The 144179-nt window shown below is 43.9% G+C and overlaps 1 protein-coding gene across 1 annotated transcript; it reads left to right on the plus strand.

Annotated features, from left to right (window-relative positions):
* The first annotated feature begins 11469 nt into the window (after window positions 1-11469).
* On the plus strand, window positions 11470-89413 carry CAVIN2 (caveolae associated protein 2). Its single transcript, XM_069225870.1, has 2 exons — window positions 11470-12684; window positions 84871-89413. The coding sequence occupies exons 1-2, from the start codon at window positions 12196-12198 to the stop codon at window positions 85645-85647; spliced, it is 1266 nt and encodes a 421-aa protein (XP_069081971.1). The 5' UTR covers window positions 11470-12195; the 3' UTR covers window positions 85648-89413.
* Window positions 89414-144179: the final 54766 nt, after the last annotated feature.

The raw sequence follows: 144179 nt of genomic DNA on the forward strand, positions 1-144179 counted from the left end.
TATAGAAGAATGAAAGGATGGCTAAATAATTCCTTGGATGAATAAACAATGGATTTCTTCAGGAGAGGGGCATGCTGCTTACTTACTTCGCTTACTGTGTTCTATGGTTATAAAAGCTAAGGTTCAAAGTGGGGGGAATTTTTATTTTTGTTCTGATGCCTTGACTCAGTGTATTTGTTAAGCGAGGCAGATATGTATCTTACCCATCATCATTCAACACCCTATTCCTTCCCATGGCATTTCACCATCCATGACTGAAGTACAGCATGATTCAATTCTTGACTGCAGTGTTGGCTGTGCAATGCCAATGTGTCAATGCAGCATTTACAAAGTTTTCAATGCGTTGCAAGTTGTTTCCCTTCACCCACTCAGTCACCTCTTAGTACTTCACTCCTTTATTCTTTCCTAAGTTCTTCCATCCCAGCCTACCAAAAAACTGAAAATCCATTCTTGTCATGTGCCGCATTTTTATGGCCATGTGAAGTGATTCCAAAATATATTAAATGGTTTTCCATAACAGATTTATTTAATGCCTGTTCGGATTTTTCCTCTTCAACTTTTCATCAATTACAGTGACTGAATAAGCCCAAAGCTTAGGAACGTGACAAATCGATGATCAGTGACACCCCTTTATTCTATAGCAAAAGCTATACCTACCCACCTAATCCCTCTACCTTAGCCTGCAGTAGAGTAAGTCAGGTTTCCTTTCTTTACTCCCCAGTGAATTAATTTGTTGGAAATAATTTGTGGTGGTGGGTGAGGCCAGTGAGTAAAGTGGGACTAAGTGCCTGATTTGATTTTGAGTTTGGCGTAAGGGATACTCTGTGACACACATGCCATATACAATCTATATTTCCCGTTCCTTTCCCTGTAGTGCAGTGCATTGTTTTCCCTACCATCTACTCATTGCAGAGAGGATAATATTATCCTCATTTTATACATGAAGTGGGTGACATAGGGCCATATTTATACTTTTTGACGCAAAACTGCGCTAACGCAGTTTTGCGTCAAAAAAATTAGCGCCGGCTAACGCCATTCTGAAGCGCCATGCGGGCGCCGTATTTAATCAATGACGTTAGCCGGCGTTAGCCGCCGGCGCTGCCTGGTGTGCGTGGAAAAAAACGACATACACCAGGGAGCGCCAGCGTAGGAGGATATGGGGCTTGGGCGTCAAGAAATGGGGCAGGTCAGGTTGAGGCAATTTTTTCGCCTCAACCCGATTTGCGCCATTTCTTTTTCACTCCCAACCCCCATAGAAATGACTCCTGTCTTAGCAAAGACAGGAGTCATGCCCCCTTGCCCAATGGCCATGCCCAGGGGACTTATGTCCCCTGGGCATGGTCATTGGGCATAGTGGCATGTAGGGGGGCACAAATCAGTCCCCCCTATGCCACAAAAAAAAAAAAAAAAACACTTACCTGAACTTACCTTAATGTCCCTGGGATGGGTCCCTCCAGCCTGGGGTGTCCTCCTGGGGTGGGCAAGGGTGACAGGGGGGGTCCCTGGGGGCATGGGAGGGCACCTCTGGGCTCCTTCAGAGCCCACAGGTCCCTTAACGCCTGCCTTTTGCAGGCGCTAAAAAACGGCGCAAAAGCGGCCGTACGTCATTTTTTTGACCCGCCCACTCCCGGGCGTGAATTTTGCCCGGGAGTATAAATCCGACGCACATGCCTCGGAGTCGATTTTTTAGACGTGAACGCCTACCTTGCATCTCATTAACGCAAAGTAGGTGTCCACGCTAAAAAATGACGCAAACTCCATGGACTTTGGCGCTAGACGCGTCTAACGCCAAAGTATAAATATGGAGTTAGTTTTGCGTCGAAATTGCGTCAAAAAAAACGACGCAATTCCGGCGCAAACGGAGTATAAATATGCCCCATAGTATCTTATTTATTATTCATCTGCCTCTTTGGAGTCAGGGTAGAAAGTAAAAGGCATTTGGAGAAAGGCAGGGCTGTTGGAATTAAAGATAGATAATTGTCAACTACAGCTGTCCCAGCTGCAGACAATAGCAAAGTACCCAACATCCTGGCTAGCATGCTTCCATTAATTTAGCACAACAACTTGTACTCCATAGAGCATAATGCTTTACTCATTAATGAAAGGTCATTTATTTTTATTTTTCCTCTCAAAGTGTCTGTTTTGTTAGTAGAACAGCCTTTAAAAGACAAAAATCAAATCACTGTTTGTTTTTAATCTGGTGTTATTCTGTCTTTTCCGCAAGACAGTCAGTGCTTTTTATGTGAGGCATGTGTGAGTAAAAAAATGTAATTGGCCCTGTGACATTCCTAATCATAATCAGATCAAATTACACTAGCTGTAGGGGAGCAGCAATGTACTGCTACTGTGCTACCCACTCCTTAATTTTAAACAAGTATTTGCACAGAACATTGTTTACAATTTGTCTTTTTTTCTTTTTGTTTTTCTCAACATAGCTGCTTCTGCTGGTCCACCAGTATCACCCACCAGGCAGGAGATAGTGGCCCAGCTGCAGAGGCTGGAGACCATCCAGTCTGAGAACCAGTGACTGGTGGTGCTGGGAACTGAAGAAGCAGAAGTAGCTGTCTCTGGCCCAGGCCCCAGTTCAGTAAGCCAGTCCCACCCTTCCAGCCATTATATCACTGACGCCATCTGTCAGGAGACCTGACTGCCACTGCAGCTACCCTCTCCCACTCGGACAGGCAATTTCAGGTTTGCATCCTGCATTGGCTCGGTCTCATTGAAAGACGGTTAGAGAGCTTAGAGCAGAACCTGGACCAGCTCCAGACCTGTATGGACAATGTCCTCTTCTGAGGCCTTTTTTAGTTTTTTTTTGGGGTGGGAGGGACTTGTTGTGGGAAGTGAGGGTGGGAAGGGAGTTGGAACTAGGTGTTTTTTTTCTTTGACTTTTGCTTTGACATTGAGTGGGGATAGGTCAATTTGTTTGGAGATGGGGGTGGGCCTGTTGTGGGTAGAGATAATTTTTTTTTGTAAAATATTAAAGGGTAAACTTATTTTATCACACTTTATGCCTGAAGTAGTTTATTTGTGGTTTACTATTCCTTTGCACTGCTGCCTTTTTGGGCAGCTTTTTTTTATCTGTTTATAAAAGTTTATCCTGGTTAGTTATAGTTAGTAATATACCCTTGTCTTATTACCCTCTGTAACTATCTTGCCCATAAGGGGGATGCTGCCATGACCTACATTGCTTACAATCTAGATAAATAATTACTTATCTAAAGTAGCTGTTAGTTGTTTACTTTTGAACTTAACCAGTTCACTTCACTCCATACTTCTCTTACCTGAATATAGATCAAGCAATAACAGGAAGGCATTACAACTCCATAAGCGAGGTCCCACTCTCGCCCAGGTGAGCTGCAACTGTAGGATTAATCAGAAGGATTATACATGACAAGCAACTAAGTGGAAATAAAAACACTGAGTTGGCGGATTATACATTATATCATAGCTTTACAAAGAACTGAGATCACACTACTACATGACACAACAATGAATACCTGTTAGTGAAAAAATAACGAATAATAGCAATAGTAACTTCTTCTGAGCAATGGCGAGTCAAGTCATGAAAAGTGGACTCAAAGTCTGGAGTGGACAAGGTTACATTTTTAAGCAACACAAGGCCTGAATGATGATGCTGATGACTGATGTTCTTCTATATATATCACTTTTATGCTTGGGTGGGTAAATGGGGCCAATATGGGCTATTGTTTAGGCAATAGAGGATTCTGCAGTGAGGTGTGGTCACTTTCAGCACATCCGCACTACCAAGTGTTTGATCCATTTATGGTGTAAATTAAGTCACACCTCAATAAATCACACAGCCCGAGGGGAGATGGTTTGAGGTTTGATGAATTGATGAGACAGGAGATTTAGGGAAAGGTCTAACAAAGACAAACACTGCACAAGGACAATATTCATCTGGGCAATGAGCAGCACATCATCATCATCTATCTGTTATGGAAGGAAAGAAATGAAGGAATGAGTATGGCACAGTACAGTTAAATGCATTGCAAACTGTCCTTCTGCTTCAGAGACCCGAGTTATCAGATATCTAAATGTTCTGTCTCCTTGGTTTGAAAAAATTTAATTATCGGGGGAGAACCTACCCAGTTCTAAAAATGATTGTTAAAATAAAAATGATACTTTATTGCACAATTGGGTAGTGCAGCTGCATTCTCCTCAGGAATGTCCATCACTATTGGGTGCCTATCTGGACAAGTCCAGTAGGTAAGCAGGAGTGTTGAGCTCAGCTTTTGCCTTTTGTTCATGCAGGAGATGAGAAAGCCTGTGGGTTGTAAAACAGAAATTGCATTGTAGAGTCAAGGAGAAGGGCAGGAGGAACGTAATCTTCATGAGGAGTGTACTAAGAAGACTCAGAGGCAGATGAAAATACAAGAGGATGCAGAGTTTCACTTTTGCCACCAGTGCAACACACACACTCAGCACCACTTCCCAAATAAACGCACCTCACTCCATTCTACATACCTGAATATTAGGCCTCGGAGTCATGGTTACCCTTTGAATACTATAGCTTCTTTCTTGTAGCTGCTGATGAGGTAGTGCCACCCTAAGTATTTTCATCCTCCTCCTGACTCCAAGTAACTCAGTTTCAGTCCAAACCCAAGCAAGATAGACATGTAGTACACTGCTGTTGAAGAACAAGTAGAGAAACAGAATTGCATTATTTAGTATAGGTTTTTGTTTGTAAACTAAAGTGACTGATCTGGTCTCTGAAGAACCAGATAAAAAGAGTGGACCCTGCAAGTAAATCTCACTAAGTGTGAAAGGGCCAATCACCTTCATAAAAAATGAACACCTATCAATCAGGCCCCAAACATTGCAAATCATCGAAATCAAGTTTACAAATTACAGTTTAACACCCTCCTTCAAAATCTGACACCACATGAATTAACAATCACCACTCACAGCCATTCAATAGAATATCACTCATTGGTGCAATAGTTACCTGTTCCAATCCAAGCACGGTGGTAGTTACACAATTGCATCTCTTCTTTGATGCAAGCAATCGATTGGAATTTGGCAGTATTGCAAATCAAGTGATCTTCTGGGGCATCCCTTCTAGGTGATGAAAAAAGAAGGATCATAGGAGTGGACCGTACAGGTTAATTTTCGCTAATTAAGTTCCTAAAGGCCAATCACCTCCCAGAAAAATGACCATCCATCATTCATGCCCCTAACATTGCAAATCATGCTAATCAAGTTTACAAATTACAGTTGAACACTCTACCTCACTGTCCGCCACCACAGGAATCATGTTCAATCATCACCATGATTCTAAAGTTTTGTGGTACTTTTCTTTTCCCTTGCTTCCCCTGGCATGTCCAGGGCTCTGCCAGGGTCCACTCCATCATCATCAAAAGAGGTGCTTGGAGAAGATGGTGGAGTAATACCCTTCTTTTTTCTTGCTGGAGATCTTGGAGCCATTGATTCTGAAGGAGGAGGTTCTTGCTTGGCAGGAGGCTCGACCTCCTGTTCTGCTCCAACTTCAGGAAGATCTACTATTGCTGGCTGTGGCTGCTGTCCACTTTGCTCTGTTTTCTGAAATGTTTTGGTACTACTTTGCCAAAGGGACAAATCCAATACAAAGTCACTGCTCATCGGTGTCACCATGATTGCAGTGGCTGCCTCACTGACAGACATGGCCTTGGGCTTAGGTTGGGGTGGTGATGTTGATGTGGGGGTGGGGGTGCTGCTCCCAGGATCCTACCCGGAGGCTGGTATGCCAGGCACACCTTTCCCAAAAAAGGTTGCAGTTGCATACCACTGGTGGAAAGCTGCTTTTTCTCACTGACCACTTTCTTGAGAGTAACTTTCTTTGAGGCCATCTGAAAGCTCTCTGATAGCAGTGGCACTAAGCTGCAGGAGCGGAAGGGATTGGAGGACTGAAATAACTTTACAGGCCTTCCCTTTGGCAGTACTGTATTTGATGTGACATCTCTTCTCTTGTGCACCTAAAAGTAACCAAGCAAGAAAAACATTTATTTAGCGAAACGTGGCATTGTTGCAGGTTCGAATAGAACAGACAATGCAATATTAGTTCTGTTGGTTATGTAATGAATATCAATTTCATCAAACATTGTAAAGTCAAACCATACCACCACAACATAAAATTACATTTCAAATCAGGCAACTCAACATGCAGATATAGCTTTTTTGCCTTATCTCCATCTGTCTCAAAGGAGACACGTGTGGTAGTCAGAGAGAGGTGCATGGTAAATTGATTAATCCTTAAAAAACCCAAGGCGGCAAGGTGGTCCAGGGGAAATGAAATAATCATTTAAAAAAAGAATTATACAGTTGATGTGTCTGCAGTGGAACGCAGCCAGGGTGTCCAGGAGGAACTGGAATTATGGATGGATCAAGGCAGGATGCAGAATTAAATCAACTGAAAGAATAGAACATGTAAAAAAAATACAAAATTGAAAACAAAAATGTTAATTTTTTTCAAAATTGAATAAAATAATAAAATAAACAAATTACAAAAAAAACAAATATATAAATTTAAATTAAACGAATGATCAATAACTGCTGATAATTGTATGGGAGGACAAGGAGAAAATAAAACTATTGTGAGGAAAGGACAAAGGCGAAAAAATTTAAAAAATGCCAAAAGGAAATAATACAAGCATTGTTCATCAGAATCATATTCTTCTAGGATACATATACTACAATGATCCCCCAACATATCAATATTAAACTAGTATCACATCAATCCATGCAAGCCCATGGCAAAGGCACACAGGCTGGATGCACAAAATGGCCTCTAGCCACATGGTCAAACAATAACAACAAGGATCAAGGAGGCATGGGGAACAAAGAACACATGCAAGCCTATGGCAAAGGCACACTGACTGGATGCACAAAATGGCTGCCAGCCACATTGTCAAACAACAAGGCGCTAGCAGGTATGAGGAGCAAAGAACACATGCAAGTCTATTGTAAAGACACACTGGCTGCAAGCACAAAATGGCTGCCAGACACATGGTCAAAGAACAACAACAAGGTGCAAGGAGAACAAAGAACACATGCAAGCTATAGCAAATACACACTGGCTGAATGCACAAAATGGCCACCAGCCATGTGGTAAAAAAACAACAGCAAGGAGGCATGGCAAACAAGCACACTGGCCGGATGCACAAAATTACCATCAGCCACATGGTCAAACAACAACAATAAGGGTCAAGGAGGCATGGAGAACAAAGAGCATATGCAAGCCTATGGCAAAAAGACACTGACTGGATGCACAAAATGGCCGCAAGCCACATGGTCAAACAACAAGGAACAAGGAGGCACAGGGAATAAAGAACACATGCAAGCCTATGGCAAAGGCATACGGGCTGCATGCACAAAATGGCAGCCAGCCACATGGTCAAACAACAACAAGGAGCAAGGAAAACAAAAGAACACATGCATGGCTACGGCAAAGACTCACTGGCTGGATGCACGAAATGGCTGCCAGCCACATTGTCAAACAGCAAGGCGCTAGCAGGTATGAGGAGGAAAGAACACATGCAAGTCTATCGTAAAGACACACTGGCTGCAAGCACAAAATTGCTGCCAGCCACATGGTCAAAGAACAACAACAAGGAGCAAAAACACACTGGCTGGATGCACAAAATGGCTGCCAGATACATGGTCAAAGAACAACAACAAGGTGCAAGGAGAACAAAGAACACATGCAAGCTATAGCAAAGACACACTGACTGAATGCACAAAGTGGCCACCAGCCATGTGGTCAAAAAACAACAGAAAGGAGGCATGTCAAATAAACACATGCAAGCCCGTGGTAAAGGCACACATGCTGGAAGCACAAAATGGCTGTCAGTCGTGTGGTCAAACAGCAGCAAGGAGGCATGCAAACAAAAAACACTTGCAAGCTTATGGCAAAGGCACACTGGACGGATGCACAAAATTGCCATCAGCCACATGGTCAAACAACAACAATAAGGCTCAAGGAGGCATGGAGAACAAAGAGCATATGCAACCTTATGGCAAAAAGACACTGAATGGATGCACAAAATGGCCGCAAGCCACATGGTCAAACAACAACAACAAGGAACAAGGAGGCACAGGAAATAAAGAACAGATGCAATCCTATGGCAAAGGCATACTGGCTGCATGCACAAAATGGCAGCCAGCCACATGGTCAAACAGTAGCAACAAGGAGCAAGGGAAACAAAAGAACACATGCAAGCCTATTGCAAAGATACACTGGCTGGATGTACAAAATGGACGCTATCCACATGGTCAAACAACAACTGCAAACAAGGAGACATAAAGAACAAAGAACACATGCAAGCCTATGGACATAGACTACACAAAATGCCCCCTGGCCCACAGCATGGAGAGCAAAGACAAATGGTGAATGATGACAAACACACACACAAACACACACATTGGCCATAAGGCGGCATGGTTTTAACACTGAAGCAAACATTAACATTAATTCAGTAATGTAAAACACAAAAATTAACCGAGCTATACGAATTTCTCAACAACACATATCATCCTATGCCATCAAATATTACCCCACAACATTTACATTTTTTGCAACAACAAAAATGAAATGCAAACAATAGCCAACATTTTTTATTTAATCCAATGTGATCCCTGCCCCAAATGAAGTTTTAAAAACATATACCACTGAAAAATGTATTTCATACACTAATGACTACTAGTACTGGGCCTATTAGCTAGATGGACCTTTGGAAATCTAGGCCACATAGTAAAATAATATTTCAAATGTTACAAACATGTAGAAAAGGTACTTAGCGGAGCAACAATTTTACTTTACAAAAGATAAAAAAATCAATGGAATGTAAAATAAATAATAACTGGGGACATACTTAAACTCAAGGCCACCCACCACTATAAAATGTAAATCAATGGAATGTAAAATAAATAATAACTGGGGACATACTTAAACTCAAGGCCACCCACCACTATAAAATGTAAAACTCAAATTAAAATATAAAGAAATACTGGTGCATGTCAAAGCAAGCGAACAACATCCTTTTACAATAGTTGTTGACCTTACTTGTGTGATTTCACAAAAACAAAGTCATTACATCCAAAGGTATATCCAGGAGAAAAAGAAAGTGATCCTTCCACCCTGAAATCCAAGTGAAAAGTGAGCTGGAGATGGACAAGGCACAGGAAGGAGCCTGCTGGACAGGAACAGAAAGTCGGAGTCTCTGGGCCACATCCTTACGGTTTGAAAAAAAAAAGGGGCTACTCACACTAAAGAACATCTTGAAGGGTCAATTGGAGAAGAAAATCCACTTAAAACCTCTTTTTGATGAGATTTAGATGCATCTTGTGTAGAAAATCTACTCCAGGTGCATTTGCAGTCACTCACGGCATTGTTTTGGCTGCTATCATGGCTAAAAACAGCACGAAGTCTTATGCGCATGGCCAAAAGCACCACAAGTGAACGGAAAGTCTTGCGTACGTGGCCAGAAGCAGTGAGATCAAACGTGAAGTCTCACGAGTGGTTGCTAGCGGCCCAGGAGTATTGTGGTGCTTGCAAGCGAGCTCCAAAAACAAATCTTACATGCATGAATGGACTCACCCCAACACCGGCTGGCAGAATTCTGGAACTCTGTGCTACTCTGTTTAGCACAAAATGACTGTAATCGGACAACTCTGCCAGCCGAGCAGTTTTGCACCCGGGCCTACTCCCAGACCCCTTACCTGTTGTGCTCGCCCATGTTCTTCTCCCTATTGCATCCACTGCGCACCCTCCACTATGTTCTTTCCATATAGCCCTGTTGTCCTCTCTGTTGCTTCACCATCTACTGCCATCGCTGTGTTGCCTGCTTGACCTCCTCCATCCCCATGTTGCCTCTATGTTACCCCGAACTCCTCTATGTTCCTTCCGACTCCCCCGTCACTTCACCCCATTGTTTACTTCTGGCCCCATTGGTTCTGCTCCCCCCAGCCTGCTTTAGAAATTATTTACAAAAACTCGCACTTCTGCATTTTACGTGACCAATTCAATTCAGATTGGTAACTACATACAACAAAAAAGTGACTCTGTTTTCTTTGTGGTGCGCATATGTGGTCGACTATGTAAAGTTGTTTTGTTTTACTTTTGCCATGTTGCACGGTGTAAAGGATGCTGTGCAATGTGGCTAAAAAACATTTGCAGAACCAATATTTCACAAAACTAAGTGCTATTGGCTTTGCAATGGCTGTTTCCCCAGGCTAAGACTGATTTGTAAGACCCATGCTCGTGCTTCCACATTTATATATTTCACGATTTATTGATGACGAGACAGGTAACTTGGACAATCCCCTACTAAAGAGAACCAGATTTAAGATGTTCTGTCGGCTTTCTTTCCCTGCAGGCAGGGCCACTGGAATGATGTGAAGTGAATTTGCAGCTGCTGTGTTTTCAGGATATCTATAGATTTGCTGCAATTTCTACGTAATTCAGTTGCGTATTACGTACTGTATTTGAGTGTTAATATGAGATGAAGCCTTTGCCCGGACAGTGTTAACATGTGGATAAATGACAAAATTATAAAATAACAGTACCACAGAAATATGCCACATTAGGTCACATAATTTGCATTTGTTGCTGCAAAATTTGGTCCTCCCCTGTCGCATAATTTTAGTAGCCCGGTCTATGGGACATTTTTATTAAACTCTGAAATATGTCCTCGTCCAATGAAAGTCTGCTTCATAAGGTTGACCGGGATCCCACAACAACTTCTGAAATGCCTGTGTATTCCTTTTAAGAGAAACTACTGCATAATTTAATCTCAAGATAATGTAAAATGTTTTTACAAAATCAGTGATGTCCTTGATGTTGTACTTTGCAAGTGCACTGCAGAACAAGGCTAAATACAACGCAAAATAACATTCATATCTGGGCGGATGTTGCTTGGTCTCTCTTTACGCTTCACATAACATCACGCACGAGGACACAAAGCTTGCTGACTGCACGATGGATAATTGTATTCGTGGTTTAAACATGATATTATTGAGCTGACGCTTTACATAAAGCATCCCCGGATTTATGCGCCAACCACTGTGTTTCTTTAATAGCTCGTGATTTCCATAACACATGCTGGTATTACTGATTGCTGTGAAATTGGAAACCATTGTTCTCCTGAACATCTGCGACGGAGTGAAGCCGAAACACATCAAGCATCCGCAGAGAAGTCAAAGGACTACAACGCTTTATTCTGGAATGAAACATTCACCAGGGAAAAGCGTGCGTGTGTTACCATTGTAGGTTTGCAGCAGGGGGAAAGGTTTACTTTACGCGGCCAAAAGTCAACCTGGCACCTGCCCAAGTTAGGGGTGTTTTGTTTCTTCCAGGCCTGGCTGAAGTCATGATGGAAACACGGCATGCCAAAAAAGACATAACCTCTGCAGGACCTTTTCGGGGAGGATGAAGGTGTGGTCGCGCTGCACTTTCCTCGGGTGAGTGAGGTTTGTGATCTGGGACTGCCCTCCGCCCTACTCCTCCCGATGGGAGGCGCGTGAGCACAAGGCTGCGTGCAGGGAGACCTATGCAGCTTCCCTCCGCCCGCCCCTTTCAAAGTGGGCGGCTGCTCGCAGTCAAAGGCTGGGCGTGTTTTTCTCTCCGGTGCAAAGCAAAGTTTGAGAGTCCCTTCAGATGAGCTGGAACCACTGACAGCAGCAAAAGGAGGTTCGTTTTCCTCGAAAAAGGAATGCGTTGGACCTGCACGAGTTAGAAACTACTGGGGGAAGAAAGCGGGACAGGCGCTGGGGGAGTTTATTTCTATGTGGCTTGGATTAGTCTAACAAACGTTTAGAGAGGAATTGTATTCATTTTGCAAAGCAACTTTATTGAGAAGTCCATGAGTTAAGGCACTTATGCATGGAAGCGGGGCAATATTAATGAGAAAGGCTGAAGTTTGAGATATACCAGAAAATCGCCAGAGTACCTATTAGTGGAAAGCATCAGAAATGTTTCATCAGAAAAAGTGCAACTAGACATATCAGAAGGTGCAGAAACAGAGAGGCTTCAGAGGGTGCAGTGAAAGGCTTCAGAGGGTGCAGTGAAAGGCTTTCGAGGATTTAGTGAGAGACACCAGGAGTTGTAAGAGCCAGCAGAGAAGGTACAGTGAGAGGTATTAGAAAGTCTTCAGTGACAGCCTTCAGCAGGTGGCATAAGAAAAGATACTTGCAAAGGTAATAATGGGGGAAGGGGCCATGCAGGCAGAGAAGATGAGTAGTGGAAATCTACAACCCCACAGCACACAGCCTGAGAGTCAGGAACTGCAGGTACCCAGCCCGGCTGAGTCCCCCCGGTCCAGCCCCAGCCCAGGGGCAACAGATACCATCCAGGATGGAACACATGTGAACGCTATCACTGTGCTCACCCTGCTTGATAAGCTCCTGGTCATGCTGGACTCAGTGCAGGAGAACCAGCTCAAGATGGAGAAGCGCCAGATAGAGTTTGAAGGCTCTGTTAAGGTAATTCAGGGCGATCTGACCAAACTGGCCAAGAGCCACACCTCAACCAGCAACGCAGTCAGCAAGCTGCTTGACAAGTCACGCAAAGTGAGTGCCAACATGCGAGATGTGCGTGAGCGCATGGATCGACAATACAGCCAGGTGAAGAGGCTGGAAAGCAACCACAGTATGCTGCTGAGGAGGAACAACTTCAAGGTGCTCATCTTCCAGGTCAGTGCTAAGCTCATGGTCCCTAATACATTCACCCATTCTGTGCAGAAGGAACAAGTTCAGGGTTTTATCTTTTTAGCTAGAGCTAAACTTCTGGGGCTGATTTAGCAATCTTTCACACAACACAGCAAGTCAACATGCAGCTCTGCATGAAGGGGAGAGTGCAGGAATGCATCATATTTACCAATATATAGTGCATTCCGTCTCTCTGCGTGCACTGACGCACAATCTGCTCTCCAGTATCAACACAGGCACTGTTGTGCCATGGTGAAAGGGTGCCTGCATTGCAGGCAGGATTGTTTTTGTGTAGGAAGGGACATCTTTCTGCGCAAAAACAATCCTCCAAGGCATTTTCCTCTTTCTACACATTGTGTTCTGCAGCACGCTTAGAAAGAGGAAACAATGAGAATAAATAAATATATTTCTCCTTATTAAGCCTCCCCTGGGAAGGTGTAGCATTTTGACACATTTCCAGGTCCACCACTAGTGATAAATCTAGGGATGCACCAAAATCCATTAGTGGATGCATGGAAACACCCACACTCCACCCATGGAATGTCTTGCTAGGGCAGAGTAATGCAAGGCAGTGACTTGTGATGCCTTACGTTACTCCAAATTTACCAAGCAATGCAGGGCCACGCAAGGAGGCCTTGCATTGCTTGGTTAATCTGACTTTAGAATTGCGTTGCGCTACTAGGTCAGTTGTTAACCTCTGATTTTCCATTACTTACAGCTCTATTTTCTTCATCTTTTAGATGTGTAATGACCCCTTGAATCCAAGCATTTATTTTAATCCTCAGGGGTGCAATGCTGAATGTTCAGCCCTTCCTTTTAACAATGGAACGCCCCTTGTCCCGGTGTAACAAAGCTAGTCCTGAACCCCTAAGGGATGGATTCCTTATTGTATGTACTGCAATTAGGTTAATCATGAGTGAGTTTTGTCTTACCAGTGCCGAACACTGTTTCAGCACTAAATGCATAGCCTCCATGTTGTTCTCCCACAAGCCTGAAGTGCTCGTCTGTCACGTCAGTTGTGGTCTCTCCCTGGTGCTCACCTAGAGTAAAACTCTTCCACATCTAAAGAGAGAAATCTTAGAGAATCAAATCCCAGTTTAAAAAAATATATATTATTTTCACGTAACCTCATGCTACTGTGATACCATGCGCCATGAGCTAAATTTCTTTAATGCAAATTAGATTTCGTTTTTGCATTACCTCTCTCATTTCTGTCCGTTTATTTATTCGTTTGTGTGTTTTAATGGACTCAGGCATAACGCATCGTTGCCACTTCAGAGAATGTGTGACAGTGTGTAAAACATATTTACACATCTTCCACCTCAGTTTGATTGACATGCCCACCTACCCTGATGTACAAAGACATCACCATCGAGGGAGCAGCTGTGCCCTTCCCATTAAATTCACGTCATGGTTTTATTCGACAAACTGCATGCTAAAATATTTCCTGAACTGGGCATGCTCTGCCGGCCACACAGTTAGTCTAAAAGCCTGCCAGTTCCACGAGGCAGCACCAGGGGCGCCATGGATCCAAAAAAAGGTGTGTGATCTGGCTAGGAATGGGAAGCCAAGACACCAAAACAATGAGAAGTGTAAATAAATCTCCTCAAATAAGAATTGTCCCCCTGAAAAAAAACTAACACCTAATCTCCCTCACATTGCTTTAATCTCCCGCAATTAGGAGCCATCTCCTTTCCCCCCAGCTAACTCCACAGGGCCTCATAGCCCGTCTCTTTTTCTTGTTCCTTCTACCTCAGGTATACAGGACAAACCAATCATCCTGGCATCCTTCTCAGCTTTAGAACTTCTTAGTAATTGTTTCTCACGTGCACAGGATAAACTAAGCATTACAACACTTTTATCAGGTTTAAAAAATAGTTAACTATACATATGATGCAAATTCTAATTCTAACAAGATAACCCAGGGCCCATTATACAGCATACAGCAGCCAATCAGTAAACAATAGAAAGACAACATCCACTGCTGTACACCTCTCTAATTGCATCCTTAATTTTTTGCCCGAAACTGTTTTTGGCCAGTCCACAATAGTGAGGTTGGCCAAAGCCCTAAAATTGATATTTGTCACCATTGTATTTAATTTGTTCTTGGCAGAGGTTCACTTAGGATATGAATTTCCACAGTCTACCACCTCACAGAGACACCCCGTGTGTATGTTATTAGGACACAGGTTTGGTTGGAAGATCACCTTACTTCATAAAGCATCATGGTGGGAGCAACCTTCACCCTCCGAACCACTTCAGCGACTTCCACCTTTGCCAAACGATAATTGTATGACCTTCCACCCACTGACACTCCGTGTTGTAAAAAAAACACAACTACAGACGTAATGCTAACTTTCTAAAGTGCTAAGAGACAAGTAATATGCAAACACTGAACGATACAAAAACATGCCATATCAATAGAAAATGGCCAGCTTAAATTTCATGCCTGCAGTACGACAACTTGAGAGCTGTTTGCAGGCTGGAGCTGCATCTGTACGGGTTTATTCCTTGTACATGTTTTACAAGTGCGGCCTAATGTAAGACAAAAGGCCAGCATAATGTTCTACTTCTGTGATGACAGACTTTTTTGTTGGAGAAAGTAAAAGAAAAGTAACTGAAACATTTGAACTAAAACAGCACATCTCTCTCTTGGAAACACACATATTCTGTATGTATGTATGCAGCTAATTTTAAATACGCAAAGTAAGACAGTAGTCTGTGTTGGTAGTTTATGGGCTCTAACGTCACGCACGCTAGATTATTTTATCCTCTGAGGCAGGGCAATACAAAGATCACTTGGGCTCATTTAGCTGTGTTATTAGCCCCAACAATGCACTATTGTTTAATCTAAGACTGTCTCAAGCGCTGCCAATGTTTGCCCCGGGCCCACTCAGGGGCCATGGAGCCGTTTGCCATAGACCTGTTGGTGATGCCTCACGTTTAACAGGTAGGTGGTAACAGAATCCGGGATTTTTTAATCTATTTATACTTTTGTCTTTAATAAAAAAAATAAAAACTGGCACGTTCATTTCGATAGATAATTGACTTATTGTCATCTTTCTAAATCCAAAACATCATCAGTTTTCGAATAAAGGTAAGCATGTAAATTTCATCGCAGCACGTCCTTATCAAAGTTGTCATTAAAACAAGCACAGCTACCTTTTCTTTTTCACCTCTCAAAAAACAAAATGGGGGCTGATTATGAAATGCCCAGAGTTTGAAGAGGGAAATAACGGGCCAATTCCTGTCACTATTTCCTCCACCAAACTCCAAGTGTCACGGTTTATAGTCCCTAAAAAGTGGGGATGTTCCACAGCTCTGCAGTTCGCTAAAAGCAAAGATCCTTTTGAAATTCTTTTCTGTCAGGGCATAGGCAGTCTGTGGAAACTCAGAGAACAAGCCTCATAAACCAGACCATTAACTCTTAAATGGAAGGTAGCTCGTGAAATGTTCCCATGACAGGATTTAGCTGGTACGCTTATCAAAGCTTATTGATCAGCATAGAGTAGACATGGAACACTGCCTTAAGAACAAAAGGGAAAATAAAAATATTTATATACCTAAATAATCAACTTGCCAAGATGTTTAGTTGTGTATTCTCAGTAAATTGTGGGTTCAAATTTAAATGATTAAAATACTTTACTTCAAACAGATGTTTTTACTTGCCATAGTTTGTTTTTAGGTATGGAGGCATTGTCTGTTTCTCACATCTTAAAGAACTAAATGAAAAGTATAATAGGGTAAAGTAATTTATTAATTTATAAGGTGTTTTACTAAAATATGAATACATTATGAGAGCTGTGGGAGATTCCTGTTTCTGTTCAGAACTGAACTCTGTTGGAGTACTTGCTAAAGTTGCCTTCCCAAACGTATGACTGTCTTAGGATGCACTTTTGAGCACACAGGTTTTTACTTAAAAGGACATGACTGTTATCAAAGCCATAATGTGCATACTTAACATACTATTGGATTTGGCCCTTTTTGCAGGGTCATCCTCAAACTTTTTTGCCTTCCTCCTCCTATTTTTCTGACCTCTTTTTGTTGGCTCTAGGACTCTGGGTACTTCATCACTGCCGATCAGTGCTAAAGTGCAGGTGCTCTCCCCTCTAAACTTGGTATGATTGGTTTACACCTGTTTGGCTTATTTAATTTACCTGTAAGTCCCTTTTAAAGTAGTATACCATATACCCTGGGCATGTAAATTAAATTCTACTTACCCAGGCCTAAAACTCCCTCTTAATTATACTTAAGTCACCCGTAAGGTAGGCCCTAGATAGCCCTGTGGGCAGGGTGCTGTGTATGTAAAAGGTAGGACATATGTCTCTTGGTACTACATTTACTAGTAGTGACAAACAGCCTATTTAGTTTCTCACTACTGTGAGCGCTGCTCTCTCATAGGAGTGCATTGGAAAGGCCATGGCATATATCTATGTGGTATCTTCTGACCTAGGAGGAATAACGTTTAGTATGTTTGGAATGGTAGTGAGAAATGCTGCTTACTGGTGTAGCTGAATTTTTTATTACCATTATAGAAATGCCACTTTTAGAAAGTGAACATTTCTCTGTGCTCATGACTGGTATTTTGCAGCTTGACTTCAATCCACGTCTGGGGTAGAGTGCATACTTCTCAGACAGCCAGTACACAGGGAGGTTGGATGTGTAACAGGATTGCATCTGCATACTGAATTGTCTTCCTGCGCTGGGAGATTGAGAGGTGCGGCACACTTACATTTGTATGGCTGTGTCCTGCCCTCACACAAAGGGCTTGTTTACCCCATACTGTTGTCTGGAGCCAGTGCTGGAGGAGAAGGGGGCATTACTGGAACCGGTTAGTGCTGTTTAGAACCTCTCCCTTTCCATCCTTTGTGGAAACTGAGCAGAATGAGTATGAGTACAGGGGTTTGTCTACCACATTTTTTTAGACAAGGAGAGACACTGAGAGAGCACTTTTGAACAGGGACTGAATGTCTTCCAGAGGGACTGCTGGATTACAGAAAGGATTCACCTGAACTGCTCTTCCGTTTGTTGCCCTGCTGCCTGGTGTCTGCTGGGTGGCAAAAAGAACTCATAAGGATTGCTTTTCTGCTTGTTACCCTGCTGCCAGCTTGTTCTCTGACTTTGGGGTTCCCGCCACACTGTGGGTTGCCAGGAGGTATCGCCATTTCTTCCTGCCTGGATGAGCTCGCCTGCTGCTGTTCAATACATGTGCCCCCTCTGAGTGCCCCATTGCTGTCTCCAGGGGCTGGGAGTGTGCCCCTCTTCCCTCCCCGTTTCATAATTACGCACGTCGGGTGAAGCGCTTTGTGAGGGCTGAGAGCGTGCCTCTGTTTTGTCCTTGAGAACTCCCTGCGCATGGGGACCGCTGTCCTCTTTGTCCTAAGAAGAGCGTGTGGAGAGCACTCTGGTCTCAACAGCCCAGGAATCGGGCAGCAACGGGTCCCACCCATCATTCTGTCCTCAGGACACAAGCAGGCTCTCACTCCAGCTGCTGTATTTCTTGAGCGAGGCTGCGCTTGCTCTGTAGTGTTGGGCTGGTTCACTGCCACAGACCCAGGGAGTGTGATCACGCCTAGAGAGGCCAGCTTTGCCCCCGATGGGCAGAGAGGAATTGTGGCCCTCCAGTTATGCCCAGAAGACTACCTCCGGAGACCTGTGGCTCGGAGGCGGCCGAGTTTTACCCTGGATGCAGCTGCACCACAGGTTTGTGGGCAGCTGCACAAAACCTACTTTCTACGCAGGGAGACTGTGAAAGGTCTCCCCACCAATGAGGGAGATGTGGGGCCCTTTTCCCTTTGTTTCTAGCGCACAGAAGGTGCATGGATCTCCAGTAGCTGCACCACATGCTTGCATGCTGCCAACCTGCCTTCACCTGCACGCCGGGAGATCAGGTGAGGTCTCCTCGCTAATGTAATAGGTGCGTGGGCACCCCCTCTTTCCTTTTTTTTCACCAAACCATTCACCAGGGGCTTGCAGAATAAGGAGGAAATCTCAAGGAAGGTCCAGTGTCTGCTAAGCCCTCCAGCCCAGTCTGCAAACATTGTTGGAACTGGACAGAAGACCCAATACCACACCCCTGCTGAGCATCTGCCACATGAGGTGTAAAATAAGCGCAGGTGTGCAGGATTGGTGTGGTGATGCCCGGTGTGCATGGCGTAGGGTGATTCCCCAGCCACTCTTTTATGACATGCTGCATGTCTATGTCCCAATGCTGATATAGGTCTTGCTTTCTGCAGAAAAAGACACAAAACACTGCTTCAGGGGACACTGTGATATGAGCAAGAATGTCTCATTCATGATGTTTTTGGGCCAAATATAGATGTTTCTTTGTATGGGGATTCATGAGGATGTTTGTGTATGACACATGCCCTATGGAAATGTTTTTCATGTTATGTTCATTTATTGGGGTGATGATGATGACCTGACTTCTGCTTGTGTTGTAGATTACCAGTAACCTATGTGTTTACCTGACAACTGCTTGCTTTTGCAGAGTACTAGTAATCTGTGTGATGTTTTGACAACTGCTTTTGTGGCAGGGTATTAGTGATACATGTTGTTTTTGGTCTAATGATGTTTTGTGCAATACAGTTTATTTTTATATAACTTGTAGTGTCTCCTTTGTGTGTATTTATTGGGTCACGTGTGTTGTGTGTGTTGTGCAAACGCTTTGCACATTGCTTCTGAGATAAGCCTGACTGCTCGTGCCAAACTCCCAAGGGGATGAGCAGGGGTTATCTTGGGTGCGTAACTCTCTCGCCCTGACTAGAGTGGGGTGTTCTGCCTGGCTGAGGTGCATACCATAGCCAACCAGAAACTCCATTTCTATCACGTACTGTGTTTGTTGATCCTGACGGACTCTGATCCTGATACCGGGAATCTTTCCCTTATCAAGGTTTTCTTTTGTACTTTCTTCTTTTACATTGATGTTTCTCTTCATGTGCACCATGAATGATTGATCCACAGTAATCATTCCTCAAGGCATTGCATCAACACATATAATGATAAGGACTTAAAAATAAAACCTTTACTATATATTAGAGTGCTACTTTCTGTGATTGCATTTTCCCCATATATCAATAGTCCTGAGTAAGTCTTGGATGAAGACAAAACACGTGTTGGGTGTGTTTGGATCTAATCATACATTGTGCAAGCTATATTTGGACTGTACTATGTTCACCTACTGTATGGAAAATAGCATGTGGAACACTGTATATTACACAAATTGCATTTTGCAATGCCAGGAACATTAAGTGTTTTGACAAATAAAGTATTGTTTGTTATTGAATACCTGATGACTACAATAAGTTTCAATTTTGTAATTAGGAAAGTTTGGTGCTCCAGACTTGTATCATATGTGTCAAAAGCAAGTTTGTTGAAGGGAAAGTTACCAAATGTTCACTTAACTTTAGGAACCCTTTCTTATTTCCTGCGGCAGCTCCTCCGCTATGGCAGAGGAGCATCACCCTCCCCCGCAAGCTGCAGCCGCTGCATACCTTTAACAATAAAATTACTGCTTTATTGTTAAAGGGGTGGAGACATTGGGGATGACAGGACAAAGGGGGAGTGCACATGTATGTTTGGCTGACTAGCTCCAGCCTGCCAAACACACATGTCCACTTTGCTCTCTCCAACCCGGCTCTGTGTTGCAGGGCTGAAAAGAGTAGGCACAGGCTCCCGATTGCCTGGGAGCGCCCAGCCAGGGTTGTCCAGCCAATCCTAACGCTGCTTTAATTCAGCATTAGGATTGGCCGCTGATGCGCCTGTGCCTAAGGTGACCAGGAAAGAGCAGTGGTGTGGTGGTGAGGCAGGTAATTTAAAAAACAAATATGTGAATGTGTATTTTGTCCCCCCCACCGCGCGTCACCCAGCATCTTCACCGTGCATCGAGCCATGACTGCTTATTCCATTTCCAGCTATATTTGTTTAATATTTCCTTTCTCCCTCAACCATTCTTGTAAAAACTGGGATGCTTGGTGCTCCTGGGCAACAGCTACATTGTGACCTTTCATTTGTAATTTAATTGTGCATAGAGGTGTGGGAATTGAATTTACAAATGTCCCTAAATACTCACAATGTTACTTTGATCTACAGACGTAAAACAGTCGCAAATTTGGAAAACAGAATTGTAACTATGGTAACCATATCTTTTCAGAAGTGGGCGACCTGATTTCTACTTGGTGAAATGTATCACTTGACAACTTTGTGAACCTCTTTCATCAAAAGTTGGTAAAAGGTTTTCACGAAGAATTTTCTAGCAAGACTTTTTTCAGGAAACATCTTTGTAGAAAAAAATGGCCCCTATGACAATCTGTGTAAGGTACACAAACTTCGCAACTACCCATTGTTCAAAAGTTTTTTTGTTTGCAACTTCACCATCAAAGCTATAATTGTGTATACCCCTGTATACCCCTGCAGTAGCCTAAGCGTATTCTGCCAACAGACTTCACTCTGGGCCTACGTCCAGCCACAGGATGACCCAGTTATTAAGGATGGGACATTCCGTGTCTGGAAACCATCACCTGTAGCGCCAACAGGAACAGTGCAGGGTGGAAGTACGGCTCAAAAAAGACGGAGCCGCCGTGGTAAGACAAGGCTCACAGAGCAGGGGCTGTGTAAAGAAAGGGGATGCAGCAAGGGACATGATGGCGGCGGGGCCATGACGGTGGGCAGGTGCCAAGCTGCTACATTCAAGAGCTGCCGCTTGCAGCAGTAGAAGCAGCAGAAACGGTTCCTGCTGCAGCAAAGGCCTGCTGAAGATGGCCTTGTTTTAAAACTCCGCAACAAGCATCACATTATGCGAAGCTTCTGCGTTTTTAAACCAGACGAGTTGCCCAACTTGGCAACTTCATACACCACGAATCTTAATTCAATAAAAGTGTTCCTAACACTAAGGCAAGAACATGAAATTAAAAGCTCAGTATGTATGGTGTCATTAAAAGCTTTTCTCTTACGGCCATCTAGTAAGAAAGTAACCCAAGGTATATTTAAGTAAAATACCTCCACCAAAAGAAACACAGTGAGAAATCTTGTACAGCACAACTCAATGGCTTCGGCTGTACCAAGGCTGAAAAGCAAAATGGTGCACTCCAAGCGCTTCCATTGAGGGAAAATAATGGGAACCGTTCCCCCCTTATTTAAGCAAGCGGGCACCTAAGCATAGTACTGCATTTTCAGCAACTAAACCTTATCTCAGAAGAAAGAAATACATAAAAATAACAATAAAGCTCAGTTCAGCTGAAAGATCAGTGATTTGCCAACTAAGCATCAGGAAAGATCTCATGCCACACTTCCTCGAACACTGCTCTGCATAGAAGATGGACCACAAGGACAAGGAAGGCGCTCCGCCCTTTTGCAGGGTTGGCGGCTGACGCATCTTGCATTAGCAGGCCTGTTTATGTGATCCGGTTCCGACGGTGTCCTGTCCATGGGCTGTGTTCACAGTAGAACAGAAGTGTTATTGTAACATGATGTGCAATCGGATACACCGGCATGCTATGTTCAATAACAACGTGATACTTGAGTCCCTTGCTTAACAAAAAGCAAAAAGCTGGAGGCCGTTTTCCATTTCTGAGACTGAATCTTGCTGCAGTTCATCTCTGAAACTCTTTGTGTTGTGTCGGAGCAGGACAATAACCTCGTAAAAAGTGTCAGAAAGGAAGTAATTTTATCACTGCAGAGACACTCCACGCAAGGCACACCATTATTCGAAAACTTTACTAGATTACTAGGCTCAAATGTACCAACAACCATATAGCAACATAAGAATCAATTTGCATTAATTTCTCTTTTAGCATTTGAATCGTTTGGTTTTCAGCAGTTGTAGCAATCTCATCCGCAACACCTGAGCTCTCTCCGATAGCCTCAAATCACACATTTTTAATAAACATCCTCAAGAAACATCTCCATGGGCAAACTAAAGTTGAACAATCCTGTTGGTTTTCTTCTCTCCCACACCATCCATGTGTTTACATACCCACATGAATGCATTCACATGCGCAGCTACACACAACCCACACGTTCAAAATATGAGACCTCACAAAGACACGCACGTATGTCCACACATAGCACACGCACATGCATACACTCAAATGAACAACAGACCTAAAAACTCAGGGAAACCATACGCAGCCCTGGCACAGATGCTCAAACCACCCCTGCCCCACTTGACACCTTGCATTATCTTTTTATTTCAAGCCATCCGTTCGCTTCCTTTCGATCTCTCCTCTGTCTCTTCCCCCTCTCTGGCTGCTTCCTCTCTACCTTCCCCTCCCTATTTCTGTTTCTCTCTCTCTGGAAACCCCACCATGCTCCTGCAATTAACCTTAGGGAGATGGGGAAAGTGGCAGAGACAGCCGGAGCACCCCAAGCCTTTCAAAACCGGCTTTGAAGGAATCCCGCCCAGCAGAGAAATGCCTGGTGGAATAAAAGGCCGGTCTGACAGTCATCATACATGACATACACATTACAGGCAGCACGTGCAGCCCATATCACATCACAGCACACAATAGACCCTGATCACCATATGGCACACAAACATGCACAATAAGAACCACAATTTCACATGACGCCCACATATACATACATTACGATCACTGGCACACACGTTTAATTTGTGTCAAGAATTTGAGCAAAGTAACATACGTAAAGATCCTTTGGCAAACATCGTTTTGTATGACCTGGGCTTGCATAGCCACGCTTGCTGATGTAATTGACAGGATGGTGTGAAATTGCTGCACACAATAGTTTGAATACCAGGATGAACAGGATCCCTGAGTAAGAGCTTTACACTGGGCTCTATTATGCCAGCTTGCACGGCCTTTCATGGCAGGACTCTATCTCCCTGCTTCGTAGTGCAACTTGCGCCACAGGTCAGCGCGAGGAATGAATGTGTACGGAAAAGCGCTATGTCGGACCCGAGTTACACAGTTTTGTTTCCATTAGTTTGTGTTACTTCTGGAAATTCGAGTGGAAGTAAAAAACTCTTTGAGCACTACGTCATATTATCTAAACGTAACATAGACTAACAGAATAGATAAAACAAAAGTTTGTCGAATGCTACTAGCTATTGTAAACAGGGCACAGAAGAACAGCTTTTTCAGTTGAATGTGTTGAGGATCTATTCCATAGGGTGAAAATCGTGTTCCCATTTCAAGCACTCTATTAGAGAAAAAGCACAACAGAAGACCAAGAGACATTGTAGGTTACCACTGCATTAGTATAAACCTTTTACCCATGGAAACAGCGGTATGCATTCAAACACAGTGCTTTTGGTAAAAGCGACTGTACTGCTGACTCAGAATGCAGTGGGAAGTTAAAGCTGTAAAGATGTTCTATTGTAACTCAACTGTTATACGTAAAGCACCCCGCTGCCCCGTCAGTAAGATTGCACTCTATAAATGTTATAAATAACTACTAAATAAACAAGCCACATGAGGCATGCCCTTTGTACATTATGGCTTTTTCCATTAACCAGCCAGGCACTTAAGGGGTCTTCAGCCCTCAGCACCTTATAGGGTGGCAGAGGTTCTCCTAGTCCCAACTTCACGATTTTACCTGCAAATTATGCTGCAATGTAAGCCGCAAGGTTAGTTTCCAACCCTGCTATAGAGCACTAGCATCCCTCGCATTATGGTATGATAATGTAGATTTTCCTAGTAAATTACGAAGGAAGGTCTTAATTTTATTAAAGGCACGGAGGCGAGTATTATGCATTTCTTTTCTTGTTTTATTAAATAGCAGCAGTCAAAAGAAAAGATCTACAAATCCCAGCAGGCAAAAGAAACTTGGCCAATGGGAGAAGACGAGTATTCCATGAGTATACACCAATCACAGTACAGTGTTCCCCTAAATACTAATCTTGACTGTGAACAGCCCTCATTTCTTGTGCAAGGGGCTAGAACGTGAAAAATAAAGGAAAAATGGAACAAACAATGCAGATTGCCATAACTAAAGCCAAGAGGTCTTGAACAAAGTTCAACAATGGAGACCTGGAACTGGCAAAAAGAAAGCCGTCTGCGTGTAGAAGGCAATGTTGAGAATCCGGAGGTGCAGGAAGAGTCCATCGCAGGTTCACTGGGAACAGATGATCAGGATGATGATTGGGAAGGAGTAGAGGCTGTCTTCCAACTGAGAGCCAGCCTAAAAGGCTTTAGAGGCCATAGCCCCTCAGGCGGAATGGGCCCCAAAAACTGAAATATCTACTCCTGCTAATGACATTACCCACTTCACTCAACGGGCCAGAGTTGGGGAGGAAACAGGCTTAAAAGGTTTTTTGAAGGAAATCAGGAGTTGGGAAGTGGAAGGAGATCTGAAATCGGCTGTATTTTGTTCATATATTTTCAAGCATTGACCTACACAGAGTTTAGGCTGGTCAGGAAAATAAGGATAAAAGACTGCAGACAAATTGGTTTTAGTACGTCTATGAACATTAAATAATACACCTGAAGGAGTAAAATGGTGAGCTGTAATGTCCAGGGCTCTAACATCTGAAAGGCGTTTAAGAGAAACAAGGCATAATAACATAGCAAGTTTAGCGGATAACTTTTTTAAAGAAAGCAAAATAGTATCTGGCCAAGATAAAAAGAGATTGAAAACAGCATTAACATCCCACAGGGAACTGTACTTTGGAGTAGGAGGATTGGAAAACCTTTCTCCCTTCAACAAACGACAGACCAAAAGGTGTTCGCCAACTGGTTTTCCATTGATGTAAGGATGGGCAGAGGAAATGGCTGACCTATGCAAATTGATAGTGCGATAGGACTCACCTTTGCTTGCTTCCGCCGCAAGAAAATTAATGATAAAAGTTGCATCCGCTGAAAGAGGATTGATACATTTTCCCATACACCAGCTATGCTAAAATGACCAGGCTGATTTGTTAGCTTTCTTAGTACCGGAGGCCCATGAATGTTCAATGAAGACTGAAGCCTCTGCCGAAATAGAAGGGATTGGTTTGGAATCCCCGACAATTTCCATGCTGAGAGGGTGAGAAGATTCTCTATAATCAAATTGTGGGGAAAACCGAGGGGATTGGAGAGGAGGTCTGGAAAGGACGGAAGCAGACAAGGGAAATCTGTTGCTAACTCCAGTAGAGAAGGGAACCATACTTGGGATTGCCAAAAGGGGGCTACGAGAACCACCAAGGCCTGTTGACGTCTGACCTGAGCTAGACATCAGCTTATCATAATAAACGGAGGGAATGTGTAATTGAGGGCAGTTGACCAATCCTGAGAAAAAGGATTGAATGCTAGAGCTAAAGGGTCTGGACGTCAACTTAAGAAAAGATGGAGTTGAACATTGAGACATGACACAAAAAGATCTATCTGGAAATGGCCCCATTTGCGAGAAATAGCCTTGAAAATCATGAGATGAAGTCTCCAATCACTCGAATCCAGGAGATAACTGGACTGCCAATCCGCCACCATATTCAGGTTGCCTGGCAAATACTCTGCCTGGACCGAAATCCTGTTTTGGAGGCAAAATTCCCAAAACCCTTTAGCTAATTCCGCTAAAGGTTTGGATTTTGTGCCTCCCAAATGGTTTATGTAACAGACTGCTGAGATGTTGTCCATTCTGAGAAGAACTGAGTAACAAATCTTGTCCCTGGCTAGGCTTTTTATTGCAAAGGAGCCGGCAAGCATCTCTAAACATTTGATGTGAAACTTTGACTCCTGTAGAGACCATGTGCCTCCAGTAGAGATTGGTCCACACCAGGATCACTAGCCGGAAAGGCTTGCATCAGATTCTATTACTAGATCTGGTGCTGATGCAAAGATTGTCTGCCATTCCAGGCATCTAAATGGTCTATCCACCATTGCAGTTCTGAGACAGATTCTTGAATTAGAATAACATCGTCTAAATAAGAGAGACCTTTTTGAAGATGATGTATTTTGAGTCTTTGAAGCCCTTTGTAATGGAGAGGACCTGGAAAGATGGCCTGAATCGAAGAAGAAAGAAGACCTACTATCCTTGCTAGGGCACCTATGGATGTAGAAGATTTGCGTAGGGTTTGCAGAATTTCTGATTTGATGGATGTTAGAAATGGGGTCTTTGGTTGACAGTCAGGTTACCCCCTGTTCAAGCAAGGACCCTCACTCTAGTCAGGGTAAAAGAGAATCACCCTCAGCTAACCCCTGCTTACCCCTTTGGTAGCTTGGCAGAGCAGTAGGCTTAACTTCAAAGTGCTAGGTGTAAAGTATTTCTACAAACACAAACAGTAACTTAATGAAAACACTACAAAATGACATGACACCAGTTTAGCAAAATCGGAAATATTTATCTAAACAAAACAAGACCAAAACAACAAAATTCCGACATACACAAGTCAAGTTAAGCATTTTTAAAGATTAAACTAAAAAATAGCGCTTAGAAACAAAAATGCTTTGATCAGGTGTTAACACGGCATCGTGACGGAGTCATTCCCAACAAGCCGACACCAGCGGCGCCGGACACGGAGTCGCGTAGACCCCCAAGTACAGTACCTTTGGTGAAGAGTGAAAAGAAGTCGATGCACAAAGTCGGGGATTGCGGCATCGGTGCGAAACGTTGAATCCGCACACTTCGAGCGGCGTCGGTCACCCCGTGGTGTGGCAACTTCCAGAGAGTCGCGGACTTCAGCGGGGCTGCAGCGGCGTTGGGCCTGTGAAAAGCGTTGCGTTCCAGCGAAGGTCACGGCATCGGGTGCAGGCGGCATTAGCGGATTCAGCAGCGCCGTTGGTCCGAAGTCGTCCGAAGTCAATTTCCTTGGATTTCCACCAGCTTTCCTTTCAAGGGCCCAGGGACTGGACAGGGCACCACTTGTCAGAGCAGGAGTCTCTCCAGAGACTCAAGGTGCTGGCAGAGAGAAGTCTTTGCTGTCCCTGAGACTTCAAACAACAGGAGGCAAGCTCTAAATCAAGCCCTTGGAGATTTCTTCACAAGATGGAAGGCACACAAAGTCCAGTCTTTGCCCTCTTACTCTGGCAGAAGCAGCGACTGCAGGATAGCTCCAAAAAGCACAGTCACAGGCAGGGTAGCATTTTTCCTTAGCTCTTCAGCTCTTCTCCAGGCAGAGGTTCCTCTTGTTTCCAGAAGTGTTCTAAAGTCTGTGGTTTTGGGTGCCCTTCTTATACCCAGTTTTTCCTTTGAGGTAGGCCTACTTCAAAGTAAAGTCTCTTTGGAATGTGAACTCCTGCCTTGCCCAGGCCAGGCCCCAGACACTCACTGCATTGTGTGAGGGCAGGCACAGCCCTTTCAGGTGCGAGTGACCAATCCTCCCCTACCTCCTAGCACAGATGGCTCATCAGGATATGCAGGCTACACCCCAGCTCCCTTTGTGTCACTGTCTAGTGTGAGGTGCAACCAGCCCTACTGTCAAACTGACCCAGACAGGGAATCCACAAACAGGCAGAGTCACAGAAATGGTATAAGCAAGAAAATGCTCACTTTCTAAAAGTGGCATTTTCAAACGCACAATCTTAAAAACAACTTTACTAAAAGATGTATTTTTAAATTGTGACCTCAGAGACCCCAAACTCCACATGTTCATCCGCTCCAAAGGGGAATCTACACTTTAATCAGATTTGAAGGTAGCCCCCATGTTAACCTATGAGAGGGATAGGCCTTTCAACAGCGAAAAACGAATTTAGCAATATTTCACTGTCAGGACATATAAAACACATTACTTTATGTCTTACCTTAACCATACACTGCACCCTGCCCTTGGGGCTACCTAGGGCCTACCTTAGGGGTGTCTGACATGTAGGAAAAGGGAAGGTTTAGGCCTGGCAAGTGGGTACACTTGCCAAGTCGAATTTACAGGTAAAACTGCACACACAGACACTGCAATGGCAGGTCTGAGTTGAGTCATGATTACAGAGCTACTTATGTGGGTGGCACAACCAGTGCTGCAGGCCCACTAGTAGCATTTGATTTACAGGTCCTGGCACCTCTAGTGCACTTTACTAAGGACTTACTAGTAAATCAAATATGCCAATCATGGATAAACCAATCACATACACATTTGGTAAAGGAGCACTTGCACTTTAGCACTGGTTAGCAGGGGTAAAGTGCCCAGAGTAACAAAAACAGCAAAATTAGAGTCCAGCACACATCAACAACCTGGGGAACAGAGGCAAAAAGTTAAGGGAGATCACGCCAAGGATGAAAAGTCTAACACATGTCCCCCCCAGCTGAAAGTGGGGAGCAACTACCCAACCTCATGGGAGTTCTCATCACTAAGACGGAAGAACCTGGACAGACCATCAGCATTGTCGTGTTCTGTACCAGGACGGTGTTCCACCGTAAAGTCCATCCCCTGTAGGGAAATGGACCACCTCAACAGTTTTAGATTCTCACCCCTCATCTGCATTAACCATCTGAGGGGCCTGTGATCGATCTGAACTCGGAAGTGAGTCCCAAACAAGTAGGGTCTTAGCTTCTTCAGTGCCCAGACCACAGCAAACGCTTCACATTCTATGGCACTCCACCTACGTTCCCTGGGTAGTAACCTCCTGCTAATGAAGGCTATGGGTTCATCTAGGCCCTCTTCATTAAGATGTGAGAGTACTGCTCCAATACCATGCTCTGAGGCGTCTGTTTGCACAACAAACTCCTTGGAGTAGTCAGGTGCCTTCAGCACAGGTGCTGTGCACATGGCAGCCTTCATGGCACCAAAAGCGTTCTGGCAAGCCTCTGTCCAGATCACTTTCCTGGGTTGCTTCTTAGAAGTCAACTCAGTTAAGGGGGTAACTATGGTACCATATCCCTTAACAAACCTCCTGTAATATCCTGTGAGACCTAAAAAGGCTCTCACTTCAGTCTGGGTCTTGGGAGGCTCCCAAGCCAGAATGGTGTCAATCTTAGGCTGTGGGGGTGCCACCTGGCCACTCCCCACCTGGTGTCCTAAGTACACCACAGAACCCTGCAATATTTGGCACTTGCTTGCCATAATAGTGAGGCCTGCCTTCTGCAGGGCCTCTAACACTCTCCAGAGGTGTTGCAGGTGTTCCTCCCATGTGGAACTAAACACAGTAATGTCATCCAGGTAGGCAGCACTGAACTCATCCAGCCCAGCCAACAACTGGTTGACCAACCTCTGAAAGGTGGCAGGGGGATTCTTCATCCCAAATGGCATCACTTTAAATTGAAAGTGTCCATCTGGCGTAGAGAATGCTGACCTCTCCTTGGCCCCCTCAGTTAAGGCAATCTGCCAGTACCCAGATGTTAATTCAAACGTACTGAGGTACTTGGCAGCTCCCAACCGGTCAATGAGCTCATCAGCTCGGGGGATGGGGTGTGCGTCAGTCTTGCTGACCGCATTGAGTCCCCGGTAGTCCACACAGAACCTGAGTTCTGGAGTGGCACCAGGTGCAGCAGCCTTTGGGACCAATACCACTGGGCTGGCCCAAGGACTGCTGGAGTGCTCAATAACCTCTAGGGTAAGCATTTTGGATACCTCATCCTTAATGCATGCCCTGACCCTGTCAGTCACCCTGTAAACCTTCTGTTTAATAGGTTTACTGTCCCCAGTGTCCACATCATGTGTGCACAAGTGTGTAACTCCTGGGATCAGGGAAAACAGTGAAGAAAACTGTCCCAACATGTGGCGACAGTCACCTTGCTGCTCCTCAGTCAGGGGGCGGGAGAGGATCACTCCCTCCACTGACCCATCTTTTTCTCCTGCACACAGGAGGTCAGGAAGAGGCTCACTCTCCTCCTCTACCCTATCATCTGTCGCAAGAAGCATGGACAGTTCAGTCCGCTCAAAGTGAGGTTTGAGGTGGTTGACATGCAGGACCCTTAAAGGGTTCCTTGCAGTCCGCAAGTCCACCAGGTAGGTGACTTCACTCTTGCTCTCCACCTCCTCAAATGGCCCAGACCACTTATCCTGGAGCGCCCTAGGCTCCACTGGTGCCATCACCCACACTTTTTGTCCAGGTTGAAACTCGACCAGAGTGGCATTCTGGTCATACCAGCGTTTCATGTCCTCCTGACTTGCTTCCAGGTTCTCCTGAGCGAGACTCCAGAAGTGGGCAGTCTGGTTTCTCAGAGCCAGCATGTAACTGAATACATCCAGGGGTGTTACTAGGGGCTTTCTCCAAAGCCTCCCTGACGATACTCAAAAGTCCCCTTACAAGGTGGCCACATAACAGCTCAAAAGCTCTTTTTGAGGCACCTCCCTGTAGGCGAACATAAGGCATGGCAAGAGGTTGTTCCACTTACGCCTTAAGGGCTCTGACAGGCCCATGATCATGCCTTTCAAGGTGCGGTTGAATCTCTCAATTAGACCATTGCTTTGGGGGTGGTAAGGAGTGGTGAACTTGTACGTTACCCCACACTCCTGCCACAGAGACTTCTTATAAGTAGATATGAAGTTGGTGAGGTGATTGACCTGAGAGGAATGGCTTCTGGGTACCAGGTGTCATGATCCACCAAGACCAGGATGAACCTGTTGCCCATGGCTGTCTTGAAATCCAGAGGCCCCACAATGTCAACACCGACCTTTTCAAAGGGGGTAGTAACTACAGGAAAAGGTTGGAGGGGAGCCTTACATTTCCCCTCACTCTTGCCCCTTGCCTGACAAGTTTGGCAAGACCTACAATGAGCATCTGAGTGCCTGCACCTTAGGGGCCAGTGGAAGTGAGTGACAAGCCGCTCAAAGGTCTTGTCCTGCCCCAAATGTCCTGCTAAAGCCACATCATGAGCCAACCCCAGTAGGAAGGCACTGAGGCACTGGGGTACCACCAGCACACGGGCTGACCCAGGCTCAGGAACCTTAAGCTCACTATACAGGAGGCCGTCCTCCCAGTAGATTAGTTGAGATCCTGGCTCCTTGCCAGCCACCAGGTCTACAGCCTGCTGCCACAAACCCACTAGAGTAGGGCATGTCTTCTGTGCCTCACAGAATGCCTCCCTGGTGGGTCCCCCTTCCTGCTGCCACTGTGACAGCTCAGGGACCTCCCCCAGTTCAGCCACCTGTTCCCCTGTAGGCTCCAGAGCATCACCCTCAGGCTCTGCCTCCTCCCGAACTGTTGGAACTTCTGGGGCCGGTTTTCCACAACCCCTGCGCTTCCTCCTTTTGGCGGTCCCTTAGGCCACTGTTTCAGGCTCCAGGGGCTCCTGACCACCCTGACGGGCTGCCATTGATCTGGTGGATACGGATACCCACCCAGGCAGACCCAACATCTCCAAATGTGACTTGTGTTCCACCTCCTTCCAAGGGGAATCCTCCAGGTCATTGCCAAGCGAGCAATCCAAGGCATGGTTGGACTCACAGCTACCTTCAAGGAACCTGAGACCCCCTCCCCCATTCAAATGGAACCTGTGCCACTCTGTACAGGCGCTCTGAGTTGTCCACTGCAACTACTTGGTGAAGTACCCAGGGATCTATCTGCTCTTCAGACACCAGTGACCCCTCACTGTAGTCACACTGGCACCTGTGTCTCTCAGAGCCTTCACCCTCTGTCTACTGATGGTCACGCACTGCCTGTCCTTTTTAGTTTTCTCAGGCACTAGGGTTCTCTGGACCATCTCACTGTCCCCTAGTGAGACAATGGTCATCTCAGCTGGCTCAGACCCACCTGGAACCAACTCCTCCCCAAGCGCTACGCCAGCCAACCCTGGGACTGTGCACCAGTGGGTGCAGGTGTACTCTTGGGGCATTTTGGGTCCCCCTCACATAACCCAGCTGGTCACATGCATAAAACTTATGTGGGAGACCCCCTTCCACGGGTTTCCCTTTGGAGAATCAAGGCTTCTTTTCACTGGGGGGCTGGGAAGCCTTACCCTACATAGGTTGAGGCCCTTTAGAGAACGCCCCCTGTTTACCCTTACCCACCCTTTCTTCTGAGAGGGACCCTGCCCACCCTTGGCGTGGTCTCCCCCATACCTCTTCTAGACCCTGGTGCTCTCCCAGCAGTCCGCTTCCTGTGCAAGCTTCCCGGGGTCAGTCAGCTTGCTGTAAATTAGGTGCTGGCTCAGCTTTGGAAAACATAAACTGTACAAGTGCTCCCAAGTAATCAAATTGTAAAGCCCCTCATACGTTGTCACCTTACTGCCCTTCACCCAACCATCCAGTGACCTGCAGAATGAAGCAACACATTCCAACCATGATTTGGATTCCTTCCTCTTATAGGATCTGAACTTTTCCTTATACTGCTCAGGGGTGAGACCATACCTTGTGAGTAGGACATCCTTCATGATAGAGTAGGTGAGCCCCTGAGGATCCCCTAAGGATGTCAGAGTATCCCTCCCCTCTACCTCAAAGTGCTTCCACAGACCCGCCCCCTCAATGAACTTCAGGGACCAGATTCATACCCCTTGAACCACAAGAATATGTCATCCTCCCTTTAGTAATCCTTCACAAGATCTTTATGAATGTGCACCTTCCTCTCAGGCTGCACTGTGATATTGCTGCTACCATCTCTACTAGACTGGCTCATTTGATCTAACTCCCTCAGGCTAAGCTCATGAGCCAGCAGTATCTTCTCTTCCTCAATGGCCATCTTTCTCTCTTCCCTCTCCCTCTCCATCTTGAGCTTGAGCTTGAGCTTGAGCTTCTCCAGCTCCAATTGGTATTCACTTTCTGCCTGTCTGTCCTGTAACTCTTACAGGGGTCAGACCCTTGGAAGACACACTGCTTCCTGCCCTGGAGACTCTCTCCCTGTATATAACAGGCCCATCAACTACACCATTGTGAATGGTGTGCGCCTCCTCCTCCTCACCCTCCTCCTCCTTCTCCTCCTCCTCTGTGTGCCCCTCAGCTTCCTTGGCTAACACCAAGGCCCTCAGTGCCTTCTGCAGCTCCTCCTTCCTGGTGGACCCTTTAATTGGACAACCAAGGATTTTGCAAAACTGCTTTAACTGGACAATTGTATAGCTCTCCAGTTTTTTCCAAATCAAAAGCAGGTCCAGCTGATGCATCTCCAGACTGAGACGTGTGCGTCATTTCTCCTGTCCCGTAAGAGTGTGATGCGTCGATCCAGACAGACACCTTGGGTCCGGGCGGGCTTTGCGTTGTTTTTTCGCGCCCGCGATTTTGCATTGAAAATCCTGTCAGACAGTATCACAAAACCACGCTGCGTAGAGTTTGCGTCATTATCAGCCTCCGTTACCGTGTGTTGCTCATCGTTTCTCCAGCCGCGTTGCGTCGATCTTCCAGCCACGATGCAGGTGGAGCGTTGATTTCAACCGCGAAGCCGACGGTGCGTCGTTTATCAGCCACGTCACAGAAGGTGCGTCAAAAATTCCCCGCACAGCGGTCTGTGCATGGATTTTCAGTCTTTGTCTGCCAGCTTCACCTTTCAAGGGCCCAGGAACTGTATAGGTCACCAGTTGGCAGGGCAGGAGTCTCAGCAGGGAGTCCAGGTACTGACAGGGGAAGTCTTTGATGGTCCTGAGACTTCAACAACAGGAGGCAAGCTTAGTTTAAGTCCTTGGAGATTCTTCACAAGCAGGAATGCACAACAAAGTCCAATCTTTATCCCCTTTCACAGGCAGAAACAGCAACTGCAGGATAGCTCAACAAAGCACAGTCACAGGCAGGGCAGCACTTCTCCTCAGCTCTTCGGCCCTTCTCCTTGACAGAGGTTCCTCTTGATTCCAGAAGTGATCTAATTTTCAGGAGGTTGGGTGCTCTTCTTATACCCCTTTTTGACTTTCAAGTAGGCCTACTTCAAATGCAAGTCTCTCTCTTGTTTGTGAGAACCTACATTGCCTAGGCCAGGCCCCAGACATACACCAGGGGATTGGAGACTGCATTGTGTGAGGGCAGGCACAGGCATTTCAGGTGTAAGTGACCACTCCTCGTCTCCCACCCAGCACAGATGGCTCATCAGGATATGCAGGCTACACCCCAGCTCCATTTGTGTCACTGTCTAGAGAGAGGTGCAAACAGCCCAACTGTCAAACTAGCCCAGACAAGGTACCCACAAACAGGCAGAGTCACAGAATGGTTTAAGCAAGAAAATGTCTACTTTCTAAAAGTGGCATTTTCAAACACACAATCTCAAATCCAACTTCACTAAAAGATGTATTTTTAAATTGTGAGTTCAGAGACCCCCAAACCTCATATGTCCATCTTCTCCCAAAGGGAACCTACGCTTTAATAATATTTAAAGGCAGCCCCATGTTAACCTATGAGAGAGATAGGCCTTGCACAGGGAAAACCAAATTTGGCCGTATTTAACTGTCAGGACATATATAACACATTAGTATATGTCCTACCTTAAACATACACAGCACCCTGCCCATGGCACTACCTATGACCTACCTTAGGGGTGCCTTACATGTATGAAAAGGGAAGGTTTAGGCCTGGCAAGTGGGTAAACTTGCCAAGTCGAATTGGCAGTTTAAAACTGCACACACAGACACTGCAGTGGCAGGTCTGAGCCATGTTTACAGGGCTACTAATGTGGGTGGCACAGCCAGTGCTGCAGGCCCCCTAGTAGCATTTGATTTACAGGCCCTGGGCACCTCTAGTGCACTGTACTAGGGACTTACCAGTAAATCTGATATGCCAAGCATGGAAAGCCAATTACACATGCATTTTACATACGAGCACCTGCACTTTAGTAGTGGATAGCAGTGGTGAAGTGCCCAAAGTAACAAAAACAGCAAAAACAGAGTCCAGCACACATCAACAACCTGGGAAACAGAGGCAAAAAGTTAGGGGAGACCCCGCCAAGGATGCCAAGTCTAACAGGGCCAGTAACAATTTCATTTGCTTATAACTTTAGCAATGTTTGATGAATCTGCATATAATGCGACAGACAGTTAGCAAGTTACATCAAGTGCAGGTATTTCTGGTTTTGTGCAGATTCAATGGGGGATGAGGTAAAGAGAAGCAGGGGTGTACCTTCAGCGAGGTGTTTGGGGTGTTACAACCGCTAATAAATATATTTTCTTATACATAGTTGGATAGAAGTGCTTCCAGTCAGGAATGGCGAGGTGCCTGTCTGATTTCTCCAGGCAATTTTACATACATACAGGATGAAACGTACACACACTGTTTTGAAAGTCCTCGAAAATGTTGGTTATTTTACAAAATAGAGGGGCATATTTACAAGAATGTGGCACATTAGCATTGATCTGCCACTTTTCTTGCACCCCTCTAACAGGTGCACCCTGGCGCACAATACTACAATAGCATCAACATTTTTGATGCTATTGTGGCGCTTGGCTTCACTAGTGCCAAAAATGGTGACGCTAGTTCAGCAAGGCACAGAGAGGCCCTTCAGAGATTATGGCTGCGTCATTTTAATGCCTGCCCTGAGCAGGCATTAAAAATGATGCCAAAAATAGCGCAGTGAAATTTAGAAAACTTCACTGTGCCATTTTTTTTGGCCTCCCTGTTTGGGAATGCCCTCTTTGCATACATTATGCCTGGCACAGGCATAATGTGGTGCAAGGGTTTACAAAGTGACGCAATGCATGCATTGCACCACTTTGTAAATATGTTTCAGGGAAATTGCCTCCTTAACGCCACATTAGCATAAAGAAAATGATGCTAGTGTGGCACAAGGAGATTCAAGAGGCTTGTAAATATGCCTCATAGTGTTTCCAGTGAGTACCCCTACAAATCCGCACTCCTCTCCCTTTCCACTGCCCCTTAGGCCCGTCTCATTCTCCCTGCTTGTACTTGTACTTGTACTGGTTGGCTAGGGTAGGCACCTGAGACAGGCAGGGACCATCACTCTAGTCAGAGTAAGGGAGCTACACAGCCAAGATAACACCTGCTCACCACCTTGGTAGCTTGGCACGAGCAATCAGGCTTATCTCAGAGGCTATGGGTAAAGTGTTTGCACAGCACACACAACACACATGCCACAATTAATACATCACAAAGGAAAAACAACAAGTTATATATAAACAAACTGTATTGCGTAAAACAGCATTAGACCAAACACAACATGTATCAGTAATACCATGTTATACAGCAGTAGTTAGAAAATCACACAGATTACTAGTACTCTGCGAAATCAAGCAGTAGTCATGTAAATGTCTAGGTGACTGGTATTCTGCAACACAAGCAGTAGAAAGGTTGACATTATCACCAAAATGCACAAGTCAGGATAAGCATATTATCAGAAATGTTAGGACATCAGCATGAATAAAGAACACAACACATTTCCTTCTTACCTGTCCTAGACCATTATCCTCCCATGGTAAACCAGGCACATCCTGAAATTGTGTATGTCCCCCCAACATGGCAAGCATGACATATACACAAGCCAGGTAATAAATAAATATGCAGGATACACAATGAGGGCAGAACTACCATTGTGGACTGTAGGGTTTATAAGGATAGCCAACATTACCTTCCACATGAAGGTTGCAGTGCTTATGCACTTCCCCTAGAAGAATTACGGTACCCAAACCTCGTCCATCATGTCAGGGAGAGGAGCTCCTGCTCTCCTATTACATTAGGGTGTACTTTTCCCAATAATACTGGCAGGACTGGGGACCTCCGTCAAGGTTTTCCTCCCTTTCCTGCCTGCCAGAATACAGTGCCCAAAAGATGCCTTGAGGGCTTATCTCCCACAACCAAGGCCCCCCACCTCGCACTACCTCTGGAGCTTTTGTGACAAGGAAAAGGAATCCGGTAGGGAAAGCAGCTCACCTGGAGGGCAACCCCACTCCTCACTCCGAGGCTGCCTCAACCAAACAACCCTCAGCTGGACAGGATCCTCCATTGAGGCTTCCCTCCTGTCTGGCGAGGCATCAATAGACTCATGGCCCCTGGGCATTCCTGGGAGCCACGTGTCTTCATTCAAAGAAATGAGCCTCAGCGGGACAAGCCTTCTGGCTCAGGCCTGCCACCCTTTGGTATGTGGTGTGATGCATGAGAGGAGAAAGGGGCGGTTCCTGCTGGCTCTGTCTCCCTTCCCCTGGGAGACTGCGCGTCTCCAGCAAAACAGTGGGGCTGGGTGAGATCAGCCTCCTGGCTCGGGACCACGACTTGAACCCTCCAGTCCTCTGGGGGCTGGGAGGGCCCTCCACCATCTAATGGGGGCCTTCGCAGTGAGTTGCCGGCAGTAAGAAGTGGTTGCTTTCACCCCCGGGGTACCACCAAGATTGTGCTCGTACACGCTGTCACATAGGACTCCTAGTGACCTCTCCTATGACAGGGGAGCCTCACACATGGAGACACAGGGGCGCTTTTGAGTACCCGAGGGGGGCAACACATAAAGCCAGCACAGTCAAGCACTCCTCATTTGCTTTGTTTACAGAAAGGAGCGCTCGGGGCAAGACTACGAGCGCTCTTGATGCGCTGATGCCTCTGGGGCACACTCTACATGCTTCACACTGGCTAGGGGAACTCCACTCCTGCCCAGCTGAAGGAAGCTGCACTGCAACAACAGCAAGGCAGGGGAGCAAGGAGGAGCACACCACCCAGCCCCTGGAGACAGCTGGGGCACCTTCAGATGCAGAGGGAATAGCAGCAGGCCAGCACATCAGAGTCCTAGAGCAGAATTGCAGTCTTCCTTGTAGCCTAGCAGCCCATAGGTCAGCACCACAACAGGTCAGTCCTCATGCTGGTTCTTTTCAGCATAAAAGGCCCTCCACCAGTGTCTCTACCCCCCTCATATAGGAAACAACCCCCTGTACCTATACTCATTTTGCACAACTTCCACAAAGAGGGGGGGGGGGGTTCCAACCAGTCCCAGTAACCGGTTCCAGGAATGTCCCCTTTCTCTTCCAGCACTGTACCAGACATCAGTAGGGGGAAAACGAGCGCTTTGTGTGAGGTCAGGGCACAGCCTCTACCGATGCAGGTGTGCCCCACCTCTACTTCTCCCAGCCCAGGAAGATCATTCAGTATGCAGATGCACTCTTTTGACACCTCCACCCTCCCTTCGTACAGGCTGTCTGAGAAGTATGAACAAGGCCCAGCTGTCACTCTGCCCCAGACATGCATTGGAGTCAAGCTGCAAAACACCAAATTCATAAGCACATAGAAAGTTTTAAAAGTGGCATTTCTGTAATGGTAACAGAAAATCCACCTACATCAGTAAGCACCATTTCTTACCACATTCAAACCATATCAAAAATGCCTATGCAACCACTCATAGATCAGACAATATGTTAGGGCATTTCCAATGCAATCATATGAGAGGATCAGTCCTGAGAGTAGTGGGAAACTAAATAGGCAGTTTGTCACTACTAGGACATGTTGTATATTAAGACATATGTCGCAGTGGTCAGAGTAGTGGAAAATAAATAGGCAGTTGGTCACTACTAGGACATGTAGTATATTAAGACCTATGTTCTGACTTTTTCATACACAGCACCCTGCCCAGGGGGCTAGCTAGGGCCTACCTTAGGGATGACTTATATGTAGTAAATGGCAGTTCCAGGGCTGGCAAGTAAATTTAAATGCCAAGTCCCTGTGGCAGCAAACTGTGCACACAGGCCCCGTGGTGGCAGGCCTGAGATAGGTTGGAAAGGCTATTTCTGGGGGTGCCGAAAGCTGCGCTGCAGGCCCACTGGTAGCTTTTAATTTACAGGCCCTGGGTATAAGGGATACCACTATACAACAAACTTACAGATACATCAAATGTGCCAATCAGGTGTAAGCCAATCATACCAAGTTTAGAAGGGAGAGCACAATCACCTTAGCACTGATCAGTAGTGAGAAAGTGCTCAGAGTCCTAAAGCCAACAAAAAAAGGTCAGAAAAATAGGAGGTGGAAGGCAAAAAGTTTGGGGATGACCCTGCAAAAATGGCCAGTTCTAACAGCCAGCATGACTGTTGGAAAATCTGACAATCACCCCCACCCCCAATCTTACTGACCAAGCTACGCCCCTGAGGGGCGGAGGGTTAAACCTTTTTTTTATCTGCTAATAACTTTGGTACCGACTGATGAATCTGCACAGCATTTGGCAGACACTTAGCCTACTCATAGTTTTCTCTTTATCATACAAGTTCATCAAAGGGGATTTAATGTGAAGGGGTGTGAAAGAAGTGTTCTGCTGCCAATTAATTTGTGACTGATGAATGCACACAACATTTAGCAGTTTTAGCTCACTGGTTGTTATGTCAAGTTTTGAACAGATCCATTGGTGTGGTAAAAAGATAAATGAGAGGTCAGCTTGGGTTTTATTCATGAATAACTTTGGCACTCTTCAATTTATCCTCATGAAATTTGGTAGCTTGCAAATTCAGCCCAGTGCATGACAAGACAGGTCTTGCAACCAACCCCAGTAACACATATTCAAAGTGGTTGGGCACAAGGCATTACTGAAGGCTTTTCACAGCACAGAATGTGTACATGGCAAGTTGTGCACAGTGGGGGGTAGCAGGCCATGAAGAGTTATGCAAACCTCACTGTGCAGCCAAATGGCATGTGCAGGTTTGGTTGGGCAGTCATGTTGACCAGGAACCTGGCCTCGACAGAGGCTGATCGGTGCACAATTAAGGGCTGTGTACAGTCGGAGTTGAAAATATGTAAATTGGTAGAAATTGGGCTACTGGTTGACAGAGGTATGCTCCCTGTCCAAGCAGGAACCACAAATCTAGCTATGGTAAGTCAGGTATGCACCATAAAGTAACCTGTGCTCACCATCTGGTAGCTTGGCAGAGAGCAGTGAGGCTTAATTTAAGAAGCAATGTGTTAAGAGTTTGTGTAACACTTCAAACAGTAACACAGTGAAAACACCACAAAAAGGCTCCACACCAAGCCGAAAAATAGATTATTATTTTGATCCAATGAGTGGAAGTCGAAATATAGATTGTTAAAGAATAAATCTGAAAAATACGACTTAGAAGTAATAAGTGCCTATTGTGGTATCTGGTCGCACTGGGCTGGGACAAAATCAAGAGTTCAGGCTGAGTGTGATGGAGCACATGCCGGATACAGGACCCACAGAGGGCCCGCTAAGAAATGTACTTTAATCCTGGTCACAACATGAGATGTGGGGTGCAGCCAGTTGATGTGTAGGTGTCGATACTGCAGTTGAACTGATGCGTCAGTGTTCTCCACACAGTGATGCAATGCATCTATTCTGAAGATGGAATGCCAGGTCCGAGATGCATTGGTTCTGCTGATGTGCCGGGTTTTTCCACTCAGTTAAGGAGAGGCATCAATTGTCTCCCTACAGTGACAGAGATGCATTGGTTGTGAAGCTGCAATTCAAATGGTGATGCACTGGTTCCAAGTGCGATGCTCTGTGTTTTTACACGCAAGGGCGAAGATGCACCGGTTCTGATGAAGATGTTTGAGTTTCTTATAGATGCAGCACTTTATACTCACTTCCAAGGGACCTGAACTAGATTGGCAGAGTAAGACCTGCAGCAAGCAAAGTTCGGATGCTGTTTATAGATTGAATAGAAATCTTCGATTTGCCTAAGACTTCAGAACAGGAGTCAAGCCAGGAAGCCCTGGGAGATACCTAGGTTCTGGGATGTAGAGATTGCAGGTCCCTTCCTTCTCACTTCCAGGTGAGAGGGAGCAGATAGCAGGTGAGAAATGCAGAAAGCACCAAATACTTAAAGTAAGAAAATCACATCTTTCTAAAAGTGACATTTTCAGAATTACAACTTAACATCTGACCTCACCATCGTTTGTGATTTTAAATTCTGACTCCAGAGACACCAGACTTCGGGAGCCCATCTTGTCCCAAATGAAAATTACACTTATAAAATGTAATAAGGTAATCCCGAGGTTATCCTGTGGGAGAGACAGGCCTTGCAGTATTCAAAAACGAATTTAAGAGTATATCACTACCAGGACTTATAAAACTTAAAAGTATATGTCCTACTTTTTAAATACACTGTACCCTGCCCATGAGCTGTCCAGGGTCAACCTTAGGGGTGACCTAGATGTAATAAAAAGGAAAGTTTGGGCCTGGCAAATGGGTTAACTCACCAGGTCAACTTGGCTGTTTAAAACTGTACATACAAGCTCTGCACTGACAGCTCTGAGACATGTTTAAAGGGCTACTTTAGTAGGTGCCACAATCAGGGCTGCAGCTCCACTAGTGGCATTGATTTCTAGGTCCTGGGCACATGTAGTACACTTTACCAGGAACCTATAAGGGAATACGATATACCAGTAGTGGATAAACTGATGTTACCATGTTTTAAGTAAAGGGCACATGCACTTTAGCACTGGTGAGCAGCGGTAAAATGTCCAGATTCCTAATGCCAGCAACAACACATGGTCGTCTGCCTTGCTTTTTTCTAGATAGGTCTTTTATTCAAGGCAGTCTATCAAGATTTATGCCAAGGAGTGAGTGAGACATTTTAAAGTGGAGGGGAGAGTGAAGTGAATATTTTAGCCCAGTGACAGGCACTGTGAAAATCCATCAATGCCTTTAGGCTCAATGCCAAAGCTCCCAATCATGGCTCATTAACAGTGTTTTGTTTATAAGAGTCCATGACTGAAATCTCTGGAGTTGAGGCTGAAGGCAGTGCACGTTTCTCACAGGGCCTGCCAGGAGGTCAAAGAGGTAAACATAAAGGGGAAAAAAATGTATACTGGTTACCCATGCATCCTTGGTGTTCTTCTCTTCTGCAGTACGAGTGCAAGTCCCAGAGCTAACCCCTCTACCAATGAAGGCGCTGCTCTCATTTTGCTAACTATATTAGGCAGCATGAGAGAAGTGCCAGGATTGGTTAGAGGGGGCTGGCATGATGATCCTTTAGGCAGTGGGGCCTGTGAATACTCTCCACCCAGCTGTCTAAGACAGCTCAGATTGGAGAGGTTTAGAGGGCATGTCAGGCTGACCATGACAAGGCAGCTATCCAAAGTGACATGCGCACATAAAACTGGAGTTGGCACCACTCCTTCCCTGCTGGCAATTAACTGCAATGGCCCCACCCAGCCCTCAAACACAGCTCAGGCTGGAACAGTGAAAAATAAAATGGTAAGAAATTCATTTTATTACCATTTTATTTTTTCACGTCTGTTGTGCACGCAGTGGGGGCAGGGGGTAACGCTCCTCCACTCTAATGGAGAAACCACCTTTGCTTATGTCATGTGCTGTGTGCTTTCTTAATCAAAGCTGCCAATCTAAAAGTGAATTAAAGAACTGCTACCCCTTTCTGAAGTTCTCTTACCCCTCTTCAGAGTCATTTCTTTTGGTGTAATTTATACCCATGGTGCTTTAAGTTGTTGTCCCTCATGCAACAGGCACAAGCATACAGATGTAACATGTCCGATGTGAGGTTGACAATGGGTACAATGTAAATAATGCTTGTCCTTATGGATGTTTAATGTAAGTACAATGCATCTAGTTTCATAAACATGAAACATGAAAAATTACACAAGTGGACAATCAGTGATAACAGTATTTCAGGTTATCCTGAAGAGAACATGTGCTTTTTTGAGAAATGCGTTGTTGCTCCTCATGTAAAAAAATGGAAGGAATGCGCAAATAAACCTCGCATTTCAAGAGCGTCTGGTGTGGGAAGATTTATGTGGCTGCAGGGAGTACTATTCCGGGAAACATCAAATTTGCCAAGGCTACAGTTACAGCACACTCCTTGTCAGTTGCCGTTCTAGAAACGATAGTGTACTTTTGTGAGGTGTGGAAGTACGGGACGGAATGACATTCACAGTTTACAGTTCAAAACAAAGAGTCTTGCAGTGTGCAGCAGCTTCTAGTGGTTTATGGTAGGAGAGGTGTGCCTGAGCAAAGCTAGCGGCCCTTCGTGTTATATTTTAGGGCTTCTAATCTGCTGAGACATATTTCAAGAGGAGTTGTATGTGTGTATGAGAGGAGGCTGACTTGTATGCAGTAGGACACAGGGCCTAGGGTTTTATGGGTACAAGAAACGTGCACAACAAATACAAGTGATCCCTCCTTCAATTTCTTAGAACTGGTGATCTAAAAAAGTGTGTGTTTTTTTTCCTTGTTTACTTGAGTGCAACATTCCTGTGGATTAAACTCTGACGTTCCCACTGATACAATTCTGTTTTTTACCTAGCTCAAACCCACATTATAGAGAGTATAATAATAACACAGTAAGGTACAGTCATGTGACTTTTATTTCCTGTTAGTTGTGTGTATTGTATCTAAGCAGTTTCCATGTGTAGTTAATATTTTATTAGGACATTTGGAAAATAAATGGCCCATTTAAATCTTTTGAAATCTGTGCGTTTTTGAGGTTTACAGTCTTCTCGATTCATTTATATAAAGTCTTAACATTTCCTCAACATTATGTAGGTACATTTCTATATTCAAGGTCCAAGTAATTGACTACTTGTTACAAATATGATGATATAAAGGAGGGTAGGTGCTTGAAAAAGCTTTGTCAATCTCAGTTTTATGAATGCAAAACCATAGTTGTTAGCATTTGCAGAAAAAAGATACCCTTGTATCACTTTTTTTCTAGTTGCTTTCTGGTGAGCCAAATAAAAACTACAAACACTTGCTATCATTATATTCATCTTGTTAAAGCTCAAAAAAGGAACAAATTGTTGCCTCAGCTTTTATAGAATAATGACTGCTGCCAGTTACAACCAGGGGAACAAAACAAGTAAATACAAGGGTTGGGTGGAATGTTTCATTACTCTTGTAATGTGGAGTTCTGGACAAATTCTGGGTGGCAGAATTATTCTCCACGAGGCTCCAGTAATGTGAGCTGGCAAGCAAGAGTGTGATTTTCTAATGCAATCGGTCGCAGGTTGTAGCAAGCATTCAAGAGTAGTTGCGGTTAGGGGGCTGCTTCTCGAGTAGATTTGCTACCAATCAAGTAGATTTTCTTGAGCAGCAGCAAAATTACCTTATATGGCTGCATGCGCTTGTGCACTGCATGGTACCCTTTGCACTGGCTTTTCAGTGCTTCTCACGCTACTGGCACCAAATTGCAAGGTGAGCAGTGTGATGTGCATGTGTCCCCCGGCTGGCAAAATTCTGCAGACTGTCGCAGAGTTTTTATGTAACTCTGTGAGTTCTACCCATCCCTCATAAATACTGCATTAAAAGCAGCACAATTTGTGCAAATGTAGTTTGTACTTGTTATTTCTCAGTTTCAATTCATTTGAAAATCAGGTGCAAACACTTGGAAGACACCTGGTGCAGATACAATTTGTACTAGTGGGTCTTTATACCTGACCTTTGCACAAGTAATTGAATATTTATTACATGTATTCATTTTCATTTTATTCAACCTTTACAATCTGCAGATGCTTGCCTTCTCTAAGTTACCAGGAATTACTCTTCCATCCAGTGCTGATATTGTTTCAATATGCCAATATCATAATTGTAAAGTAGCCTATTTCAACACTGAAAAAGGGGAATACTTGGACAATTTTTGCCCTGCTAGTGTTTGGTATCCATCAAAGTGCCTTGAAACATTATAACAGCAATCTGTGCAATACAAATCTACAATACACTTTTGGATGCTATTGTGGGTGTTACTTAGTACTTGCAAAGCTCACGCCCTGCCATTAAGTAGCATCAAAGTGCATTTCAGAAGTCCAAGGTAGGGCTTTCCAAAGAGTCTGAGTCGTTTTTGTGGGGTTGTGTGGTCAGTAGAATGAGTTTGTCAGTTTTCATAAGACTCAGTTGGACTTTAATAAGAGCATTCAGGTCACACACTCAGTTCCCGATGATGATCATTGTTTCATTTTTGCCCTGCTCCTCCATTGATCTCCAAATCAGGTTTCTACGAGAATAACAGACCCCTCCCCTCTCATTCAATTAAAATAGGAAGGCCAAGCTTAAATTGTACAGATTTAAGATTGGGGTTATTCGGCTTTCCCGCCCGCCTTTTTACATTGTGCCTCCTTTGAAGCAGGGCAAGCTCCAGCATCCAGTAACCTCATCTCACCGAACCTGCCAATGTCGGCCTTGGCTGATGTGCACATTTTTTGTGGCTGTTACATTAGTTGTTGCCCATGCACAGAGACTCGTTAGACAAAACGTTTGACTCTGGTGCTAAGTTCACATTTATGTTTCCTCGTTTTCTGAGTGTTCATTTGTAAGAACATATTATGATAGCTACTTCCAAACACCGTATAATCTATTGTTCTTGCCATGCATGCTATTAAGCAAAATGAGGAACTTTGACAAGGTTTTTCTTTTTACAATCCTAGAGCTCCAGATAGCAGAAACACTGTGTTCACAATAAGTGTTACAATGCTTTACTTGTCATTTATCTGTAGTATGTTAATGGCTTCGTGCAATTAGAGTTCTCAACTTTTCAAAGAATACAAACTTATCGTTTTTTTATCATTGGCCATTCTGTGTTTCTGCTCATGAGCTGGCACCTAGGCATCTTTTATTTATTCCAATTGTGTTAATTGTTTTGAATTACAGCAGTTTAACTTTCAGCTTTTACTTTTAATCTATCTCTGGTGACTTACAAGGACATGTATAAATATTACAGAATTGTTTCTTTTGACATGGGGTATGATACAAGGCCTCACTAAGGGGAAAAACAGTCTGGTTCTAGCGGTGTTTCACTCTCAGCATTCAAAGCCTAAATTAAGTCATATTTACCGCGCCCCAGACATCTGAAAAAATCTGCTGGAAGGCACACTACTTTAAGATTCGAGTCGCATTCACCGTTAATATAAAGTGGCAACTGTTATAGAATTGCTCTAGTTAAAAGAAGTGTAAATCTTCGGCAAACGAAGGGCAAATGTTTGGGAAAATTGGGCTACTCGGAGTTGATATCTGTTATCTATCGATATCTATTTCAGGGAAAACAAGTAGGAGTAAAACACGTCCACCCCTAAGTGACAACTAACCATGTTTTAAATGTAGGATGCTGTATGGGAGGAGTGAATCTCACTATACACGCGCACAGATGGAGATTAATCAGGACCGCATGCACCTGGCGTTGAGTGGTATTATACCTGGGATTACCAGAGCAGAGTAACATCTGCCCCAGAGTAGCAGAAGGGGTAAAACAAATCCAGTGTTGCTTGCTTAATTTACAAAAATGTATAAAGACGTAGGGGACCAGTTTTTTAGGGAACAAAGGATGTGCTTCATCCATATGCCATGTTTTAGGCTCACATATGCAAGAGCATCAACAATACCAAGCGAAAAATGTAAGTTCATGGGAAAAATATTCATTAGTGATCTAGTGAAAAAAGAAAGGTAAAAACATTATGTTACAAAAGCAACAGAACTAAGGACAGTTTTCAGCCTGTTTTTGATTGTTGGGCGAGCGTTAAAGGGGAAAGGGGTTTTAAGAATGTCGATGAAGAACGAGGTTACACTGTGCCGCCTTATCATGTTTATGATTCTACACTGAGTCTAGTCTCTGAAACAACTCCGAAAAACCATTTGTGATCAATATTTGCAGATTTTATTTAATGTAATTTTGTAGAATTCTTCAGAGGTTTAACCTTGTGTGATGTTTCTGGAAACAAGTCAAGCGAAGGCTTTCCATAGGCTTTTTTGATATATCTCTGTAAACAATAGCAATTCTTCAAAAAAGAGTAGGTGTGTAAATTTTCCTAGACCCACAACTTCAATGTATTGTAAAAAAAAATTAAACTATGAGAGATCTACAAAGATCGTGTCTCCTGCAGTTCAAAAACACTTGGGTCAGCTGAGGGCAAAAAGGCCTGGGACCCCCAGAAAAAGTGGGGTCCCACGCACAAATTTCCTCCAGAAGAATCCCAGTCAGCCCACTTAGGCCTGTGATGCCAAGCCCCACTGACCCTCAACACCATCCAGCCACGATTCATAGCCACACTTCCCTAGGATATCTGTTCTACAAACCACGCCAATCCCAGCAATGCTGTGGCTGAGCCCCTTAACACGCAAAACAATAGTAGTCTTCTGCAGTACCCCATATGTCCTCATTCCGATTCCTGCTCCATAACTTCCTGCTCAGGGTCACCCTGGATCCGGAAACTGATTTATTTTGCAACGCATCGACAAGGTTTAGTAAATAGGACACATTTTGGATACTAGTCATGGCTGAAATGGATTCAGTTTTTGAAACTTATGCATACACAGCAAGTATGCACAACCTTTTACATTTCAATGGAGAATGTTTTCTAAAATGGGCCTAAATTGAGTCATATAGTGGTGATGCTGTAATGAAGCTGTGGGCAAAGCAAAGCATGTATATGTATTTTATCATTGATGGAAATCATGAAAACAGGACTTTGCATGTGCCAGCTTTACAAAGGAAAAGGGGAATGTAAAATCAGAATAAAAGTCAGTATATGGTACAGTCGAACACAAATTATGTTAATGTGATTAACATTTAGAACATAAAAACACTTAATGCTGGCTATCTCCATTATCTTCCAGAAAAACAACATAAAATCTAGTAATTCCACAGTAAATGGAAGGAAATATGTTTCTGAGTTAAAACTTCAATTATTATGTAGAAAAACAGCGACCTCAAGATGCCCCCATGTTCAGAGAATCAATCATTGATACCGAAAAGGAAATGTAATACATTGAAAGCAGAACAAAACATTACAAAATTTGAACTGCCAGTTCAAGAGCCAGAGATCAAGATGTGCGGTGTATGGGGGCCCTAAATAGCTAAGCAACTTCAACATTCACAAGCAGGCAGCAGTTTGAGTCTTTGCTGGTAAAGACGGGGCTGTGGAACACCCACACGAGAGGCACAGTCAGGAATGAACTGGCTGCAGAATACGGGCAGCTGTTATTTTCATGGGTCAGGATGACATCAGAAATATACTTTGAGGAAAACATATGGGTAAGGCTGAGTGTCGAGGGGAGGGGTTAAGGAATCGAGGGATCACGGAGCACAATCCTGACAGATCGGTGAGGAATGTGATATCACGAGGGCACTGCCAGGGGGCAGCTAGGGCGGCAAAACAGCAATAAATTCCCAGGTGCCAGCATGGAATTCCAGACCGGAGCTTGTCTTTGGAATGCAGCAGGTGCCGGCCACTGCCCACAGTGAACGTTACGCTGCAAACAGCCCTCCATTGCAGTAGGATTATTAGCCCTTTACTGGTCACGGAACCAAGAGAACCTGGAATGAAAAAGAACATGCATTTATGCCCCAGTTAGGCAACATAAGGTGCCACTATTTTAATCAGAGAGGGACATAATAAAAAGAAATCGAGAAAGTTGGTCAGGTCAGTCAGCTGAGAAGAAAGATATATTTATGGACCAGATGCGGATTGTTGAAGTTTGACCTTTAATGTAAACACATGGAAAGTTGGCATGCATGGTTTAATGGGCTTTGACTACGAGGTTGTTTGCTTTAGAGGTTTAAAAACTCAAGTCAAAGGATGAGCTGTTTTCTTGTTTTAGGTATTATATTGCATATGGAAAGAGAAGGTTCTCTACCAAGTCATTGTGTCTTATTGCATGATGACTTCTTATGCTAGTAATGACATTCAAGACCTACAGTGTCAGACATGCAGGGGAGCATGCCTCCTGAACCAATAACATGAGATTCTGGGCCGTTTTCCAGAAGAAAGATGTTTTTCAGCATTGATATACACACAGTAGGAAGCATTCTGGAAATGTTAGGCGGAGAGAGCAATCCCCAGTGTGCTACCTGAGACTACAAATTCTGTGTGACTCAAATAAGTACGGGGTGATCAGTGTGGTATACAAATCAACACTGCAAAACGTAACATGCACAAACACTCAGGGGACAGCAGCAGCCGCGACACGTCCCACCTACTGATGCATTTCTCCCTAGGTTGTTGGGAGGAGAACAGTTTTGCTATTGCTCAAGTCCATCGAGCAAAGTAAGAAATTAGGGGATCAATGTCAACTTTTCCTGCTGCTCTAAAACATCTTTCTCTTGAGCTGGCAGAGGAGACAAAATGCACTTCTCCAGGTTAAACCATTGGTCTATAGAAGATAAGTCACTAATTGGCTAATGCTACAGGGAAGGTGGAGGCTGGAACATTATGTAAACCATAAAAGATATTTTGTAGGCGCACTTCACCAGAACAGAATTATTGACTTACTGTTGTGTGTACGGGTTTTATATCCATTCCTCCTCTTCTATTCTCCTATTGGATAAAGAAAGGGCTAAGAAACGCAAGACACACTCCTGTAAGGTAATAATGCTGATGTGTCCACAAAATGTGCAGTGGATTTTAGTTGTAGAATCCAATGGGCTGGTGGCATGGCAATGTATAGAGAGGTTTATTTGCAGTAAACGTTGAAGTGAACAGGTGATGAGGCAAAGTGCAATGAAAATAAAACCACTTACATACCACCATTGCAGCAGTCTGCTGATGAGCTCCAAACAGCAAGATATTCACCTGGGGCAATATTATAGAAATACCTTGCAGGCACAATGGGCATTTACAGCTGCTTTGTGTGCCCTCAGGGAACTTTGGTATTACAGAAGGGGCCACAAATGCTTGTGTGGCCCCTTTTGTTATACAGATAGCACTGGTGCACATGTAGCACCAGCGCTATCGTTAGAGGGTGCTCTGTCACTTGCATGAGGCTTAGTCACATGCAAATGAGGGAATCTCTTTGCCTATGCACCCACACCGTATTAGCAACACGGGCAAAGAGGCAAACATGCCTTTAGGAGGCACACTGAAAGTGTGCCATGAAAAGGTGCCAGACTTTCAATGCAGCTCCTAAAGGCAGCTCTCTGGTGGGAAAAAGGGGTTCCAATGGACCCTCCAGACACCCCCTTGTAGGTGGGTCGAGTCACTGACTACACCTGCCTGCAAGGGGTCTCTAATCTTTCATAAAAGTGCAGGTAGGTGGCCAACCGCCCTGCTCAGATAAACAAGGAGCAGTTTTAAGCAGCTCCTATGTATTTCACTTGAATGTGCTGTTCAGGGGGGCAGCGTGAGTTCACGTCTGCCCTGAGGGAAGGGCATTCAACAGAATAGGGCCCACTTTCCCTTTTTCCACCGAGCACATCTTCCTAAAGGTGTGCCATTGCGCTAACAGGAAAAGTGTGCCCTATTTGTAACGGGGCCGCAGGAATAGTTTTGATGCTACAGCTGAGCACTTGTATTACCTCACGAATATTTAAAATAGCAGCAGCAGTTGCAAAGAAGGAAATTATAACAAATTAAGTCGACACACATATAACAACAACAACTATAATGTACTGAGACTAGAGAATTTAGGCTACTGAAACCAAGGGTAGGATATAATTAAAATATACCCGATGAGCAATATATCCAGAAGATATTCATTGCGATAGAAGACCAGGAAATGGGCCAAGGTTACTAATCCACAAAGCATCCCTAAAAGTGGTCAATGCTGGTTGTTGGAATAGTACCCTAATTAATGTTTTGGACTTAACGCCAAAGTAATTCTCTTTTTTAGTAACGTTTGGTGACGTTTCTTTCGGCCCAGATAAAGATGGCCATTCCAAAAGAAGTCAATAATCTTTTATTAGACCTTTGCTCTTCAAACCTTAGCTTTCTCCAGTCAACTATTCCTTTTCTGGTAGAGATTAAAATGACAAAGGAGTGGAACTTAAATGCTCTGAATGAAAAATGTACAAGTGCCTGTCAGAAGAGCAAAATCACTTGGACTGTGGCAAATATTAATTGATTCTCACCCTTCTAAAACAGTCCATATGGCGATTTTTAAAAAGACAATCTGACAATAGTCAATGTATAGTAAAAAGCACATTTTTATTTTTTGGCGACCATGTACCCTTAGGTACTGCCCCCTATAGCATATTGTCTGTAGGTTTTGCATGGAGCTGAATACTCATGTTTGCACTTATGTAGTTTTTCAACTCTTTCAGGTGTATTTCTCTAGAGCAAAGATAGTGTGAATGTTGTAATGAGCAATTTGAAACATCAACACATATTGTTTTAGTTGCAAAGATCTTACTGCAGAAAGCCAATAGTGGATACTATCATTTACTGGGAGAAAATAGTCAGGCCTAGAGTTCAAAATGGCATAATATTTTTTTTTAGCTAAATGGAAATAATATACACATTTAGTATAGTGACATTTTTATGATTGGCATTCTTAAAAATGTAGACAGTATCTTTTTACAATACGACAGTTCAACATGTTTAGCTTATATAAGCCTTAAATAAGATACAGATGTACAATGTGTTTTATGTGTTATGGAAACTTATAATGATTAACTTGACAATTGCCTTTTCACAAATGATTTAAATACTTCCAAATATGAAGTAGAATATGTGAGGTGTGAACCAGAAAATTAGGGGGGGGGGGGCATAGTTATAAAATAACGATGCAGCCCGGCACCGCAAGCCATTTTGCAGCGCAGAGCTGCACCATTAGGAAAGTGCAGGGATGCATCGAATTTATAGCAAAACAATGCATCCCTGTATTTTCCTCTGCTCTGGCGCACAATTGGCAGCCTAGCGCCAATGCAGGCACTGTTTCACCATGGTGCGAAGGTGCTTGCGTTGCAGAGAGGATTGTTTATGTTTAGTAAGGGACACCTTTCTGCACATAAACAATCATTGATGGCATCTTCCTCTTCCACTTAAAAAGAGGTAAATACGAGGAGAAATAAAGACATTTCTCATCATTGCACCAATTTTACGCCATCCCTCAGGTGGCGTAGGAATCTGACGCATTCCCAGCCTTGTAAATCTGGGACTCAGAGTTATGCGTGAAAGGGGCCCATATTTACAAGGCCGTGAAAAGCCACACAAGGTGGTTTTGCATGGCCTTGAAAGAATGAGCTGGCACACTGGGCCACTAGAGCATCAAAAAAATGATGCTCTGGTGGTGCTAGGGGCTCGTAAATATGCCCCGAGGTTCAACACAGACCTGTTAAAAGTCATGGACTTAATGTCTCATGAATCAAATGTTGCAGTGCGAAGTAGGTGATGAGGCTTTGTCCACAGAAGAGAAGCCACCCAGAGGTTGTGAATGTACGCAGATGGCTGGAACATGATGCAAAGTGTAAAAGACCTGTTGTAGGTGTACTCTAGTAAACCAGGTATGGTGCAGGTGTGTATCTTGGATTTTTTAGCCCTTGCTCTTTCTCTGTTCTCCCACCACATTGCATCATGGCCAGAAAAGCCAAGAAATACTCCTGAAATGTGTTTATGCTGGTGTTGAAGTGTCCACAATGTACTTTGAAGTTAAATTGTGGCATCCTACTGGATGGTCATGCCACAGCTGTGACTGAACCGGGACTGAAGCACTGTGCTGTAAAAATATATCATCTTACAAACCAGCACTGAAACCAGCTTGTGATGATCAATTAGAGTGATGTCTGCAAGCAGCAAAGAATTACACCTCCGTAAAAATAAATACAATAGTTATAAAGCACTCTGATTTCGGAATTTAGGCTTTCCAACAACAGACAAGATGTGAGTAGTAAATAAACTCAAAAACATATAATCATAAGATCCACAGTGGGAAATGAAGATCAAGTAATTCCGAAGCACATCTGAAAATTATTAACACTTTTGTTGGACTGTGAACGCAGTCTATATTTCGAATCTAATGTAAAGAATGCCTAATTATAGATGATGAGAGTCTTTTTTTCTGAGAGTTGTTTACCAAGATGAAGTAGTATGTGTGAGTCAAGAGATGGAAAATCTGGCAGAATGGCTCAGGAGATGATAACTTAGTTCAACTTGGATATAGAAATGCATGCACATGTGTGATATAAATGGCTCAGGTTCAACTGACATATGTACAAAGCCATGAACTTATGTGACATTAAAAGGGAGTTGAAGTGAAAGCTGAATGGTGAGGTTCTGTAGGTCACAAACAGAAAAGTGATCTTGGTGGTGTCTTATCACTAATAGATAAGGAATGTGACAACTCCACTAGAGAGAGCTAGAGAAAAGATGGTACCAAAGGCAAATGTGTGGAGATTAGATAAAGGTAGGATACCCACCCTCATTGGCTGACTGGCATCTTGTTGCCTACAGACAGTGGCTGTGAAGAAAGCCTGCCATCTTGTTCTGTGTTAGAGCAATGTTCTATGAAGAGACAGAGTGCATGCTTGTGCACATTTTATTAGTACTCTGCGAAAATAAGCAGTAGTCAGGTAAACATATAGGTTACTGGTATTCTGCAACACAGGCAGTAGTCAGGTCATCATTACCACCAAAAATGTCAACACGAACATATTATCAGGAATGCCAAGTCATCATCATGAATACACATAGGATGAAACATTCCCCAACTAAAAAGTCATCGTTATCAGCAAGATAAATGCACCTGGCATGAAACATTCCCCTCTGCATATATCAGGAGAAAAACATCATGGAAGGAACATTTCTGCATAAGTGTGGCACATATAGAGCAGTCACTGCAGTGAAACTCAGTATCATACAAATACAAGGATCACATAACATAGATCACCAGATACTTATGTCAGGAGATGCACCAGATGAGGAGTAGGGTGCCTAAGGTGCAATTGTGGAACTAATACTGGTTACGCTAGCTAGGTGAGAGGCTCAAAAGACAAACAGCATAAACATACAACCAGGTTGGGGCATGTTATAACCAAGTGTCGCCATCATACACAAATTATGGTAATTGTGCACAATATGCCGGCCCCAATGCAACACTTGTCAACCAGACAATGTAGAAAGAGTTGACCACCAACCAAGGGTAATTGATGTGGCCACAGCAGGAGGGCGGGGGGAGAGTGCCCATGTCTCAGGTTACAGTCAAGGAGGGAGATCTACAGGAGAGCCCATATGCAGGTATGACCCTGGTACCATGCAGGTGCTGGCTCCCCGGATTCCACGGATGTTACTAGTTCCCAGGCCAGACGGGAGAGCTGGTAACAGCCCCAATGTACAGTCATCTCACCTACAGTACAGAGGAAAGGTCCCCCCAGGGCAAGGCTGCCCAGGGTGGACAAAGGTACCTTCGGAAGTCAGGGAGCTGGCTTCAGTCCCGTTCTTGGGAGTGCAGCGGCAGGGTCTGGGTGCAACCACTGCGTTCCTGTTGCCAGACTTGGGGTTGCCAGAGTAAAGGCACTGGTACCCAGCACTACGTTAGAGCTCTGTCTCATTGGGCCAGCGGTAATGGCTCAGCGACAGCTTCATCCGCTTCGTGTTCCACTGCTGCGTCACTGCAGGAGGAAGGGGGCAATCTGAAAAGGGATTCTCGCAGTGCGGCCACAATGAGGAGGCTGACCAGCCCACAATCTCCTTCAGCAGGAGAGTCCTTAGTGCTGGTGGCATTGCCTTGCAGAGTGGGCCTCGCAGAGGGGGTTCCTGCGGGATGGCAGTGTGGGAAGAACCACCCACACAGGGATTCCTTCGAGGCAAGAGGCACACCATACGCTAACTTGGTCTGTTTCAGGGTGAAGCACTGAATCATCTCTTCACACAGTTGAAGAGGAGGGGGGACCTCAATGTCAGTGATGCTCAATCAAAGCAGTACAGAGATAAATCGCTTTCCATGCACTATGAGCCAGAAAGGGAGGAGGAGGCGCTCCCCTCGCACCATGGGTCAGAAATAGTGGAAAATTAAGTGCTTCCCCTGCAATAGTTTTGGGAAAAGGGCCAAGGAGCAGGATGCAGCGCTCCCCACACACTCAGGTCTCAGGAGGCACTGGAGGGGGCACAAAAAGGGAACAGGCAGGACAGCACACATGAGTAACCAGTGGCAATTCCTCCTGGCAGTCCACTAGTGCCAGGGAAGTCCAAGTCAGGAGGTACTGGCAGCAGGGCAACAAGCAGAAAAGCAACTCTAATGAGTCCTTTGGGCCACACAGCAGATGCCAGGCAGCAGGGCAACAAGTAAAGTCCTTTGTGTAGTCCAGCAGACCCTGTGCCAGAGGTTTGTTCCCTGGTCCAAAAGTGCTCTCAAATTGTGGGGGACAGACCCTGTACTTATACTCATTTTTCACAGCCTCCACAAAAAGGGGAGAGGGGGCTCCAACCAGCACTAACCGGTTCAAGGAATGTCCCCTTTCTCCTCCAGCCCTAGCTCCAGACATCAGTAGGGGGCAAACGAGCCCTTTGTGTGAGGCCAGGGCACAGCATTTGCAGATGCAGGTGTGCCCCGCCTCAACCTCTCCAAGCCCAGGAAGACCATTCAGTATGCAAATATACTGTTGTGACACCTCCACCCTCCCTGTGAACAGGCTGTCTGAAAGCTATGTAAAAAACACAGCTGTTACTCTGCCCCAGAAGTGGATTGGAGGCAAGCTGCAATACACCAGTCATATGCACAGAGAAATGCTCACTTTCTAAAAGTGGCATTTCTATAATGGTAATAAAAAATCCACCTACAACAGTAGACAGCATTTCTCACTACCATTACAACCATACCAAACATGCCGTCTCCATCCCTCATAGATCAGACAATACCACTTAGACATATTTTAGGGAATTTCCAACGCAATGCTCTGAGAAGAGCAGCGCTCACAGTAGTGAGAAACTATATGGGCTGCTTGTCACTACCAGGACATGTAGTACCTAAAGACATATGGCCTACCTTTTACATACACAGCACCCTGCCCTTAGGGCTAGCTAGGGCCTACCTTATGGGTGACGTATATGTAGTAAAAGGGGAGTTCCAGGCCTGGCAAGCAAATTTAGATGTCAGGTCCGTGTGGCAGGAAACTGTGCACACAGGCTCTGCAGTAGAAGGCATGAAACAGGCTTGAAAGGCTACTTTTGTGGGTGGTGCAAGGTGTGCTGCAGGCCCACTAGTAGCATTTAATTTACAGGCCCTGGGTGTAGGGAAACTAATGTACAAGGGGCTTACAGATACATTAAATGTGCCAATCAATTGTAAGCCAAATCACACCAAATTTAGAAGGGAGAGCACATGCACTTTAGCACTGATCAGCAGTGATAAAGTGCCCAGAGTCCCAGAGCCAACAAAAACAGAGCTCAGGAAAATTGAGGAGGGAGGCAAAAAGTTTGTGGGTGACCTGGTAAAAAAGGCCAGGTACAACAGATCTAGAAGGAGCAGTCCCCCGTCTCAGTATACGAGCACAAGAGCAGCACCTTATTACCAACCCAGCCCTGAAATCAGTCCCCTAAACCCATGATCTGTGGAGAATGTCCATATGACTGGTTGGTGTGACCATTTCTAAATACATATTGATGTACATTTACAGAGAACAAATGGAAGCTCATCATGGGTGCAGTGTTTTAGCAGGGAAGAATATAGCACAAAACCAGACATATGTATCCTCTCCGTTTACGTGTAAATAGCACTAACCATTCTCCAGCACCCTTATCCCGATCAGAAAATGCTGAAGGGAACTCAGTTACCTGGTTCCACTACCAGCAACAGCCGGTTTGCATTGACGGAAATCTTTCTGTTTAAAAACACGTTAAGCTGTGATCTTCAGTGGCATGCAGCTCGGTGCTGTTTATAATTGACATCCACTGAAGGATCAAAGAAGTAATTTCTTCTCCGAGTGACTTCACCTTTGAGGCAAAATGCGGGAAGATGCATTCTCTGCACGAAAGATGGCGTGATGAAAGCTATAATTATCCTGTCATTCACAGCAAACACCTTCATAGGCCACCGATTATTTGTTCTACTTGACCCCACAGATGTCCCACTAGTCAGCGCTATCCCCCAAAACTCTGCTCATTGAGGCACACATCTTCCTTCTAGAAAAAACCCTGTTGATGTCTATCTAAATAACCCACCTATACTTCTCTACGGCCCAAACTATGAGATTGTATCGATACATAACTCTGTCTTTACTTAATAATAGGCTTCAATTCTAAGATTCTAAAATAAACAAAGGTTAAAACGTAGAAGCGCGGGAGCAAAATCAAGCTTTCATACTGTAAGCAGAGTAAAAGGCCACTAAATCCGCTAAACTGACAGTTATTATACAGATGCCTTCCAGGTCTGCTTACATTTCACAGTTTTATAAACTTTAAAATAATATCTGTTGTTGTAAACTATATATAAACTCAGCAGAGCAGCGAACTATGTCTCCAGAAGAGGATGGCTGTTTAGAAATGCCCGGAGTGCGTAGGAAACATGGCCTACAACCAACAGCCCAAAGGTGCAACAGTCCTGGGTAGTGAGCCAGCAAGCACATGGCACTCTGCAGATCTCTCAGAGGCGTGAAGTAATATTCTCAAAAAACACACACACATTACCGCTGAGGTGTCTGTGAGAAACAGTCGTTTTACATTCAAGTGTTAGGTGTGACATATGGATGCTTAAGTACAGGAATTTATTGTTTGATGCTCTTTTCTTACAAGGTTCCTGTAAAGTATACATTGCTGAACTAGTAATAGAAATACACCAGTATCACAATATTGTTTTAAATAAACCACAATGAAGTCTTTTTTCCCAGCACAACATCCAAAAATGTAAGTGAGTAAGTAGTTCAAGCTTTGCTGTATCTACTCCTTAACGTTCTCCATTTCAAGGGAGATAGTACATTTTGAAGAACATATACATACTTCTTGTGTGGTCGATCACGTTAAAAGTTAGTACATATCAATGTGTGGTCTCTGTGCACAACAGATACAATAATATGCTAAACGTTTCCATACCTACGCTTCATTTTTAGGTGGAGCGCGCAAGTGCTTCAGACCTGTTATCGATTCTGTGGGCTTTAACCACCACCATTTCACACTAATTACTTTAATTTGTTCGTGGGCTTGCCTTTACAAATTCTGTCAATTTCGTTTGTCAATGCATGTATACCTCATGCATTTTCTGTGGGTTAGCCCTCCTCAAAAGCACCGGCCAACTACTGAGAACATTCACAGCTTCCATGTTTTATGGATGGTTTCTGGGCTACTTTTTTATTTTTAGGTCGACCTTTTTTCGATCTGCAGTATTGGAGCGATTTGCATAAAACACCCCAATGCTGCTGATCAAGTTCCTGCTGTAAAAAACTTGAAAGCGCCATGAGCGCGACTGGAAAACAAAACAAACAATGACAAGTAACCACAAGTTACTTATTGTTTGTTTTGTTTTTCAGTCGCTAATGACGCTTTCAGGTTTTCTATAGAGGGACTGCTGTTGAGTTACTGCATAAAACTTGAAAGCGCCAAGAGCACGACTGGAAAACAAAACAAACAATGACAAGTAACTCGTAGTTACTTGTCATTGTTTTGTTTATGTGGCAAGAAAAGTCCAGTTATGAATTTACTACGCCAATAGCTCCAACTCAAGCAAATGCGAGACCTATTGCATTGCAAATGATTGTTCTCTAATGTTATTATCACATGAATCACAGGTCTACCCAAAGTTCTTCTGCATGTAAATGGCGGGGTTGGTTTTCCGTGTAGATTTTTGACAGCATGCGTTTGGAGACTGTGATAAGATTTTTCCAAATCAGAATCTACAAATGAACATGATAATTGGCGCCCAGTGCTACCAGGCCATGCCCATCTTGTGGCGAAAAGTGTCACATAATGGAAAAGCTGCCCTTCAAAGGCAGAATGCACGCACAGCCTGTGCTGCACTGTATTTCTAGGCCTTTCACTCTTGCAATGTTGTTCTGCAGAGTGAATCCTTTCTACACTTTTCTTCTTTTCTTTTCCTCTGAAGGCAGTGAAAACGAAGGGTTCATTCAGCCCCCAGCACTTACAGTATGGGTCTGTTCTGCTCAATTAAAAATCAGTGTGGAAGGGACTTTCTCCACGTTTTGTAACAATGATCCTCTTTGTTTCTGCAGTGTTTTTATTGGCATGCAGCTGGGACAGTGAGGGGATTAGTATCTTACATGAATTCAGATATAACCTAAAATATTCATGTCCTGTCAACTCATTGTGTGGTCAAGTGCTGCGAGTTATTAACTTGGCTGTAAAGTGTACAGATCACTATATTTGTATGTCTGGCCTAGGAAGGGTTTTGCATTCTCTCTAGCCTACTGTAATCATGAAGATGAATATATAATATTCTGAGTACTACTACGTGCCGAAGGAGTCCTTGGGTCATCTTTCTTCAGCCATTGCTCTGTCAGAGTATTACTGACACTCTGACAGGACAGCAAACAGAGAGTGCGAGAATGGGTTGGCACCCTTCAACAAGGGTTTTATTGGCAGTATCAGCCATATTGTGCTTCATTTCCCCGAACAGCCATTGGATAATTGGCACAGCAGTGCTCCCAACAGAATGTTATCACTTTACTTATGCATTAGTAACTAGAGAGTCAAAGGAGCTAATCTCACCTACCACCCTGGCACCAGTATGCCACCCCTTTATGGAGCTATTGCATGCCGTATGATTGTGATGTTGACGGGAGAAGCACACAAGGAGATTGCTTGTAATAGCTGCTTGTATGACTTTATACGGAGGAAGAGCATTTGAGGTGCACTCCAGTGCACAGCGTCATCCTGTCAGTACTTTTTTCACTGCTGACCCATCGCGAGGAGGAGCAGCGCCAGGGAACGCTTCACATCTGAGTGCCATGAAGCTTTCATCTCCATTATGCACCGGCTTTCTGGGTACTGGACCAATAACTTTCGGAGGTAAGATTTTAATACTTGAACCAAAATTGAAAAGTGCAAACTATGACCACCTGCTTATTCCTAAAATGGGCAGTAAGGATACCTATATGTTGTGCCCCTGCAACCTCCATTTATTCAAATTTTATTATTAAATCATCCCCTTACAACAGCATTAGTGTAATTTAAATAACATGTATTGAAGTGTACTTCTTACTTTTTAATTTATATATTTTGTGGAACTTGAAAAGAAAAATCTTAACATATGGAAGAGAACAATACTTTTGATCAGTCACGAGTATGTTAAGTATAAAGTACAAGTGTATAAAGGAGCTATGTTTGCTCAATGTTGGCAGTACCATATTTTTGAGTTCCAAGATGGGGATATGGGGATGGTGCAGTTAGACATAAATTATGAATCACACCTCACATGTCCATGTTTTATTTCACTTCTTCCACCCTAATTGTGGCACATCATCACTATACCAGAGCACAGCGGCCTCCCCTTCCACCTCTAAGACTTGGGCACAGTTATTACGGGTGCTGTTTATAGGGATGCATATGCTTTGTAGGATGCGTACACATAGTACACAGCTGCCTTCACTTTCAATTACATGGACCATGAGAATTGGAATCCCACAACACTTCACTGCCTCATGGAAATTGAGGTTTTTGACAAATGAATTGTATAGTTCCCCTGCCAGCCCAGTACCCGTTTACCTTGTGTCTCAGTGCCTGGCTTTCTGAATTTTAAGTAAAAGGCCTTTTCTTCATTTTTCCCTGATGTTCTCCCTCTATCTGTTCCCTAAGTTATGGACTGCCTGTGATCGCCTGCTGTTGTTAATGAGTCTTGTCGGTTTTTTATGGGTTCTGTTCACAACCAGTGTAAAGATGAGATTCAACTGAAGTTAATTGTCACCTTTATTGTACATCCAACGCCATTGCAAATCTATCAGCCGTGGAGTGTTGGAGTGCTAAGGAGAAATCACTGTTCACCTTTGGCGCTTGAAGCACACATCAAATACTACAATCAAAGACTTTCTTTTCAGGGTTTCTTTCACAAGTGTAGGATGTAGGATCTCACTGGGATCCTGTTAACCAGGACCCCAGAGCTCATAGTTTGTGGCCTGTGAGTGTGTTGTCAGTATGCTTAACTATGTCACTGAAGTGCTGCTAACCAGACCTCTAGTGCTTATGCTCTCTCTACTTACCGAATTTATCACTATAGTTTAGTGACTCCAAGTTCTAATTCCAATTGGCACACTGGACCCCCCTTATAAGTCCCTAGTATATGGTACCTAGGTACCCAGGGCATTGGGGTTCCAGGAGATCCTTAAGGGTTGCAGCATTTATTTTGCCACCTATACGGAGTTCAGACAAACCCTTCTTCAGGACTGCCACTGCAGCCTGAGTGAGATAGTGTCCACACTATTTCACAGCCATTTTCCTGCACTGAAGTAACGTATAAGTCACCTATCTGTCTAACCTTCATTTACTGAAGGCCAGGTGCAAAGTTACTAAGTGTGAGGGCACCCTTGCACTAGCAAAGATGACCTCACTTTGTTCAGGGCCAATTCCCAGGACTTTGTGAGTGTGGAAATACCATTACACGCGTGCTCTACATATATGTCAATACATATACGTAGCTTCAAAATGGTAACTCCAAATATGGCCATGTGAAGTGTCTAAGATCATGGGATTGTCCCCCCATTCCAAATCTTGTATTGGGGGGCCAATCCCATGCACCCTGGGGGCTCCACCATGGACCCCCAGTACTGCCAAACCAGCTCTCTGAGGTTTCCACTGCAGCCCCGGCTGCTGCCACCTCACAAACAGGTTTCTGCCCTCCTGGGGACTAAGTAGCTCAATACCAGGAAGGCAGAACAATGCATTTCCTTTCTGAGGAGGATGTTACACCCTCTCCCTTTGAAAATAGGTGTTGCAGGCTTGAGAGGGGTAGCCTCCTAGAGCCTCTGGAAATGCTTTGAAGGGCACAGATGGTGCCCTACTTGCATAAACCAGTCTACACCGGTTCAGGGACCCCCAGTCCCTGCTCTGCCGTGAAACTGGACAAAGGAAAGGGGAGTGACCACTCCCCGGTCCATCACCACCCCAGGGGTGGTACCCAGAGCTCGTTCTCTGTGTCCCTGGCATTAGCCATTTTGGATTCCAAGGTGTGGGGACACTCTGGAGACCTCTGAGTGGCCACTGCCAGCAGGTGACGTCAGAGACCCCTCCTGATAGGTGCAAACCTGGGTAGGTAGCCAATCCCCCTCTCAGGGCTATTTAAGGTCTCTCCTCTGGGTGTTTCCTCAGATTCAGCTTGCAAGACTTCTCCAGGAATCCTCTGCATTCTCTGCTTCAGCTTCTGACCGTCGTATCAACTGCAGACTGCTCCAGGAACCGCTGTAAGGGCAATAAAGTATCCAGGACAACTCCTGTGACCTGCAACTTCAGCTCCAGCCAACATTTGCAACAGTTTCCAAGGTGTGCATGCTCTGAGGATTGCCTGTCTTCATCCTGCACCAGAAGAACTGAAGGAATCACTGAGTCACTTCCCTGCTTCTGCAGGCACCCTTCTGCAACGATAACTGGTACTCTGGAACTGCCCCCACACAAACGAGCATGCTCCCTGGAACACAGGTGGTGGAATCACGTGACCTAGACTGTCCTAAGGTCCAGCTGTCCAAATTTGGTAGAGGTAAGAGCTTGCATCCCCGTGCTGCGACAGTACCCCTGTGCACTGCGTCATCTCCTTGGGCTTCTGGGCACTTCTTCCAAGAATCCTTAGTGCACAGTGTAGCTCAGGTCCCCAGCACTCCATCCTGTGACACACAACTCACTGAGTTGTTCTTCGGCAGTGTGGGACTTTCCTTTGATGTGGTGCGATGACCACACTTTGCATCTTCTTTGTCCCTGTGTCCGGGGACTCTTGTGGGTGCTGTCTTGTCTTCTGTGGGCTCTCTAACGTGCTGAGAGCCCCCTCTGTCTCCTCAGTCCGAGTTGAGACCCCCAGGTCCCTCGTGGGTACAGGCAGCTCCATTTTGACACAAACCGCATACTTGCATGAACCAAGGATAGTGGGTGGAATTCAGTGATGCAAAGAGCTTGCATCCAACAACTCGATGTGGGAAATCTCCTGCACCATGCAGGAACCCGCAGCCATCTTCTTTGGTGCTCTCCTGTACTCTTCTTCTTACTGGAGAGTCCACTTTTGCACCATCTTCTAGGTTGGCATGGACTCCTGTCCTTCCTGGACTCTTCTTCGACTTTTGGACTTGGTCACCTCTCTCCAAAGGTCTTCAGGTCCAGGAATCCACCGTTTCTTAATTGCAGTCTTGCTTGGTTCTTGCAAAATCTATTATCACAACTTGTAGTGTGTCCTGAGGAAACATGCTGTACTTTACTTCTGCTTCCCTGGGCTCTGGGGTGGGGTACTGTTAGAAATGGGGTCTTTGGTTGGCAGTCAGGTTACCCCCTGTCCAAGCAAGGACCCTCACTCTAGTCAGGGTAAGTCACACACAATCCAAATTATCCTGTGCCCACCCTCTGGTAGCTTGGCACTGAGCAGTCAAGCTTAACTTAGAAGGCAATGTGTAAAGTATTTATGCAATAAATCATAAAATAACACCATATAGCACCACAAAAATACACCACACAGTGTTTAGAAAAATATATTTATGTGGATAAATGCAGGTCAAAGCGATTAAAGATGCAATAAGTAAATGTTGAGATATCACTGAAAAGTGATATAAAGTGTCTTATGTCTTTTAAAAGCAAACAAAGTCTCTTTCAAGCACAAAATACCTGGTTTGTGTGAAAAATCTCCGCAAAGAACTGCAGAAGAGGAGATGTGTGGAAACAAAGGGGTGTGTGCCGATTTCTCTGGTCGCACGCCGTGGTGAGTCGTTTAGTTTTCACGCAGGGACGGCTGTGCGTCGATTTCCGGTGCTCGGTCGTGGATCCTCTTCTGGTTGTGGGGTTTTCAGATGCCCCAGGGATGATGCATGGATTTCCTGCACTGGCAGGACAAAGTCACAGGAGCTGTGTTGATTCAGTAGGTGTTGTGTCGAATTTTCTACCTCACCGCAGGCGCTACGTCGATTCCTCTCTGGTAGTCGGGCTGCGTCGTTCCGGCTCGGCTGTGCGTTGATCCAGTGGGCCATGCGTCAAATTTCCGGTCACTACGCTGGTGTTGCATCGATCTTCTCATTACGAAGTTGGGCTGCATCGTTCCAGTTCGGCGCGCAGTGAAACTTTCACCCCAGTAGAGGCTGCGCGTCGTTTCTGGCAGGCTGTGCATCAAATTTTGCAGCACAAGGAGTCCTTCTTGTACAAATGAAGTATTTTTTGACCTGAGACTTCAGTGAACAGGAGGCAAGCTCTATCCAAGCCCTTGGAGAGCACTTCTTCACCACAGCCGGAGAGCAGCAAGGCAGCATGGCAACAACAAGGCAGCATTCCTTCACAGAAAGCAGACAGGTGAATACTTTGGGTAGCCAGGCAGTTCTTCTTGGCAGGATGCAGGTTCTGGTTCAAGTTTCTTCTACAAGAAGTGTCTTGTCAGGTAGAGTATCTACTTCAGAAGTGTCTGAGTTGGTAGGGGCAGAGGCCCTGTTTAAATACCCAAATGTGCCTTTGAAGTGGGGGAGACTTCAAAGAGTGTCTTAGAAGTGCACAAGATCCCCTTTCAGTTCAATCCTGTCTGCCAGAGACCCAGTAGGGGGTGTGCCACTTCTTTGTGTGAGGGCAGGCTACTGTCCTGCGACATGCAAATGTCAGGCCCTCCACCCTCCCAGCTCAGGAAGACCCATTCAAAATGCAGATGTATGCAAGTGAGGCTGAGTATCCTGTGTTTGAGGTGTGTCTGAGTGAATGCCCAAGGAGCTGTCAACTAAACCCAGCCAGACGTGGATTGTAAGGCACAGAAAGATTTAAGTGCAGAGAAATGCTCACTTTCTAAAAGTGGCATTTTTAAAATAGTAATATTAAATCCAACTTCACCAGTCAGCAGGATTTTGTATCACCATTCTAGCCATACTAAATAGGGCCTTCCTAATCCTTTCAGATCAGCAGCTACCACTCAAACAATGTATGAGGGCAGCCCCAATGTTAGCCTATGAAGGGAGCAGGCCTCACAGCAGTGTAAAAACGAATTTAGAAGTTTTACACTACCAGGACATGTAAACTACACAGGTACATGTCCTGCCTTTTGCCTACACAGTACCCTGCCCTATTGGTTACCTAGGGCATACCTTAGGGGTGTCTTATATGTAGAAAAAGGGGAGTTTTAGGCTTGGCAAGTACTTTTAAATGCCAAGTTGAATTAGCAGTGAAACTGCACACACAGGCCTTGCAATGGCAAGCCTGAGACAAGGTTAAGGGGCTACTTTTGTGGGTAGCCCAACTGTTTAATCATTTTTTTTAGATATTTGATAATTTACTGTTACCTCCAGTTAAAAAATATAGATGACTTTTTACTGTCACATTCATCACATTCTTCCTCCGTCTTTCCTCTTCTCTGTCAGCCGTTGCTCTTTTTTAGGCTTTGTAGTTTGTAACTCAGATTTTCTTGCTTCCAATTTGCTGGCTTTATTTGCTTTAGGCTCTCCAATTCGAAGAGGCTCTCCCAATGCGCAAGCCATGTTTACAGTATTCTTCCACAAACTTGTTTTCCGTAATAAACACGTTTTTCAATCTTGTTCTTTTCTCATCAAATTTGCTGGGCGTTCAAAGACCGAGGTAAAATATCAGGTGCTGTCTTCCGGGGGTGCATCTTTTTCTTCTTTCTGAAGCCTACCTTCCTCCTCTTGTTGCTAAGGTACCTTTGTGTCTGTTCTGCAAATTCTGTGGTTGAATATTCACATCTGACAAAATATGACAGCTCTGGAAATGTCTGTAGTGATGCTATAACATGTAAAGTTCCCCATCATCTATAAATAATAGTGCTACGAAGACATAAAAATCAAGTCACTGTGCACGTCATGAGGAAGCTGTCACAGAACAAGTAACTTGTTTTCAGTGGAAAATGCTTAACAATTTTATATGTTACAATTTTCAAATGCTATGACACATACCAATAACTTTAAGTAAACATTGTTAAACCTGCCTTTTGGCATCCCTATGGCCTTTCTGCACTGTTAGGAGTCACTCAAGTAACATCCCCTTTCACTCGTTCACAGTCTCTGCTTTCCAACAGGACTAACTCCTCGTCCCCTCTGTCTGTTATTTGCACCCATTATCACTCAGTGCACAATGGTGCCTCTCCCACAGTGCTTCCTAGCTGGCACCAGCACTGGCACTGCTCTTATCTAAATGGCCCATCCCTGTCCCATAGATGCCTCAGGCCCTGAAGGTAGAGCATGGACTGTGGTCATGGTATTGCTACCCTTAGCTTTGTCAGAATGCTGAAGTATAACGTTATGCAGTGGGCAGTTTCATAACTGGCACACACGTTTTGCCTGTTTAATGACTTCCCAGGTTCAGTTCACATGCAGCTTATCCAGGTTTCAGCAGGGAGTTAAAGTAAATCTACTGATGTCTATCCCATTACAGCATAAACATTTTCACTGATAACAAATATTTATTATTCAATTTTTTAAAGCACCTTCAAATCCAACAGTTTGATTTACAGCTCATTAAATATAAAAGGGCTCCAACCTTTCAAACATTTAATTTAATTCAGTCTCCCACTATTCGGACTGAACAAGGCCAGTCAGTCTTCGCTGCTACTTTGCAGACTCTTGGGTCATGATTTGAATGGTGCAGTGGGTGCAGTGGGTGCAGTGGCACAGGGACCAAAAGGTCTAGGAAACCCACTGAACACTGAGTATTGCTATATGTTACTACTAAACAAGCAGACACAACTGCAGTTACTTTCCAGGCACTAGGGCCATGATTTGAATGGAGCAGCAGGTAAAATGTCACAGGGACCAAAAGGTCTAGGAAACCCACTAACCACCGTTTATTGCTATATTATACTACTAAACAAGCAGTCACAAATGCATTTATCTTGTAGACAGTAGGGTCATGATTTGAATGGTGCAGCAGGAAGAGTAGCACAGGGGCCAAAAGATCTAGGAAACTCATGATTTGGATGGTGCAGCCGGTGGAGTGGCACAGGGGCCAAAAGGTCTAGGAAACACACTGAACAGATTATTGCTATATTTTACTACTAAACAAGCAGCCACAAGTAAAATAAAGTGCTACAGTGCAGTCAAACCTGGCTGTGTTATAAAGCATTTTATCTTTACTTTCAGCCATTTGCAACATGGCAAAAAAACTTTGGCAGAGCCAATAGATCTTGGATAGACAAGACCTATTGGCTTTGCCAATGCTTGTTTATTTGAAGGAGCTGTTTGAAATGTGGAACACTAATCTGAACCATTTCTTCGTAGTATATATCACCATGGGATTGTAATCCTGCATGCTTATCTGCAAAGATCCTATAAAAAGATCTTGTGCTTGCTCAAAAGTCTTTTAACCATTTACTTTTGACAAAAAGTTCTTGTCTGGCCGATCACTTTGTGAAACTATTTCCCAGTTCTAGAGGGGATTTGCCCCACCTCAATTCTTGTCCCTGGGTCTCTGTGCTCTATCATTCATCTCTCCTTTATTCACTTCAAAGACCTCTACCGGTCTTAGGTTTATTAATGATCTAGGACTGAGTTGGATCCATCTCTCCTTTTGGAATCCAAGCCATTCTCACATTTTTCACCTTCCCTCGGCATCCCTTGGTCAAATGACAGTAGGACTCCCAGTCTCAGTAACTTTAGGTAGGTGGTTCTGTGTCTGTCTCACACCTCTTGATGTAACTAGTAGGATGACGCAGTTTAATCAAAGTAGTGAAATCGGCAATAAGCAATAGAATATTACAGACACACGTGGTTTTCTCTGTCCAGCCATCAATATTAATTCATTAGTCTTTATTTCTAAATTGCTTCCTTTTGCTTCTCAGCCTAATTTAGTAGCCTTAGCATTTTACTTTAGCTTGCCTCTTCAAGCTTATTGTTGATCAACTGAATCTGAAAAATGATTGCCATTGAAGTAGCCTTGAGACTTTCCAAATGGTGCTCCTTGGCTACATCAGCATTTTATCCCATAGTAGTTAGCAGCATGTGCCTTGTTGAACAGTCCAATCTCAACTACCCAACATCAATGAGTTATTCATTTTCCTTGAGCTAGTAGAGGTCTCAGGTGTCAGTTGGGTCATCCAGTCTTCATTTTAACTGTGCCTTGATTTTATAATACTTAATACACAACTTAAAAAAGAAATCTGTAATACTGCTCGTATCTGACTTAAGGCTACACTCTCTAATCATCTAAAACAGCTTCGACATGTTTTGACTAACACTCTGAGGGAATAAGCACCACTTACCTTCTCTCTGAGTTTTTGCTTTCCTTCTCTCCTCAATCCTCCTCTAGCCTACCTGCTCACTCGCCTGCATGTTTGTTTTGATACTTTCAAAAGTTACTTGCTGATGTGTTTGCTTTTCTTTGTCTAAATATTTTTCTTGACACAAATTCTCTCAGTTTGTTTGGTTATCAAGCACACTGACTCCTCTCAGGATAGAGTACTGCTTAATGAAGGCTCTGAGCTAGTGAAAACAGGTGAGATTAAACAAACAACTTTGTAAACACAGGGACCATTTTGGTCTCCCGTCTATTTAGCTTGAATGCTACATTGGAAGGTGCTTTCACTGCAATCCTTCCATCTCTATTATCGTGTTTATGGTATGGTCCTACTTTTATGTCTCTGCATGTGTAAACTGATACAAATAAATTACTAAAATAAGTCAAGGACCATAATAATCAGGCTGGGGAATTAGTTAAAATAACAGTCTGTGCTATGCGCTTGCACACAAAACACCAGTGCATAAGGTATGCCATGCAGTGGTTTAGTCACTGAAGCCTTAGGTTGATGGACTAGTAAGCCCCTGATAAGCAGGTCACCTTCTACAGTTTGGCACTATTTACATGCCGGGAAGGGCTTATTACCTACTGAGCTGAATCGTCCTCTGGCGCAATGAAAAATACTCCTGTATCTGCCATAGATTGCCTTGAGATAACTAAACAATGGACCTGTCTAGATAAATATGCGCAAATAAACATTATTGCGAAAGCAGTTGTAAGCTTACCGATACCACCCCTGCTACTCAATAGGACATGAATATGTAGTCAAAGATACAAATGTCTGACTGATAAAACGTATAACCCAAGTCAATTATGAATTAGGTCATACATATATGTAAATTAAATTTAAAAACAATAAGGGGCAAAAGAAATGGTGTAACAAAAACACAGATTGATTGTATCATGATTAGGAGCGCAGTGGTCAGTGAGGCAAATATGCAACGAGAGGAAATACAATTATAGAGGCAGATTTATTTAAAAAAAACTGCAATGCAATGCAGCAAGATAGGTTGCTGCCCTAAGATATGATGCATTTCGAATGCACCATTTTTTATTAAGATTTGATGCATTTATGCTCCCTGCAGAGGGCTGCCTACCACCAATGCAGGAACCCTGGCGCCATGGGGCAAGGGTGCCAGAATTTTAAACAGAATTGTTTTTGCGCAGGATGCAACACCTTCCTGCACATAAACAATCATTTGGAAAATCCCTTGAGGCATTTTCCTCTTTCTATGTGTGCTCAAGGATGCAACACATGGAGAAAGAGGAAATAAGAAGGAGAAATAAAGATATTTCTTCTCGTTATAGCTCTGTTGGGAAGGTGTACCATTTGATGCAATCCCAGGTTTACTAACCTTACTAAATCTGGGATTGTGTCAAAATCCATGGGTGGATTCATGGGAATGCCCATGCTCCACCCATGGACCACCTTCCCAACATAGAGCAATGCAAGGCAGCAATTTGCTCTATCTTGTGTTACTCTGGATTTACTAAGCCACACAGAGCCCCAAGGTGGATTTGTGTGGCTTAGAATCCCTCTAAAGGGCTTGAATAAGTTTGCACCTCATAGTGGGACGCAAGGGCAACGCAAGCTCTGTGTACATCTGGGCAGTAGTGTATATAGCCTGACAATAACAATTTGGACCATATCAGCGATATTTTTAAGAGTGCATGAAAGGTTATATTTCATGATGGGCCACTACCTAATAGTAAGCAGTGTAATTTAACATATTGTTAATGTTTAAACCCAACCGTAGAGTCAGAGACATTTAGTTGCAACATCCTACAACAATAGAAATTGGAAGATGCGTGAATAAGCTACTATGACTGGAAATTAGAGGAAAAGGTTCATTTAATGGGTGAAGGAGCTAAACTGGAAGTATGCTGTGCAAGTCGCCTTTTCTAAATTAATTAAAAAGATTAAGGTAAGAAATTAGCAACTATGGTAATTTCAATCAAATACGTTAGTTAAACTTTAGTCACCATGAAATGTAGAAAAGCAAGCATGTGGAATGTGAAGGCTATTCTGCAAGGCAAAAAATGCAGAGCAAAATGTAAAGGTGTCAAAAAGTGCCAATGAGCATGACCTAAAGCAAAGAAAAATCCATCATGAATGGCCCTCGCTGACTAGCTCCAGAAACAAAATGCTTTCAAAAAGAGTAATAGTAAAAGTAGTGCTCTTGCACTTTGCCACACGACTTGAAATTAGCTATCACCTGCCAAAGACGACTTAACCATGGACACTTAATTCTATTTAATTGAACGTTATTTTAAAGAAAAGGACGTTTTATGTCATAAATATAAATAAGCCGTAGATTTGCACAGAGTAGGTGAGAATTTTACTCTGGAATAGAAACATGCAAACTTAATTTGTGTACAGGAAAATTTTGGGCCAGATGTAGTTTTAGCGTAAAGGTCTATGCACACAGTCCCCCCTTAGTCTCGGTCGAAATTTAAGCTACTCTATCAATCATCATGTGGTAGGTCAAAAATTGCAACTCACTCGATAGAATACCATGTTTTATTAAATGCAGCCTGTTCTCATTAAGTGAAATGGGTCCCTCCCATGCCCCCAGGGACACCCCCTGCCACCCTTGCCCACCCCAGGAGGACGCCCAAGGATGGAGGGACCCATCCCAGGGAAGTTAAGGTAAGTTCAGGTAAGTTTTTTTTTTTTTTGTGGCATAGGGGGGCCTGATTTGTGCCCCCCTACATGCCACTATGCCCAATGGCCATGCCCAGGGGACATAAGTCCCCTGGGCATGGCCATTGGGCAAGGGGGCATGACTCCTGTCTTTGCTAAGACAGGAGTCATTTCAATGGGGGTTGGAAGTAAAAAAAAACGGCGCAAATCGGGTTGAGGCGAAAATTTTGTCTCAGCCTGACTTGCCCCATTTTTTTACGCCCAAGCTCCATATTCCCCTCTGCCGGCGCTGCCTGGTGTAAGTCATTTTTTGAGACGCACACCAGGCAGCTCCGCCGGCTAACGCCTGCTAACGTCATTGAATAAATACGGCGCCCGCATGGCGCTTCAGAATGGCGTTAGCCGGCGTTAAATTTTTTGACGCACAACTGCGTTGGCGCAGTTGTGCGTCGAAAAGTATAAATATGGCCCTTAATTCTATTTAATTGAACGTTATTTTAAAGAAAAGGACGTTTTATGTCATAAATATAAATAAGCCATAGATTTGCACAGAGTAGGTGAGAATTTTACTCTGGAATAGAAAAATGCAAACTTAATTTGTGTACAGGAACATTTTGGGCCAGATGTAGTTTTTGCGTAAAGGTCTATGCACACAGTCCCCCCTTAGTCTCGGTCAAAATTTGAGCTACTCTATCAATCATCATGTGGTAGGTCAAAAATTGTAACTCACTCGATAGAATACCATGTTTTATTAAATGCAGCCTGTTCTCATTAAGTGAAATGGGTCTTCATTTTATAGTACTTTTTTAAAATGTATGATTGAGAGCTGGCAGTGATGCCCACTCCAAAACATTTTTTCCCATTTGACCCCCTCCCCTTTGTGAATGGGTTACCACCTCTTTCGGGGAGTTGGTACCCTATCAATGGTTTGTGACCAAAATAGCATTACGAATCAGAATCTGGGAGGGACACCCTAAATTCATACCCATTAGATTATGATTTGTAATGCATTGGGCTAAAAACATTTACAAGCCATTTATCAGTTGCAAACCCTGTGATTTAGCATGTCATATGGTTTGCAACCATTAAATGGCTTCGTGCATCTGGCCTCACATGAAGTCAAGATGAAAATAAGTAGTGCTCATTTATGTTCACTGTAATACACATGCAAGTAGCAATGCAAGGACATGGGATATTAAATGTCAAACAGGAACTTTGCTGTCATAGTTACATCATCCCACAGATGTATATGTTTACATTTTGCATTTACATTAGACTAATTACAATTGTACAAGTTTCCACTTATTTACGGCTGTCTTTAATTTAGATCCGATATACCACATTTTCTCTGGCTTTAGGCAGTATGAAAACTGTTGTTTTCGTGTAAAAGTAGTATGTTTATCAGACTGTCTTCAAACTCTAGTCAGGTTTATCATTATTTTCTTCTCAAAATTTTCCTAATGTGAGGAAACATATAGCCCCTTCATGACTTCCCTTTCTGGATTCTTGAAGTTAACTCTCAACTTGTAGGTTGGCAATAAATATGTCTTCAAAATGAATAAATATATAAGAAAAACAAGCTTCAATCTTATTCAGAACTTGAATTGTGTAACAGATACGGAAAATATCAGGTAACACGTATTAATCAACACATAACAATTTCGTCCAACATTAAGAAGCTTCTGGACACAAACCAATTTTATGTAATTTGATACATGACCTCCAGACTCACTTGCATTCCTTTTCACTAAATGAGAGTTTACAAGAAGCCAAGGGATTCTGTTGAACATGTGCCAGTTCATCAGATAAATTCGGAGACACAGATAGTGGCCATTTGTGCATAAGAAAGTCTGGAGTCACAAAATGTTCTTCTCATTCATTTATTAAATCGAGTATAAAGTTGGCAGAACTCCAAAACCCAAATCATTCACCCATGTGTAGTACTGTTTTACAGTCCAGCGATGCAGGAGTTAATCTTCAGTGTTGTATCTCCCTGTGGAAGAGAAATGAAGGATGCCAGTATTCCCCATCCTAATCTACCCATAATGCATTGGATCAGTATAGGTCCGAGCTCCATCCCTTGAACAAAACTCCTGACAAGAATCCCTTCCACTTCAATCACCATTTCCCTACTCCAAGGTTCTTTCAGGTCCTCTACTCGGGACCTTACCCTCAGGTAAAAGCTACATACTTATAAGAATGCCAGGGTCAGCGTTGTGACTTTATTAGGAGAAAAGGTGACCACAGAAACGATCGGAAATCTGCACAAACAATGATCATGGTTCTCCAATGCCATGGGGGTTTATGGTTGTTGTATTTTGGCCTGGACGAGTGCACAGATTCACAAGAACAGCAAGAGGCACAATCTGATGTGAAGCAGGGAGGTGAGGTGTTGTGATTTGAACTGGTATCCTAAGCCTATGACCAAAGGCTATAGCCAACAGGGCTGCCATGGCATTAGCTCCAAAAACACATTTTCGTCTAACAGAACACACATAAACTGAGTATTACTTTTGAAAGGTGGCGACAGATACATCAAATGAAAGAAATTGTAAGCATTTCTTAAATCTCTTTATGTTTTAAGGGTTTGACAATAAACCAAGATACATTTTTAGTTTCCAACGAGATAGTTTAACAATCATTACATTTGCAGCCCGTACATTCAAATTAAAATACTGAGATACAGTAATGTATTTTAAATATACCCAGGGCCACTGGAATTAGGCAACAAGGGAGGACCGAATTATTTACCACGTTTGACTAAAGTATGGGCAAGAAAAGGCAAATTATAAGGGAGAATGCGAAACATGTCATATTAATACTGCATTATTTTGCCTTTTTCTTACACATGACAACACTGAATGTGTCAAACCTCATTAGTAATAGTTTAACACTCAAAAGCAGTAATGATAAGTTTTGAACTGCCTTCCACTGTGCAGCAATATGTACTCAGTAACGTTTGATCCGTTTGATCTAGAAACACATTTTTTCTTGGTAAAATTTGTAAGCAGCAGATGATGACTAATGCGGCAAATCCATAAATATGCAGAAAACACCGGGACGGAAAAAAAGCACAATTCCAGTGGTCCTGAATATACCCTTTTTCCATGTACTGAAATGTAAAAGTCTGTTGTATGTCGAAGCACAGTTTTCTTAAATGTTCCTGCTTTACAAGCACACTGACAGAAAGTCACTGCTGTGGCAATATGGATTAAGAAAACTGCAGCGGCATGAAACTGAATGTACTGTATTGTGCAGATATATTGTTTTTATTTTTACCTCGCACTTTTTATAATTAAATGCATGAAATAATATTCTTAAAAGAAGCCAAAGACAATCATTTGTGAACCATGATTTTCTAAATTTGATGTATTATATGTTGGGATAGTTTTTCAAAATGTACCTATTGTCTGGAATAGAAAAACTGGTGTTCCTTCACACTCGGTTATTCATTTTCAAAACACTTAAAAACATTGATACAACACTTACTTTGGCGTCTGACTGCCTCAGACTGAAAGCTCTGTTGTTATTAATCCCTCGTGCAATAACGACCCAAGCACAACATAGTGTGATGAACCACGGGTACTTGTGCAAGAAGCTTCAGCCTCCTTTCTTTCTGGCCTGATGAAAAATTATCTTCAGCCACTAGGCTGGGTATGTACCTTTTATTTTTGCAATGCACCATGTGATATCATCATGCATGATGGGGCATTCAGAGTTTCACTGGGAGTGGAGGGGAATGATTTTGCCTGTATCGCTGTTGCCGAGCGATCCTTATTGAAGCCGGAGTTATTCATGCAAATGGAATAATCTCCCCCTCCAGGAATACGTCTATTGAGTCATTTAGCACATAGGAGTTGTCGCAGATCAGGCCAAAGACCATTTGACACAAGGCAAAGAAGGTTGGGGTGTGTCCAAAACTAAAACAAATTCTAGCCACACAGGCTCCCCAGGCAGCCACATACCTTACCTTTGTGTCTGTTCTGCAAATTCTGTGGTTGAATATTCACATCTGACAAAATATGACAGCTCCGGAAATGTCTGTAGTGATGCTACAACATGTAAAGTTCCCCATCATCTATGCATAATAGTGCTACGAAGACATAAAAATCAAGTCACTGTGAACGTCATGAGGAAGCTGTCACAGAACAAGTAACTTGTTTTCAGTGGAAAATGCTTAACAATTTTATGTGTTACAATTTTCAAATGCTATGACACATACCAATAACTTTAAGTACACATTGTTAAACCTGCCTTTTGGCATCCCTATGGCCTTTCTGCACTGTTAGGACTCGCTCAAGTAACATCCCCTTTCACTCGTTCACAGTCTCTGCTTGCCAACAGGACTAACCCCTTGTCCCCTCTGTCTCTTATTTGCACCCAATATTACTCACTGCCCAATGGTGCCTCTCCCACAGTGCTTCCTAGCTGGCACCAGCACTGGCACTGCTCTTATCAAAATGGCCCATCCATGTCCCATAGATGCCACAGGCCTTGAAGGCAGAGCATGGACTGGAAGCTCCAGGCTTAGTCACTCCAAGTTGTTAGAGCAGCACTGTGGTCATGGTATTGCTACCCTTAGCTTTGTCAGAATGCTGAAGTATAACGTTATGCAGTGGGCAGTTTCATAACTGGCACACACGTTTTGCGTGTTTAATGACTTCACAGGTTCAGTTTACATGCAGCTTATCCAGGTTTCAGCAGGGAGTTAAAGTAAATCTACTGATGTCTATCCCATTGCAGCATAAACATTTTCACTGGTAACAAATATTTATTATTCATTTTTTTAAAGCATCATCAAATCCAACAGTTTGATGTACAGCTCATTAAGTATAAAAGGGCTCCAACCTTTCAAACATTTAATTTAATTCAGTCTCCCACTATTCGGACTGAACAAGGCCAGTCAGTCTTCACTGCTACTTTGCAGACTCTTGGGTCATGATTTGAATGGTGCAGTGGGTGCAGTGGTACAGGGGCCAAAAGGTCTAGGAAACCCACTGAACACTGAGTATTGCTATATGTTACTACTAAACAAGCAGACACAAATGCAGTTACTTTCCAGGCACTAGGGCCATGATTTGAATGGAGCAGCAGATGAAATGTCACAGGGGCCAAAAGGTCTAGGAAACCCACTAACCACAGTTTATTGCTATATTTTACTACTAAACAAGCAGTCGCAAATGCATTTATCTTGCAGACACTAGGGTCATGATTTGAATGGTGCAGCAGGTAGAGTAGCACAGGGGCCAAAAGATCTAGGAAACTCATGATTTGAATGATGCAGCCGGTGGAGTGGCACAGGGGCCAAAAGGTCTAGGAAACACACTGAACAGATTATTGCTATATTTTACTACTAAACAAGCAGTCACAAGTAAAATAAAATGCTACAGTGCAGTCAAACCTGGCTGTGTTATAAAGCTTTTTATCTTTACTTTCAGCCATTTGCAACATGGCAAAAAAACTTTGGCAGAGCCAATAGATCTTGGATAGACAAGACCTATTGGCTTTGCCAATGCTTGTTTATTTGAAGGAGCTGTTTGAAATGGGGAACACTAATCTGAACCTTTTCTTCGTAGTATATATCACCATGGGATTGTAATCCTGCATGCTCATCTGCAGAGATCCTATAAAAAGATCTTGTGCTTGCTCAAAAGTCTTTTAACCATTTACTTTTGACAAAAAGTTCTTGTCTGGGCAATCACTTTGTGAAACTATTTCCCAGTTCTAGAGGGGATTTGCCCCACCTCATTTCTTGTCCCCGGGTCTCTGTGCTCTATCATTCATCTCTCCTTTATTCACTTCAAAGACCTCTACCGGTCTTAGGTTTATTAATGATCTAGGACTGAGTTGGATCCATCTCTCCTTTTGGAATCCAAGCCATTCTCACATTTTTCACCTTCCCTCGGCATCCCTTGGTCAAATGACAGTAGGACTCCCAGTCTCAGTAACTTTAGGTAGGTGGTTCTGTGTCTGTCTCACACCTCTTGATGTAACTAGTAGGATGACGCAGTTTAATCAAAGTAGTGAAATCGGCAATAAGCAATAGAATATTACAGACACACGTGGTTTTCTCTGTCCAGCCATCAATATTAATTCATTAGTCTTTATTTCTAAATTGCTTCCTTCTGCTTCTCAACCTAATTTAGTAGCCTTAGCATTTTACTTTAGCTTGCCTCTTCAAGCTTATTGTTGATCAACTGAATGTGAAAAAACATTGCCATTGAAGTAGCCGTGAGACTTTCCAAATGGTGCTCCTTGGCTCCATCAGCCTTTTATCCCATATTAGTTAGCAGCATGTGCCTTGTTGAACAGTCCAATCTCAACTACCCAACATCAATGAGTTATTCATTTTCCTTGAGCTAGTAGAGGTCTCAGGTGTCAGTAGGTCATCCAGTCTTCATTTTAACCGTGCATGCTGGTGTATGTTGCCCTGATTTTATAATACTTTATACACAACTTAAAAGAGAAATCTGTAATACTGCTCGTATCTGACTTAAGGCTACACTCTCTAATCATCTAAAACAGCTTAGACATGTTTTGACTAACACTCTGAGGGAATAAGCACCTCTTACCTTCTCTCTGAGTTTTTGCTTTCCTTCTCTCCTCAATCCTTCTCTAGCCTACCTGCTCACTCGCCTGCATGTTTGTTTTGATACTTTCAAAAGTTACTTGCTGATGTGTTTCCTTTTCTTTGTCTAAATATATTTCTTGACACAAATTCTCTCAGTTTGTTTGGTTATTAAGCACACTGACTCCTCTCAGGATAGAGTACTGCTTAATGAAGGCTCTGAGCTAGTGAAAACAGGTGAGATTAAACAAACAACTTTGTAAACACAGGGACCATTTTGGTCTCCCGTCTATTTAGCTTGAATGCTACATTGGAAGGTGCTTTCACTGCAATCCTTCCATCTCTATTATCGTGTTTATGGTATGGTCCTACTTTTATGTCTCTGCATGTGTAAACTGATACACATAAATTACTAAAATAAGTCAAGGACCATAATAATCAGGCTGGGGAAATAGTTAAAATAACAGTCTGTGCTATGCGCTTGCACACAAAACACCAGTGCATAAGGTATGCCATGCAATGGTTTAGTCACTGAAGCCTTAGGTTGATGGACTAGTAAGCCCCTGATAAGCAGGTCACCTTCTACAGTTTGGCACTATTTACATGCCGGGAAGGGCTTATTACCTACTGAGCTGAATCGTCCTCTGGCGCAATGAAAAATACTCCTGTGTCTGCCATAGAGTGCCTTGAGATAACTAAACAATGGACCTGTCTAGATAAATATGCGCAAATAAACATTATTGCGAAAGCAGTTGTAAGCTTACCGATACCACCTCTGCTACTCAATAGGACATGAATATGTAGTCAAAGATACAAATGTCTGACTGATAAAACGTATAACCCAAGTCAATTATGAATTAGGTCATACATATATGTAAATTAAATTTAAAAACAATAAGGGGCAAAAGAAATGGTGTAACAAAAACACAGATTGATTGTAACATGATTAGCAGCGCAGTGGTCAGTGAGGCAAATATGCAACGAGAGGAAATAAAATTATAGAGGCAGATTTATAAAAAAAAACATGCAATGCAATGCAGCAAGATAGGTTGCTGCCCTAAGATATGATGCATTTCGAATACACCATTTTTTATTAAGATTTTATGCATTTATGCTCCCTGCAGAGGGCTGCCCACCACCAATGCAGGAACCCTGGCGCCATGGGGCAAGGGTGCCAGAATTTTAAACAGAATTGTTTTTGTGCAGGATGCAACACCTTCCTGCACAAAAACAATCATTTGGAAAATCTCTTGAGGCATTTTCCTCTTTCTATGTGTGCTCAAGGATGCAACACATGTAGAAAGAGGAAATAAGAAGGAGAAATAAAGATATTTCTTCTCGTTACAGCTCTGTTGGGAAGGTGTACCATTTGATGCAATCCCAGGTTTACTAACCTTACTAAATCTGGGATTGTGTCAAAATCCATGGGTGGATTCATGGGAATGCCCATGCTCCACCCATGGACCACCTTCCCAACATAGAGCAATGCAAGGCAGCAATTTGCTCTACCTTGTGTTACTCTGGATTTACTAAGCCACACAGAGCCCCAAGGTGGATTTGTGTGGCTTAGAATCCCTCTAAAGGGCTTGCATTAGTTTGCACCTCCTAGTGGGACGCAAGGGCAACGCAAGCTCTGTGTACATCTGGGCAGTAGTGTATATAGTCTGACAATAACAATTTGGACCATATTCGCGATATTTTTAAGAGTGCATGAAAGGTTATATTTCATGATGGGCCACTACCTAATAGTAAGCAGTGTAATTTAACATATTGTTAATGTTTAAACCCAACCGTAGAGTCAGAGACATTTAGTTGCAACATCCTACAAAAATAGAAATTGGAAGATGCGTGAATAAGCTACTATGACTGGAAGTATGCTGTGCAAGTCGCCTTTTCTAAATTAATTAAAAAGATTAAGGTAAGAAATTAGCGACTATGGTAATTTCAATCAAATACGTTAGTTAAACTTTAGTCACCATGAAATGTAGAAAAGCAAGCATGTGGAATGTGAAGGCTATTCTGCAAGGCAAAAAATGCAGAGCAAAATGTAAAGGTGTCAAAAAGTGCCAAAGAGCATGACCTAAAACAAAGAAAAATCCATCATGAATGGCCCTCGCTGACTAGCTCCAGAAACAAAATGCTTTCAAAAAGAGTAATAGTAAAAGTAGACTTGAAATTAGCTCTCACCTGCCAAAGGCGACTTAACCATGGACACTTAGGGCCATATTTATACTCTGTTTGCGCCGGATTTGCGTCGTTTTTTTTACGCAAATCTGACGCAAAACGAACTCCATATTTATACTCTGGCGTTAGACGCGTCTAGCGTCAAAGTTCATGGAGTTTGCGTAATTTTTTAGCGTGGACACCTTCTTTGCGTTAATGATATGCAAAGTAGGCGTTCCCTACTAAAAAATGACTCCGAGGCATTTGCGTCGTATTTATACTCCTGGGCAAAAATGACGCCCGGGAGTGGGCGGGTCAAAAAAAATGACGTCCAGCCGCGTTTGCGTCATTTTTTAACGCCTGCTCAGGGCAGGCGTTAAGGGACCTGTGGGCTCGGAAGGAGCCCAGAGGTGCCCTCCCATGCCCCCAGGGACACCCCCTGCCACCCTTGCCCACCCCAGGAGGACGCCCAAGGATGGAGGGACCCATCCCAGGGAAGTTAAGGTAAGTTTTTTTTTTTTTTTTTTTTGTGGCATAGGGGGGCCTGATTTGTGCCCCCCTACATGCCACTATGCCCAATGGCCATGCCCAGGGGACATAAGTCCCCTGGGCATGGCCATTGGGCAAGGGGGCATGACTCCTGTCTTTGCTAAGACAGGAGTCATTTCAATGGGGGTTGGAAGTAAAAAAAAACGGCGCAAATCGGGTTGAGGCGAAAATTTTGTCTCAGCCTGACTTGCCCCATTTTTTGACGCCCAAGCTCCATATTCCCCTAAGCCGGCGCTGCCTGGTGTAAGTCATTTTTTGAGACGCACACCAGGCAGCTCCGCCGGCTAACGCCGGCTAACGTCATTGAATAAATACGGCGCCCGCATGGCGCTTCAGAATGACGTTAGCCGGCGTTAAATTATTTGACGCACAACTTCGTTGGCGCAGTTGTGCGTCGAAAAGTATAAATATGGCCCTTAATTCTATTTAATTGAACGTTATTTTAAAGAAAAGGACGTTTTATGTCATAAATATAAATAAGCCATAGATTTGCACAGAGTAGGTGAGAATTTTACTCTGGAATAGAAAAATGCAAACTTAATTTGTGTACAGGAACATTTTGGGCCAGATGTAGTTTTTGCGTAAAGGTCTATGCACACAGTCCCCCCTTAGTCTCGGTCAAAATTTGAGCTACTCTATCAATCATCATGTGGTAGGACAAAAATTGTAACTCACTCGATAGAATACCATGTTTTATTAAATGCAGCCTGTTCTCATTAAGTGAAATGGGTCTTCATTTTATAGTACTTTTTTAAAATGTATGATTGAGAGCTGGCAGTGATGCCCACTCCAAAACATTTTTTCCCATTTGACCCCCTCCCCTTTGTGAATGGGTTACCACCTCTTTCGGGGAGTTGGTACCCTATCAATGGTTTGTGACCAAAATAGCATTACGAATCAGAATTTGGGAGGGACACCCTAAATTCATACCCATTAGATTATGATTTGTAATGCATTGGGCTAAAAACATTTACAAGCCATTTATCAGTTGCAAACCCTGTGATTTAGCATGTCATATGGTTTGCAACCATTAAATGGCTTCGTGCATCTGGCCTCACATGAAGTCAAGATGAAAATAAGTAGTGCTCATTTATGTTCACTGTAATACACATGCAAGTAGCAATGCAAGGACATGGGATATTAAATGTCAAACAGGAACTTTGCTGTCATAGTTACATCATCCCACAGATGTATATGTTTACATTTTGCATTTACATTAGACTAATTACAATTGTACAAGTTTCCACTTATTTACGGCTGTCTTTAATTTAGATCCGATATACCACATTTTCTCTGGCTTTAGGCAGTATGAAAACTGTTGTTTTCGTGTAAAAGTAGTATGTTTATCAGACTGTCTTCAAACTCTAGTCAGGTTTATCATTATTTTCTTCTCAAAATTTTCATAATGTGAGGAAACATATAGCCCCTTCATGACTTCCCTTTCTGGATTCTTGAAGTTACCTCTCAACTTGTAGGTTGGCAATAAAAATGTCTTCAAAATGAATAAATATATAAGAAAAACAAGTTTCAATCTTCTTCAAAACTTGAATTGTGTAACAGATACGGAAAATATCAGGTAACACGCATTAATCAACACATAGCAATTTCGTCCAATATTAAGAAGCTTCTGTACACAAACCAATTTTATGTACTTTGATACATGACCTCAGCCTCACTTGCATTCCTTTTTACTAAATGAGAGTTTACAAGAAACCAAGGGATACTGATGAACATGTGCCAGTTCATCAGATAAATTCGGAGACACAGATAGTGGCCATTTGTGCATAAGAAAGTCTGGAGTCACAAAATGTTCTTCTCATTCATTTATTAAATCGAGTATAAAGTTGGCAGAACTCCAAAACCCAAATAATTCACCCATTTGTAGTACTATTTTACACTCAAGCGATGCAGGAGTTAATCTTCAGTGTTGTATCTCCCTGTGGAAGAGAAATGAAGGATGCCAGTATTCCCCATCCTAATCTACCCATAATGCATTGGATCAGTATAGGTCCGAGCTCCATCCCTTGAACAAAACTCCTGACAAGAATCTCTTCCACTTCAATCACCATTTCCCTACTCCAAGGTTCTTTCAGGTCCTCTACTCGGGACCTTACCCTCAGGTAAAAGCTACATACTTATAACAATGTCAGAGTCAGTGTTGTGACTTTATTAGGAGCAAAGGTGACCACAGAAACGATCAGAAATCTGCACAAACAATGATCATGGTTCTCCAATGCGATGGGGGTATATGGTTGTTGTATTTTGTCCTGGACGAGTGCACAAATTCACAAGAACAGCAAGAGGCACAATCTGATGTGAAGCAGGGAGGTGAGGTGTTGTGATTTGAACTGGGATCCTAAGGCTATGACCAAAGGCTATAGCCAACAGGGCTGCCATGGCATTAGCTCCAAAAACAATTTTTTGTCTAACAGAACACACATAAACTGAGTATTATTTTTGAAAGGTGGCGACAGATACATCAAATGAAAGAAATTGTAAGCATTAAATCTCTTTATGTTTTAAGGGTTTGACAATAAACCAAGATACATTTTTAGTTTCCAACGAGATAGCTTAACAATCATTACATTTGCAGCCTGTGCATTCAAATTAAAATATTGAGATACAGTAATGTATTTTAAATATTCCCAGGGCCACTGGAATTAAGCAAAAAGGGAGGACCGAATTTTGGGCCAGATGTATGAATTGCGGTAATTTTCAAGAAATCGCAATTAGCGACTCGCAAAGGTCCATGTATCACATTTGCGATTCGGTAATTGCGATTTCTTAAAAATCGCAAATGCAATTACCGAATCGCAAATTGCGATACTGGCCCCATTCGCAGCTATGGGCCTGTTGGCCCATAGCTGTGAATTTTTTGCATTTCGCAAATTGTGGTTTCTGAAACAGAAATCGCAATTTGGGAAAAGCAAAGGGCCAGGGTGCTGGGGACCTGTAAAGTACACACATGCCAAAAGGGCATGTGTGCTTTACATATCTAATTTAAAAATGCAGTTGTACTGCATTTTTTAATTTTGCACCAGGTTACCACCTGGTTGCAGGTCATGGTATTTTGCAAGTGCAAAATACCATTATGTGAAAAATCGCAATTTACAATTTTTTGCAGGATTGCTTTGCAACCTGGATTTTGCGAATCGCAAATTGCGATTTGCAAAATCCAGGTCGCAACGCAGAAAATCGAAATTTTTGCGATTTTCGGTTTTTGGTCTGCGAATGCATTTGATGGGTAGCATGGCAGGGGGGAGACTGGCCTAGTGGAACCGTGATACTGCACAGCCATTCTTGGACGTGTTTAGAGATCACTTCAAACGTCAACAGCTTCTTTTGTTTTCAAGACTCCCAATGCAGTCTGGTTAAGTAGAATCCAGAGGCTTAAATGCTGATGACATCACAAAACTCATAAGGATTACAGTGACAAAGGAGCAAACATTGGTGTTTTCCAGCCCTGTGAGCTGGGGAATTTAAGCAGCCAAGTTGGATACTTCATCCTGGTCGCAGACCTAGGAATGTTTTTCTGTGCTTCTGCTTGTTCCCGCTGTGCTTCTGTGTATACTTAGAAACATTTTCAATGTAGCCCTGTTCAGAATGGCATGTTCCCATAAAAAAAGTTTCAGAAGCAGAAAATTTCCCTTCTGAAGCATTTTTACAGGATGGGAAACACATCTGAATCACTAATGTTGTGTGCTTTTGGGAAGACCTTCTAAATGCCATTTTTATTTATCCTATGCGCCTATCTATAATTGTATTTAACTATTAGGACTTGTTTCACCAAAGCCAAAACTCGACAGTCATTGTTGCAGACCCATTTGTACAGATAACATTTGTACGATTGATTCACCACTGGTTTGTTTTCATTTTGATTTCCCCATGATTAAGCATTACCTCACAATCAATGACCTTTTAGCACGTTCAGCCAACAGCCTCTTTCAGCAAGCTCTGTAAAGAATCTGACGCCTGGGAGCAGCTCCTTTAAAGTGTCCTGGTGTATTGGTTCTCAACAATTGCCACAGTAGCTTCTTCTGAATGAAAAGCGTTATGTTTAAAGTTTTAGTCTTAGCATCCAATAAAGTGTCATAGCAGGAAGGGTCAAAAAAGCTAAGCAATAATTTGCTTCCCAAAAATACATCTCTGTATGGTTTTCAAGTTTCATTCCTAGATTTCAGATATTCTTCTTGAGCCACTATTTTCTATAGTGGGTCAATCATCGTGATATAAGCTCCATTTGTCTAGCAGCAAGTTTTCTACCTTTTATAGCTGGGAAGACATCGTGCTTTTCAGATTATTTTAATAAGGTTCTTGCCTTGTCCCACCTACTTGTGCTCATTGCGTTTCACATTGTGTATGCTTTAAGACTTTGGTAAGTATCAGATCAATTAAGGATATCATTTTCAGTGGCAGCCAACTGAGTATCTTTCAAAAGCCTCAGAATGGTTTGGTAGGTTTTAATAGATCTGGTGTTTAGAAATACAAAAAGGCATTTTTTTCTTTAAGTGCTTTATTATTAGAAAAAAATGAATGTGCAACATTTTCTTTACCTGTCCTTTCATAGTTTTTTTTTTTTTAATTTAACATTTTAAATGTTTCTTTTAGGAGGAAAATGAAATCCCTGCCAATGTGTTTGTGAAGGAGCCACCATTGACTCCAAGTATCACCGAAGGGCAGGAGGAGCCGAACAATGAGAACAAAACAGCGGAAGAAACATTGCATACTGTGGAACTGTCATCCGATGAAGAGATCAGCCATGATATTGAAGGTCTAGAAGACATGGATGACAAACTTGAAGAATCCAGAGCTGAGAAAATCAAAAGGTCTAGTCTCAAGAAGGTGGGCAGCCTCAAAAAGGCATTCTCCCGTGAAAATATCGAAAAGAAGATGAATAAAATTGGCACAAAGATTGTGTCACCTGAAAGAAGGGAGAAAATTAAGAAGTCATTTACTCATACCCACCACAAAGCATCCTCTTCTTTCAAAGTGCCACCACTTACGTTCAGTGTGAAGAAGGTTAATGAAGGAGAGAATTCCAATGAAGATGAGAAGCCCAAAAAAGCAGAAGTAGAAGTTCAGCTTTCCAAGGAGAATGAAAAAATATCAGTGAATGAATTGCTCTCAGAAATGGCATCTACCCAAAAGGGAGAGATCAAAGCTGTTGTAGATTCAATGGAAAAAGAAGCAGAAGAAAATAAAGAAAAGAGCAAAAACAATGAGCTCCCAATCACTGAAGACAATGAAGAATTTGAGGAGGCACAAGAAACATCTGCCTTGAAACATCCCACTTCTGAGCCTAAGGAAGATGCTGATGTTAAAGAAGATCTACGTGAAGACCAAACACCAAATCCAGCAGCCCTCCAGATAGACCAAACTGCTTAACTACCCAGTGATGTCTTATTTGTAAATGGAGATTTTGAGTTAAGCCCATCGTGTTTTCTTAAAGCATACATTACATTTCCAAGTTTCTATCATTTCTTTTGCACATTGGGTTTTTCACAATGATGCTCAAAGCAAAGACATTCAATTTTCTGTGATGCCCTTTAGAAAATTACTGTAAGCTGTTCCTTTATGTTGTTTTAATCCTTTACTGAGGTTTCACAGTCCTTCATGGGATATTGTGGCTTTCAGAAGAAAGCGTCTGCTTAAAGTATGGGGCCTACGAAAGTTAAAGTTAGGTTGATTATAGTAAACTGTATGGCATTTTAGAGCTAATTCATGAGTGAGTCTTTGTAGGGAAGTCAACATATCTCACTTCAAGTGGTTATATATAAGTATTTAATAGCATCTTGACCTGTTTATTTGCTTTCCCTGGTGTAGAACCCTTGGAAAGATGTCTTGCAACATATTTTTATTGTCACATACCAACCGGTCGATACACTAAAACAGTTTTAGTACACTGCATTGTCACCAAAACAATGAGATGTTGTGAGGATAGAAGGCAGGGACAGCACCACCGGCCTTTTGCAAAACAAGACCATGAACACTGCCCAAAGTATCAAGTTGTAGGAAGTATTTTCGATACCATTGTTTTCAAATCATTGCAGTGGTATTATTCAAATTCTTAGGACATTTTTCATTTTTTGCATGTGAAACATTTTGCTTCATTGGAGGCAAAGTGCACGTTGAGAAGCTTTAGCTGGCAGAAATAAGTTTCTGCACAAACAGCAAGTGGGAGATATGTTTATGAATCTGTTGAAGGAGAAGCTAATGATCTGATCAAGAATTAGAGTTAACATTTTAAGCAATGTGGCCTGTCTATTGATATCCGCCGCCAGACAGATCTTCATTTTGGTGATCTGTTGTACTGACATTAGTCAGAGTGTATTATCAGTGATGTGGACAACTTGCAAGGTCTGCTTTCACTAGCAGAGGCTGGCTGATGAATTTGGAGGCATCCTGATTTCCAAAAGGGCCCATTCGTCTACAAATAAAACAGAGAAGGAAACATAGTTGGAGTTGCTGGAAGGCTGAGGGACCAGATATTTTTCACATTTGTGTGGCCTAATGAAAGGTTGTATGTTTTTCTTGTTGAGCAGCAGAATGGACCAGGTATTGCAGCAGTGGAAATTAGACTCTGATGGTATTTCTATTTTTTTGCCAGCTTTAAAATTCTTTGTGAAACTTTTGAAAATATCAATTTGAAGTGATTTGGCAATTTTCACGACAAACTAAACATGTCCACATCACTTCTGAATATATATTCTTAGCGTAGTCCTACATATGATCTATCTAAGCATAAAACCATTATCATAGATGTACAACCATTCTCATAAGGACTTTCAAAATATGTAGAGATGTTGTTTTGAAAATGACTACATTAATTTGCATTTTGCTTAGAAAAAGTATGTATGTATATTTTCACGAAGTGGAGCTTAAAATCTGCTTTTTGTTCTTCTCGATATACTTCTTCCTTTAGTAGTATATTCGCACTATTCTAGTCATGCATTTAATAATTCTTTGTTATATTTTTGCTATATTTCCGTATGACATCGCATGCTTCATCGTGGGGTTTTGTGCAAAACGTATCCATTGCTAATGACTCATGTTTGTTTAACGTTGAGGTCTGTTTTTGCTGGCTGTACTCGAGCACAGACACAAAATGTCTACACTGGATGCAGAACACATCTTCCTGTCATTTATGCTGCATATAAATCCAATCATAAATGTAAAAGTGTATTTCCTGCTGGGAATCTTATTGCTTGAAAGGCAGCGACTTTTGATAAGAAGATACAGATGTGTCACGTGCCACTGTACCTTAACTGGTGTGTCACTGTACCTTAACTGGCGTGTCACATCTGGCGAGGGAGGCCGAGGGACAAGTTAAGAAAAAAACAAGAAGTAAAAAGCTGCTGGAGGATGAAACCGAAAAAGGCTGCTCATTAAGTAACAGAATCTTCCATCACCATGAATAATTCACTCTTGAATTAACTTATGAATCTATTTCAATATCTAGTTCTAGTAATTTATATTCATTGCACCTTCACTGGAGCCACGAAATTCAAATGGTATAACCTTTAATTTTTACTTTTTATTTTTAGCACCAAACCAGATATCTCGAAAGACTTTTAAGTATATTTCACATTTAAAGTTATGTGCATAGATAAGTTAGGAATTTCTGCAGTTCTGAAGTTCTACGTGATTTTGTAACAATAGCTGTGGACGATTCTACGGGGGAGTTGGGAAGCAGTATCATGGTGGGAAAATGTTGTAATGGAGGCATGTGATGAATACACAGATCTGAAGAATCCACTGTGCTTTCCTGATTGATCAACAGATCACCAGCCAATCCACAATAGGCTCATTAGAAAATGCAGCTGCTGTTCAGTCTGTTTAAACCTTGGCTTTATCCTAAATGGTAAATTATCATCAACCGGAAATACCAGTTTTTTTAAATTTCAGATATTCGGTAGATATAGAAAATGAATGCCATTCAGGTTCAAGTCCTATAAAGGCTTTTCATTTCTCTGGCTTCATTAAAAGTGAGCATCGCAACCCTTTCTGAGTCCCTTTATATGTTGTATCACAGCGCCATGAAGTCCCAGACCTACGCAGTCATGGGCATGTGCTTACTGCTTCTGCTGTGTTTGATACCTAATCAAATACCTCCCTTCTGCCACTGTCCACATAATTAATACTTGTGTCATTCCACTTACTACTCCGAGCACAGATTGATGCAGCAATGTTGTTCACATGAGGTCATCACAATACCTTGAAAAAGAAGAACCTCAGTAGCACGAAAATGTCCGTCACTGAAAATGTGTGACTATCTTCAGCAAGCAATAGTAATGATCACAATTCCAAATCTGTTAGAGAATTATCTTAGATAACAGCAATGATAGAGCTAGAGACTACAGGCCTGATTACAGAGGGCCACTAATTCAATTTTGGGAACAAGTTTGTCGTAAACATGGATTACAACCAGGTGCAAATATATTCCTCTCACTGGTGTTTTGGTGTTTGCCAGCCTGATTTTCGAAGGATAAAACCAGAGATGGGCGGTGGTGAGGAGGAGGGGTGGTTGGGGGAGCAGCACTTAATGCTACTTTGCGTGCCCTAGAGGAAATGCGTTTCAATGCTTAAATAAAAAAATAGCGCAGTGTGCTCTGTATTCTCAAAAATGTTATTTATAGGTAATGATTTCCATCATAGATTAGGATTTACACGCCAAAATATCTATTAAACACTTTAAAGTATTTATAATCAATAACTGCTTTGAGCAATGGGTCTACGGTTCAATTTCCCATTTCGCCCGGATGCACTATCTTTCTGTAGTCTGGAGCACGGCAAAATCTTCACCCTTGCTTCAGTTTTACACAAGCACCAAAATAGTGTAAAATGTGTTTGTCTGTTTTTTGCACAAGTTCTAAGTTTCTGGATCATTATTCTTTTGTTTGACATACATGGTAGGATATGCATTTCCTATTTGGGAATAGTTCCTTGTAGATCACTTTGTAGATTTATTTCCTATAGAATTTGCTCTCAGGAAAGCCACTGTGTAGCCAAAAACTATAATGTTTTCCAAACGATGGAAACACTGAAGCCAAGTTACTACTACTGTCGTCGTTTTTTAGTACCACTAATGTGAATTGTGTATTCCATGTATGCAACTAACCTCACTATGTAAATAAAATTACATTAAAAATAATTCAATGTATAAGCCATTTAAAAACTAAGAACTAAAATATCGGAAAAGGCTTTCAAAACCGTCAGTTTCTCCAGTAAGGTCTTCCTTGTTCTTCCCTCCATGTTCTGCTTAAGATATATTTTTGACAGTTGTGACTATATTTACAAATGTAAATTATTCTTTAAAAAAACAGGACCTGAAACAGGATGTGTCAGTCATAAGATGAGCCGCACCTCCAACTTGTTTACCACAAGTCCTGCTTTTTTGTCTACAACACATCGCTTTAGGCAAGAAGAAAAAACACAGCATCATAGTTTCAACATTTGAAAACCAACCTGTGACAAGGAAAGACAACAACAGTCTTAAATCCCACCACAAACTGAATTAACGTTTGGAACAGTCACACGGTACCAAGCATTAATGTCCAGTGCAATACGTATTCGAATTAAAGCACGGTTAATAGGCCGGATTATGCATGCATATCTTCACTTGTTGGCAATGTTATTGGGTTTGATGGTCATAGAATTAACATACAAGTGTATTTGCATAGTTCAGCAGTGGAGCGCACACTTTCATACCCAGGACCTCGTTTACAAGCACTTTGCGCCACTGCTGTGCCATTTTGTTTTTAATGCAGCTGTGGCGCTAGCAGTGTACTACACAGCTCTATATTTAAAATCTGATGCATCTGTTGGCATAAAACTGATGCATTGCTGAAGAGTCCCAATAGGAAAAAGTCCTGCTTCAATTTTATGCCTGCTCTGAGCAGGTGGTAAAATTCTGATGCAGTGAAGTCTCAGAATGATGCAGTGAAATGTTGTAAATCTCATTGTGTCAGCTCTGTGTGGCTTTTTGCCTGGGAATGCCTACACTGCATATCTTATACCTCGTGCAGGTATAATCTGAAACAGGGCTTTACAAACTGACGCATTGGGCCCAATGCATCAGTTTGTAAATCTGGAGCCGAGCAGTGCAGTGCACTGCTAGAGCCACTGTTGCATAAAAAAATGACAGAGCTGAGGTGCAAAGGGATTGTAAATGAGGCTCTGAGTTTTATTCTTGGTGTGTAGGTATAAACATGCATATCTCTTCACTGCAACGTGCCTTGTTTGCCATCAAGGGAGCTGCGAGGCTGCAAGGAGGAAAGGAGGTGATGCATCAATCATTAGGAGAGAGGCGATACATAGGTTGCAAGCCATGCAAAGTCAAAAATGCATCAGAAATGGAGGCAATCTGCCATGCTATTGGCAATGCAATGTCCTTGATTTTTGCATTGATGGAGATGTGCCAGTTCAGAGCGGCACAGAGGCATCAAGTTGCGGTATCTTGTTGAAGCAGCACTTTATACCTACTTCAAAGGTCACAGGACTTGATGTCCCACTTGCCAGGGCAAAACTCACAGATGGCAGAGTCCAGGTGCTGTAGCAGGTGAGTTGGAAGTCATTTGTGTGCCTGAGATGTCAGGAAACAGGAGACCAGTCAGCAGGCCCATTGAGTCACTCCGGATGTTGGGTTCAAGTGATGGGTCCAGTCTTTTCACCCAGTCAAGGAGGTCAGCCGGCAGCAAATCTGCACAGCAAGAAAGCAATTCTTTCAGAGCAACAGTCTGGCAGACTGGCAGTCCTTGTAGTAGCATAGCATTTTTTCTTCCTGGCAGAGAATTCACAAGCCCGACGTGTAATTAGTTGGTAGGGTCAGAAGTCCAGTTCCTTTATCCAGTGGTGTCTCTGAAGTGGGGGAGACTTCAAAGAAGGGCTTTGAATTGCACAGATGTCCTCCCTTCCTGCCTTGGCTCAAGACTCACCTTACAGGTTTAAGCAGTCCTTTGTGTGAGGACAGGACACAGCCTAATCAGGTGTAAGTGTAAGGCATTGGCCAGCTCCTCCCTCCCATTCTGCCGAGGATGATCCATCGGGATGTGGATTACCCATCAGTCACACCTAAGCTCCCTTTATGTGTGACTATCTAGAGGAAATGCACAAAACCAAGCTGCCACCCACCCCAGAGGTGTATTGGAGACAGGCTGCAGGCACATAGGGCTAAAAGCAGGGAAATGCCAACTTTTTAAAAGTGGCATTTTCCAAATTTTAAAAATAAATCCCACTTTACCATTAGAGAGGATTTATCATCACAATTCCATAGGTACTAAACATGACAATTCTACTCCTTCCCAGTCAGGAATTACAGCTTAGTAAATGTAATAAGTAATCCTCATAGTTATCCTATGAGAGGGGTAGGCCTCACAGTAGTAAAAAATGAATGTAATAATTTTTCACAACTAGAACATGTAAAACTTAGACACATATGTATGGCCTTTAAATTACACAGTATCCTGCTCTATGGGTTACTTAGGGCCTATCTCAGGGGTGATATATATGTAATAAAAGTGGATTTTAAGGCTTGGCAAGAGATTTTAAATGCCAAATTGACATGGCAGTGTAAACACTTCATCCAGGGTTTAATGGCAGGACTGGAACATGTTTTAAAGTGCTACTTAAGTGGGTGGTACAAGCAGTGCTGAATGCCCTCTAATAGAGTTTAATTTACAGCCCCTGGGAACATGTAATGCACTTTACTGGTGACTTATAAGTAAATTAGCTATATACCAATCAAACCACATTTTAGGAAGAAAGGACAAGCACTCTAGCATCGGTTGGCAGTAGTAAAGTGTGCAGAGCCCGGAGGCCAACAAAAGCAAATTCAGTAAAATAGGAGGCAAGCAGACTTGGGGCAAAACCACCCTGAGGCTGTCAGGTCTAATACCATTGTTTTCCAGTGTCCTAGTGGGTCATGCTGTTGGTCTAGGATGGAGTTCTCTGAGGTATTGGCTTATCAGTACCTAGTGTTTAATTTGTACACACATCCCAACACAAAAAGACCCAAAATATGTTTCCCTACAGTATTGGTGCTCTTACTGTGAATTATTTATCCTTGACCTGGCCTAGAAAGTACTCACTCCCACTGTCCATGCTCACAAAGCAAATGTATGATTAAATGTCATCTATAACCTAGGTGGGGAGGCAGAATCTTAAAGAACATTAAGAATGTGGAACAATCCTTTGGATCCTGCATGGGTGGTGTTCCCTAAGTAGTAGGTCTTAGCATCTGTTGTGTTTGCCATGCATCCATATGCCTTCATATAATTGTTAAGTAAATACTTGTGCACCCTCCCAGAAGCAATGAAGGAAACACACAATAGACAGCAGTTGCCCAGGAACAAAATAAAATATTTTTGTAGGTACCATAGCATGCTTGCTGGCCTGCCAGCAAGGAAGAAGAGCAAATAGAAAAAACTGTGTGCATAATACAAACAGGCTTCTTCTTCCCTGAGTGACTGGTTTTTGGGCCTTATATGCAGTACAGAAGTGCATCATAAGTACACCCAGAAGGTCATAGTGCCAAACAAGGGCAAGCATAGAAATGTAACAAAGACACAGTGCCAAACATACAGAAATGCAGTCTAGGCATAAATGAAGAAGCTGATGTGGAAGTCAGGAAAAGCAAAGTGACCTCTAAGTGGACTTAGAACAGCTATTGAAGCTTGTCCAGGCAAGGCCAGAGATGGAAGCCTCTGCAGATCCGGCAAGCTTGTTACAGTGAGAAGAGGGATAGTTTAGGTGGGAACTATATTGAAGTATAATGTCTATGCAATGCATACATATGGCTACATATGTATATTTTTTCCCCAACAATAATTATGTGGTGGAGCACCATTGCTTGACCATGGCTTTTCCATCTATGAGCCATCCAGGGTGATTGTGTTGTTTATGTTGCAATAAAATGTAGTGTACTTCACTTTAGGTGTTCAAATTGGTATGCAGCAAATTTTCCTTACAATGTGTTTTTGAATGTCTTCTTAAATCATCAAAGTAATGCTGCCTAAATGCTGTGGATACTAATTGGGTTCAGCATTTCATCTCTATCAAAAATGAGGGCCATTAATACTGTAAGATGCCGTATTGATCTCTGGACGTGAAACCCTTTGTAATTGAGGATGGAAATCGGCATTCTCTTTGTAATACGCCAGAACAACACAACAAAACTGACTGTTGAACAGCTCCTGGAAGCTGCCTCAGTGAAGTGTCATTCTTGCTGCACTGTCACAATTGGAATGCATGGCTCTACAGCTGTATTAGATGTTGTTGATCCTGCTAATTTAATAACCCTAAATAGGTACAGTTAATGAATATTTGGTCCATAAATGACGTTTCTACACAGTTCTGAATGAATGAAAGAATGAATAAATTAGAAGTTATAAAACACACAAATATCACAGAAAGGAGTGTCCCATGGCTACAGAGACACAGCACTTTTTTTAGTATTTGGAAAGATAGGTCTTGCGAAGTTTACAGCAGGAAGCGGCAATAGATGGTTCAAAATGGTAAGAAGAGTTGCTGCCATTGGTAGCTAGGGTAGTAAAGGCCCATACACCCAACGTAGATTTAGAAAACCTGTGAACCACTGATAAATTGGCATTCCTAGAGCAGAGAAATCTGAACGAAGTATAGTGTTTCACGTAGGAATTCATGTAAGCGTGGGAGAGTGTTTGAATTATCTTCAGAGAGAAGCAAAGAGCTTTAACAAGACAACACCTTGCACATAGGCAGTCAGTGGAGTAAATCTAGATGAGAGGAGTTACCCAAGCACCGACTAATGCCAAGGGGGAGGCGAGCTGCAGCATCCTGAATGTGCTGAAGTTTGGTAAGAGAATACTCAGGAAGAACTAGAAAAAGATTATTGCAAAGTCAAGGTTAGAAAGATGAGAGTCTGAACTACTGCCTTGAGAAACCATGTATGAAAAAAGAAATACCTTTCTTCAGGAACTGTAAAATGTAAAAGTAGTTGGGAGAGAGATTTATGACGTGTATGTGTGGTGGGGGAATATAAGCTGAGAATTAAACAATATACCAAGTTTGCAGACACAATGAATGTGAATCTAAGCGGAAAATAACGCGTGAAGCAATTAGCTGTTGCACTAAGCTGTTGAATGATTGAAGATGCGTACAACTGTTTTGTCTAAGTGCATATGCAGGAAGCTCACAGACAGCTAGTTACAGACATCACAAATGCACTTTTTGAAATTAGATTGCAGTGAGGAATAATTACCATCTATGCGAAAGATAAGTTGAGTGTCAACGACGTAAGCACAGAAAGTGAGAACAAAAGAGTTAATAAGGGCTGCCAGAGGTACAAGATACATTTTGAGAAGTATTGGACTTATTGCGGGAACCCAGAAGTGATACTTTAAAAACTGCAATAAAAAGGGTCCACAAAACACCCTGAACATGATTATTAGGAACAGAGGTAATCCAGAGGCATGCTTTGTCTTTCACCCACAATGATCCAGACCATCAAGCAGAATGCAATGGGAGACAGTATTGGATGCTGCGGAGAGGCCTAATAAGACCAAAGAAACCTTGCTGCCTCGATTGAACAGCATGCGATCATCGTTACTGGCAGACACAAGAAAGGTTTCAGTACAAAAACATGGTCTAAACAATGGTCGGTATGAATCGAACAAATTATCTTCTTCAACGAAAGGTGATAACTATGAATTTAATATGGTTTGGTACTTTTAGCTGGAAAAGGCAAAAGGGAGATGGACCTCTAATTAGCTAGGATCTGGGAGTCCACTGTGAAATGTTTTGTTTAACAGAGGAACAACTAGGGCTTGTTTCCAGATACCTGGAGCTGACCCAGAAGTTAAAGAAAGATTGCATAGGTAAGTGAGAACCGCAACAACCTCAGAAGCAAGGCAGCAGGCAGTTCTCAAGTAACAAGGATAAAAAGGAGATTTAGGTGAAATGGAGAACATTTTGGATAGAACGGAGGAAGTGAGGGTAAGGGGAAAAAGAAGACATGCTACAGTTAGTGATTTTGGCAATGACATAAAATGGCACTGATTACAATTGCGAAACTGTGAATTGTGCAGAAGTAATAGGTGGGCAGCAGAGCTGCATGAAACAAATACTTCTTTGGTTGGATCCGAAATGGCTTAAATATGTTGCTGTTAAAAGGAAACAAGGGTGTGTCAAAGCAATTGCCGGTAAAAATGCAGCTCATCTTTGAAGAGGTCTCTGTCACTGGGGGAATAAGCGCAGTGGTAAACAAATGACTGAAGGCAGTAGGAATGGAACCTATGTCAGAACTAACAGCAGCTGTAGAGAAGCTTGTTAAAGAAGAGGTCACAGACAGGACTTTTGGGTATGGATATAGCAGGCTTACTAAGAGGTGCTTCAAAGAGAAGAAAACAACTTAATGTCAGTCAGGTAAGTTCTAAATGAGTTGTGCTGTGGAAAAAGTAAGGATTGGCAAATAAAATATGTATTTTGTGACAAACAATATGTGTTGGGTCACTTACTATTTGAATTAGGATTACAAAGGCACAGAAATCTTGCAGCTTGACCACTTCTTCAGAAAGGTTGTTGCTGAACTGGATGTTTAAGGCCCCAAGAAGAAGAATATTGTCTGATTTGTGTTACACAGAGAGCCCATGCCTGGAAAAGAGGAAAGAAAGTCAGTGAAAGTCAGTGACGGGACCCAGACGAAGGGTTTTATAATTTGACACACACATTTAAAAATAGGTTAAGTTGTAGTATTTCTCCAATTTGCAATTCCACACTCCAATGAAAAGGGCGAAGTACGACCCTGATTGGTCATTAAAAATAATAAGTCTAGTTTGTGGTCAATGATTATAATTTAGACTTTAATAGCGCGCTACACCAACAAATGTGCAAAAAAATTATTTTTAGTGTGCTAACGAGCAGATTTTGCAGTAAAAGATTGGGAGACTATGAGCCTATCAAGAGCTATTAGATTTTAACATACTCAGTGGAGACTGTTGGAGGAATATTGAGGAATACTGTCTTGGTCTTCCTATTATAGTGGTGCTGGAGGCCAGGCAGAATGTCCAGCTCTAGGCTCGGATGACGAGCCACATGGGTCGTCTTTGACTCAATGAGTCTAATTTCAAGACCCAGCACAAAACACAGATATGCTGCAACCTGAAGGCATGTTTGACTATCATATGGCCTTACTCTTCTGTCCTGCTTCATTTGAAACATTTTATTACAGGTTTACCTTCAGCGGCTCCCGAGCATGTGTGAAGTCGAAAGCAAGAATTCCATAATTGTTCAAGATCAGTGGTAAAATTGTGCCATCAAATCCCCTGAATCTCAGCACTAATCCTTATGGTTCTTTCCGACAGTTCAATGTCTTTGAACCACCACTGAGGAGAAAACCACTCGAGTAGTATGTTCTAGACACTACCGTAAAAGGTAAGAGACAGCACAAACCTAAAGTAGCAAAGATCTTTCGAGATTATGTTAAGGTTTTGGCGTTATGCGATCCCTGGAGGACAAACACCCCCGATGTGAGGGAATATACCTGCATCTCCTCGCGGTATAAAAGCTCCTCGCGCATAGATTTATTTTTGATCTCTGAAACGTTGTGCTACCGATCTCAATCGGTCCAGCATTCTGGTCTCTCAGACCATGCCTCTTTGCTGCTGGAAATCTGTCTCCATTCTACAGTTTATATACCCCAGACTAGAAGGTAGATTTTTAATCTCCGCCTTTTGTCGGAAGAAGGGTGGATACAGACTTCACAGGCTGAAATAAGGGATTTCTTTCAACTTAATCAGGGGTCTTCAACCCCAGCGATAGTCTGGGTGCATTTAAGGCCTATTTTAGGGGCTGGGTAATTGTCAAAGAGGTGGCTGATAAACGGGTTCTGAAACAACAAACTGCGGTGTTGGAAGATGCAGTTCAAAAGTGTTTAATTACCTATTTGTATGCCCCTTCGGACACTAATAGGCAGGCCTTCGAAGCTGCCAAGAAAGCGCTGGAGGGATTTTTTAAAGAAGGTTGATATAGAATATGGGTCCTATAAACAGAAAATTTACGAAGAAAGTAATTTTACGGGAAAATTCTTGGCATGGCAAGCTCAAGATCGTATTGCTGGCAATGTTATACACGCTTTAAGATGCCCGGTCACTGGGGTTAGACGTACTGACCCCAGAGACCTTGATAAAATTATGTTGGAACATTATAGACAAATTTATAGTGATGTTTCAGTTATAGATTCCAGGACTATTGAGAAGTTCCTGATGGACCTTGATATTCCTCGCTTTTCTGATGAAGACTGTGTGGCATTGTCTCAACCATTTACAAAGCCAGAACTTCTGGATGTCGTTAAGAATCTTCCCACAGGGAAAACCTGTGGACAGGACGGCTTCCCGGCTGAGTTCTATAAGACTTTTATAAATGCATTCGCTGAGGAGTTCTTGGTCCTATTAAATGGTCTACTACTTGGCGAAGAAATCCCCAAAACCTGGCATTCAGGGAACGTGGTTAGTTTGCCTAAGAAAAAGTAAGATAGAGAGGATCCAAACGCATACCGTCCAATTTTGTTGTTAAACTCAGACTATAAAATAATGACAAAACTACTGGCTAATAGGCTTAATGGGGTAATCAATAAATTGGTGCATTCCGATTAAAGCTGTTTTGTGGCTGGCCGACAACTGGCTACAAACACACACTATTTAGCTGAGGCTCTCGATTATTTCACTACTAATAAAGTCCCTGCCATTATTCTTTTGCGGAAAAAGCCTTTGATTTGGTTGTTTGGGACACGCTTTTTTAATTTTATCTAGTTATAAGGTACCTACTCAAGTTATTTCATTAATTCAAAGGTTGTACTCAAACTCTGAGGCCAATATTATTATAAACTCAAAATGTGTTGGACAACTTCAAATACAACGTGGGACTAGACAAGGGTGCCCGTTATCCCCTATTTTATTTGCCCTTTTTATTGAACCACTCGCCATTAAAATTAGACAACATAGTCAGATTCAACCACCGTTAAAATCAATGGGAAAGATCAAACTTTATGCAGACGATATCATTCTGTTCTTAGACATAAAACACTCTTCTCAGGAAGCGGCCTTCAATCTATTTAATGAATTTCAGCAAATCGGTGGCTATAAGACTAATAGGAGCAAGACTGACATTATTCTTTGTGGTACTTCTCCTAGTTGTCTTCTTCCTGAATTAAGAGAATGTGTAAATCCCAATCCAAAAAGATACTGGGGGGTTTATTTTTCGTCCAATATAAGAGATCTATACGAGTTGAATTTTGCTCCTTTACTTCAGAAAACTCAGGCTCTGCTGATTCGTTGGAGGCCTCTCCCTCTCTCTATATTAGGCTGCATTGCATTAATTAAAATGTCAATTTTACCACTTTTCAATTTTTTGTTTGCGGCTATTCTGTGTGTTCTAACGCAACTTTTAAAAAAAAAACTGGAATCCCTATTTCGCTCATTTATTTGGCAGAACCGAAAGGCTTGAGCCGCTTTGAGTATACTGTACGCTGATAAGGAGAAGGGGGGACTGGCCTTGCCAAATCTCAAAGAAAAAAAAAAAAGAGTAGTATGTTGATGTCATCTAGTATCTCCTAGAAATAACTACCATCCAAAAGTATCTCCCACCCAGAAAGGTTTATCAAAAACCACCATAGTATTTCCTCGGTTGAAAATTTAATGCCAAGGTGATTTTGAAATTGACTGCAAGAATCTGTGACATAATAGCTAAACTCTTCAAACCCATGACCAATAAATATAAAGTTTTAGTATAAATAATGGAAACAGTTATATTGCATTATTTTTTCACCAAATACCTTACCAACCATATGAGCTCAGTACTGAGTTTAGCGCTGATATAGCTACAAGACAAAATGCTGAATCATGAAATGATTAGGCAGTTTATATCCTTGAAAAGAGCTTGCTGACCACAGACAGCTTAAAGACAGATATTTGTGGAGGCTATGTGTACGGTTGTGAACTATAGCTATCCTGTAAACAACAGTCAGATTGAATTCTCGTCTTCACAATGCACTGCCCTGTGGTATTATCCATCCCATTTCTTACTAACTCGCCCTCTCACTGCAGTAGGTACTGAATCAAGATCACTGCTGTATACACCCGTTCAAATAACATGTTGTACCTTTCAGCCACGAACATCCACAAATCAGCAGTCAGAAAATATTTGCAATATGTTCAGAGTTCTCAAATAGATCAGAACTGTCACAGAAAGAAGTACCTAGCTGAAGACTGTGAGAAAATGGTACGCTCAAAGAGAAGTTGAATTCTGATCATTTTTATCACTTAACGTTTTTTAGTGGTAGTGTTACTCGTTCTTTTTTACTCATTAAAGACTCACATTTGACCATTCACAGTGATCCTCACTTATCTTAACAATTTGCTTTAGTCAGAGGTTCTGAACAAAATGTTTTGTTGATGTGCTGGTCTCTAAAATTGCAGTAGAACCTTGAGGTAGGAGCATCAGGAGTCCAACAGATTTACACTCTGCTAAACTTTAAATTACTTTATTATCCTTGAACATCGTGTATAAAGAGTCACTTTCAAATAAGTTCTATAAACCTCACTTTAAAAAACTTGATTTAAACGTGCAGATCATCCGTATAGCATATACCTGTCATCTCTGTGTCCATGATAAGCATCTCCACATCCTGGCCCATACCGACCCTGACTCACCTTATCATTCTATGCCAAGCTCTAATGTTGCTCCTGCTACCTCATGGATAACATATTCCCTACACAGAGAGACACGACCAACAGATGCCGTAGCCCTTTTTTCAGAAAAGAAAAACACTCTAAGATCTTAAAATGTAATAAAATTAACTCTTTTGAGATCTTCTTTATAGAAACAACTCTTTCACATTGAAGAACTTTCAGGATTAATGTAATTCAGTGTCTCCCAGGTAGAGATAATGGCCCAAATGTAAGAGACATTGACAGAGTGTGAGTGAAGCTGCGCCAAATTTGGCAGCGTGGTGCTCCGTCATTTTCAAAATGCAGGGATGTGCCGTATTTAATATAATACGGCACACCCCTGTGTTGCCGCCTGTGCCAGTGCTAAATTCACTGCCAATCCCCAATGCAGCCACTCTTGTGCCAGAGTGCACTAACACCCATCCTCAATGCTTCTATCAATTTAGCCACATTCCCACACACCTGAAAACATGCCACAGTCATGCCATGCTCAAGAAATCATCTGCTGACACAGCCATGCTTTCCAACTACAGACCACGCTCACTTTTCCCATACCATACCCACAAAGGTCTTAGAGAATCTAATCAACTGATGCCTTATGGGCCACCTCAACAACCACCAGCTCCTTGCCGCCATGGAGTCCAGATTCAGGCCCAACCATAGTACAGAAGCAGTACTCATCCCCACCACAGACACCATTGGCATGACCCTTAACAGCACTCATTCTCCTGGACCTCTCTTCAGCATTTGGCAAGGTCTCACACCCCATCTTCGTCAGGTGCCTTCACGACATTGGCAACCAAGGACCTGCTCGCCACTGGATCTCCTCTTTCTGAACAGATACAACACAAGTTCTCAGCCTGATACATTACTACTTATAAGCCTGCAAACTTATCCGGGGATTGCCTCAAGGTTCATCACTCAGCCCCACCCTCTTCAACGCATAAACAATCCGTCTAGCCAACGTAATCTGTACAAACATCAGCATCCTCCCCTACACCAACAGCATGCAATTCCTATTCTCCCTCTTGAACAAGACCACCAACACAAGAAACAACCTCACTGCCTGCATGACGAAAGTCGCTAACTGGATGAAAGACAATTCTCTCAAACTCAACACAGACAAGATACAGTAGATCTTTGGCATGAAGTCCTCACCATGGGACTCCAACTGGTTGCCAGCCGAACTTGGACCCACAACCGCATCCAGAACACATGCCAGGAACCTTGGAATAATCAGCAGCAACATGGACGTGACAGCAAAAGTCGTGCTGTCACTGCATCCTGCTTCTACACCCAGAAGATGCAGAGGAACAGCTTTAAATGACTTACCAGCAACGCTAGAAAAACTGTCACTCGCGCCCTATCCAACAGCAAGTTTGGCTATGGAAACACCCTCTAAGCTGGGATCACTAAGCAACTCACTAGAAGACTACAAAACATCTAGAAATCAGCAGCCAAATTCTTCCCCAACCTCATTCAAAGAATTCATATTTCACTGCACCCCAGGGAGCTCCACTGGCTCCCAATACACAAACTCACTCAGTTCAAACTCCTCACCCACATTCAAGGCACTAAACAACTCAGGCCCATCTACCTAAACAATTACATCTCCTTCTACCAACCAGCAAAACACCTCTGATCCACAGGAATCCTACTTACACACATCCCACACACACACAGAACCAGATTAGGAGGACAGGCATTCTCTTCCATCGCTCCTAAACCATGGAGCGGGCTCCTATTCCACTTCGGAGCCCTTTTCTCTATTCTTGAATTCCACAAGAAGCTGAAGACCTGGCTGATCAAATAACTAGCCCACCATAGGCATATTTAGGAACACACACCTGCTCAGCACTAGGATATTCTTGCCGGTGATTGGGAGCTTTACAAATAGGTGCATTGCAAATATGCATAACATAGCATAACATTTTTGAACTTTTCTTAGAAAAATATTTTTTATTAATTAGTAAAGTGGTATACAAAACAAAATGCTGTAATACTAATAAAGAAGCATTTTAACGCAGTTACCACTAATTACACCTGAAGATTACACATATTGTCTATATAAATAAAGTGTTATATTATTTCTTGTACATTAGTACTGTATAACGATCCAGGGGCATCCTAAGAATCTAGAAGGTTGTCAACCAGCTGTCTCCACAATTTCTCATCAATTCATATCTTGACCACAAACAGGAGCAAATTAAAAAAACAACCTTTATCACCGGATCTGTATCTATGGCAACAGGAAGCACAGGTGGGGTACGTTTCATGAATATTCGCAGATATGAGATTCATCCTGTGTTAAATACCTAAACTGTGTGACCATAAAAGTAGCAATACGTTTTTGTATTGTTACGTTTTGTACCATTCACCATCGGAGAGTGGACCCAATATTACTGTTCCCATGTTGTTCTTACATTTTAGACCCTAAAAGGGGGATCCCTGCAAAGCATTCATTACAGAGCTGGAATGCTGCATCCACCCTGTGTCAGCAAGCAATTTGAATTCCATTAAAGTCATTTAGCCTTTTAGGAACCCTCTTCTTGAACAATACAGAAGCTTTCATTAGTCTTATTATTAACAGAATTTTTGTGTCTGTAGCCTGAACAGTTCCCTGGCCTGGTTAAACATCCTATATTCAGTCTAATATTGGGGTTCCCCATTGTAAGGCACCGACTCTTCATCTTAGTCATCACCATAACACTCACTATGGGACCCTCATAACTGCCCATTCCCAGACCTGAAACATATGTGATACTTTATACAACATTCTGGGTCCCATTTTAGACGATATCCTAATTCGATGTATGTCAGTTCAGTGGGACTGTGTCACCCGACCAGCAGGAGCTTGCCATGATTGGGGTAATCCTTCAAAAAGTCTACAAGTATTTAATCTCTGATGCTAGATAGTAGCATTCAAAGTATGGGTGGATGAGGCCTCTCTTCCACAAGAATAATGCAGGGGTGTTTAGTTTAATCTTGGGTCTTGAATCATAATGGTTGGCAAACTTGGGTCTTGAATCAAGGTGGTCAGCAAACTATCCTATTCATGGACTATGTACATGGTTATTAGGCACATAATACCCTGGCAAGCATAGAAACCTAGGTGTATCACTATTTTAATAAGATTAATCGTCCTCATCACTGAGCTCATCCAATATATCCCATTATGAAAGTTCAGTATTTTCTTGGGCAACATGTAGTACGCAAATACTTAAGTATTTCAAATCCTCTGACTGTCACATCATGACCAAGCTGGGGGATGGATCTTCCTGCCCAAGATGAAAAAGGAAACCAAGATTTGATCAAATTCTTTAATTCATCTGAACAAATTTCCAAATTCAACAAGTTTACTAAGCCAATAGACTATTGACTGAATGGGGGTCTTCAAACACACTTAGCATGATTAGTATAGAGCAGCACTTGATTAATGTCTTCAAAGTGGGCCTGCTATTCACAAAAGTGTTCCTCATTATTCTGTGTCTTACCCTATTTCAGGATCCAACCCTCAGAAAGTTTACCTATTCTCACCATAGCCTAATTTACCACCTTTCCAAACTTGGAAATTTAAATTTCAACCAACTGTATTAAATACTTTTTTACTGTCTAATGAAGCCACTACATAATCTTTCTCCCTCATTTCTAGGAACAGTTTCATGGAATAGTTAGCCACATACTCTAATCAGGCATAAATCCATATTGGTCAGAATAAACCTGTACAGGAAGGACTCACAAAGATCTTACTCCAGTGTTCTCAATGAGAATCTTGATGCCACTTTCCACCATAGACAGCAGTCTGTGAGACCTAAAATCCATTGGTTTTAAGGCAACTTGGGGACCATTACAGTTATAGCCTCACTCATTGTATTGAAAAAATACCCTTCCTGAATGCTTTAACACATAACTCTCATATTCATTCCAGGAGAATCTCAGAATTGCTACAATAAAATTAAACTCCATCAGGAGATGGTTTGTGTTAGAAGTCTTCCTTCTCTGCATCCCCTTAAGGTAGGTCTTCAATGCCTTCCTATCCAGCAATGCCTCTAGCACATCTTTAATTCTTCTAAAAGCTCCATAGCCTTACCTGACTCAAATAGTCTTGTACTGATTAAACATTTTATGGAGATGGTTGAACCTATCCTGTGACATGTACAGCTTCCCCAACCAGTGTTTACGTTTGAATATATCACCTTAAACACTAGTCGTGCAGGACCTCCCTTGTGTATATTGTTGATTCAACCTGTTGCCACACACCATATATTTTGACTATACAGGTACTTATCACCACCACCTTCATTGTGTCCTAGACTAGCACCCTTGAAGAAGTAGAACACCAATTGGCTTCAAAGAGAATTTTTAGCTCATCATATCTAACCAGAGTGTGTTTAAGAGACTGCTTAATCAGCTGTATGGTTTAAACTGTGTTGGGAAGTTATGCTGCACTTGTTTCTGGCTAGAAGACGTGATTAGTTTAAGTGTGTGAAAAGCAGTTTTTGTAGAGGCTCTAGATTTGGTTATTTCTTGGAAGGTTGAACAAGATCTGCTGTGAATTGAGCATGTCTGTATTCAAGGAGATTCTGACTTGAGCAGCAGCTCCCTGCCTACCAGCCTGTGTTTTCCAGATTGGCCCTCTAGCTTTCAAGTCCTCCTCTCGTCCTGCACAGAGCCTTGAAGTTTGTGGAGGGAACCCCCAAGACAGCCACCTCCATTTTGTAGCCCCAGCGTCTGTGTGCCACAAACAGGCCAGTGAGCAAAAAGACAAAGAAGGCGATAAGAAAAAAGACATGTGCCGTGTATGCTTGAAACTTTAAAACAGCTGTTTCCTCTACCCATGACTGTTTAAATTGAACTATTGGTTTCTGTGCAATTTGTACTTTTAAAACTGCTGTTTGTTTCTACCCATGAGCACAGTGTATTTAAGAGGCTGCTCAATCTGCTTTATGGTTTAAACTGTGTTTGGAAATGGTATGTAGCACTTGTTTCTGGCTAAAAGAAAAGTGATTGGTTTAAGTGTGTGAAAAACATTATTTGTTGTGACTTTAGATATGGCCCTTACCTGCAAGGTTGAAGAGGACCTGCAAAGTGTGGATTGGACCTGTCTGTAAGGAGATTCTGACTTGAGCAGCAGCTCCCTCCCACCTAACTCCCACCCTGTGCCTAAAGTCACATGCCCTTTATCTATGTCTTTTTCTGGTTTTTGCATCTGTGCTTTGATTGGATTCTAGGGCTAGGGTTTCTATTGGACTTGGGGCTTAGGGTTGGAGTTCTGATTGGCTGATAAATCTGGGGTTCTAATTGGTTTCTAGGGCTAGTGTTTCTATTGGACATAGGGCTTAGGGTTAGAATACTGATTGGCCGATATGCTGGGGTTCTGATTGGTTCCTCTGGCTAGGGTTTCTATTGGACTTAGGGCTTAGGGTAAGTGTTCTGGTTGGTTGATAGGCCTGGGGTTCTGATTGGTTCTTTGGGCAAGGATTTCTATTGGCCTTAGTGCTCAGGGTTAGAGTTCTGATTGGCTGATTGTTCTGGTTTTCTGATCAGTTCGTAGGGCTAGTGTTTTTATTGGACATAAGGCTTAGGGTTTAGCTATGAATTGGTTGGTAGGGCTAGGGCTATGTATAATTGGCTGAAAGGGCAAGGTCTCCCATTAGTACTAGGGCTTTGGAACATGGCTCTGATTCATTAGGGCTAGGTTTCTCATTGGCCAAAGGTCACCTGACCTAAGGTTATTTAAACTTCAGGCTCAGGGCATCTCAACCTGGGTGTTGAGGCTAAGGGCGGAAAGGACAAGTTGCAGGTTTGGGCCTGTTGAAGCCTGGTTGGGCCTAGGGCCAGAAATAGTGCTCTTTTTGCCATTCACCAGCACCACCTTAACAGATGAAGATCCTAAAACATGATAACACCCTCACCACATTTTAATGTGTCAACAACCACTACAAAGCCCCACAAATCACAACTATACACCCTTCTACCCCAACTATCACACAATGCCACTTTCATTCTCACAGAAAATACTACTCTGTCCTCTACCACTTACAAATCCACACATCACTAACACAACACTGAGCCACATTATACATTAATTTATTCCATCCAGGCACAGACTCCCTGGTCATACAAAAAATTGCTCAATGCTCTACTTGCTCCTTACAGACCCCTTTCTGTCACTACCAAACCTACACTCAGCCTTCCATCATATCATTCATGAACATTCTCCTCGTCCTTTCACCAAAAACACACAACCAAACAATCCTGATGCTCCAATTCATCACACACCCCACCTCTTTCAGCTATCAAATCAAGCACTCATAACTCTTATCCATTCCCTCCCACACACCACATACACTCTTTTCCAAAACACATTACCACCCACTTTACCATTCAATTTCCACTTATCAACAGTAGTTTACAAACAAATCATTCTAAGAAAACCACTAAGCCAATATCTCCCAATACCCCAGAAAAAACAAAACATAACACACACACCAGCCCATGATAATCTCACACACACACACACACACTCACACACAGGTTTATAATACATTTTGTTACAAATTAGAAACCCTCGCCCACTCACACCTTCCTGACTACATAAATACACATCCTAAACCATCTATACTCCCATATTTTCACTCTTCACCAACACCTATCACCAATACGTCAACACAACTCTCATTCACCCGGCTCTCATCCATTACGTGATTCAGAGCCTTAAAACATGACCCACATGCTCCATCACCACCCCTAACCTGTACACTTCTCACCCTAAACAGACACAAACAAAATAAACAACACATCACTCTTCTCAACTTCACATCCCCATGTCTCTTACACAAGACAACTACGCTACAAAAACATCACAGCTCACCAACTCATTCACAACCACCATCTCCACCACTTATACATGCAGACCCTTCTAAGTGCCTTCTAAGCCTGCTGGATGAGGAATACGGTATAGAAATACAAAACTATTTCTTTCCTCATACAGCTAATATCAGCACTAATGACACACCTGCTACAAGTTAAAAGAAATAGTGCTCACTCCTCACAGAACAAAGTTACATCACCACCAAAACACAATATCTAAACTGCCCATTAATAAATGTTTGATTTCTCTCTAACAAGCACCACATCTACGACCTAGTCACTGACACACAACCTGACTGAATCATGGTTGGGAGATGACATGACACTCATATTACATGATGCTATTTCCTCCTGGCTATCAAACTATCACACAAAATCGTAAAGGTAAAAGAGGAAATGGACTAGCTGTAATATTCAAGCAAACTATAAATCTCCCCAAAGCTGCTGACGTTTCCATACAAGCTTGTGAGACCCTCATCACCAGATGGAATCAAACAGCAACATCCTCCTGTAACTTCTTTCTCCTTTACAGACCACCACCTAGCAATGCAGAATTCCCAGATACTTCTCTAGACACAGTTTCAAACCTTATAACACTACACTCCAAGTATGCATTCTTGGTGACTTAATCATTTGGTTTGACAAACCCAATATGCCCCATACAAAAACCATCATCACTGGCTTAGACACAATGAACCTTTATTAGATAATACACAAACTCACACACATCACTGGGCACATCCTAGATGTCATTTTTGCTAATCCAAAACTAGTTACCTTTCGAAGAATTACTCTAGTCACATGGTCAGACCATCATTTGGTAGCTTTCCTACATAAAACACCTCAAATCAAAACACCTCAGTACACATTACATGCATCTACCTATCAACCATGGGACAAACTCAATTTTGAATACCTAGAAGCACAACTAACATCCAACACAGATCTAGACACAACAAATTCAGTTCAAAAGCTTTATGACTGGCTACAGGATGTTTTTGATATCCTAATACCATGAAGCACAACAAAACAGGACAAAGGGAACAAGCACCTTGGAGAAAACAGAACTAAAAAAAGATAAAACAGCAAATTAGAAAGCTGCAACACACTTGGCTCAAAACAAACAGCAATCAAGACAAAATTCACCTATTGAAAGTTAACATATTATACAAGTCAACAATAAAAAAAGCTAAAAAATGTACTATGCAGCCAGAATTTAAGATGCTAAAAGTGCAAATAAATCATTTTTATAGATTTGTCACCGAAGTTCATAAACCTAAATGCACAGAAGCGACTCATCACATTACTGAAGAAGTCACTGACAAACTGGCAAATCAGTACACACAATGGGCTCCTATTTAAAACAAAAAGAAAACCACCAGAACCAACCCATTTCCAAACATCCCCTCCAAGAGTAGGCTCACTACGCCTCTGCATTCCTTCAAACAAATATCACAAAGTAAATTTATTGATCTAGTCAAGATAAGCAGGCCAGCCGGTTACCCTTCAGACCCTTGCCCACCGCACATCTTCAAAAATATTCTTTTACCTACCTCTGCTGCCACAACATTAGGAAGAATCATTCATAATTCTTTAACTATGGAAATCTTTCCTGAAGATCTAAAAAATGCAAACATACACCCATTCTTAAAGAAAACAAACCTGAACCCACATGACCTCGACAACTATAGACCAATTACAAATGTGCCTTTCCTGTGTAAACTGATAGAAAGAACAGCATTCATCCAGATGTCACAATTCATCGAAGGTAACTCATACTTTGAAACTACAAGACAGGATTCTGCCTAGAAAGAGGCACAGAATATGCCTTCATCACCATCTGGGATGGCCTTAAAAACACAGTAGATTGCAGCAAGTTCACTGTACTACTTATTTTAAAACTCTCAGCTGCCATCTCCACAGTTGACCATGACATTCTAATAAAAAGATGCTGTGAGGCCAGCATGGAGGGGACTGCTCTTGACTGATTCACATCCTACCTTCAAAACAAAACAAAAAACATCTGTAGTCCCCCTTTCTCATTCAAAACCTACTTCACAAAAGCAGGAGTCCTTCAAAGCTCTGTCATCTCACCATGCATTTTAACATCTGCATGATTTCATTCCCAACAATGATCGATGAATTTCATTTCACCTGCTATTACTGTGCAGATGGTACACAAATACCCATAAGCTGGAAAACCCCAAAGACATTTGAAACTAAAACATCTTCAGTTGCTTCAGAGCTGTTGTTCAGAGAATGAGATTGAGCCTTCTTACATTGAATGCTAAGACGTGTTGATTGAAAAAATTATGACCCACTCTACATCTGGCCTGATGATCTGGGACTACTTCCTAAAGTATCTAAGGAAGTAAAAAAAACCTTGGAATTACCATTGACTCTAATCTATCAATAAATGCCCAAGTGGGCAAATTAGCAAGCTCAAGCTTCATCGGAAATAAAATAGCCAAATACATTTAACAAATGAACCTCCGCTCCAGATTGGCACCTCAACTCAAAATCCCACCATGAAAGAAAAAAACATAGGTGGCAAATCTTTCTCTGTCCAAGCAGCCAAACAATTGGACTCATTACCCCCCAAACATAAGATCCATAGATAACTATCTTATCATTAGAAGACTACTCAAGAATTGTTTTTTTCTTACATAACCACCATACTCAAACATTAATGTACAGCATATCACTGTGTGTAGAAACATTTATAATTTGATTATATGAAAGCATCTAGATAGGTGTATTGCTTTGTACTAATATGTATAATAATTATGTTTTTATAAAATATATAGATACTCTTTAGGACTGCTTAACGAAAGTATATATTACTTATGTTTATGTATGTGTGTGTATATATATATATATATATATATATAAAAATATATATATATATATATCTCATCCCAAGGCTCATTCTACTACTATGATCTCCAAAATAATTCTTACTCGACTCTTCGCTCCTCTATCCCTCCTTAGATCACCCCAAACTTCATTTTACTACTATGATCTCCTGAACAACCCTTTCTAAATTCTTCCTTTATAATCCTCTTTTGACTCATTCCCAACCTCGTTTTACTAGTATGATCTCCCAAATCCATTTCTAGAGGCTTTTCTGTCCACCATCTCTCCTTTTACTAATCCCAAACCTCATTTTACTACTATGATCTCCCAAATAACACTTCCTAAACTCTTCCCTCTTCCACCCTTCCATTATCCTATTCAACCCAACTAACAGACGCCACTCAAATGAACTCATATTTCCCTATACTAATCCATCACTAATCCATTTTGGGTTCCGGAGTAGCTTGCTACTCACCAAAATAATAAACATTACATAAATACAATTACAATTACAATTACAACAAATAACAGCCCAAAAAGGCTTTATATTACAAGGAGGTCTCAGCCCTGAGTTGACACATGGGCATTCAGGACCCACGCCTCGCCCAAGTGTAAAGGAGTAAGGGCCAGATGTAGGTAGAAAACATTTTGCGAGGTGCAAATTGCGAGTCCCAGCGCCTCGCAATTTGCACCTCGAAAAAAGTTATGCAGAAAGGTGTCTCAGACACCTTCTGCGACTCGCTATGAGGTCGCAAAGACCCACCTCATAAATATTCATGAGGTGGGTCGCAGTTTGCGACCCCATAGCGAGTCTAGGCACTCACGGGGATGGTGGCCTGCTGGAGACAGCAGACCTCCATGTCCGTGACTGTTTTTGAATGAAGCAGTTTTTTTTTTTCTCTTTGCAGCCCGTTTTCCTCAAAGAAAAACGAGCTGCAAATAGAAAAAATACCAAAACCTTTTTATTTCGGGTTTTTTCAGAGTAAGCATAGGACCACTGCCTGCTCTGAAAAAATATTATTGTGAGCATTCACAAAGGGGAAGGGGTCCCATGGGGACCCCTTCCCGTTTGCGAATGAGTTACCATCCACTTCAAGTGGATGGTAACTGCGAGTTGATTTGCGACCGCTTTCGCGGTCACAAATCAACTCTACATCGCGTTGCGACTCGCAAATAGGTAGGGAACACCCCTTCCTATTTGCGAGTCTGAAACACATTTTGCGAGTCGGTACCGACTCGCAAAATGTGTTTCAGCATCGCGTAAGGGCTTTTGCGCCTCGCAAACTGTGTTTTTCGCCATTTGCGAGGCGCAAAAGCCTTCTTACAGCTGGCCCTTAGTGCATTAAGCAGTCTGACAAAGCCCTTACTAATTACTCTGTGCCAGCCCATGAATGACAGAGATCACTTCTCATAAAATATAATTGATTCTACTTTATAGCAGATGTGCTAGAAAGCAAAAAGAGAAACATTTCTCCTGGGTTTTATCTACAAAACATATCTACCATATTGATGTGTTGCATTAGATCACATAGCTGTCTCATGGGCTAGTGTGGAACATTTTCAGAACCCAGTACATAATGCCATTAAATCATCCCCCTGGCTAACTCAGTGAGATATAAAAGTACAGAATTGCTACCTCCAGCAGTTTGTTGCTGTTAGGCATGAGGTTTCTGGTTGGATAGGGTATGCACCTAAGCCAGGCAGAACCCACCCACTCTAATCAGGGCATGAGAGTTACACACCCAAGATAACCCTGATCAACCCCTTGGTAGCTTGGAATGAGTAGCCAGGCCTATCCTAGAGGCAATGTGTAAAGCATTCGCACAACACACACAACACATGTGACACACTATCCCCACCACAAAGGAAACAGAACACTGAGTTATATAAAAATAAACAGTATTTTACACAACATTATTAGACCAAACACAACATTTCAGTAATACCCTGCTACCCAAGCAGTTGTCAGAACATTATACAGTACTATTACTCTGCGAAAGCCAGCAGGAGTCACATGGAACACATACGTTACTGGTTATTCTGGAACATAAGCAGTAGTCAGGAATACATTACTAAAATAATGCACATGTCATAAAAGCATCAAAAATGCCCATAAAAGGAATATCAGAAAACACATGGCAAGTCATGAAAAAAATATCACCATCATTGTCTGGGCCACGGTAAACGCATTTCCAAAAGATGCACATGTCCTAGTAAATATACCCTCATAAATGTCCATGCAAGGAACATCGGAGAATACTGGACCAGACATGAAAACATATCATTATACTTGCATCAGGGGCATGGATCATCAGCATATTGCCCCATTGTGCACATAAGAAGATACCATGATCTCCAGGGGGCTTAGGTCAGTCTAATAGCTAGGGCTGACATTCCCTAGATGACACCAGGAATGTCTGTGTCCCGATCCAGGATCTCCTCACGCTCTGAACATCATGGGGCACAGACTGGCCCTCCACTGGCCAGGGCCTCCTTTGAGGCCTCCGCCCGTCTTGTAAAACAATACCCTCTCTAATCAGGACTGCCCCTAGAAAATAGCAGCCACATGAATAAGGGCCTGAGGGGTGCGAAGACAAATAAGGGGGCCCTAAACACAGCATGTTTTGGGTGTGCTTTTCAGATACGAGCTGCCCGGGTCACATCAGTGATTTCTGCACTCAGGGATCGTCACACCTGATCCAGTGCTCCTCGTGTGCTGCAACTTTAAATAAATAACATTGCTTTACTCGCACTTAAAGCTCACTCAGCCACAAGAAAAAAGTGCTCTCCAGGTGCTAAACAAATAAAGGACAGAGAGTTCTCCAGGTGTTTCTGTCCCAGCACAGGAGCCTCAAACACAGTGCTGTCCTCACACTGAAAAGCAAATAGCTGCAGGGGGGCAGGGGCCACAGCACCCAGCCCCTGGAGGACACAAGTGGAGCACAGGGCGGTAGGGCCCACAAAGCAGGCCAAACACAAGGGGTATGCAGTCGGTGGCAGTTTCTCCTAGTGATCCAGCAGTTCACAGGTCAGCACAGCAGCAGCAGTTCAAGGCAGTTCAAGGCAGTTCCTGGTGAGTCCCTCCAGCAGCATTCTGTGCCCATTTCTTCAAGGTGTTTCTTGTGCACCAAAGTGTCTCTAAACATGAGGAAAATCCCTGTACTTATACTCAGATTTGCAAAGCATTTTCAAAGAGGGGAAGAAGAGGTTCCAACCTGCTGCAACTGGTTCCAGGAGTGTTCCCTCCCTCTTTCAGCACAGGATCCAGACATCATAAATGAGCCCTTTGTGTGAGGCCAGGGCACAGCCTTTACAAATGCAGGTGTGCCTCACCTTCGCTTCTCTCAGCCCAGGAAGACCATACAAAATGTAGATGCACCTCTGTGACACCTCCACCCTCCCTGTGTACAGGCAATCTGAAAAGTATGCACAAAGCCCAACTGTCACTCTGCCCCAGACGTGGATTGGAGTCACGCTGCAAAACACCAGAGTCAAAAGCACAGAGAAATGCTCACTTTCTAGAAGTGGCATTTCTATAATGGTAATAAAAATCCACCTACACCAGTAAGCAGCATTTCTCACTACCATTACAACCATACCAAACATGCCTATGCTACCCCTCATAAATCAGACAATACCCCCTAGTCATAAGGCAGGGCATTTCCAAAGCAATCCATTGAGCAAGGCAGCACTCATAGCAGTGAGAAACCAAATAGGCTGTTTGTCAGTACCAGGACAGGCTACGCGACCAGGCACCTGTCCTGCCTACTACATACATACATAGCACCCTGCCCCTAGGGCTAGCTAGGGCCTACTTTAGTGGTGACTTACATGTAGTAAAAGGGGAGTTCTGGACCTGGCATGTAAATATAGATGCCAGGTTCTTGTGGCAGAAAACCATGCATGCAGGCCCTGCACTAGCAAGCTTGAGAAAGGTTTGAAAGGCTACTTCTGTGGGTGGTGCAAGTAGCACAGGCCCTGGGTATGGGGATACCACTGTACAAGGGACATATAGTTAAACTGAATGTGCCAATAAAGTGTAAGTCAATCATACCAACTTTACAAGGGAGAGCACATGCCCATTTGCACTGACCAGCAGTGATAAAGTGACCAGAGTCATAACGTCAGCAAAAAGGGTCAGAAAAAATAGGAAGAGGAAGGCAAAAAGTTTGGGGAATGACCCTATAGAAAGGGCTAGGTCCAACAGTTGGGAAAATACTTATTAACTTAGTTGAGACATAATCTACCATTTGGGTCTCTCACCACCTGCTCATCAATGAAGGGGGGCCATCTGCCACTCAAATTGCCATCCCCTGAAATATGCTGAATGGCAGGAAAAAACAACTAACCCCACCGCCTTTAGGCCAATGTTTATGTCCTAGTTCATTCAGATGGGTTGCCTTTAAGAAGACCAACTGTACATTCTGATTTCTATGGTGGGACTGAACTCTCTGCCTATCGATTTAAAATGCCCAGTCATATACAGTCCACAGGAGGCAGTGGACAATGTAGCTGTCACCCCACACTCCAGCTGCACCATACTCCTGTCTAGTCCCAATACAGAATCCAGTGGATGGGATTACAATATGACTCTTTTCCTTTATGTTCACTTAAATAATAAATAATAACACCACCAAAAATCCCACCCCGAAAAAGATGAGCAAAGGAAAAATGGCTGAATTTTTTTAAAATAACATTCACAATGCCCAACTCAAATTTCTAGGTGACTTTGGAATCCTCCATTTGGGGGCATATTATTAACCTACCTCTTCATCACTTCACTTACCTTTAACTCCATAGCAAAAACATGTAAACCAATTGAACCTCGAAATCATAGGGTGCAGCAACTTGCAATCACTGCAGATCTCCAGGACAATAGGCTCCCTGCTACCATATGCATGCCCGTTATAGTTCACTTGGACAGGGGTAGGGGTGAAACACACTGTGGCAAATCTGTGACCACATACATCTTTGGCAGGTCACCAGAACTCAAAGCTGGAGACCGGTGTCTGGAGGTAGGATTAACATACAACGTCCCACTTCATTCTATAGCATTGCCATTCTTCCCAATCCAAGGTGACCACCATATTAGTATCCCTATTGGGAAGTACCCAATCCAAGAGAGAGATGCACACACAAGACTGTAATTGAGACTCAAAATAAACACACCAGCCCGGAAAGGACACACATTTAGCAAAGATATTTGTGATTCAATCCTTATTCATTGTTCAGGAACATTACAGAGGCCTGGCAGTTGAAACGTATAATGTTTGGCTTATCCCTGGTTCTCAAATTGTAAGCCTTATTTTCCTCTTCAACAGAATTTAGAGTTTGGCACAAAACAACGGTCCGCCCACCCTATTTAGACACCAGATCTCCAGCGTTGGAGCTCCCATTAACCTTAATGCACCAACAGAGTGGGAGCTGAAGGAGAAAGGGCCTTTATCCACCCTCCCTATTTAAATGTGATGTCCTTTCAATGACTCACACACCCAGAGAAAGAAACTATTGGATGTGTGGCTCATTATCATGCATTTTTGTTTTTACTTTTTTTTTTCAATAATAAACTCTGACTTTGAGAATTTTTATTTTAAACACCAAAACTTTAGTAAGGTTTGGTGAACAACCATCAAAATTTATGAAAAACTGTCCACCAAATATTTTCAACTTTGACAGGAACCGTTGTGACGATGATTCCTGTCAAGGTACAGAGATCACTGCTGGGCCAGTGGTGGTCTATAAGTTAGATGGACTGTAGTCCATCAAGGGGGCACAAGTAATGTTCTCTGTCACCTTGACAGACTGTATTCTGTCCACCAAACAATAGCTCAGACTCTTTATTTTAAGTCCTTCCTTTTATGGATTGGCTCATTAGGTCCTGAATACAGATGAAATCCTGTCTTCTCCATTATTTGTGGTACCTGCTAAAGACTCGTTCATACAAAAGCAAGACAGTACTTTCAGCACAGAGAAAGGGAAAGGGAGAAGGTGATTATATATCAGATCAATATAAGCACCTTAAACATGTAATAATTGTTGGAGAGAAATGTATCATATGATGTAATTTGGGAGGTGGAAGAAGACCAGGAATCATTAACTATTAGCAGCTGCCCTACAAATTACTTGCCTTACAAAGTCTGGGAGTAGTGATGAAATGAATACATTAGGTGTATCATGTACATCATGATCATGCTCATGTTTTAATGTCCAGAAAGCAGATACTCTGCCATGTCATAGGACTTATGGTGTATATACCTCGTACCTACTTCAACCAATCCACAGTTCCAAATGTCAGATTTTTTAGTGACAGAAAACATCTATTTCAATAAATAGGTGGATGTCAATTTACACCAGGGTACATTCAATATTTAGCATCTTCAGCACAGACCTCTTTTTCCCAAAAATTAATGAGAAAGTAAGCAGATTATTTCCAGCTAAACACCCTCTCCATCAAAAGTCAGTCCCCTTCTGCCTCCCTAAACAATGTATTCCTGGGACAAAATCAACAGTGTCTTCCTCTACAGTAAGTTACAACTTAAGCTGTCTAAAGCATGGTTTGAGCCCATCCCCAAATGAAAGGAAGACTGGGTTAAGAACCTGGTTTGTCCATTAGGAGTACCTTTTGGGCTCTGTAATACACAAGCCGCATTCCATAATGTCTAAACTATATGGAGCTATTTAGGACCACCATGTCCTTTCATTCTTGGGAGATATTTTGCTATTCTTTGAGACATAGACACCCATGTGTTTTATGTAATTGACAACTACGACATGATAAACTGTTCCCAAAGCTGAAGTGGCAAGCTGAGGCCCAGGCAGCAGGTGATACCTCTGGACATCTCCGGTCTTTTGGTAGAATGACCTCCTATACAGTAAGCCTAAGGTTCCTGGGCATGGGGCAGCCTGTGTGCTGATGATCCCCCATGTTACCTAGCCTTCTTACTGGGTTTAGCTCATGATATACACCCAGCAGTATATCTTGGACAGGACAGGACAGGACCTTTGCCAGGCTTTTCCTCCACTTCTTTTGGCCCTGGATGATTACAGCCTCACACATGTTCAGTCGGTCTTATCTCATCTGCCAGGCCTGCTGGAAAGCAGGTTAAAAACTGAAGGCTCCTCTGACTCCCTTGCCTTTTGTTGGCACCTCCTTTGAGAGGGTGGCCATTGAAATTGTTGGTCTCCTGGGCCTAAAGACAGCCTTTGACAACAGGTCCATTCTGGTCTTGGTGGACCACGCCACAAGGTTCCCAGAGGCCATCCCTCTAAGGTCCATGACTACTCCTGTGGTGGCTAGGGCCCTGATGGGGATTTTTACCCAGGTAACGGTCCCCAAGGAAGTAGTGTCTGACAAAGGCACTAAGTTTATGTCAGCATACATGAAGTCTATTTTGGATGAGTGTGGGGTAACCTATAAGTTCTTCACACACTGTCACCCTCAAATAAATGGGTTTGTTGAAAGATTCAACAAGACCCTCAAGGGAATGATTATGGGTCTCCCTGAGCCCATGAAGTTGAATTAGGATGCCCTTTTCCCATATCTTTTGTGCTGGGAGGTGCCTCATAAGGTGGTTTGATTTAGTCCATTTAAACTCTTCCATGGATAACCAGTTAGGGGACCTATCAGCCTTGGGAGAGAGAGATAGCTGCAAGCTTCCAGTATGCCTTCACAGGTTGTAAACAGCTACACGCTGGCACTCTGCAACCAGATGCAGTCCTTCTGGAAAAAGATGAAAGATAATCCTAAAGTATATCAAGAGGTAAAGAAACTCTGGTATTACCAGAGGCAACTCTGGTGGAGTTTCAGCTTGGTCAGAAGGTGTGGGTCATGGAACCTGTGGAGCCCAGAGCTCTCCAAGATCATTGAGGTGAAAGAGCGGAAGTGGGATGTCACCTATCTGGTGGATCTCAACTCCCCTAAAAATCCCTTAAGGCTGCTCCAAATATACTAAATCAAACCACACTTTAAGAGGTCTGAAGTCACCATGTTTTTGGTGACAGATGACAAAGTAGAAGAGGAGAGTGAACCTCTGTCTGACATCCTGTCTTCCAAGGAGCACAATGGGCCAGTAGGAGGTGTTAAAATGTAAGGCATGTACTTTTAACTTTTAAATGTTCTGATAATGAAAAACTCCTAAGTTGATTTTCACTACTGAAAAGCCTACCTCTCCCATTGGATCACACTGGCTTAACTTATTACATTCAATAAGGGATAACTTTAAATTGGGAGCAGGTGAACATTTTTAATGTGGTATCTGAAGTTGAATTTTAAGTCACAAGTTCTTAAAATGCTACTTTTAGCATTTTTTTGTCCCAACCATTTTGTGCCTGCACCCTATTTCCTGTGTCACATGACTCGGTGTAGCGGGCAGATGTTCTTTATGTATTGCTCCCAGGCAATGAGACAAAGGAGTACCATTGGTAGGATGGGGCATTTCTGACTTGATGATCGGGAGGAGCTGTCACCTACCATACTTGCACAACACAAAGGCTCTGCCTGAGCACACTCTCAAATGGTTTGGCACTAGTCTATTGTTACCCCAGACAAGCTGGGGCCAGGGCATAGAGGCAGGACATTCTAAGCATATCTGGGGGTGGAAACCTCCAGAACATTCCCTCTTCCTTCAAAGTGGGCACCAGATATAAATAATGTACCCTGCGACCCACCCCTTCAGCACACCTCTGGAAGAATCAGAAGGACTATTGTGCTGCTCTGCAAGAAGGACTGCTACTTTGTTGACCGGCTGCTTTGCTTCCTGAGTGAAAGGACTGGACCTGCATCTTGAACCCAGAACCCCAGAGTGACTTCAAGGGCTAGATGGCTTGCCTCCTGATCAAAGGCCTCAGGGAGAGAAAATACTCCAGCTAATTGTGCCCAGCATGTATACTCTGTCTGCTTTGAGTCCTACCACCCCAAGTGGTGCTACCCCATTCCTGGACCTTTGGAAGTGGGCCTGAAGGTGCTCTGCCAGCCCAGCTGTGGTTCTGTGGCTGGAACTGACGCATAGTGAAGAATCACCTTGCAACCCCACTTCAAAATTGTGACAGTGTGATGCATCCCCAATGCTGAACCTCGCATCTCTGCCCGCTGTCTCCTCAGAACCGCCACTGCACAACCCATCCTCAACACACTCCTTCTCATCACAAGCCCCTAGTCCTGGCATACTCAATGACAATGCAGGATTCCACACCATAGCCCTGCAGCTTCTTCAGAACCACTGGTGTACAATGCATTTTCGACATAGGACTTCACAACGGAAGCCACTTGTCACTAGCATCATCGACAACAACGCAGGACCTCACATCATAGCGTTTCAGCTCCTTGGAACCGCCGCTGTATGCCATCCTCAATGCAGGATCTCACTACACTCCACAAACTACGATTTTGTTCAGCTGGCCTAACTTGGTCCCAGCATCCATTATGTTTCATGCTTGAGTAGGCTCCCTCTCAACTAATAATTCAACTTCCACATTTACTACATTTACTATCACTCAGGAAGAATATTGCTTTCACCATTTCTAACACTCTAAAGGCATTTCAATAGACTTTTTTCGATTTAAACGTAATTCCGTGCATATATTGCTATTTGCAGGATGCTAAAGCATTGCCTACAGTCTTAGTATTGTGTTATAAAGCAATATATTTGTCTCACTGAGTTCTTCTTTCTCGAGTATGCTGACAGCTATTTGAATAAAATAATACATATTCAAGGCGTAGAGAGAAATGAATCATGGCATGCGAGCGATCTTAACACTTTGTTTTCTGCGCTCTGGATTTCATCTTTCATAAATCATATTCCAGGGATTGCTTCTCTTCTGGATATAATAATTCCGGTAGCCCCTCTAGAGAATCACTCACATTTTTCACACCGGTCCTGAAAGTGATTTTAGTCCTACCGAGATCACTGCACTTGTTACCAGTTGCATGTTTAAAACTTCCACTTATGCTCCCAAGAGTGTGGCCCTTTAGCCAGTGTAAAGTAATGGATATGCACTTAACATTTTACCAAAGGCCCCAGGGTCATTGGCGAATAGGCCTGCCCTCTGATATTGTGCTGGTAAAATTGCTTTATTTAAAGTGAGTAATGTATGTCAACCGTGGTTGCCTCATGATAATTCGAATGTAAATGATTTTTTATATGTCCTGTACCACCTACAATCACTTCTTCAGCTGTGATGAAGTTTTTTGACCCGACACTCCCTGACCTGCTTATCAATGCCCTTCTTAAATGTGTCCTGAGGGAAATTGTACGCTCTTAAGTTTAGAGCCAACTATCCCTCTTTGAATAGCCAAATTATATAAATAATGTGGAGTGTATTTTTCCCAATAATTCAAATACAGCTATAAGATACATTTTTGATGAAATTCAGTATTTTGTAGTTGCACAATATAGCACTTGTTGCAGAAACATTCCGAGTATGACATTTTCCATAAAATCTTTTATTGCCATAAGTTATTTTCCAAGGTCAGTCATGAATTGCATCATACAGAACTTTTTTAGCTTTCGGTGTTGGCATTCTGCATATGGTGTATCCCAAACGATGTTTAATGTATTTATTTCCCAAGTTTTTTTAACAGAGATTCCTCTGTAGCGTCATGGTAATCCCTATGTAGGTATTACTAACATATGATTACAGTCTTTTATTTGAGAACCAGCCAACATGTGTTTCACCCTCTATGTGGCTTTCAAGCCCTGGGCCTTTCTAAGGCCTATATTTTCATATAATTCGGTCCTTAGGATTTAACAAAATCTGTACCGCAATTAATTCCCTAATGTTGTTGGCACTGCAGACTAGCAAACCACACAGGGTACAGATGGTAGTAGTATAAGGGGATACCTTCCATCAAACTGTTGATAGGTGCCCTCGCCCCGTGATGACGTAGGCAATGATGTAGGCACTGACGTGGGTGCCCCGTCCCGTGCGGACGTATTCACTGACGTAGGTGTAGGTGTGTCACATGGGTTGTGACATCATGGGGCCACATGTTAGTCATGTGCCAGGGTCTTAGCCCCTGTGTCTAGGTCTATGGGCTGTGTAAAATGAGGGCCCTGCTGGTGTGCAACCTGTTTCTGAACCTAAGAGTGCAAGTCTGGACATTTCAGACATTCAGGACCAAGTAGCTGCTTGGGGGCCTCCTCACAGGGCGGAGCATTGGGAATGTAAGGCCAAACCTCCACACTGCTGGCTAATCCAAAAAGAGGGGCTGGGCAAATATTGCTTGTGTTAGTGCCAGCCAATTCATTTAGAAATGTAAACCTGAAACAGATGCTTGCTCCAAAAATTCCCAGGAATAGGACGTTGCTGTGGTGTGTCTTTAACTGTGATGAACCCAATGGATTCTTGGGTACATCACAGGGAATGACTGCAACCACGCAACAGTGGGAGTTGGAGGAGAACAGCAGGAGGAGCAAGCTCTGTTGTGGTGGTTGTATTATATACATGTGTAACTTGAATAAAGTACTTGGAAACACAATCTGTGTTACAGCGTACTCTCAACATTTTGGCGAAGAGTGGAAACCAGCTGTATCATGACCACGGCTACTGGTAAACTACAGTTTAAACGACATCTCGCTCACTAGGACGGTGAGTTCCTAATTAATTCCTCGCACCTTTAAGATTTCCCTCCAAATTCAACATTTATGATCCTTGTTTCCTCTGGACTGTTTTGCCCCTGTCTCTGGGGTTATTTCTGTCAAGAGAAAGCGTAGCGCGAGCACTGTTTTTCTTTAACAAGTGCGCGAGCTCCATTATTGAAGCAGCGTGCATGTGCTTTTACTGGCGCGTGTGCTTACTTAACAAGAAACTGAACATGCACGTTTGTATTTAAGGCGCGTTTGTTTGCGTTACTAAGCACAACAAGAGTACATCAACCATTGAACTTCCCTTCACTATATTCCACTCATCTTTGCGATCCAAAGGATTTTTGACAACGCTGTTTCTAGAGCCATCGGTGAAACTGTGGAACTAGAGAGACGACTGGAGGGAAACAGTGTAAACTTCGGAAACAATGGAAATAAAAAAGTGGACAACATTGCCTATAGCAAACCATTGGCAGTAACAAGGAGCAACATTCATTTACAACAAGGAAAAGAAACAGATGTTAACAGTGATTAAAGAAATAAGACAATTAAAAAGACTAATAACATTAGTTTTCTTCTTAAAAAAAAAAGGGGGAATAACTATACACAGCCACCACAACAGAATAAAGTAATTTACTATTTACGTGCGCATTTTAATTCACTTAAATTTTGGAAATGGCAGCAGGGAGCATGTTACCACCTCCACAATTCCTGTCTGATGCATGGGAACCAATTTTACCAGAAAAAGATGGAGACAAATGCTTGACTCTTATATTATAGCAATAGGTGGAGAGAAATTCTCTCCAGTGAAGAAACAAGGTGTACTTCTACACAATTTGGGAATTGAAGGCTGTAACATATATAAAAGTCTTGATTCAATCACTATAGGAATAGCTGAAGGAGAGCCACAGGATATTTTTGAGATGTCTGTGTTAATGTTGGAAAGACACTTTGGACCGAAAATAAACATGGTTATGGAACAACACAAATCTATCTCAAGAATTCAAGGGAAGACAGAAAAAGTAGGAAATTACATAGCATCACTTAAGAGTTTAGCACGTACGTGTGACTTTGGGGATCTCACTGACTCATTGATAAGAGATCAATTGGTACGTAGTACCAACAATCCACGTATGCAAGAAAAACTGTTGGCAAAGAACCCAACTTTGAAATAAGCATTAGACATTGTGGGAGGGATGGAACACACAACACGTTGGGTTCGAGAAAGGCGTGAAAAACCTCTTAGTGCTAATGTATTTCAAGTGAACACAACTGGAATAGAAGAAGATGATTATGATCTAACCAACCAAGTGGAAATGCTGAGTCTCAAGAATACACGGAGCAGGGACAAAATGAAAGGGAGGTCTACGAAAGATTTTAAAGACAATTCCAAAACAAAATGTTACAGATGTGGCAATCCAAACCATTTTTTGAATAGTCCCACTTGTTTTGCTGGACATTTACAGGTAAGGTTTGTGGAAAAAGGGGACACATCATAAAAGTTTGCAGGAGTCTCAAGATCAATATTATTGAGCTTCAGGATATGCATCAAAAACACTGTATTGTGCATATCACAGGATGCTACTAACGAAATCCACGAGGATGACATGGATGTTGGTCATATAAAAATGCTGGAATGTCAAATTACTATCAATGACAAGGAGATCACAGTTCTTGCAGACTCAGGATCACCATATACATTGGTTGGAAATAAGAATTGGGAGCGTATTTTTGGAAAACTTGACATACAATGAAAGAAACCTGATATCAATCCGGGAGGTTATGGAAGAATTAAAATTTACCTCATTGGCTACACTGTTATGAGAATTCATTTCAAGGGATGAGAGAAAGTAGGGAAAGTCTCTGTGGCCAAAAAAGGTGACAACTTGTTAGGATGGCATCACCAAAGGATTTGGGTATCATATTAAATCCTAATGCCACTAATCAAGTCATGTTAGTGGAAAATGTAAGTGATGGAGAGAATGTAATCAGAGAGTTTCCTGATGTGTCGACTTGGAGTTCTCATAAATTTTGAACACAAAATAATCCTCAAGAATAATGCTACACCTGTTGTTCACAAAGTAAGGAAGGTGCCAAATCTCATGTTGAACCTCCTGGAGCAGGAATTAGACAAGCTCAAAAAAATTGATGTCATTGCGGAGATTGAATCATCAGAATGGTTGGCCCCAGTGGTGTTAGTACCAAAAGATAATGGCACTAAGATCAGGATGTGTGTTGACTTGAGGGATTTGAACCAACGCATATGGGTGGATCGGCAGCCTTTACCCAACATAGCAGAGACATTGTCCCTCCTTACAACCCTGGCGGTCCAAGAGGAGGAAGCACCGCCAACAGGCTGGCGGTGCTTCACTGGGCATTACGACTGTGGCGGAAGCGCCGCGGTCGCACCGCCCTGGCCGGCGGTTTCCCGCCACAATGGCCCCAGCGGTTTTAATCTGCCAGGGCAGCGCTGCCCAGGGGATTACGAGTCCCCTACTGCCAGCCTTTTCCTGGTGGTTTGAACCGCCAGGAAAATGCTGGTGGTACGGGGAGTTGTGGGGCCCCTGACAGGGCCCCGTGCAGCTTTTCACTGTCTGCTTTGCCGACAGTGAAAAGCGCAACGGGTGCAACTGCACCCGTCGCACACCCGCAACACCGCCGGCTCCATTTGGAGCCGGCTCCTGTGTTGCGGCCGAGATCCCCGCTGGGCCGGCTGGCGGAAACTAGGTTTCTGCCTTCCCGCCCAGCGGGGATCTCCTAATGGCTGCGGCGGAAGTGCGCCGCATAGGCGAAGCCACCTGCCAAGGTCGTAATGTGGGCCATTGTCCATGCTTAAGGGTGCAAAAAATTTCAGCTTGATGGATCTGTCACCAGCTTACCATCAGGTAAAGCTGCATGAGGACTCCCGACACCTCACGTTTTTCGTAACACCACTGGGGGCGTTCAGGTTCAAGACGTTACCGTTTGGATTAGCATCAGCAGCAGTTTGTTTCCAGATGTTAATGAAGAAACTCCTGGAAGGGGTTCGGAATTTGTTATTTTTCCAGGATGATATCCTCATTTATGGTGGCAATGATACGGCTCATAATATACCCTTAAAATAAGTCTTAGTGAGACTAAAGAATAATTGACTTACTGTAAAAAGAGAGAAATGTCAATTTAGAGTTAACACAGTGACCTATTTGGGACATGTCATTTCTGGAGAGCGTATCAAACCCAAGATGAGTCTGACTGAATCCATTGTCAAGGCACCCGCTCCTGTTGACAAGGATGTGTTAGATCCTTTTTAGGTTTAGCTGAATATTATTCAAAGTTTGTTCAAGGTTTTGCCAGTGTGGTTATGCCGCTAGGGATGTTACTTAAGAAAAGAAGCACATTTATTTGGTCTGATGAATGTGAGGAGGAATTTGTGTGTGTCAAGAATGTAATAGGCAATTTGCCAAATTTGAACCATTTTGATGTGGCTAAGAAGGCCATTCTTACCACTGATGCCATTCTTAAGGGTCTAGGTGCAGTTTTGAGCCAAGTGGATAATGTTGAAGAAAAGGTGATAGCATTTGCCTCATGTTCACTGAAGGGAGCGGAAGAAAAATATTCTGTCATTGAACAGGAGGCACTTGCTTGTGTATGGTCTATCCATCATTTCAAGTTTTTCTTTTGGGTGCTTACCTTTTACATTAAAGTCTGATCATAAACCATTGGCACAAATCTTTACGTGTAAGGGGTCAGATAGAACTACTCCCAGAATTAAAAGATGGTTGGAGAGTGTGTTGGAGTTTAACTTCAAGACTGAATACTTACCTGGTCTGAGAAATGCCAGAGCGGACTGTTTGTCTAGAATGCCTGTTGAAGGAGATGATCTAATGGAACAGAGTACTTTGGTGATGTAGGTGATGGAGTTAGCTTTATCTCAGGAACTGTGGTGTCAAGAGAATGAGAAAGATGCTGTTTTAGTGGAAATAAAATGCATAATAGTGAGTGGATGGCCTGATCGGAAGAACTTGAACATGGAGGTACAAAAATTTGGGGGAGTGAGAAATGAATTAAGCATATTGGATTATCAAGTGTTCAAATCAGATTGTGTGATTTCACCAGAAGGGTTAAGAGACAAAATAATGAAGCTTGCACATGAAGGGCATCTAGGCAGGAATCTTACCATAGCTAGAATACGAGAAAAGTATGGGTGACCTGGGCTTGACAAAGAAGCAGAAAATTGAGGCCCATATTTATACTTTTTTAGCGCCTCATTTGCACCACTTTTTGACGCAAAAGCGGCGCAAACCTACAAAATTCAATTGTATTTTGTAAGTTTGTGCCGCTTTTGCATAAAAAAATTATGTAAATGCGGCGCTTAAAAAGTATAGATATGGGCCTAAGTGAGGGAATGTTGGTTATGTGCTAACAGTGACAAGACTAAAGTAGTAAGAACGGCACCTTTGTCTCCCACAGAAATACCTGATGAACCTTGGTTCAAACTTGGGCTGGATACTGTTGTACCTTTCAATTTAATAAACCCTAATGAGAGGTATGTATTGGTCCTTGTGGACTATAAGTGTAAATTAGTGTACACTTGTTGTGTTGGATCAGTTACCACTAAAAGTGTGGTAGAATGTTTGAAAGATGTATTTGTTTTGGAAGGCATACCCAAGATAATTGTCACAGACAATGGGGTATAATTTGTTTCTGATGAAATGAAAACATTTTTAGAGGATTTGTCAATGGAACATCAACGTACGGCACTTTATAAACCACAAGCCAATGGCCTTGTAGAAAAGATGAATGGGCCTATAAGGGATTGTACTCAGTTAGCCATGACAAATAGAGGAGAGTTCAGAAAAGTTTTGAGGGATAAGCTGTGGGCTCATTGCACCACTCCAAATGTTTTAACAAATAAATCTCCATTTCAGTGTCTGAGAGGAAGAGTGGCAGGGTCACAGTTGGTTAGGATGCTATGGTAACAATGAGAGTGTGGATGGGAGCAAAGTTCTTATGCATCAGAGGAGGTATAAAGAACGTTTTGATAATAAACATGGTGCTGTGGCCAGGAACTGGAGATTAGGGGAGTTGGTGTTTGTAAAGAAACAAAGGTGGTTATCCAAGGGGGAGTCTAAATTCATAGGACCATTTTGTATCAAAGAACTAAAGAAAAATGTAGTAACTCTGGAAAATGGAGAGGTTTAGAGCATGTCTAGATTGGCTAAGTGTGATTGGAATGTTAAAATGATGGAAGCCAAACTACATGCTGGTGAATTGGAAGATAGTAGGGAAATCTTACAACATCATAAAATCGCTTCTTCATGCAGGGAGGTCCACATGAGAAGGAGGTCAGAGTATCTTAAGGACTGTAGCCCTCATTATGACATTGGCAGTAAATCCTGCTTACCGCCATGCCGACTGCCACCAACATAATGCCGCCACGGTGGAAAACCGCCAACCATATTATGACACACACATACCAATCCGTCACTATACAGCCACACACACAAGTCTGCCAGCTCAAAGGTCAGTGAATCACTGCAGCGGGCATTCAATGGCGGTAAACCATTGGCGGGACATACCTCTGCGCTCAAAATACACACACACTAACAAAACAGCACCACATTGGACAATTCAAACTACACACACCTGACACACATACACAAACCACACCCACACCACTATAAAAAAAAAACACACTACCCACAACCATTTACGACTAGTAAGAATTGCCACCAGAGAGAAACAGCAAGAGCACACACACAACCAGAGCCACATAACATCATCATCAATAGACCATACCCGCACTTTATATCACACACCCCAACACATCACCGCACACACCCTCACCCTCACCAATCACACTACACTCATGGCACCACAGCAACACCCCAGATTTTCTGAGGAGGAGCTGAGGATCATGGTGGATGAAATCATCCAGGTAGAGCCACAGCTATTTGGAGCATAGGTGCAGCAGACATCCATTGCTAGGAAAATGGAGCTATGGTGGAGATTCGTGGACAGGGTCAATGCCGTGAGACAGCGCCCCAGAACAAGAGACGACATCAGGAAGAGGTGGAACGACCTACGGGGGAAGGTATGTTCCACAGCAGCAAGACACCAACTAGCTGTACAGAGGTCTGGTGGTGGACCCCTACCTCCTCCCCCACAACTAACAACATGGGAGGAGCAAATCTTGGCAATCATACGTCCTGAGGGCCTGGCAGGAGTAGGAGGAGGACTGGACTCTGGTAAGTCAAATCTTTACTACTATCACCCCCCTACCTGCATGCCATCACAAACCCCCACCCCTACACTCACTCACATCACTGAACCACCTACCACATGCCCCACCTTCACAACCCACTCATCCCAATACTAAGCCCTGCCTGTAACACTAATGCAGGGGCACCCCTCACAGACCTGCATGGACACCTATCACCACAGCATGCACACTGGAGACAATCACTTAGCCCAACAAATAACTACTCAGTCAAAGGCAAATCTGCCAGGGCAACAACAACCATAGAGGGCAACACACTCATGCACATGATGTCGCATGCAGAAACAATAACACTGCATTTATATCCCCACAGGTCCCCCAGCCAATGTCACTGGAGAAGAGGTGCCAGCAACATCCAGTCCCCCTACAGAAGAGGCCCACAATGATGACAGCAGCTCTGCTCGCCTGGATCTGGATGACCAACATGGCCCATCAGGGATCTCCAGACAGTCGGTTACCCAGGCACACTCTCACACCACCACATAGCATCCCCCTCAGGAAATACCACCACAGCACCCACCCAGCAGGCCCATACCTCTGTCCCCAGGAAAAGTCAATCAGCAGTGTGTCCACCACTACAGGGATCCTAGGCCACACAACAAGCACAGGACAGTCAGGGACCTGGGTCAGTGGTGGTGGGCACACGGTTCAGGGGACAGAGGCATAGGACAACAGGGAAGCTGGGAGAACTGCTGTGCGACAGGGAGAGGACAGGCCCAGAGAACCAACTCTCCAGGAGGCACTCACCGCGATCCTGGGAACATACCACCATTCTCAGGAGACGATGAGCCAGATACTGGACAAGTTGCAGGAAAACATGCGGCTGCAGGAGGGACAGTACCTGGGGATCAGGGAGGACTTGAAGAACATTAACACCACCCTGGTCTACCACCCTGGTCTACATTGCAGGGGTGCTGGCAGACATGGCAAACACGATGAGGGAGGCAGTGGCACACCACCTGGCCTCTGCTACTAGCCAAACGGATGAACAGCCCTCCACCTCCGCTGCCACTAGTGGACAGGAGGCCCCGCTACAGGACCAACAGGCCACCAGCCTCCCTCCCCTGCAGAAGGAGAACCACCCCACAAACGTTCCCTGCGATCCAGGCAGAAGCCAGAGACTATTGTCAAGACTCCACCAGGAAATAAGACTCTCCTGATTGTCATCCTTGTGTCCCACTCTGTCACCCTGTCCACCTTAAACTGCCATTGCTCCCCTTCGCATGCCCCCTTCGACAATGCACCTGTGATACAAATAGGCTGGACTCTAACCTGAACTGTCTTCCATCATCACCCCAGTCCATAGCACATCCCCTTCTACCTCTTAGCACTTAAATAAACACCCTTTGAAAAAATACAAGTATGGACTATGTCAAATGATTTAAGTATGTATTAGTTCAACAAGGTCCAAACATTGAAATTCAACTGTATAGAAATGTACCCATAGGAATGACCTGTAGTTGGCTGCAGTCAACACACCAGGAGCGATAGTGGGGCACAAATATCTGCAAAGAGAGATGCCAAAGGCTACAATGAGTGGCCATAGAAGTGGAAAAAACTGCCTGCCAGTGATAATGTCAAACACAAAAATGTCAATTAAATGTGCAGTTACACTTTCTTACCTGTGTGTCATTGGAAGTATTGACAAATGATTGCACTTCTGTTGTCCTCATCCTCATCCTCTGCCTCCTCATCTTCACTGTCCACAGGGTCACTGCTGCCACACGGCCATCTCCAGCCTCCTCCTCCTGTAGAAAAGGCACCTGGCGACGTAAGGCAATGTTGTGCAAGATACAGCATGCCACGATGATCTGGCACACCATCTTGGCTGAGTAGTACAGGGATCCACCTGTTAGATGGAGGCAACAAAACCTGGCCTTCAGGAGGCCAAAGGTCCTCTCTATAATACTTCTTGTTCGTCCATGTGCCTCATTGTAAAGTTCTTCTGCCCTTGTCCTGGGATTCCTCACAGGGGTCAGTAGCCATGAGAGGTTGGGGTAACCAGAGTCACCTGCAAATATCGAGGGGCAACTGTTAGCCACACACCAACCCTTAGGGACCACATCATACCCATACACCAACACCCACTGGGTGGGAACCAGGGCTTACCTATTAGCCACACCCTGTGCCTCTGGAGTGGAGCCATCGCGTATCGGATGCTGCTATTCCTCATTATAAAGGCATTATGCATAGACCCAGGATATTTCGCATTGACATGGGAGATGTACTGGTCTGCCAGGCACACCATCTGCACATTCATGGAGTGAAAGCTATTTTCGATTTCTGAACACCTGTTCATTTCTCCGGGGGGTGGGGGACAAATGCTATATGTGTACCATCAATTGCCCCCATAATGTTGGGGATATGTGCCATTGCATAGAAGTCAGCTTTCACTGTGGCCAAATGCTCCACCTGGGGGAAAACAATGTAGCTGCACATGTGTTTAATCAGGGCAGACAACACTCTGGTCAGTACTATTGAGAACATTGGCTGAGACGTTCCTGCTCCCAAGCCCACTGTCACTTGGAAGGAGCCAGTTGCCAGAGAATGGAGCACTGATAGCACTTGCACAAGAGGGGGGATCCCAGTGTTGTGACAGATAGCAGATATCCAGTCAGGCTCCAATTGGGCACACAGCTTTGTGATTGTGTCCCTGTCCAGTCTACAGGTGAGGATAATGTGCCTTTCCTCCATTGTTGCCAAGTCCACCAGTGGTCTGCACACAGGGGATGTCCCCATCTCCTATTCATCCGCAGCGGTTTCAATCTATGGGGCAAAATGGTGGAGAGCTGTTAGTATCTCTTATTTCCAACCATTACACTTCGATGCATGTTGTGATTGTAACAGTGTTTTGTTGGAGAGGTCTAAATGGTGCACATGTGTACTGTGACGCAGTTAGGAGCCATGGCCTGCCCCCGCCCCCCTGAAATGGCATCAAACTGTCCAGTTTGGAGGGACTGGTGGAAATGAGGTAATTGTGCCGTTGCGGGAGGAGGTCAAAAACCGCTGTGCAACTCCTCATTGGTTAACATTGGGCCCTATGGGTTACAGTGGCCAATGATGATGTATGCCGGCGGTGACGGTTGTAGTAAAGTGCCATCTTGCCTGGCATGTTACCCCCATTTTTACTTATATGTATGTTTGTTTTTGCCTGTGTCACTGGGATCCTGCTAGCCAGGACCCCAGTGCTCATAAAGTGTGCCCTGTATATTTTCCCTGTGTGGTGCCTAACTGCATCAAAGAGGCTCTGCTAACCAGAACCTCAGTGATTATGCTCTCTCTGCTTTTAAAATTGTCACTGCAGGCTAGTGACTCATTTTACCAATTCTGATTGGCACACTGGAACACCCTTATAGTTCGCTGGTATATTGTACCAAGGTACCCAGGGTGCTGGGGTTCCAGGAGATCCGTATGGGCTGCAGCATTTCTTTTGCCGCCCATAGGGAGCTCAGACAACTCTTACACAGGACTTGCAGCCTGAGTAAAATAACGTCCACGTTATTTCACAGCCATTTTACACTGCACGTAAGTAACTTATAAGTCACCTATACGTCTAACCCTCACTTAGTGAAAGTTAGGTGCAAAGTTACTAAGTGTGAGGGCACCTCTGGCACTAGCCAAGGTGCCCCCACATTGTTCAGGGCAATTTCCCCAGACTTTGTGAGTGTGGGGACACCATTACACGCGTGAACTACATATAGGTCAATACCTATGTGTAACTTCACAATAGTAACTCCGAACATGGCCATGTAACATATCTAGGATCATGAAATTTTCACCCCAATACCATTCTGGTATTGGGGGGACAATTCCATGCATCCCCTGGTACTGCCAAACTAGCTCTCTGGGGTTTTCTCTGCAGCTACCGCTGCTGCCAACCCTCAGACAGGTTTCTGCCCCCCTGGGGCCTGGGCAGCCCAGTCCCAGGAAGGCAGAACAAAGGATTTCCTCTGAGAGAGGGTGTTACACCCTCTCCCTTTGGAAATAGGTGTTAAGGGCCTGAGAGGAGAAGCCTCTCCTGGCCTCTGGAAATGCTCTGAAGGGCACAGTTGGTGCCCTCCTTTCATAAACCAGTCTACACCGGTTCAGGGAGCCCGCAGCCACTGCTCTGGTGCGAAACTGGACAAAAGAAAGGGGAGTGACCACTCCCCTGTCCATCACCACCCCAGGGGTGGTGCCCAGAGCTCCTCCAGTGTGTCCCAGACCTCTGCCATCTTGAATGCAGAGGTGTGAGGGCACAATGGAGACCCCTGAGTGGCCAGTGCCAGCAGGTGACATCAGAGACCCCCCCTGATGGGCTCTTACCTGGTTAGGTAGCCAATCCTCCTCTCAGGGCTATTAACGGTCTCTCCTGTGGGTTCCTGTTCAGATAACGAATGCAAGAGCTCACCAGAATTCCTCTGCACTTCCCTCTTCAACTTCTGCCAAGGATCGACCGCTGAGTGCTCCAGGATGCCTGCAAAACTGCAACAAAGTAGCAAGAAGACTACCAGCAACATTGTAGCGCATCATCCTGCCGGCTTTCTCAACTGCTTCCTGGTGGTGCATGCTCTGAGGGCTGTCTGCCTTCACCCTGCACTGGAAGCCAAGAAGAAGTCTCCCGTAGGTCAACAGAATCTTCCCCCCTGCTACTGCAGGCACCAAACTTCTGCATCACCGGTCCTCTGGGTCCCCTCTCATCTTGACGAGCATGGTCCCTGGAACACAGGAGCTGGATCCAAGTGACCCCGACAGCCCAGTGGTCCTTCTGTCCAAATTTGATGGAGGTAAGTCCTTGCCTCCCCACGCCAGACAGTAATCCTGTGTACTGCATGAACTGCAGCTGCTAGGGCTTCTGTGCACTTTTGGAAGGATTCCTTTGTGCACAACCTAGCCCAGGTCCCCAGCACTCCGTCCATCCATCTTCAGTGCTTTGCAGTTAGTTGTTGCCTTTGCAGAATCCCCTATCTCGACTTTACTGTCTTTCTGGGGTAGTAGGGTAACTTTACTCCTACTTTTCAGGGTCTTGCGGTGGGGTATCTTGGAGACCCTTAGTGTTTTCTTACACTCCCAGCGACCCTCTACACACTACACTAGGCCTGGGGTCCATTCGTGGTTCGCATTCCACTTTTGGAGTATATGGTTTGTGGTGCACCTACGCCTATTTTCTCCTATTACATTCTATTGTGTTCTACATTGTTTGCACTACTTTTGTGTGTATTACTTACCTCCTAAGGGAGTATATCCTCTGAGATAGTTTTGGCATATTGTCACTAAAATAAAGTACCTTTATTTTTAGTAACTCTGAGTATTGTGTTTTCTTATGATATACTGCTATATGATATAAGTGGTATAGTAGGAGCTTTGCATGTCTCCTAGTTCAGCCTAAGCTGCTCTGCTATAGCTACCCCTATCAGCCTAAGCTGCTAGAACACTACTAATCTACTAATAAGGGATAACTGGACCTGACACAAGGTGTAAGTAGCATCAGGTACCCACTATAAGCCGGGCCAGCCTCCTACAACGGTATGCATCTTCGCAGACGTCCCCACCATTTTCTATCTGTTCACTCACTTGCTACCTGACCTTCAACAGGAGAGGACCTACACTGCAAGTGCTGCTGTGACCTGTGACTGAAAATGACCATGGCTTGTGTCACTGGGGAAAGGGTCCCTGCCTTCACCTTGGCGGAGTTGGAGAGTCTGGTGGATGGTGTCCTACCCCAGTACAAAATGCTGTATGGGCCTCCAGACCAACAGGTGAGTACACCGTGAGTATGATGCATGGGGCGTGAATGCATGGAGTGCTGTGTGTGAAGGCCTCATGTAGGGGCGGTTGGTGGATGGGCCCTGGGCTGCGCATGGTAGTCCATGTCTGTGCTAATCAATCAATCAATCAATCATAGTATTTATAAAGCGCGCTATGTACCCGTTAGGGTTTCGAGGCGCTGAGGTGGGGGGGGGGGTGGAGAGGCTGTTTAGCGGTCGAAGAGCCAGGTCTTGAGGAGCCTTCTGAATGTGAGGAGGTCCTGGGTCTGGCGTAGCGGAGTGGGGAGAGAGTTCCAGGTTTTGGCGGCGAGGAAAGAGAAGGATCTGCCGCCGGAGGTCTTGCGCTGGATTCGGGGTACGATGGCTAGGGCGAGGTTGGCGGATCGGAGTTGGCGTGTTGGGGTGTAGAAGTTGAGTCTGGTGTTGAGGTAGGAGGGTCCGGTGTTGTGAAGCGCCTTGTGAGCGTGGGTAAGGAGTTTAAAAGTGATCCTCTTGTCTACTGGGAGCCAGTGGAGTTCCCTCAGGTGTGGGGAGATGTGGCATCGGCGGGGTATGTCGAGGATCAGTCGGGCGGAGGCATTTTGGATCCGTTGGAGTCGTTTGATGTCTTTGGTAGGGATGCCTGTGTAGAGTGCGTTGCCGTAGTCAAGTCTGCTGCTGACGAGGGCCTGGGTCACCGTCTTTCTGGTTTCTGTTGGAATCCACTTGAAGATTCTGCGGAGCATACGAAGGGTGTTGAAGCAGGAGGAGGAGACGGCGCTGACCTGTTTGGACATGGTGAGGGCGGAGTCCAGGATGAAGCCGAGGTTTCTTGCGTGGTTGGCAGGGGTGGGCGGGGGACCAAGGGCGAGGGCCACCAAGAGTCGTTCCAAGCCGAGGGAGTGCGCCCGAGGATGAGGACTTCCGTCTTGTCGGAGTTGAGCTTCAGGCGGCTGATGTTCATCCAGTTGGCGATGGATTTAAGTCCCTCGTGGAGGTTGGTTTTGGCGGTGAGCGGGTCATTGGTCAGGGAGAGGACGAGCTGGGTGTCGTCGGCGTAGGAGATGATGTTGAGATGATGTTGGCGGGCCAGTTTGGCGAGGGGGGCCATGTAGACATTGAACAACGTAGGGCTGAGGGAGGATCCTTGGGGGACGCCGCAGATGAGGTTGGAGGCTTTGGAGCGGAACGGGGAGAGGCGGACTCTCTGAGTTCTGTCGGAGAGGAAGGATGAGATCCAGTGGAGGGCTTTGTCTTGGATCCCAGATTCCTGGAGGCGGGTCAGTAGGGTGCGGTGGCAGACTGTGTCAAAGGCGGCGGATAGGTCGAGGAGGATGAGGGCTGAGGTTTCGCCCTTGTCCATTTGAAGTCTGATGTCATCTGTGGCGGCGAGGAGAGCAGTCTCAGTGCTGTGGTTTCGTCTGAATCCGGATTGTGAGGGGTCCAGGATTGAGTTGTCTTCGAGGAAGTGGGTGAGCTGAGAGTTGGCGATCTTCTCGATGACTTTGGCTGGAAAAGGGAGGAGAGAGATCGGTCGGAAGTTTTTGAGGTCGATGGGGTCAGCCTTGGGTTTCTTGAGAAGGGGTTGGATTTCTGCGTGTTTCCAGCTGTCCGGGAAGGTGGCGGAGGAGAAGGAGAGGTTGATGATCTTGCGGAGTTCGGGGGCGATGGTGGCGTTTGCCGAGTTGAAAACATGATGAGGGCAGGGGTCCGTAGGGGAGCCTGAGTGGATGGTGTTCATGGTTGTTATGGTTTCTGCATCGTCCACGTGGGTCCAGGCGGTGAGGCGGCAGTCGTGGGAGGAGACGCCGGGGGTGGGGTCTGGCGGTGGGCTGGAGTTGAAGCTGTCGTGGATGGTAACGATTTTCTGGTGGAAGAAAGTGGAGAGGTCGTCGCAGAGTTTCTGGGAGGGCGGGATGTCGTTGGAGTTGGCTTTAGGATTTGAGAGTTCCTTCACGATCCCGAAGAGTTCTTTGCAGTCGTGGGCGTTGTTGTTGATGCGTTCGGTGAAATGGGTGCGCTTGGCGACGCGGATCCGTTGGTGGTGTTCACGGTTGGCGTTTTTGAGGGTGGCAAGGTTGTCGGGTGTGCGATCTAGGATCCATTTCTTTTTGAGCTTCTGGCAGATGCTTTTGGAGGTTGTAAGGTCATCTGTGAACCAGGCTGTTTTTTTCTTTCCTTGGATGGCGGTGTGTTTCTTTAGGGGGGCGAGGGTGTTAGCGCAGTCGAGGATCCATTGATGGAGGTTGATGGCGGCTGTGTTCGGGTCGGTTGCGTCGGGTGGAGGGTTGTTGGTGAGGGTGCTGGCCAGTTGGTCCTGGGTGATTTTGCCCCAGCGGCGGTGGGGAGGTGGCTGGATGCGGTGATGTTCTGTGATTTTCTTGTAGGTGAAGTGGACGCAGTGGTGGTCGGTCCAGTGGAGTTCGGAGGTGTGGCTGAAAGCGATGTGGTTGCTTGAGGTGAAGAGGGGGTCCAGGGTGTGTCCGGCGATGTGGGTGGGAGTGTTGACTAGTTGGCGGAGTCCGAGGTTGAGGAGGTTGGAGGTCAGTGAAGTAGTGTTGACGTCGGAAGTATTTTCTAGGTGGTAGTTGAGATCTCCCAGGAGGATGTAATCAGTGGATGCTAGGGCGTGGGAGCTTGCGAGGTCTGCGATGGTGTCGTTGAAGGGGGCTCTTGGTCCTGGAGGGCGGTAGATCAGGGTTCCTCTGAGGGTTGTTTTGGGGTCCGTGTGGATCTGGAAATGGAGGTGTTCGGCTGTTTTGAGGGTGTCGTCCGAATGGGTGTGGATTTTGAGGGTGGCTTTGTGAACGATGGCTATTCCGCCGCCGATCCCGTTGGTCCAGTCTCTTCTGGTGATTTTGTATCCGTCCGGTATGGCGATGGCGATGTCCGGAGCAGAGGAGTCGTTCCACCAGGTTTCGGTCAGGAAGGCCACGTCAGGTGTAGTGGTGTCGAGCAGGTCCCAGAGCTCGATGGCGTGTTTTCGTGCGGAGCGGGTGTTGATGAGGATGCAGTTCAGGTGATTGGGGTTGAAAGTTTTTGTAGTTGGATTCGTCGTCCTGGAGCAGGAGAAGTTGCAGGTGCGACAGGAGAAAGGTCCTTTAGTGAGCTTCGGGGATGCCCGGAAGCATTCAGTGGAGGGCCCGGGGTTGAGGGCGCGGAGCTCTTCGGCTGAGAAGTGGGCGCGGGAGGACCAGGGGGGGTGGCGCTGGGCGCGGTACAGGCGCGGACGGGCGCAGACGGGCTTGCCTCTGGCGCGTCTCCGGCGCGCCAGCGGCGCGCCCGCTGCGCGGACGCGCAGCGCCAGCCATTAAGAAGGGAGGGGGGAGGGAGGAGCAGCTGGGAGGCGGGAGGCGGGAGGGAGCGGCAAATGGGGGCGCGAGGAAGGCGGGCCGCAGGGAAGCAGCGGCTGGGGTCGAGGAGCGCACAAGGGGCGAAAGGCACAGAAATCGGGCAAAAACAGTCACAAATGCAGGAAAAAACACAATATGGACACAATACTGGCACTAAATACGAACGGGGAGACAGCAATCAGGGGGGCACAATGGGGCAAAAAGCGCCGGCGGCGAGGCGCAGAAAAGCGGAAAAAAGCTGAAAAACAAACTTACGGGACGGCGGAAGCGGCACTCGGGTCAAGTGAGCCCACTAGCCACCAGGGATGAGGCGCAGGAGGATGCCTGCGGGTGGAGGAGGGCCTCGAACACGCAGACGGCAGCGTGGTCGTGGGGCAGAGGCAGAAGGCAGCAGGTTGGTGCTGCGGTCGTGAGGGGCGAGTTCAGGACCTGAACCAGGTCCGAATTCGCTCACTGGCGACGCGCAGCGCCAGCCATTAAGAAGGGAGGGGGGAGGGAGGAGCAGCTGGGAGGCGGGAGGCGGGAGGGAGCGGCAAATGGGGGCGCGAGGGGGGCGGGGCCGCAGGGAAGCAGTGGCTGGGGTCGAGGAGCGCACAAGGGGCGAAAGGCACAGAAATCGGGCAAAAACAGTCACAAATGCAGGAAAAAACACAATATGGACACAATACTGGCACTAAATACGAACGGGGGATACGAAGGGGCATTGTGGGCCACAAGTGTAACAGGCAGGACGGTCGGACTAATATCTTTCCCTATGTCAATTTCCCTGCACGTCAGCGCCCATCAGAAAAAGGGTACATGGTGTGCCATCGCCAAGGATGTGCGGACCCTGGGGGTCTTTGGCAGGTGGAGCACCCACTGTCGCAAACGGTGGGAGGACCTGAGACTATGGGCATGGAAGAAGGCGGAGGCCCAGCTGGGGATGGCCTCCCAATGAGGAAGGGGTGCCCGTCGAACCCTGAACCCGCTGATGGCCCACATACTGGAGATGGCCTATCCTGAGCTGGATGGGCGCTTGAGGGAATCACAGCAGCCACAAGGGGGTGAGTACAGTGCCCCAATATACAACTTGCGCATGGTGGTGTGGTATCTGGGTGGGGGATTTGCGCCTGTGGGTGCCCCTAGACCAGGCCTGACATTGCAGTGTAGGTCCCATGTTGGGCAGAGTTCTGATGTAAAATACCTCCAAACAAGCTAGTAGGCATCCACTACTGGGCAGGGGTCTGTGGGACTCAGGTATGCTACAAGTGGCGTTAGGTGTCCCTATCCCTGGGCTAGTGCCTAGCATTGTGACTGGTAGTGCATTGCATAGTGCGTAGGGCTGTTCCCTGTGTGTGTGTGTTGTGCACGCCAACGTTGGTGTTGTTTGTGCCATTGACCAAGAGTATCCTTTGTCTCGCCCCCCCCTTTTGTTTTGTCACCATGTCCTTATGTCCATTAGCATCATCTGGCGGAGGAGCAGAGGCACCGGCGACGGATGGAGTTTCATCCCACAGGTCTCAGGAGGCCGAATCCACTGATGGTGAGGGCACCTCTGGGACAGAGGGTGAGGGGAGTACCACGGCGGAGACAGGAGGGGACAGTACTGACATGGATTCCTCCTCCGGTGGAAGCTCCCTGGAGGTGGCGGACACCTGTGTGCCCACCCCAGCTACAGGTACAGCCGCCACCCTCCCGTACCAGCACCCCCCTCCCAGCAGCCCCTCAGTGTGTTTCCGGGCCCCACTCACCCAGGAGGGTGGGCATGTCCTTTGCCCCAGACACCTCAGGCCCTGCCCCAGTGAGCGCTGCTGCCCTGAGTAAGGAGGCTATTGACCACCTGCGATCCATCTCTGTTGGGCAGTCAACCATTGTGAGTGCCATCAAGGTGCTGGCAGCCCAACTGCAACAGACAAATGCATTCCTGGAGGACATTCACACTGGCATGGCAGCCCAACAGAGATCAATCCAGGCTCTGGCCTCCTCTCTGATGGCAGCCATTGTCCCTGTTTCCACCCACCCCCTCCAACTTACTCTCCAGCTCCAACTCCAACCTATCCAAAGCACACAGTCAGACGAGCATGCACCCAGGACAACACACTAGAGTGGACATGGCAAACACAAGCACCCAACTTCATCCCACAGGAACTCACACAAACCCCATCCAGATGCAGACATACCAACATCCACTGCCTCCACTGTGGCCCCCTCCTCTTCGTTGTCCACCTCCCTCCCAGTTGCATCTATACTCACACCTGCATGCACTACATCCTCATCCACTACCCCCATCACCAGCACACCTATCAGCACACGCCCCTCACTGGCAGTCACCACCCCCACATCCATGCACACATCCCCTGTGTCCTTTCCCACTGTGTCTATGCCCCCTCCTCCCAAAGTACACAAACATAAGCACTCAGACACCCAACAGCCATCCACCTCACAACAGCATCAAGCCCATGCACCTGCACCCAAACACAGCAGACAGACACCTCCTACAACCACTCCCTCTACCTCCACTCCCAGACCATCTCCCTCTTCCCACCCCAATGTCCCTAAGAAGCTTTTCCTCTCTCCCTTTGACCTCTTCCCTAGTCCCCCCACCCCATCCCTCCTGACAGGCCAGGGTGGTCAGAACCCAGCCAAGCACCTCAGCCACCATGTCCAGAGGCACAGTAGTGTCCAGAGCTAGGTGGGAGAGGATCGCGGGCACCAGGCAGCCACACTGATAGGGTGCCTGCCCCAAGTGCTGCAAGGAAGGGCAAGGAGGCCCCCACATCTGCTGCAAAGAAGGGCAAGGAGGCACACCCAGCTGCTACAAAGAAGGGCAATGAGACACCCACAGCTGCTGCAAAGAAGGGCAAGGAGGCACCCCAGCTGGTAAAAGGAAAGGCAAGGAGCAGTCCCCAGCTGCTGCAAAGAGGAGCAAGGAGCCATCCCAAGCTGCTGGCAGGAAGGGGCCTACACCAGCAGGAAAAAAGGACAAGAGGCCTGGTGCTGGGACTCAGTCGGAGCCCCTACCACTAACCATGATGGCTCATCCATCCGAGGCTACAGGGGAAGGGCTGGAGCCTCCCCTCACCACTGCCATCACAGCCACCAGCACCACTGCCAGCAGCAGCAGCCTGAGTGGGCAACCGTCCAAGGCTGCAGGGGTAGGGCTGGAGCATCCCCCACCACTGACAGCACCACCACCAGCACCAATGGCAGCAGCAGCAGCCCGATTGGGCAGCCATCCGAGGCTGCAGTGGAAGGGCTGGAGCCTCCTCCCACCACTTCCAGCACTGCCACTAGCACCGCCAGCAGCACCACTTCCAGAAGCAGCAGCCTGAGTGGGCAGGGGAAGGGCTGGAGCCTCCACCCATCACTGCCAGCACCAGCACCGCCACTGCCACCACTGAGCAGCCGTCACCACCGGCAGACAGTGTGTAGTCCTGCCTCCATGGGCTGTTGTGCGGCCTGGCTCCTGAAAATCCTGTGGGTCTGACACCCAGGTGAGAGTCTGTGATCTTGCACTCCCCAAGATCTGCTTCAGAGGGCACAATGCCCCCTCCAGAACCAGTGGAGAAGCCATCTACTCTCCGCATCCTTCACAGGATGAAGCACACTGGGTACCCCCTCCAGAACCAGTGGAGAAGCCATCCACTCACCGCATCCTTCCCAGGATGAAGCACACTGGGCACAATGCCCCCTCCAGAACCAGTGGAGAAGCCATCCACTAGAGAAACTATGGCCTTGCACTCCCCAGGACCAAGCAGAGGGCCAATCACCCACTTGAGAGACTGTGGCCTTGCACTTCCCAGGACAGAGTGATGGGCATGTTGTCCCCTCCAGGACCAGTGGCGTTGTTCCATCTTCCAGCTGAGGTGCCCCTTCCCCGTCCCCCTGAGGTGCCTGTCTATTTTCGACCTGATGCCCCTGCGGTGTTCTCTCTCTTGTTGTTGTAGGAGTGAGGTTGGGCCTTGGACTTTGTGATGTGGCCCTGTGGCCCACGGACATTGAGGACTGGGCAGTGTCCCTTGCATTGTAAATATGTACATACTTTTTCATTTGGATGCACGTATTACTGCTATGTTTATCTTTTTACACTCTTTTTACTCTATTTTGGTTGTCCTTGCATTATTCCTGAGGGGTATGGGGTGAATATGTAATATTATTGCATCTGGTTGTATGTGTGGTGCTGGGGTGGGGGTGTTGTGTGTTGCGTGTGTATGTCACTCTCTTTTTCTACCCCACCTTCCCTGTATGCTAGGCGGCAGTACTTACAGTGGTCGTCTTCGCCGGCATTGGTGTTCATAGTGAAGCAGAAGGTAGAAGAGCATGGGGAAGACATGTAACTTGGGCTCCATGGTGGTGTGGTTCTCCCTTGAGTGTCCAGAGGTGAGTAGTTTCCCTTCTGTGCAGTGTTTCCGCCAGGCTTTTGATAGGTGGGTCATATTACTGTGGCTATACTTTGTCTTCCGCCTGGCTGTTGGCGGTTACCGCCTTGGTGTCTGTTGATTTCACCCTGACGATCGGTGTGTTAAAGTGGCTGTCTATCTGAGCGGTTTCTGCCGTGGTCATAATTTCATATTCCACTTTTTTGCTCCGTACAAGGTATGTGGGTAATGCTGTTAGCATATTGTATTGTTGTAATGTAGTTGTTTGTTAATAATTGTTTACATATTTGTTTGGGGGAAGATGTGCTGTAGTGTGTCTTTAACTGTGATGTACCTGATGGATTCTTGGGTACATCACAGGGAGTGACTGCAATCAGGCAACAGTGGGAGTTGGAGGAGAACAGCAGGAGAAGCAAGCTCTGTTGTGGTGGCTGTATTATTTACATGTGTAACTTGAATAAAGTACTTGGAAATACAGGCTGTGTTGCAGCGTGATCTCAACAGACATAAAGGTGCTCAGCATATGTCAAAGTATAAAGTGACCAGTCAATTTAAAAACGTTTTGAAATAGACAGAAGACAAGCAATGCAAACCTAAAACAGATGTAGCCCTAAGAGTTCCCAGTCCCGGGTTCAAAGGTGTTCAGCATATGTCAAAGTATAAAATGACCAGTCAATTTAAAAAAGTTTTGAAATAGACAGAAGACAAGCAATGACCCCCTAAAACAGGTGTCTAATTCTAAGCACAACCCTCCACAAAACCTATGCATAATTAGCACAATGAGGGCCATGTAAAAACACCCCCACATTCACAGGGCTCTTTTTCGGAACTACATATTTGAAGTTTGCGGAAAGCCTGGGCTTCCAGATCCCCTCAAGGAGTAAAATATGAAGGGCAGAGAGCAGACTGGTGTGTTACCCCTCTTCTACTTAAGGTCTGTAACTATGTGCTGCCTGTAAATGTTCTACTGTCGTTTAACATAGATGTTAATATCAGCCTTTTTAGCTATAGCTAGCAGAGCAAAACGCATGTGTTTTTGTACAGGTTATTTTGAGACATACATTTATATTATGTTGAAACCACTGTTTAATTTGTAGAAGGGTACAGTATTTTTAAAGGTGTAAAAACAGGGGTTGTGGTGAAAATAGAAGTGTCTAAATTTATAGTACACTACACATGATAAATAAAAGTTTTTTTAATATTGAAAGCCCTAGATATATAGTTAGGCCCATATAACTTTACTACTATGCTGTTTAAAAAAAAAAAGGTTTATCAGACCATGTATGCTTTTAAAAGGTTATTAGCAATGTCTGCTGTAGGCTGGTGATGCAGTGATTTGGGTGGCGCAGGTCTCAGGGGGTGCGATGTTTAGCAATAACTTCTGAAACTAGCAATTTAAAAACACATACTGAAAATTGTCTTTAGGATACATTTATAATGTTAAGATACCGCTTGTAATTTACGTTCATGCATGAGTTATGCATTTATGCATAGAGTTTGCTTTGACTCCCAGTAAAGTAGGGCAGAGTTTAATATGCTGGCTGTGAAGAGCAGAACTATATATACAGGGAGTGCAGAATTATTAGGCAAGTTGTATTTTTGAGGATTAATTTTATTATTGAACAACAACCATGTTCTCAATGAACCCAAAAAACTCATTAATATCAAAGCTGAATATTTTTGGAAGTAGTTTTTAGTTTGTTTTTAGTTTTAGCTATGTTAGGGGGATATCTGTGTGTGCAGGTGACTATTACTGTGCATAATTATTAGGCAACTTAACAAAAACAAATATATACCCATTTCAATTATTTATTATTACCAGTGAAACCAATATAACATCTCAACATTCACAAATATACATCTCTGACATTCAAAAACAAAACAAAAACAAATCAGTGACCAATATAGCTACCTTTCTTTGCAAGGACACTCAAAAGCCTGCCATCCATGGATTCTGACAGTGTTTTGATCTGTTCACCATCAACATTGCGTGCAGCAGCAACCACAGCCTCCCAGACACTGTTCAGAGAGGTGTACTGTTTTCCCTCCTTGTAAATCTCACATTTGATGATGGACCACAGGTTCTCAATGGGGTTCAGATCAGGTGAACAAGGAGGCCATGTCGTTAGATTTCCTTCTTTTATACCCTTTCTTTCCAGCCACGCTGTGGAGTACTTGGACGCGTGTGATGGAGCATTGTCCTGCATGAGAATCATGTTTTTCTTGAAGGATGCAGACTTCTTCCTGTACCACTGCTTGAAGAAGGTGTCTTCCAGGAACTGGCAGTAGGACTGGGAGTTGAGCTTGACTCCATCCTCAACCCGAAAAGGCCCCACAAGCTCATCTTTGATGATACCAGCCCAAACCAGTACTCCACCTCCACCTTGCTGGCGTCTGAGTCGGACTGGAGCTCTCTGCCCTTTACCAATCCAGCCACGGGCCCATCCATCTGGCCCATCAAGACTCACTCTCATTTCATCAGTCCATAAAACCTTAGAAAAATCAGTCTTGAGATATTTCTTGGCCCAGTCTTGACGTTTCAGCTTGTGTGTCTTGTTCAGTGGTGGTCGTCTTTCAGCCTTTCTTACCTTGGCCATGTCTCTGAGTATTGCACACCTTGTGCTTTTGGGCACTCCAGTGATGTTGCAGCTCTGAAATATGGCCAAACTGGTGGCAAGTGGCATCGTGGCAGCTGCACGCTTGACTTTTCTCAGTTCATGGGCAGTTATTTTGCGCCTTGGTTTTTCCACACGCTTCTTGCGACCCTGTTGACTATTTTGAATGAAACGCTTGATTGTTCGATGATCACGCTTCAGAAGCTTTGCAATTTTAAGAGTGCTGCATCCCTCTGCAAGATATCTCACTATTTTTGACTTTTCTGAGCCTGTCAAGTCCTTCTTTTGACCCATTTTGCCAAAGGAAAGGAAGTTGCCTAATAATTATGCACACCTGATATAGGGTGTTGATGTCATTAGACCACACCCCTTCTCATTACAGAGATGCACATCACCTAATATGCTTAATTGGTAGTAGGCTTTCGAGCCTATACAGCTTGGAGTAAGACAACATGCATAAAGAGGATGATGTGGTCAAAATACTCATTTGCCTAATAATTCTGCACTCCCTGTATATATATATATATATATACATATATATATATATATATATATATATATATATATATATATATATATATATATGTGTATATAT

This window comes from Pleurodeles waltl, chromosome 3_1 (genome assembly GCF_031143425.1).
Source record: "Pleurodeles waltl isolate 20211129_DDA chromosome 3_1, aPleWal1.hap1.20221129, whole genome shotgun sequence".
Taxonomy (NCBI): Eukaryota; Metazoa; Chordata; class Amphibia; order Caudata; family Salamandridae; genus Pleurodeles; species Pleurodeles waltl.

Coding starts and splice junctions, on each gene's coding strand:
- CAVIN2 (XM_069225870.1), top strand. CDS start 12,196: ATGGGGGAAGGGGCCATGCAGGCAGAGAAGATGAGTAGTGGAAATCTA. Junction 12,685..84,870: donor TCAAGGTGCTCATCTTCCAG/GTCAGTGCTAAG, acceptor TGTTTCTTTTAG/GAGGAAAATGAAATCCCTGC.